Here is a 144,179-nt window from a genome sequence, read left to right as displayed (position 1 = left end):
AAGCAGAAGAGCGCTGGTACTAGGAACAATTGCAAGAAGGGGGCGGAAAACTGAAGTTGGCAACCAGCTCTGAAACGTTGGAGAGAATGGCGTGCAATCGTGTTACATAATTCAACGTCCACTGTGGAAAAACCACACGTGCACCTTCGCGCGTGCGAATCACAGAAAGTCTGCCTCTAGAGGCACAGCTGTGGTCATGCTTAACTTGCACACGCCCTCGCACCATTTCGCTTCTCCAGCGGATGGTGTTGAGAACTTATTGTATTCACGCTGACAACATTACTGTATTGATGTAACCCTTTCTTTGTCTTTTTAGTTTTATACAAGTTTACTGTTTCTTTTTTTTCTCACTTTATTGAATGTACCCACATCCCTTTGTAATGCCCTAGGGCGCTGAGGTTCAATAAATAAATAAACTTGTGGCTGGCGTAACCGCGAAACAATTGGCTTGATGTGTTTTTATTACAAATTCTGCGATATTTTCTCCTTGCAGCCTGCGGTTGTGGGAATTGAACCGCTCGTGATGTCTCTAATTTAGAGTTCGGGTTAAGTCTGATGGCGGTTGTGCAACATTCACGGACGCGCAAGAACATTTCACACTGTCCTGGTCATCAAAAAACACTGGCGTTCGTTTACTCTTCTCTCACGCTAGGAACATGACGTCGAGACTTCTGACCCTTTCGCGCAACGTGGCGTCAATGAATGGCGTCACTGGCGAAGTAATAGTGATGAGTTGTTCGGGTCCCGGAACAAGTTCCAGGTCGTGAAAAAAAAAAAATCATCGCCTCCTGTTGAGCATATACGCCACGTTTTCTTTCTCTCCGTTTATCGTTATTTTCCTCTCTAGAGTGTATTTCTCTCGGCAGTCGCACGCCCAAAAGCAAAAGGCTATGTGCAGACACAAAGATAACCGCAGGAGGTTGCAAGAGGAACTGTTGCGCCGATGTACGGACCTCAAAGAGCAAGTGACAATAATCCATAAATGAAGATAGAAGCGAAGTAAACGAGGGATATAGTGCAGGCATATCGAGAATGAAAGAAGAAAGAGAAAGCAAGAGTCTGTAGACGAAAGCTAAAGCTGCGGAGATTGGGCTCGCTTTAGAGAATTGCCAGAGGATCAAGCGTCAGAGGTGTCCTGGGTTCGTTCGCGAAAGGAAGAGCTGCTGACTTATCGCTTTTTCTCTATCCCGTTCTATTTTTTGTTTCATTGCAACGAACTGGTATTCTCAACCGCGGCAAATTGCGCAGATTAAAGTGCGAAAGGATGAAAATGGTACTTTGGCACGTCTTCCGCAAAACTATTATCTTGTCAATTTTTTTTTTAGGGTGCGGAAAAGTGACGATGAAATCTTGTAGGGCAACATTTAAGTGCAGGTGCCAATGCCAGCCCCCGCGGCCGCATTTCGGTGAGGTCATGGTGCGAAAACTCTCGTTTATTGAGATTTCGGTGTCCTTCACAGTTCATAAGTTGCTGTCACTCTCGTGGTCACTAGTGATGGCCAATTAATTTACTAAATGTAGGTTTATCATTATTTATTTATTTATTCTGCTGCTTACCCTGTAATTAGTATAGCTTAAAGTTAAACCTAGCTCTTTCCTGAACTAGCCTGAAGATTGCATTTTCCTCCGTCCTCTAAGGTCTCTCGTAGGCATCGATATTCTTCCTTCAGGAAGTAGAACGGTGGCGGGAGCCTTATCGCTGCTGCAAGTGCGATAGAATGCGTCCGTCGCTTTGATCTAAAAGACGATCATGAGCCTCTTGAGATAGACAGGCGCCGTTCAGGTGGTGAATGGCTGTTGCTTGGTGCCCTATATGTAGCACTGGATATAACATTTGCAGCATTTGGTCGCGCCTGGCATTAATTGAAACCGTCATAGTTTCGCATAATAACCACAAGGCGTTAATTATTGGTAACTTTAATATATCTGGAATTTCATAGACTGACAATACTGTCGTCCCGAATTGAATTTACGTTTATAAAAAATGTGACACCTTGGTTTCCTGCAGCAGCTAAACTTGCATCACATAGAAGTGCTGCGGCAACGTTTTAAATCTTTGTCTCGCGAATCTTCATACTGTTTCCCTCATGTGTGGCGACGTTCGTCTTGTCGCGCCGGACAAGTTCGACCTTTTTTTTAATGGTTTTCTCAGGTATGGCAGCACAGAAACGCGGCAGACATTCCGATGACAAAACGGAGCCGCGTAATATCGTATCTTTTCTTGGAAACTACGTACATAGCCTTATACCATTATCTTGAAAACACTGACTGGTCGTTCGTAGACGGGACCGCTGATGTTGGTGAACACGTTAATTTGCTTTCGAAGATCACCAAATTCGTATGCTCATTTGGATACTTAGCAAAAACTGTCAGAAAGTCAGTTTCCTCATCGGTTTTCTGAAGAACTAAAGATGCCTACAGGGATGAAGCAAGCATTGAGCGAGGACCTTTCACATGTATGAGTTATTCAATGAAAACTCAGATCAGTGGTCGGAAATTCTTAATTTCTGAAAATTATTATCCGACATTATTATTACTTTCCAATATGCTCCAGAGTGAGAAAAATGCACGCGCGCGTTCCATCGTTTATGACACACCTAGATAACTTGATTCAAGCCCTCTTCTGACACATACTTATAAAAATGTCTCCAGTGCATTTCCACGCGTAGTTTCATGTCTTGTTCTACTTCATGTCATTTCTTTAAATGTCATTAGAATGCCGTGGTTCTCATGCCATGGTCGTCATTACGGAGTCGTCAAACAATCGCAATTATGCATCCGCTGTCATACCGTGGTCATCGTGTCGTCCTGGTCATGCCATCGTCATCCCTCCAGTATTGCCATGCGGCTTTCATCACGCCTTCGTCACCACGAATTCGTTTTACCATCGTCATCACCTCGGTAACGTCATCCCCATTGTCGTCAGTACTACGCCTTCACGACAATGGGATTACGTAACTGAAGGAATTACGTCGACCCATCGATGTCATTCCTTCTTCGTTATTCCATCATAATTGGGCTGTCGTCATTCAATCTCGATTATCCCGCCGTTGCTGTGCCATCGTCATTATTGCGTCATCGTCAGACATTGCCTATCGTGCAAGCGTTGTCATACTGTCTTCGTAGTGCCTTCGTGGCTGTGCCGTCACTGTCGTTCCAACTTCGTCATCCGGTTATCTCATACCATCGACCTCACGCCATGGTCATTATCACTCGTCGTCAATACATTTTTCTCATATCGACATCGTCACGCTGTCATCTTTATACAGTCGTCATCATTTAGGAATCGTTATCTCATTGTCGCCATGCTGTCCTCGTCGTACGACCTTGGGGATTCCGCCGACGTCACTCCGTCTTCGCCGTTCCATCGTCGTCACCACTGAGTCGACGTTGCACAGTCGTCAAGCCATCAGGCTCATGGGCAACTTTGGCAAGCGAGTGCCATAGCAAAGTGGGAGAATACCGGAATATGTCGCGCACAGCCGGAATAACGGATGTCTCAGAATGACCACTGCATACGTTGAATAAACGTGACCACAGAAATACGGTGAGTCGCTACATTTCTCGAATGCTAATTGCATTACCATGGACAGTCATCGTGAGATGAGTTCTGCCGTAATTTTTTTGCGTTTCCTATTTTACAGTCCAGATGTGTCACTCTTGGACTTTTTATGTGGCATACGGCAAAAAATGAACATTGCTTTGGCGCGAAACAAGGTACAGATGAGATATTGGAGGTGATTTCGAAGTAGGTGTAAAAAAAATGCATTTACTCGTGTTACCAAGGCGTGGTAGAAACGGCAGGACGCGTGTATTTCACTTACTGGGGACCATGCATATAGAAAGGCATAAAAGGGCCAATGAGCAATTTTCAGAAATAAAGTTATGCGAGCATCGCTATGCTTTTATTGGATGACTCACGTATAAAGAAAGAAAGAGAACTGAAAACATCCAGTAAACATCGAATACTTTGCCTGTCACTGATTGCCCCATATGCGTGGAATTTTGTTTGCCGAATTTTTCTTTTACTACCTATGACCTGCGGCAAGTGTATGGAATAATAATAATAATACTGAAAAGACTGCAGCTCCATAAGTAACGAAGGTGCTGCTGCAGTTGTTCAGCTCAACCGAGGCTCTATGCTTGGAGATTTTATTGCCACCCACCCTGCCTCGGGCAGTCTGAAAACTTACTGCCCAAAGGTGTCAAGCCTGCCGCCGGGCAAAGCTCTCGAGTTCTCATCGAAGAGCTCCCTCTCTCCCTCTCTCTCACTTTCTCCGGGTTCTCTCTCTCTCTCTCTCTCTCTCTCCAGTCAACGAGCCCCTTCACGCGTGCTCGCAGTGTTCTTCCTTCTATTTCTTTCTAATCTGTACAAACATTTATATCTTTCTAATAGCACCGAGAGTGAACTGAACATTCGTTTGGTTGTATTTTTTTTCGCCTGTTTCTTTTTTATGTGTCTTTCTCTCCCGCGCGGTCACCATAGGAATTTGAAGCACGCTGTGAATCCAGATTGACTTTCAGCTTTGCTGCAGCTTGGCCCTCTCGCCGAATTGCGAGGAAGTTGATTCAGGATCGGTCAGCTTCTGCGGCTGGCCGTCGATCAATCTTGTTTCAGCAGGGCCTTCCTAGTTTTGAAAAATCCCTTTGAAGCTGCTATGCACAGCTCTGCTTCTTTCGCCCCGAGCATAGTTTCTTTAAACATCTTCCTGTCTAACCTTGCTCCTTCCCCGGTGCGGGGTAGCAAACTGGATATCTACCGGTTATCCTCCCTGTCTTTCGAATCTCTTGTGTCTCTCTCTCTCTCTCTCTTTCAGCTGCCCTGAACGAAGACTGAAGGAATGGCTGTCTGAAATACACCCGCCGCGGTGGCTCAGTGGATAGATATAGTTTTCGAACCTGCATTCAAACCCGCTGACATTGAGCACATCAGCGCAACGGCAAGTCATGGCGTACCACCGCGGGTGGCGATAGTCTTGTTCTGCTGAACACGACGTCGCTGGTCAGAGTCCTGGCGCGGTTCTCGACAGATAGCCCCACGTGATCAGTAGTGATGTGGAGCTTTCCCCTATGGAGCCTCTCAATATAGAATAGAGGGACACTAAAATTAGGGACGCTAGACACTACGAATCATTCACCAACCAGCCCGAGTCACGCTCATTATTTTGTCTACACAAGGTGCCTATGCTGGTACAGTGCCGCAACTGCCAGCATTCTCCAACGCATATGGGCATCGCACATGTGACCCGGTTCTTCTCGGTTAAATAGGCATGAAGAGTAGAAACTGCATGCATTATATCGGTAGTAAAACATCTCTGAACCGACGCCGTTTTCTCTATGCAGCTCAGCGCGCATATTCACAAAATGCTCTTGCGCATGCACTGTTCGTAAGAGCCCATACCAGCCAATCCTGGTGCTGGACATAACGATTAGCAAAGGTGATTGTCCAATGCCAAAGAGCACTCATGAACGAGAAGATTTGAAAATTCGACCCCTAATTCTTGGCTTCCGTAACCTCTTTACGTCATCTAAGCTGGTGTAATAAAAGTCACAGTTTCGCCGGAAAGGCGAAGCATCGATTACGATAGAAAATTAGTAGATAGCTATAAGAAGAACGTAGTTTATCGGCCGTATAACTTGAAAACATTCGCTTATGAGCTAAATTAACAAGCATGGTGTCACGGTCGCAAAAAGCAAGCATGAAAGCATCTCACACCATGACCGCGGAAACTCGCTGTAAGAACGCTAGAGTGAGGAAGCGCGGCAGCAGCAGCGACTGAATTGACCTTCGTGCTGCCTCACGCTTCAGCACGAACTAAGCGGTGAGGAAACCGCGCACACAGAGCTATCACCACTCGGCGCACTCTGTCCCCATCGCAGATCGCTTTCAAGGATTGGCTCGCGCGGCTGCGTGCGGCCGTGCCATACGCAACAGCTGCTGCAGTAAAAGCCCCTCTGCCCGCTTACGTCCCCTTGCACGAAAGAAGGCGGCGCGCTTCTTCCACGCATTCGTCCCTTGCGTACAAGATTGACCCATCACCCTCGGCTCACCTTCGCACGCTTTTATTCGCACATACAGCATACGGCGGACGCCGACGATGTTGTCGCATTTGAACTCTATACGGAGCATCACGGGGACAGCGACGGCGGCGGCAAAAATGCACCTGGAGTGTCCCTATAATTGCTATCGCAACAAAATCATTCTGCGCACACGTAAACTAGATTCAAATATAGAGCAAACGCATAAATCTAGAGGTATACCAAAATAAAAGCATCCAATATAATTTACAGTTAAAGCAGCGGCATGGGTAGTCCTGAAAAATGTGTCAAAAGCAGAAGGAACGATGAGCCTTAAAGAAGAAAGTCACAAGTAGCAAGACGCTTTCTCCACCGGCGAAGACCAACGAAAGGTGGGCATAAATGCTTGGGGCGAGGGGGGCGTGGCGGCATAGCGAAGTCTCAGCATAAATAGTACCATTTGTTTCCAAGCGCCGTCGGAATGACTGGTTCGCACGCGGCCAGTGCCTTTCCACACGTCTGCGCACTTCTATTGTGGCGTTTTCTTAGCGTATGTGGCGTTTTATAAGGCTCTTTCGACCTAGCACTCTGCTTGCTTCTTCGCATAGTCAGCAGATAGGGTCTCACCTCTTGGCACTTTCGCACTTGCGCTGCTCTTACACATCGCCGAGGCGCTATATTAGCGAGACCCGGGTACGACGTTGCCTTGTACAACTGAGAGCCTTTTCTCGCGTGAGTCGGGTTGGGAGCCGAGAATACACACCCAGCTCGGAGACACTGGTAGGTATTGTTTGCCTAATTTGAGGGTGGCTTTTTTCTTGTATCTTGTTTCTTGTTCTCATAAAAGTGCGCGATGAAATGTACTTCTGTGCAAGATTTCTTGCAAGCAGTCATTTTTATGTCAATTATGTTTCTTGTTTCTCCGCTCACTGAATCTCTCTAGACAACTAATACTTTCAGCACATGTCTATCAAACATGTGTGTGTGTGTTATCAAGAAGGTCCAAAACACTATGTTATTGCGGAAGCTATAATACTAGCAATACAACAGACTTTGCGGAACGGCCATCGTCTTGTACGTCCCGTTTATTAAGTAACTCATTATTGCTCCATGTAATGAAAGCCACAGCTGCATGGAAACAGCAGCTGTGCAGCACTCCTTGTGGGGTAGTTCTACTCCTGATAATAATGTTAAAAGCAGGCTGACATGCCTCGTAGATTGGTATTATTGTGCTCTTTCCTATTATATACTGAACCAAGTTTTCTACTAATGTCACCTTTTTTGGCGATCCATAAAATGCTACTCTAAATGAAGGGGCAAGCAAAGTGTTATAGTTTTCGTTACAGTTCCCACGTCGGTAAAGTGGTGTACGTTCACTCAGCTCATCTCGCGCTATGCACTGCGTTACAGCTGTTTATTGAAGTGACAACTAAAAGTGGTCACGAGAGGCACTACGCTTTCCAACATTTGGGTTTGTTATTGGCAAAAAAACAAAAAACAAAACAACGTGTAAAATCGCTTATCATAGGTAAAATAGCGATATTCGCTCAATTTAAACGAATGGTTTGTAACCCAAGGTTCGATATGTCTTTACTAAGGGAACTGCCAACGGCGCCTCACCAGAAACTATGGTGGGTGAGGTATAGCACTCTCCTTCTAGTCTTTTTCAGAGAGAGAGAGAGAGAGAGAGTTAGGGAAAGAGAGAAAAATTATGTATAGAAAGGCAGGTAAGTTAACCAGAGGTAGTTCCGGTTGGCTACCCTACAGGAGGGGAAGGAGCAGGAAGATAAAACGAGAAAGAGAGTGGAAGGGGCGCAAGAGGGGGAAAGAGAGACGTTTGTAACTAGGCGTTGTACTTACGAACTCCGACGCCTTCGTTATTGGAATGACCAACAGCCCCACCTGCGACACATGCAGCCGTAAAGAGACGCTCGCACACTATCTGTCTCGGCCCGTGCTATAGTGCCGAGAGACAAGTGATATGCAGAGTGCTGGACCCATTGGACAGTCGTCCACCCTCAGAACTAAAACCTTTAGGCCAGGTCTCCCAAAGAACATCCGCGCTGAAGGCCCTATTCGCGTTACTAAAATTCCTCTGGCCTACGGGCCTTCCCAATACACTTTAAGAACGCCGCCTCTCATCGCACTATAGTGTACGCGGTTTATTTGTAGCCTTTTTCACTTCTAACGAGGTTTGGCATGTGATGAAGAATATAACGCTTAGCCCTTGAGGTTCTTTTCGAAGTGCTTTAAGTGCTTGCGAGACTAAGACGCTAGGAACGCACAAACGCGCATGAGGCTCCCGGGCACGCTAATTTTGTAGGAAGCTCCGCTCTAACACCTTTCATAAATAGTAACTACTTGTGACTATGATAACAGCGACTGCCAGCACGGTGACTCCTTCACAATAATGCGGTAACGGCACCACGTTCAAAAGAAGCGAATAGGTCTCGGAGATAAGCGCGTTCACAGCCAGCACATATATTGCGGTTTCACAGAGTTTTATTTGGCATTAGAGGAGATTGCTGTCTTAGAATCCCGAGATCTCACTTGGAGTGAGCTTTTTCGAGCTCCTGGGCTCTAATTTGATCTTGGTCCTCGCTTATTATTGCCGTCCTGGGAGCCCTTAAGTCTGAAACATTGCGCTGAGCTTCTTAAGTGTGTATGCCGGCTGTATGTTTTTTTTTCTGCATTTAACGTTTGACGAAAGCAGGTTTCTTTTCGCGATGCCATGTGTAAACACGTGACTGGGGAGCCCATAGCGGTAGTGTTTACGACGTCTCTGTCCTCACTGCTGATATGATCTACAGTTCGTAAGCGAAGCCGCGCTGACGTTAGAAGGCGCCAAACAATCGGATTAGGCTTTTAAAATTTTCATAGTTGCCAGAAAAGAGCGTGGGGGTGAGAAGAGGAACTGGGGAGTAGGACGACGTGTAATTTACCTAACTTACCTAAAGTGACATGACATATGTACCATTAGTTACTTAAATCCGTACACATAAGGTAACGGCTTCAAAGATAGCCTCGCTGGGAATAAAGTATAAACTCCATGCAAGCGATCTTGCACGCGACAGCGATAAGCGACGCGATGGAGGTGGTTGTCGCGTTCGCTCGTCGCTTACAAGTCATACCCCATGCGAGCGATGACTTCGAGCGACGTCTCCCCAGTGTTTCCGGTATGAGGGCAGCAATATAGGCGCCGAAACTAGCGTGACGCGTGCCTTATTAACTTAAGTTGATGTGTTTTACTATAAAAAGCAGCATACAATATTTCTGAACGTCTTCCAGTAGGTTCTTATCCTTGCACGTGTAAAAATTAAATCGTTTGCTCGTTCCGTGCGACAATCGGAAGTACAAGACCGATCGATCTGTTCACGCGACGGCCCGATCCGTCGCTCGAAGCCGTCGCTCATCGCTGTCGCGCCCAAAATCGCGCTCATGGGGTTTAGCTTTAAAAGTCTGGCCTTAAATGTATATAGGAACTGAGATTGCAAAAAAATTTTGATAAATCATACGTGAAAGAAGGATTACCAGGTACGTATAAAGACAGATTGTTTGCAAAGAGTGCTGGTTGAAGGCCATACGTGCAGTAAAGGCACCGTGAAGACTTCCCACGCACGCTAAGGTTCTCTGCACTTAGGAGGCAGCATCATTTTCCTGTAATCTCAGCACTTTTTTCAGTCCTCTTCTTACTGCGATGGCAAGTACATAAACACTTCAGGCGAATTTCCGCCGTCGTCATCGGCGTCGCCGTGAGGTCGCGGTTATGCACGGTGTGCTGTAGGTGCGAGGGAAAGCATGCGATGGCGAGCCGAGCAAGATGGTGGCTTGGTGCTGCGGCGTCTTCTTAGGCACGCAAGGGAGGAAGGCTGGGAGGGCGTGCGCCGACATTTAATGCGCGCAAGAGGGGGAAGTTAGGATATACGCGCGCGCTATAGGAAGCGGTAGAGGGGACGGTTTGCGCACTTCTCCGCTTCTGCTCCAGCCACGCCTGCACATGGCGCGGCCGAGCCCGGCCGCGCGAGTCCTGTTATTGAGGAAATCGGTGGTAGATTCGAAGGATAGACGACCCCAAATATATCTAATGACTTCGTGTGCGCTGTACTTTCGCGTGCCTGGTTCGCGTTGAAGCGAGAGGCAGCACGAAGGGCAACTCTCTCGCTGCCGCAGCCGCTCTTCCTCACGCCAGTGTTTTGACAGCGAACGTCCGCGGCCGTCGAGCGAGATGTGTTAATGTTTGCCTATGCGAGTGTGACACCGTGCTTGTTGAGTTATTTAGTAAGCAATGTTTACAGCAGTTTACGCAGGTAACAAAACTACTAAACCTAATCGCAGCTTCGCCTTTCGGGCGACTTTTCCCTCCTCCTCCTGAGCCGGTTGGCAAACCGGACGTTCATCTGGTTAACGTCCCTGTCAATACCTTTATTGGCATAGCAGTTATATGGGCACTCCTGGCGAACTCTCGTAGCCTTTGTCGTCGTACCCGTCGCCATGACGCTACGTTTAAAGTCCAAGAACGATAACATCGCGGCCGCGCGCCGTGTGCTGTCGGTGCGACTGAAAGCGTGCAAGGGTTACCCGAGAAGTATGGTGGCTCGATCTCGCGTGTGCAAGGGCGGAAGGCGGGTCGGAAGCGTGCCGTCTTCCATCGCGCGCAAGGGTGCAGGGGTTGTTCTATACTCCGGTGGCGGCCGCATATGGCGCGGCCGCGCGGGCCCTATTTTGAAAGCTAGCTATCTGTGGTGGGTACAGGATATACGCTCCCAAGGGCTGATGGCTTCGTGTGAGTTGTGTTCTCGCGGCTTAGTTCGCGTTGAAGCAAGAGGAAGCACGAAGGGCGACTCGCTCGCTGCTGCTGCCGCCGCTCTTCCTCCCGCCAGCGTTTTGACACCAAGTGTCCGCGGCCAAGAAATATTCTTTTTTCTTCCCTCGCCTTCCGTACATTTATTGATATTTGTTGGATGTCTATATTTGTCGGTAAAATGCACATTGCTGAAATGGAACGGCAAATTTGCTTCCGGCCGTAAGGATGGCATGAAGCTACAAAACAAACAATGTACAGGCATGTCAGAATGACAGCTTCGCAGTTAAAAGATTGCTCACCGCTCGGGGATCGACTTGCAGGACACAAACCCTTACCGGGGCCGTCAATCTGCTATAACGTAAACATTGTGGTCGCCTGCAGGCAGTGGCTCAAGGACACTTGTGCGAGGGAATTCTGCCTTTGTCTTACCCCCGTATTCAGAAAAGCATCTTAATGAAGTCCGCGCTTGACTTGATTTAAATGACGCCTGATGTGAACGCGCCTAAGACGCTCATTGCGTTTCCTTTGGTGCGTTCACGACAGGCGTCATTTAAATCAAGTCAAGCATGGCCGACAAGTTAAGATGCATTTCTTAATACGGGGGGTTAGTGTTCAGTAGCAGAGTTTCGCGGCCATCGGTCCACCGTGGCCTTTAGAAAGGGGCGGAAGATTCACAAAGTCAAAAAAGTATCGACGACGTCTGAAGAAATAAGAGAACAGCTGGCTGGCTTGCTTTCTCTGACTTGCCCAGTTTGTAGTCCTTGCTTCCTCGTGCATGCAACCGGCTGCGAACGAATGAAATGTGCGTACGAAACGACGGGATAAGCTGAGAGAGAGAGAGAGAGAGAGAGAGAGAGAGAGAGAGAGACAGACAGACAGACAGACAGACAGACAGACAGACAGACAGACAGACAGACAGACAGACAGACAGACAGACAGACAGACAGACAGACACACAGACAGATAGATAGATAGATAGATAAATAGATAGATAGATAGATAGATAGATAGATAGATAGATAGATAGATAGATAGATAGATAGATAGATAGATAGATAGGTAGATAGGTAGATAGATAGATAGATAGATAGATAGATAGATAGATAGATAGATAGATAGATAGATAGATAGATAGATAGATAGATAGATAGATAGATAGATAGATAGATAGATAGATAGATAGATAGATAGATAGATAGATAGATAGATGCAAATGGAGAGGAAAGCAGGGAGGTCAACCAGAGTTAAAACCTCCGGTTTGCTACCCTGCACCAGGGGAAGGGAAAGGGGAAGTAAAGACGGAAAGAAGAGCGTGACAAAAATAAAAGCGTGAAAAAAATATGAACAGCGACGGAATGTGATTATTATAGTCTTTCTTGTAGGCCACGGTCACGTAAAAAGGTCAACAGAGCCTTGACCGACTTTCGCTGCGACAATAGTTCATGGCGGCATTCCAATGGGATAAGCTGACACGTTCATTCTGCTAGCTTTGAACGTACAGAGGCGCTGAGTGCTCGCGTCGACGTTTTAGCGCTGGGAGCGGCTTGGAACAAATCGTCGCGTGATAAGAGGGCCAAGCATGAATGGACCAGAAGAGATAGGGGCCTTATAATGGTACTTGTAGGTGCCTTCCAAGTTTATTCCCCTCAGTCTCTCTCTCTCCCTCTCTCTCTCTCTCTCATTTTCTGTCACAATATTTATGGTTAAAGAAACACGAGGTGACTGCAGAAACAATAGAAAGAACATGTCGGGTTACTCAAGTATTATCGCGCAAAAAAAAAAAAAACGGACGTAATGGATTACAAACCTGCCCGGAATGCTGCTCTCAACATGTCGGGCGTGCCGTTGATGTCACGTTCTTTTTGCACTCTTTCTTACTGACGTTTGAGAGAGAGAACGTTTTTAACGCTAAAGCGTTAAGGAGCCAGTGTCACAGAAAAGCCGGCGTCGGCGCGCCGCGACGGCTTCCGCGGCGTCGGACGTCGCCTCGGCAAAACGAAGTTCGAACCGAATTTCGAACCATGCGTATCCAACCACTTCTCTACCACCAAAGTGGCTCATACCTTGTCTTTGATTCTTTGCAAAGTTATTCCTCGGAATTTTTAGGACGGCAGCCCACGAACAAATGTAAAATGAAAAAAAAAAAGAACACCGACAGCGCATATCATTTATGTTAGCTCTTAGAGTGAAATATTAAAAGCGCGTAACAATAATAGGAGATCGACCCACGCAAGAGGCCACGTTTCTACCGGGAAGCTCGCCTTAGTGCATAGCGTTCGCAGCCAGCTTTTCCCGGTAAGCGTTTCTGTTACATAAGCTGCAGTTGCCGAGAAGCATAAAAAGCAGTAAGCGGCCTTTGAACGCTATCGCGTTCCACTCTTAAAGGCGAAGCTTAAGCGTCCTCTAAATTTTTTTGTTCGCTTTCGAATTTTTAAAAATTTCTAACTGTCCGTTCTTTTCTTTTTTCTCTTTTTCTTTTTTCTTTGTTTTCTTATAGACCGCTGCACAAGTACAAAAGCGTAACGGGTGGTACAACTATGAAGTCTACGAAATGGCTGGTCACCAAATTCGGGCTTTGAAACAAAACTGGAAAGAAAAAAAAAACCGCGGTGCATCTTGAGGCGGACATATAAACAAATTATACCTTCGGAAGGCTTTCCGTTTTTGTCAAAAATTCAGCGCCGTAAGGAACAAGGACACAAAGAGATGGGTACAACTCCTGAGCTCGCGCCTTATGCTCTCTCGTACGTCGTTGTCACTGACACCGACGTAAGCATCAATATGCATCGACAAATAAGAAAACAATATCGTGCGAACATGAATGCTCGACATGAACGCACTCGCTCAGCTCCCTAATTTCACTGGCGGTTGCTTCTGTCACAAGCAAATGGTGAATATAAAGGTGTGGTTTGGCTTATATATAATAACAAAATCATGCACATGTTCCCATTTAAAATTGCAGGACGCGCACTGTGCATGACGCATGCTTCGTGACCATGATATGCCGTCTAACATCTCATATGCTCAATTTACTGCTGACTTACAGTTCCGTTTCTGCCTGAGTGATGACTACATCATACATTACGCCCCAAAACAGCAGCAATTAGTTATTCGTAATTTCGGATGCTTGCGCTCGTCGTGCTTTGTCTTTGACATCGCGGTGCTTAGCGGCCATATTTAGTTTTCTCCAAGCCGCCAATTGTTCCTCATTTATTTTTATGTTTTTTTTGCACCTTGGTGCATAAAATATCTGGAGGCATATTTTTTGTAAGTTGATGTGATCACTGATTAAAAAGATGCTGTAGCATGTCTGTATAATGAAGCGCGCTTATAGGACCTCCAAAATTATTTTATACAGCTTGCTATGTTGTATTTGTCGCACACCGCACCACTCGCTCTAGAGCAGGCTAAGCACCCTCAGTAAAAGAAGGCTTTCAATCAATCAATCAATCAATCAATCAATCAATCAATCAATCAATCAATCAATCAATCAATTGCTACCAATGGCGGAATGTGACGTCAGTCTGAATACTGGAAGGTGGTCACTCCCCGTACTAACTATTCTATGGGTACACTATCGTATATTTTGCCTTCTTAATAATCTTAACTTCTTAATAATATGAATGAACGTGGAATTGATTTAGGTCGTACTACAGTTCGCGAACTGCACCACGTGATATGTTATGTCTTTGAACAATTGTAATATTGATTTCCTTGTAATGCATTAAATCGAATCAATTTTGCGTTTGTCTTTTGTTAGATTCCTGTATGTTTCATGTATGCTCCTGTACTGCCTTGTAGAGGGGACTGTGGGCTCTAGACAAGCTGTTCAGCAGCTTTTACCCACAGCCCCTCCTTCGTTTTGATGGAAATAAAGCTTATTACTATTATATTATTAACAAGGCGAAAGCCTTAAGTGGCTAGTTGCGCAATGTCCTTAAAAAAACATGGTGTCTAGTCGAGCGGCACAAAAAAAGAACCACGTGACTTTCTCCAAGCGAGGGGTGGCTGGAGAGGGGAACGATCGGCGCGTGCAGACAGAAGAAAACAGGTGTTGCGTCACTGACGTCACGTGGTGGCGGCGAATGTGGCGGCGGTTGTGGTGACGGTTGTGGTCATGGTTGTGGCGACAGTTGACTGCGAAGTGAGAGACGGCGAGATGGAACGCTCGCACGGGTCGTAGGGGATTGTGTGATAGGCCTCGGAAGTACGCTATATACAGCCGAGGACGCTCGCCAAGCGAGAAACGAGGTGCGACGTGCGAAGCGGCGGGATCAAGGCAGTAGACCACGAGAGCTGCTTTCCCCTACTGAGAGGATGCAACGTAATTGTGTTCGTCCTGTGTTACACATTTGTAACACTTACTGGCGACAAGCATGCTGTCTCTTGGTTGTGCATTAAGTGCTCGCATGTGTCGCTGAGGGGGCCGACCTAAGGCGCCACACGTGTACTTCACACTGCGGCAAGAAGTCTGACTCATCCGATCCCATAACTTAATGCCTTTGGCAAGTGTGCAGCAGGCTTTCGCCTTCCCATATTACAGGAGTGTAACAAGCTGGCGAACCTTTTTTTCCCGCAAAGAACAATATTTCAAAGGGTACCTAATGAAAGAAGTCGCTAATTTTCTTTACTGCGCTACAGCCTCATATAATATATGACTCCTGCCTATCTTATGTCATTTATGTTCACCGCATGTTTACCCGCCGCGGTGACTTAGTGGCTATGGCGTTGCGTTACGAAGCACGAGGTCGCGGCATCAAATCCCACCCACGGCGGCCGCATTTCGATGGGGGCGAAATGCACAACTACACGTCCGTGTCCCGAGCGTCGGGGGCACGTCAAAGATCCCCCTGGTGGCCAAAATTAATCCGTAGTCTACCACTACGGCATGCCTCATAATAACATCGTGGTTTTGGCGCGTAAAACCCCATAATTTAGTCCAATGCACGGCATGCTTCACTACAATGTCCCGAAAGTGACGCTAAGTTATGGTGCAGAACTTTCAGATGCAGTTATTGCCTTCTCAGGTTTTTTGGCTCGTTCACGGTTTCTTCTTCACTGCTGCTTTCACTTCGCCTCATTTATGTGCTATATGACTTCGACGATGCTGCTGGCTGTCGGTTCGGAAATGATCACCAGGTTGGCTTGTGGAGAGGAACAGATTGGCATGGAGAGGGGCTAGGTGGTACTGTGGCTGCTATACAGAGGACAGCGGAGGCGCCGCTGCACGCGTTCTTTGTAAAACAAGAAATCAGCCTTCGGTGACACCCAAGTTTCTTCGTTTTACAGAAGAAATTGTTCTAGTCGTACTCACTTTTGAGGCGTCCACAATAAATATGAAAGGTAGTACTTCGGTCGCAACATACAGAATAGTTTGTTATACAGGTTATTTCGTAAAAATTGGCGTTCGTTAGAGGCATACAACTGCATCAGCATTCGGCCCAAACGGCTTTGGCTGTGGTTGCAAATGTGGCTGTTGGTACGTAATAGTAAGCACTTTAGACGTAGTGCAGCCGAGACAGTATAAAAAATGCGGCACATTATCAATCAGTCAATAAGATAAGTTTTTATTGTTTTCATAGGTGTTACATAAGCGGTTGAATATACAGGAGGAGGCCCATAGCTCAAAGCTGCAAAGCCGCAAGGCGACCGCCTTTTTCTAGTACATGGAGAGAAGTGAGTCAAGCAGCAAAGATGCATATGACACACGGTTCAGTAAAACAACAACAACAAAAAAACGAAAATACGCTGGCGATGGTAGTAAACATGACAAGAAGCAATCAGTGTCACCGCGCGAGCGTTTTTCTTAACTATACCACAGAACAGAGAGAGCCTTAAATCATTAGAAAATCTTTTACCAGACGCTGTGGCTCCGAACTAGGCCATGTGTTTTCAATAGTTAATTCGTGTGTGTGTGTGAGAGAGAAATGAGGGAAGCCACATCGCAACGTCTACGCTTGCGTCACATGTAAGACCTTCTTCCCTGCCTCAGTGACACACTCCTAAGACCGTAGCTTTAGCGCGAAGCATGTGCGCTACTGCGTGTAGTACGCGCGCAACGTTTGCAGCAGACAGCCACGGCTGAGTGACCGCGGACCAAGGCTAGTTAATGAGAAACCACTGATTAGAGGAGCATAGACAGAGTAACGAAGTCGGTTGACCAACATCCTCTTTTCGTTGCAGCAGTCTTGTGTTGCCCCGTTGCCTGCGAACAATAGCTGATTTTTTCTAAACAGCCATAAGTGAGAGACAACAATATAAATTGCTGGAATATGACGAGAACCGAGTCACTGAAAGAGTGATGGCGCTGTTAGGAAAACTGCACAGTGGTGCTCGCTTGGTGTCGGCCCCGCCACAAGATAACTGAAGCCACAGGGCTTGTTACGCGCCAAGCCTTGTTCAGCGTAACATTTTTTTGTTTCTTCTGTCGCTTGAGAGTATCAAGCTGACAGCGTGCGGGGCAAGGAATATATATCTAGCAGAGATAAAAAAAACATATAAACGGGTCATAACACCGAAAATACGGCCGGCATACGGTCGGCTGGAAAGGGAGCCGCGGAGAAGCTGCTCACTTTCGAGACGGAAGTAATTTCGTCACAGCTGCGCAAGGAAGCCTAATTGACCCAGCAGGAACGTCTGAGTTACTTACCAGGAGCATCCGTGCACGGAAAGGCAATTAATTCACGCCGCTCCGGCTACAGTGGCCGGCACCACACAAATAAAAAACAACAGTAGTAATAAATAAGATTCCGGAGGAAGAAAGACATACAGAGAAGCGGGGAATACTCGCAGTTTCCTCACGGACGAAACAAAAATGATGCGATGCGCCACGGTGGTAATATCGTGCGCTAGTCCAACAGTCTAGCGTTCTTTCTTCTTTTCGTTTGTCAGTGCCTTAGCCTTGGGAGCATCAAAGTGTAAAAAAAAAAAGTGCAAGTATGTGAAGTGTGGGAAGCCCGTCACGTGCTAGAGGTAGAAAGGGGATGGAACAGCTTAGAAGAGCGTATATATGTATATATTGTGCAGCTGGTGGTGGTCTGCTCCGGACCACCGTAAGTTGCGCTTCGCTCCCCGAAGAGGCAGAACGTATCTCGAGTGTGCTCCTGAAAGACACCTTGCATTGTGGTGAACGCGGTTTAAATAAGTCACGAATCCTGGACTTCAGAGAGGTGTGACGTTCTACTGGCGCATTTCTCTCACATTTACCGCTAAATATCTGGTGAATTTTTCTTCAGTGGGGCATTGTATTTCTTCTGGAGTGCCACACGTAAGAAACATTTGACTTAGTGAACAAAAAGAAAATAATATTCATGAATAAAAGCGAGCTTTACGTATAGCCCGTTAAATGTTACTCAAATGTACGGTCAACGCTTACAGTCTACGACCAAGGGCAGAACGTTGCTCAGAAACGCAATAACGTGCGTTTAACTCTGAGCGCGCGCAACAAAGCGACGCGTTACCGAAGGTTCAGTTAGCGTCGATGACTCTACAAGTTCCATGTAAAAAATGCACTGCATGCCGCTGCAGTGGAGAGACTGACTTGGGAGACCTCGCAATGTAACAATAAGTAGAAGGCTATCGTGCCCCGTTAACTGATTGCCGCAGTCGCTGATTGTTCGTTTGATATATAGAGACAGTGTTGTCTTCATTGCAGTACGATAAAGCATTTCGCTCTCCCCACTTGAAGGACTTGGTTATGTAGTGGGCGGAGTAGGTTGCAATAAAACAATAGGAAAGAGGAGTGGGCCTATCTCCAGCTTTCTGCAAACATCAAAAATATTAGCATGATAATTTGTTTTATTGTTCAAACTACGAACTGCCATCCATAAGTTTGGCAGCCTTACAGCGACGCGTTTGTTTAAAGTTTCGTTTCCTTTTGTTTAGGGGAGGGGGGTATACTCAAAAACTCGTGAAAATAAAAAAAAAGACGAATTGCTTTCTCTCTCAATGCATGCATTTGAACATGAAAACGGATAGATATGGGTTCCCATTTGAATATTGTTCAGTTTTTCTAGACCTCAAGCACGCCGCTGTCAAACCTAATGGTCGTTCTTTTTTTTCCTTCTGCGTTTCTTTGCAAGCCTTCCTAAACACATGGCGTAGAAACGAGGTTTAAGTAACTATACGCCTAACTGGAGCGTGACGAATTGCAAAGCGAAAGTTGGTCAGTGGAACGTTTTTGTTTGCGAACGTTGTTTCGCATTCGTTTAACTTCAAAGACAGCGCAATACATTTTCCGCAGCAGAGAGTTCGCTCGTCGTGTCTATCTAAAGTGACAGTTGAAATGCAAAACACTGAGAGTACCTTAAATGAAGAAGAAAGGAAGAAAAGCAAGTTAAACGCAACTTCACTTTTTGTCAGGTCTAGTTTTAGCGAGGGATTGCTACGTACAAAAAAAAATTATGTTTGCTTGCTGCAAGGTCGTTAAGGTGATGACAGATAGCATGAACATCGACATACTCGACCGGACGATGAAACACTGATACCTCATTAACTTGCGGCGCGCTTGGCCCTATTTTGAGATCCGAATTCGCCAGCAGACCTATATGATATTATTCCCACCATTAAATTACTCGGTGTCGATTTGGTATGACATGTATAACTTGAGTGCGGTCTTACTAAATCCCCCTTCTGCTTCTCATTCTCGCCCCATACATAATGTGGCAGACACCACAAACACCGCAAATAATCTGTTCAACACATTGCATTGTTTTTTTTATGGCGCAACATTTAAACGAGAAAGTATAAGTTGTATTCTCCCTGAGGCTGTAGCGAATTGCCGAATCCTTACATCTCTGGGCGAGCAGGCTGACAGGTTATTTGCTGCAGGCTCTCCATGTGGCAGCTCCTCACAATTGCTTAAACATATGACAGCAAAGGTGCCAATACATTACAGACAGTACATGTGCACGCCACTGGCTTTGTGAATTAAGTTAGTTGTTGATTTATTGACGCAAGCTGTACCACTTATAGTGCTGCACTTAAAGTAAAGAAAAAAGTAAGAACACCAGGCCGAAATACACAATTATTCTACTCCGTTCTTGGGCCGAAGCTGCAACCGCGTTCCTGTGGTATTTTCCCTGTAACGTCACTTGACGTGAGCACGTCTATAATTGAAAGCCACACAGTGCCTGCATCGTAGTCCCGTGTAATCCTATAGCACTATATACGTAACGTGTTATTACGTACTGAAGCAAATATATCGTGGTGCGTATTTCTACCGCAATGGCAACGTGGTAACGACAACGTGACAGTCCCTTCAACAGTATGTGTTGTTATCTACGGCCAACCATATCTCTCTGGCACCACTGTATGTAGAAATGCAACGCTTCGCCCATAATCGGGGCGGATTTACCATTTGCCGGCGTTCGGTGTGCCCTGGTACGGAGGAATCGTATGCCCATTCTCCACACAAGCGACACTTTCACAGAAGCCGTCTCGGCGCTTTCTTTATGCGGCCGCGTCACAGCAAGCCACCAGTGTACGGTCAGTGCGGCGAAGTTTTATTGTCGCCGGCATTGAAAGTAAACTGACGTCGGCTTGTTAGGGGAGCATGTATTTCAAGTCAGCTTGTTTCCCTTTGCCATCTTGTAGCACCTTTGTTACTTGTGTGATTCGCTTTCTTTCTTTCTTTCTTTCTTTCTTTCTTTCTTTCTTTCTTTCTTTCTTTCTTTCTTTCTTTCTTTCTTTCTTTCTTTCTTTCTTTCTTTCTTTCTTTCTTCTTTCTTTCTTTCTTTCTTTCTTTTCTTCTTTCTTTCTTCCTTTCTTTCTTTCCTTCTTTCTTTCTTTCTTCCTTCCTTCTTTCCTTCCTTTCTTTCTCTCTTTTCTTCTTTCTTTCTTCCTTCCTTCCTTCCTTTCTTTCTTTTCTTTTTTCTTTCTTTCTTTCTTTCTTTTTCCTATCTTTCTTTTTTTGTTTCTTTCTTTCTCTTTCGACTTGGGCTTTGTCCTAAGCAGGTTTTTTGCGAGTTTTTGCAAAGGCTGCGCGAGAACACTCCGAACATTGCCGCTCGGAAACGCAATCGTTCACTCTTCATCCCTTCTTCTCTATTCCTCCTTCCCCCTTTCTCTCAGTTTTCTGTGGGTTCTGTCTCTGAGCTTATCCCTTGACGAGCCTAGGCATCCCCTGTTACCGCTGCTGCTACTACTTTCACCTTTCTCTCCCTCTCCCCCTTGTGCAGTGTGGTTGAGGTGTCCACCATTGAGAGACAGTTACTGCACTGCTCTTAGCCCCACCTTCACCCCCCAACCAAGAATCTCTCTCTCTCTCTCTCTTTCTCTGCTTTTGTTTCTTCGGTGTACTACATTTTTTGTTGCTGTTTTGCTGTGTACTTACACGATTTCAACATCTTTCACCTCCGCTTGCAGTTTCGCTTTGTCCACCTCATCCTTTCTAGGTCCTCTGTATCTTTGGATGCTTTGCCTTCTTTAACCGTAGTTTCTCACATGATATGCGTGTTTAAGAGGACGAATGTACAAGTGCTGGAACGCTAAGAAACTGTTCTAAGAAACATCGAAGAGCTGTTTGCGTCAAGAGCAGTATTGTTCCATTACTTTTTTATCTTTGAACGCGTCAGTCTTCTTTAGAACACGCAGTTTTTTACCTATGACAGATACATACATTTAACGTACTAACCGTACAACCGTCCATTTTATAATTCGAGATGCATTCAGTACGCCACAGACTCTGCACGCAACGTATACGTTCCCATGGAAGTACTGTCCGCACTCGGAGTTCGAGGCGGCGTGAGCTCTAAACTGACATTTGGAATTCGGCATTTATAAAAAAGATTTATTCACCTTACGTGATAAACCCTCGCCTCCGTACCAACTTGAGGCGGTGTCGTTGTCAGAACCTTCATCAAGATCTGATAATGTTGACAGCTGTAAGCCAACATAATTAAGAAAAAAAGCATGTTGTGTCTGTTTCAAGCTATGTTCCTGGTACGTCTCGTAGCAGCGGCGCAGAATGGGAATGCTGTAGTTCTTGTTAGCTGTGGCAACTAGCGGGCAAAGTAATTTTTACAGCCCGTTCTTGGGCCCTAATAAAATAGAGAAAACATACAAAAGCTGGTCTATCTACATAGGCTTTCTATCTTCGACCATTTTTACTGCATTAAAAGGGCGCAGTTAAGCAGCAATAAAAGAAATTTCAGTTAACGCAGTACCGGAACAAAGGACACGTCGACCGCAGCACTAGCGCTGGGGGCACTCTCTTGTAACATTTCCGTCAGTCACCGTGTTTCAAAACACGCTTCAGCGTTGCATGATCGTTCCCCGAAGAGAAAAAAAAATAATTCTGTTAACTTTACTAATCATTGCTGCTGATGCATTCGTACTCCTGGAGACGCTGCAGTTTTACGATATTGCGCGTGGTCCAGCCGATGTCTACGTCGCAAGATAGCGCCATCAATACAGCTGTGCACTTTTTGTCACCGGTATAACGCTACAACGTAAACCATAACTCATTTACGGACAGACCTACATCTCTCTGATAAATGCACCACCATCGCGCTGAACTAGATTTTCACAATAATACATATTCGTATCCGCAATCTCTTGAACACATCATCTGTTTCTCCATTCTTGCGCGAGATTGTTACGTATCACCTGCAAAAAAAAAAAAAAAAAACCGCGCTAGTGAGAGCACTCTTGCGTGTACTATTGTTGCACCAACACGGCACAAGACTACCGTTACGTGAGCACACGAAAGTTTATTACCAAGTCGTAAGTTCACTGAGACGGCAGTTCAGTCTTTCTCTTTCGCCCCATTCGCTAGCACTATAGAAAGCTTGATTCGGACATCGAATTGCAGTGGCGCCGAAATGTAGCCTGACCGACAGTAGTGACGGTGCCAAGAGAAGGGAAAGCTTTATATTTCCGGCATATTGAAGTGTTCCTGCCCGCCTTAGGCAATGTATAGCAATATCACGGAGACGCTGCAATGACGAAAATTGGAGAAAAATATTTACGTTCGTTTCAACATTTACTTCCGTCAAAGGACAATGAATCGCGTTTGATGTAATTGTTCTTTGCTTTATTTACTACCACACCAGAAAAAAAAAACATATCATCATTTGAAAGTCAGTTAAAAAAAAAATAGACGTATTTAACGCACACCCAGAGCATAACGCAGATGAGCGCGGCAGAGTTGACGTAAGAGAAATCGAATTGCTGGCACACCTGTGTTATCTCTGATGCCTTCTCGGTCTTTGTCTCGTTGTTTTACTTTGCTGCATTAATTGCGCCACGGAACGTCATGCAATGCGCTATGTTTAACTTGCACCTGACGAGAGTTACCACTCGTCAGACATTGGAACCAATGGCTTTCACGGCGCTGTCAGGCTCATGCAAAAAAAAAAAAAAAGGAGAGAGAGAAAAAAGAAAGAAACGGCGCAGTTTTCGCTTCGCCTTGGTACTCTGCTATGACCAAGAAACCCCAACGTATGGTCCAACATCAACTTTTGCTTTCAGCCGCTGGCAGTCACACTGCTCTCATTCGAAGTATGGCAGCTCTGGCTGGTTTCCGTCCATGCAATATTACAATCGATCGCTGCACGTCGAAAGTGAGATGGGAGATATACTCTTGGTCGAAATTGCCAGCCGGGAAGTGGGAAGTGAAGACTTCCGGAAAGCGTTGTGGGCTGCAAAAACCCCTGTCATTTTCAGCTTCTCTTTTTCAAATCTTCTTGTATTTTTTTTTTTCGTTTTCCAATTCAGAGCCCCACAAAAAAAAAAATAAAGAAGAAAAGTTTAAAAAGGCACGAGGGCAGTTGGATTCAGGCCTAAGAAACAGTTGTACCAAATAGAAACAAAAGCACTGAACAGGTAAGTACCGCGACACAAGTCAAAAGGTCATGCTTACGCAAGTGGTCGATAGATAGGGGAATACCACATTGAGTCCTAGAAACCTTGAAGCCGTGAAGGAGCAGACATTGAATCCTCGAGCAGCGAGCTTTCCTTCTCCACTGGTAGGTACAGAATGGAACCATCTTACAGGTGCCTCAATGGGACTGCCATATTGAGAACAGAACGCTCCTCTTTCGGGGTTTCTTTTTTGTTTTGCCTGGGAAATCTGGCCAACAATATAGCCTAGAGCTGAGCTCCCGTATGCGCCTATAAAACAAAAAGCCCTGGCCTCGAGGCTGCGCACTATCATTTTCTTTGACAAGATGGTTTAATGCAAATACACTAATGACTTTCTTGAATGCTTACAATCACAATTTCATTCTTTCCTTCCCTCCTCTCTCTCCCTGTGATCTTTGCTTTCCCCTTTCCCATTCCCCCGGTGTAGGGTAGCCAACCGGACGTTATTCTGGTTAACCTCCCTGCCTTCTTCTTTTCTCTTTCCTCCTCCTCCCCTACAATCATTCGCCTTACGGAGACAAATTAGCACAAAGGACGAAGCTTTTCGTTCGTAAATGTTATTTATTCTTGATCGTCCGCCTTCGCTAATACACTGTGCAACGTTGTGATTGGCTAGCACCAGCTTTTACAATTACGTAAGAACTTTTTTTTTGCGTATTCCGGCCTGGAACAATAAAAAAAAAAATAACGTGATCGGGTGTTTTGCCTTAGGCCCTGCTCTCTATCTATCGGCATTTTCATCGGCATTTATTCTTTATGTGTGTGTGAGACAGAGAGACAGAGAAAGAGAGAGAGCAAGGACAGGAAAGGCAGGGAGGTCAACCAGACGAGCATCCGGTTTGCTGTGAAACGAGTAAACAAGAAACGAGGTGGTGACCGCTCGCTAGAACGCACTCAGTGCGTGCCTCGTTGTCCCTTTCGAGCACCCGTGCTTTTTGCTGATTTCGCAAGCGCACCCAATTCTGAGCTTGTTTACTTCGGTTGTGCTAAATTTTGATGCGGCTCATAAGCTAGGTGGCACTCTTTTTCTTTCTCTTGATTCCTTTTTGCCACGTCCACCAAAGTTGATTCTAGTTTTACTGACGCATCAAAAAGAAAGCCCTCTCCCAGACAAACACTGACCTTTCAATTGTTTATTTTGTGCGCGCATCGTCGAATTTTCCTGTAAGAATGGAGTCTAAACAGTGAAAGACAAAAAAGAAAGAAAGGAACGGGAAGAAAAAAGCATTATTTTTGTACAGGGCACAACATCTCAGCCTCTCGAAACAATGGTTTTGCGACAAAAAAGAAAGAAAGGAACAAGAAGAATAAAGCATTATTCTTGTACAGGGCACAACATCTCAGCCTTTCGACAATATGGTTTTGCCATATCTTGCTCCAATTTTCTCCGCTTAGTTCGGCTCCATGTTTTGCCGAATTCTTTGCTCCCGGTCATTTAACTTAATTTCTCAACTCGAAGCTGTACCGATCTGTTTCGCTATCGCTCAAAAGGGTTGTGAACTCAGCGGAAAGGAAAAAAGAAAGTTGGTTTCTTTCCAGCCCCCTATTTCTGCGGGGCCTTTAGCGCACGCGTATCGATGGCCACACGAATCAGACGCGAAACAATGTATCTACGACATGACTCATTAACTTGCCTGTACACTTTCTGTAACAAGGAAAAAAATAAGGTTCAAACTTCAAACTACACGTTTCTTTTTTTCCCTTGAAGTACGGAGACTCTCGAGTCGAAAGGCTGAAATGCTGAAGCTGAACACAATATGATGAAACCGTTTTTGTCTGCCGCACCTGACACTTTCGTTTTTTTTTTTTTTAGTGTTGCGCAATTTGAGCTGCTAACTTTAGTATTCTTAATAAAATGCGCAAACGCTAGTGACGCAAAAGCCACCCGGCGAACTCTCCATATCAAGCAGTAAGATGATATTAATTGACAATTACCTTAAGCCAAAGTCAATCGAGAGTCCTACATATACCTGGCTATAGCCGGGTGGTTATCTTCACGCGAAGCTTTGTTCGCGAACCATCCCAGATATCATCACTCGCTGTTACACGACGAACTTATTTTCCCGCCTCCGTATGTATCGTCCCGACTGGATCATATTCATAAGGTCGGCATTCCATTATTCAGATCCAACGCCGTCCTGCAGTCATTTGTACCGAGCATTTCCAATAAGGGGAGTAGACTTCCTCTCTCGATGGTCACCATCGCAGACCACCAATTATTCAAGAACGTCATCGCTAACACTGTATAACTAGGAACCTTTTTCTCCATAATGTATAGCTAACGCTGTATAACTTGGAATCCTTTTCTTCATATTGTTCAACCTGTACTCACGAACACCATAGCTAACTTTGTATACCAATGTGAGATTTGTTATTTGTTTCTGCATATATATTGTTTTACTTTATTAACGGCACTTTGTTGAATTTACCCGTTTTCCTCGTAACCACTCCCCTCTATGATGCCGTAATGATCCTGCGGGTATAATAAATAAATAAATAAATAAATAAATAAATAAATAAATAAATAAATATTACTTTGCAGCTAAGGAGAAATTACTAGTGTCGATTGTCTTACGTATGTTCACTGTGACAGTAGTTGACGTTGCATAGTTCCGCTGCTTATACACCTTTCGATGTTAAGGATGAGATAAATTGAATTATATTTCTGGTTTCGATCAGCTGCATTCGTGTTAAAGCTTAAAGTGAGACCGCATCAAAAGTATTTGGGGATAAGAAAGCCGAAAGGTTCTCTTTTCTCCGTAAAGAAACAAACAATCTGCGCATTTTCCGATGCAAAATTCAAATGAAGCTTGTTACGAAAGGCCACCATTGCTCACATTTTTACGGCGCACAGTTTAGCAGTGAACTAACACACATGCTCACGTGCGAAGCAAAGTCGCTAGTTGGAGTTTTCATCTTTAAGTTTTCGCATACTTGCTAATCACTGCTTGCAAGCCATGTGGATTTAAATCGCAAGTTTGTCACACGTGCCTCTGGCGTGTAGATGCCTATCACTTGTTTCACGAAGTCGTACCTGCACACCGACATGCCACGCCGCATGTTCTCCCACTTCCAGCCGGAATGTCGTGGTATCCTACAGTTCGCGAGAATAATACAGTTGGTGCCAACCTAGGAACAAAAGACTATATACGTACGCTGTCCAATTCAAACGCAGTTTGCATAGATGAGCCAGCAAGTTTGGCTCGCTTATTTCCGTGGCATCAAACCGTTCCGCGCACTTCAAACGGCTTTTTTTTTTGTTTTTTGTTTTTGTTTTTCTCGTATACATGTGTCTCTGTCTTGTTTTAGTATGAAACGTGAACGTTTTAACAAAGTTTACAGGTTATCCTGATATCAGGGGTCAGCCAATATGATAGTTAGCTCAAAATAGCGTGCTTTCATTTTCTAACTAGCTCAGCATTAACGTTAAGCAGAGCAAAGTGGTGAAGCTCTAAGCGGACTCCATGTGGCTCGGCTGTCTTTCATAGGGGAAAGACAGGTACCCTGCGTTTCTGTTGGTGGCGCATGTACTGAATTCTTAGGTTGTCAACGTGCAAGAATGGTCGAACTGAGCAGCAGCTGATCACGTTTCGCAGACTCGCACCGTTTGGCGTTGCCGGAAGGTCATCCGCGAATCTTGTGATATCTCCAGTCGCGCCTGCGCTTGTAGCTATCAGTGTGCGCCTGTCTCCGTGCGCTCCAGTGTGTGGTGTTTGTTCTTTATCATCTCGCGAAAGGCGGGGTCCGGTCTGGATGAGGTCTGGATGCGGGATCCGGTCTGGAAGCGGAAGAAAAAAAAACACATTTTATTGATACATCATCTAAACTTGAGTGTATAGTTCTAACTTCAGTATCCGGCACGGTAACTGAAATAAGATATACGAATGTCTTCGAATAAGTTGGTCCGACCCAGTTCTCTCGCAAGCCGGTGCAAACGACATCTGTTTATTCCATCCATTCCGTCCATACTGCACGACCAGCATTGATTCTCAATGTTTCTCGCGAGTTGCCACACTTTTCGCAATGTTAGCGGCGTGCCGTTGCAAGCTTTCATGCGTGTCTTTCGCTTTCGTAGCATCATTTAAGGGAGCTCAGTAGCTCATGCGGCATTCACAAAATTCAATACTGATGTTAGGACTCAAATTTATTTTTCACGATGAAAGAACGTTTATGCTGCCTGTGAAAAGTTTAGGTACTGTATTCAGTCTATATCGTAAAGCAACACCAGCTGTAAACAGATACACACATTCATTACGCATGACAAAAGAGCCTACAGTAATCAATATCCCCTCTTTTCTTACGCCATTATTTGCTCATCCTGAGAATCCACGATGAATACTTCATAACTATTAAGACAGTTGCCATCAGCGAAAAGCGTGAATGTTGAATTTTGGAGTTTCTTTACCTCACTGTGTCTTAATTTTTTTCTCGTCTACCTGTTGCTACATCCAGCACACCATTCCACTGAGTAAGTCTCCCTAATGAATCTTTGCAGTCATTGTTCTTCTTTCAGTTTCGTTAAATGTCAAGTAAAGAACAATTTCGGGTGGGACCTTCTGGCTACCACTCCTATCTGTTGCTACACGATGAGGCACGTTGATGGAAGAAGATTATTGAAGTGGTGGTGCGTGGTGTTCCGAATTGTGGACCGAGTGATCGATGTTTAAAAGGAAAAACGAAGTGCGACTTTGAGAGAACGTAAAACATAACACTAGCTTTACAGCAGTTAATTTCTACAACCGTTCTATTCGACGAGAAATCTTGTTGCATACGTAGAGACACACTATATATTTGCATCGCGTCGTACGAAGCCGGAGATTCGCGCACAGGGTCAAAAGACGTTTCGTTGTTTAGTATGACAGCTTTTTTATGGCTTTTCTTTGCTTTGCATTCAGTTGAGACGGTCGAACTCTCTCTCTCTCTCTCTCTCTCTCTCTCTCTCTCTCTCTCTCTCTCTCTCTCTCTCTCTCTCTCTCTCTCTCTCTCTCTCTCTCTCTCTCTCTCTCGTTTTTGCCATGGCCTCAGCGGCAACGCAGCTTGCGGCGTCTCACGGAGTTACGATTCCACCGAATAATTCCTGCCGCTGGCCCTATAGTGGCTGCGCGAATCCTACTTCAGATCAGGGAAAGTTAAGCTCGAGATGAGGGGGGGGGGGGAAGACAAGGGGATAGGTGGCAATGTATATGTATATGTAGGGGTACCTAATTCAATCCGGCAGGCTCTTGGTGACTGTCTGTCGTCGCACGAGTCATTTCAAGAAGGATACAAAAAAAATCATCGTCATCAGGTCAAACGCGGCCGGCCGGCTTCTGAAGTGACGATACAGCAAGTATCGAACCCCGAGCTCGTAGCGCTCTTCTAAGAGAATTTTCGAGGCTTTTCGCGGTGTTACTTTCGACGAATGTTTAAAAGCAGGCAATTGCTCTAGCTGACCATCGCTCGTCTACAAGAAGCGGGCGTTGTACATTGTATTCTGCAGGAATGGTTGACTGTTACGTACCGTTATGTAAGTATGTGCATGTTAAAAACCTCAGAATAATGTTAAGTGTAGCCGATGTACAAGGCTGTGCTTGCAATACATTTACTCGTATGCCAAATGTGGCCAAGATGGCGACCAATCGGGAACACGTCGTCTTCCTCCGCTTCAGTGCAAACACACAGTGGCGGCTGTTCCGTGTCATCACCCCCTGCACAAGCGGATTCAGTCGTCAACATCGAGACTGCTATTCTGATGAAAACGCCAGGATGCCCAGGGAGGGACGTAGGGACGTAGGTTGTGGCTTCAGGCGTAGAGGCTCGCGTAAAGGAAGTGCCGCAAGCAAGCGCCGAAGCTGCAGTGTAGGCGTTCCGACCGCTGCGAGGATCCATTGCGGATACGGGGAACGTCCACCTCCGCCAATAATGTTACGTAAAGCCGATTCACAGCGCTATATTTGCAATGTCTTTACACGTAGATCAACGGTGGCGAAAATGGCGACTCCATAACACTCGAGAGCAAGTCGTCTTCCTCCTCTTAAGTGCAGCCGCACCGTGGCGGCTGTTCCGAATCAATATCATCTCACTGGTTTCTACGTGATTCCAAACGGCGCGTACCTACAAGAGTACCGAGGGGTCCAGGCTTTTCTGAGTGAGTGAGTAACAACCTTATTATTCGAAGGGCTGAGGGGTAAGAGAGGCTAAGGAACGTAGGCTGCCAGGCTGCGTTTCTCGATGACGTCTTCAGCTCGTGCCAGGACCCGTGTCTGGATGGGTCGGTCGGTGCTGGAGAGAACGGCCTCCCATTGTTCATATGGGCGGGGGGCGGGGCTGTTGAGACGAGGTGGGTGGGAGGGGGTTTTCGTAAATCCCAGTCATGTGAAGCCATAAAAAATTACCCTAAGGTAAGCATAGTGTGTAGTTTTTTTTTTTTATTTGAAATGTAAAAATGATGAATCCTCAAGAACGTGAACGAAAAAAAATCAGCCTCTGTTTTACCCTGTGACAGTGGATGTGCAGTGAAGTTGTTGCCGACGTTACACACTACCACAACAAGCGATGTACAGTCGATCGTAAAATATTGTGGACCGCGTGATCTGTGGAAAAGCTGCACATCTCCTGGGCCTCACAACGCAGCCTGGTATTCCCATCTCTATCATCTACAAGGATATTGAAACAACATTGTGATGTGCAGTTTTACTGGTTACTCTTGCAGGATGCTCGGAAGTTCGACGCTTTTGAGATTGCGTGGTCCGCGAACTTTTATGGTTGACTGCCCGCACCCACGTGCCCGGAAATGTAGCATGCATCCTCGTCGTTGTAGGCTCTTCGCCATGCATAGGTGCAATATTTAACTAAATGAATGTTTGAAAGTAAAATGCGTCAGAAACGTGCTAAAATACGACTTACACGCAAGCTGCAGACATGATAGCTACGGCGACCCCGTAACATTTCCATATAGCCAATGGGGCCGGTTTTCGCAGGCAACGCTAGCGGCACCTGGAATCTAATGGTAGCTGCACTGGTAACAGAAAAACGTTTGTTTACTAATACTCGATGATTTTTTCATTACTGTTCAGTTTAAATTTAAAAAATTAATAAGAAAGATGGGTTTTCCGTGCCAAAACCACTTCCTGATTATGAGGCACGCCGTCATGAGGAACTACAGAAATTTAGACCACCTGGATTTCTTCTACGTGCACCTAAATATAAGTACACGGGTGTTTTCGCATTTCGCCTTCATTGAAATGCGGAACCTCGTGCTTAGCAGCCCATCACCATAGCCACTAAGCAACCATGGCGTGTTAAATTAAAAAGAAAATGACAGGCGTAGTATGAATAATACATAGTTGCTTAGAAAGTTAAATGTATATCCAAAGTGCAATGACGCTTTCGAGGTGTTCCGCACAACAGACGATCGACTGCTCGTCTGATCGTCTGCTGTTATGTAACTCGTAGGTAGCTTGTGCATTCGCCTTTGAAGGTTGGCGATGGTGCATAGGTCGAGCAACATCACAACGCTGTAATCCCACAAACTTACTGCAAATAAATTGCTGTACTGTGAGAGCCATCGATGCTTACAAGAAATAAAAGACACGTGAAGGGCGTTCCAGGAGATACATCGGTGCATAACGTGCATAAGTGTTCATATGCAAAAAGATACCGCGTACACAGCCCCACCGCATATGTCCGCTGAAGACAAGCTGTCCGCCGCTGAGGGAAGAAACATATCAAACCACATGAAGCTGTCGCTGTTGCGATCAAGGTATGGCGCTGAAGTTCCTGCACAATTGCAGTTGAAGATGCCCCACCGCTTAGTTCTCAATATTCAGCAAAATGCAGCTCCCTTTGAGCATAACCATGTAACTTTCACAAGCGGGATTTCTGTCTCGGCAGTTCGTCTAACGGTCCACACTGCAAACTCTCTCTATTGCCGTTACCGATTTCAGAAGTGTGTTATGATATAAAGCTTTTCAGTGTTTAAACCGGCTTTAAATTAAAAAAGCTTTAAAATTAAAGGAGCAATGTTTTTATATGCTTATTTATTTGAATCATTACAAATAAACTCTACGGTATAAAGGCTTATGAAACGTTTCGATTACCGCTGCCGGCGGCGTGCCATAGCGAAATAAATTCAACTATGAGTGCACTGTCGTCGTTTCGACAGTGGCGACCGCCCAAGACTTGGATGTGAAACACGCCACCCTCACATAGTCTAGGTTTTATATTGTTATTCGCATAGGTTGCGGAGTCGCTAGCGCAGCAAACCTCCACATTCTCGCAGGCCCTCCGTCTACAGCAAGTGCGTTATTGAAATAACCGAATTTCTCGAAGTGATATGTATCATAAAATTCGTAAAGTACGATTTACGCAAAACCTGTAGACATGATAGCAGCGGACTGTAATTCGAATGTACCAAAAACATAATTCTGTTGCGCGGAAACTCAAATACGAGGGCTTTCAGCTGCTCTTTGTTATTTGTGAAAGCAAAACCGCGCCCACGAACACGAAAAATCCCGACCAACTATAACTCGATTCCATACATACCAGTCAACGCTGTGGAAGCTATGCAAGAAATTCGGTGAAGGAAAACTACCACTACGCGCGTTCCGTCAACGCTTCACTGGGCGCCAACAGCGTTCGCTCGCGTGAGCATGCATGTACGCCTCCTCGCGGCGGGTAGAAAAAAAAACGAGAAGAAACACAAAAATAAAAAAAAAATTAATAGAACAACGCATTAACAGCATTATACCACAGTGTGTTTGTTTTTTATGGTTAAAACTTGTTTCCTTCAATACTGAGCCCATATAAAAAAACAGTTGCGCACAGTTAATTGCCGTCAACATACATCGAACTACTACATCCATGTACGAATGAATCGACTTCAAAAAGTTTCTCTAGCCTACACAGTTTCGTTGGCTGTTATGTATGGAACGGAGTATAGAGGCTAACAGCTCCGCTGTAAAACGGTGCTGTGGTGGTTCAATTGGCAAGAATATCGCACGCGTAGTGCGGAAACGTGGGTTCGTATCCCACCTGCGGCGTTGTTTCTTTTTTTCGTACACTTTCATTTCTCCTTGTTCAAACAAAACAAGTAATTCCACATATGCTTTCTTTGGTGCCATTGTCTGTTGGGGGGCTTCACATGACAAGGTTCTACACCTAGCTGGTGTCATAGACCGTGATGTCTGTAGAAACTGCTCAAGTTGTTCTCCGGGACTAGCTGCGGAAGAAAACAGACACGCGTCCGCGTCCGAAAGCTACAGAAGCTTTCTTGGTCGCCTCAATTATGCCCTATTTTATCCAGCCTGACCGGCTGAAGAGTGGTTGAAGATTTGGACAGTCATAAAGCTGAAATGACAAGTCATATTTAGAATAAGTTCGTACGAGAATCGCTTGTAAACATCACAAAAGCACTTGCGGACCCGAATGATCGAAAAAATGCCTACAAATTTCAGTTTGATCAAAACAGCGTGACACTCTTGTGCTTAAGCATCTAAATTGGACCACTAATATTATGCTCTGTTTGTGGAAATATATGGCAGAATAAATATTATTTGACCTGTGTTTAGTCATCGATGTCCGAGTTTTCTGGTCTCCATGGTAAACGAACGCAACTGGTCAGATCTCAGGCAGCGATACGGCAACTAACGTGGACCCAGCTCGATGGAGTGACAATGTCATCATGTCTAACAAAAGTACCTCTCCTTTACTATTTGCACCTTTCCACGTTCCGCTTCATTTCCACGTTGACGCGTCATTTATTGGTTAGGTCATATCAGGTCAGCTAATATCATTTTTTAGTGGTCCCAGTCAAGAACTCGTAATCACGCTGCAGCCCTAAGTGAAGGCACACTGAAGGACTAGTTCTCGGGTAGGGTCACATCGCCACGGCACAGGATGCGGCGAAACAGAGGAAACGGGCCTGGTGGGCAAGCCGCATGCTGCATCTGTGCCCAACCTATAAAGCCGTGGCTCTGCTTGGTCTCCAGCGGTGTCTTCGCAATCTCTCGTTCAGCAAAACTAACTTAAAAAGAAATAATTTGATAACCATCCATTCTACCTATGGCTGCATTAGGTAAAAAGATGTAAGCTCTCATAAAAATAGTCGACGATTAATGTTAGCATTTCCAGAAAGTTCAAGTACTGCAAAAAATTGGCAAGAAAGACCGCGCTTACGATATGAGCAATTATGGTGGTTGTTTAAGACAGCAGGGAACTGATGCCGAGTTGATTCTTTCACGTCGTTCACAAACAATCACTTTTCGTATTAAGACTCACTCACATTATAGGCCAAGACGACACCGATTTCAGTCTGCCGACTGTCGGCGACAAAGTTTTTCATTCTTGTCGGCGCCTCTGTCACACTGTACCGACACCGGCAGTCTGCGCCGACATTCTGCCGGGCCCCGTGTCGGCGGAAAGGTCGCGTCGCGACAACGTCTGCGGTTTATCTTGTCACACGTGCCTGGCGTTCACCGATGCAGACTTCTGGCTACGTGCGGTGCCTTGTTCGTACCTTTAATTGAACCACTTCAAAAGAATTGTGGCGATGATACCGTTTACTAGATAGGCGCCGTCAAACTTGCGGTACAAAGGCACTGTCGTTCCAATTACTTTCTTAACAAAACGTCGTTTTATTTATTGAAGCACAAAAGTAACCAGAATGCCAACGCATTTCTCTGCGAATTTCGGAATTAATATCTGGAAACTGCAGTGTCAACTTGAGAATTCGTTCCATGTGGATCCGCCTTGCGAACTCGCCGGCTAGAATTTGTAAATTGCGATATGTGCCATCAAGCAATTAGTTAAAATGTTAAATAGAGCGTTTGTGTTTATTAGTCGATTACGCATATCAATTTTTTTGTGCATGTCCGCTTATTCAAGCAGCACCAGCTCATGGTCTAGAAGTGTGGTATCAGCCACAGGCAACTTTTATAAACTTTTGAAAGTGTTCGCTAAAACGCTCGGTAGAAGCGTATAGCTGTTTCGGCGATCGCGTTGTCGGTGCGATGTTTTCGCTCTGCGACCTATCTCAAGACGACTGGCCGCGGACGACGGTTGGCAGACTGGTTTTGTCGTGTTGGCCGACTGATCGGCGTCGGCGTTACGAAAGCCTGCCACATGCACTGTGACGACTTAGTGTCGTCCGTCGGTGTCGGTGGGGTTGCCGGCCTATAGTGCGACAGACTGATTCTCAGTGACACAGTTTGTCGACTAGTCGGCCAATGGTAGGTGTCGGTGTCGTGTTGGCTTAGTGTGAATGAGCCTTAATTTATTAGTAATGGCAGACTTAATTAAGTGCTGCGAAATACTCTGTAACAGTCCTACGCAACCTGCTGCAGATTTTTGACAAGTGCTCACGTACTACGCGAAACTTGTCTGCTGTAACCTGTCTTTACCTGCTTCGTTGTATCGGTGTTGCAAAGAAAATTCCTTATTCGTCCGTTTACAGAGCCGCGGGCTCTATTGAAGGCTTTTACGGTTTTCCAGCCTATTTCCACGACACCAGCTCTATTTCTCCCCTTGCGGATAGCAGACATTGAAAGCGCGACTTCTGCCGTAAGAAAGAAATGGAGGAGCGGTGACATTGTCTTTCAGTTCTGGATTTGGAGACAGTCTACGTTGACATCTAAGAAGACAGCCCTGAACCCAAGTAATGGAATACATCTGGCAGATGAATTTGCCATTTAAGCCTATCACGCGTCAACAAGAGGAAAAAAAGAAGTTAAGAAAAGCTGATCTTAAAAAGAAAAAAAATTGTCATCTCCACCCGAGTTTCCCGTGACCAGAACAAATCTTTCTTCAACTGCGAAGCTTTCCTTCCGAGAAACACCTATGGGTTTCCATTGTAGCTACGTGCCAAGGTCGGGCAGATGGCAATTATTTCCTTTCATGAACCTTCCTCCACCTTGAGCTATCCCGCAGTACCAATTTGCGAAAAGCACTGCATGTTATCTTTATATGTGCGAATGTATGAACATGACAAAGCCTACTTTAAGAGCACAAGAAAGCGTGACTACTTGTTCGAGTTTGCAAGCACTCTACTAGGTCGCCTTGTTTGGACATCAACGAAGCCTGCATCGTTTGTTGCTCTGATGCTGTCTTCATGAAACTGCCTTTTTAGCTGGCTTGGTCCTAACTAGAACGATTTGTTAGATGGCCGCTGTTACAGTGCTACTGCCCGCTTAATGTCCATTTAGCCACCTATACGGCGAGTAATGAAGCACATCCAATGTTTATCTGACAGAGGAACTAGAAGTATGGCTACTTTTCGATTTATTATTAACGGCAACGCGACAGGAAGACAAAGGACAAAGATGAAACGAACAGACGGAGTGCTTGTGTGCCCGGGGGAGGTATTCTGTAAGATTCCGCCTAGTGGACATGTCCATTTCGTCTGCTGCTGAGGTTCTAATTGGCTGCATTGGGCTGCTCTGGGCTGCGCATACGCTATAGTGAGGCGCCACAGCCAATCAGAACTTCCGCAGCAAACGGTATGGACATGTCCACTGGGCGGACTCTTACAGAATACCTCCCCAGGAAGGCCCATCGTCTTCCTGTCGCGTTGCACTCAAATATGAGTCTGTGTGTCTCTTCTAATTGAGAAGCTGGTGAGATGGATGCTACGCCCGCTTTCTCGCACTTAGTCAAGCGTTAGCAGTTTATACGGACGCTCGTGGCCATTCGCAGCGTCGGCGCCGCCGTTGCCGTGCTGTCCCACTTATGGCGCATACGCGACTCGCGCGCCGCCGATTACAGAGCCTCCAGAGACAAGGAGTGGTTTGGGTTCCAAAAAAAAAAAACAAACACAATCACGAGCGGAAGTGCACGCGCCCTCAGGGCTACGCTCAGTCACCTTACTCTGTTGGAATTAGCATTGCACGCACGCGTGCTGTAAGCAGCCTATAGTATTCCTGCTTGAGCTGGTGTGTGGTGCCATTGTCTCGGCAGAAAACGCCAAGCTGATTCACAGGAGGCGCTGACCGACCGCTTCCGACGGTTTTCCATCCTTCTCATCGCGTGCGCCATCGAGATGCGGCGCCTGCAACGCCACTGGCGACGTTCGCCGTGAGGACATTCGCCAGCGTTGCGAGTCGCCTGGTAGCTTCCCTGGCGCTGCTACGCGCAGCAGGAGTTGCCCTGTGTGCTGCGTCTTGCAACTACTCGTCGCACAAGCGTGTAGTTAGAGCGACGTCAAAGGAATTCGAGTGCAACGCTAGAACTTGCTTTCGCTGTCAATCGTTCGCCTTTCAGGCCAGACTGCCTAATTGTTTTTTTTTAGCGTGCGAGCGTTAAGAGCCCCGTGCCGCACAGAAGCCGGTGTCGGCGTAAGCGTCGACGCCGACGTCCGCGGCCGACAAAATTGTCGCGAACCATGCATGTTCTATATGGCACTAAAGTTGTTCTTCTATCACAAAGGTTAGTTCTTACGTTCTTTACAAAGTTATTCCTCGGAATTGTGAGAATAGCAATCCACAAACTAATGTCATCAAACAAAACACCGACAGCGCACGCTTTTTATGTTAAATTTTCTCAGACTGAAATATCAAAACTGCGAAACAATAACAGAAGGTCGGCCCATGCAATAGACCGCGTTTGTACCAGAAAGGTCGCCTTCCTGCACATATTTTGCCGTCAGTATTTCCCGGTAAGCATTACTGTTCCGTATAAGCTGCCGTTGCCCGAAAGCGTGAGAATCAGTAAGGGATGTTTTAATGCTATCACGTTCCACTCTCGAAGACGAGGCTGAAGAGCCATCCAAATTTGTTCTTGCTATGTATAGCTTAATAAATAATGCGACAATTTTATAAAAAACAATGGAAATGGTGCACTGATACGCTGAGCGTGTCACGCCAGCTATGATGGCGGTTTTGTAGTCAAAAATGAGTGAAGTATTTCCGTTCCTATGAAATTGAGAGAAACGCCTATATAGTATTATCAGTTATTATCTATTTTTTCGAATATATATATATATATATATATATACATACATATATATATATATATATATATTTGACAGGAAAGCGCGAGAGTAGGCAAATAACACAGAATTTCTGGTGGGCTAGCTACCCTAAAGCTACCGTCTTTCTCCTCCTCATCACTAGGTGTAGTATCAATCTGTCGTGGTTTAGCATAAGAGCGCTCAACAATAAGTACAGTGCGCGACACCCCTGTGTAGAGCGCGCCAACGGCAACCGCCGGGGCGCTCTGGAGCCAGCCAGCGACGTCTAACGGTACTTGTTGTGCCCAACATAAGATGCGTCTGTACACGTTTGGCAGCACATACAAGTCCCTGCCCGCGGTAGCGGTTACACGCAGCTCCTTCGTCTTGCCACTGCATGCTGCATGCTACCAAGACAGTTCCGCTTTCGCGCAGAGCAAACCAGCGCGAGCCGAGACCAGGGTTATATTTTCAGGAAAAGTGCCTTCTCATTCACGCTCAGCTAATCGTCCGCTTCTGCGGGCGGTCAAAGAATAAGGCTTGTGTGTAATATGGGGGGATAAGCGATTGCTTACATATTTTAATGCCTTCTTTGTTGCTATCTCCAATTAGTAGCTGGTAAAACGTGCGTATGAATGGAAGTAGTAACTATCGCTTGCAGTTGCAACATTAACGCCAGTGCAAGACTTAGCGTTTGTAATGTACGCTGTAAAGTGCGTATACAGAGATTGTTCACTCTTAGCGAAAGCACCTCGTTAATATCAAATTGCCAACAGCTGCTTATGTTCTAAAATAAGACCCAGCGGTTCACCTTTCAATGCCAAACATCCGCATCTTACTGCAAGCATCTCAAACAATGCAGGCGCAACATTCTCAACTCTTGTTTTTATATACAAAGTGTCGTTAACTGTATATTGCCACCTTGTATATAGTGGTGGTGACGAACAGAGTATGACAAAATTGCGAAGGACGAAACTGTTTATTGGGCAAACCTGTGCCCGCAAGAAAAACGTGGCACTTGTAGCGCAACGACACCGGCGCGCAGAGTCGGCGATCGTCGAAATTTGATCAGTGGGTCAAGCGCGTCGGCTTTTGCACACGACTCGTCGAAAGTTGCGGCGTAATCGTTGGCCCGCGTGCCTTCCGCCAAGTACCACGCAATTCGCGTAGTGCATTTGATAGATTCACACGTTTTGCCGAGATTGCTCTCTTTGAATAATTACGAGCATTTTCTTTGTGTTCTGTGCGTTGTTTTTTGGTTACCACTATCCTTTTTAGGGTGTCGCTGCATGCTGCCAGGCCTTCTACAGCGAAGCTTTCTTTGTCTATTGTCGTTGCATTTTTGCTATTTATCTTGTTTTCAACACAGGCTATGGTAGGAGCCATTGTAGTTCTTTAGCCTGTCGTTGAACAAGCGCTATTCACATGCCACTATCCATCTTCCTTTCGGTTTGTTTCTACTTTGCCGCAATAGCCTTCAATCTTCTGTCCATGTATCTGCTCGAGGCAGCCACCTTGGCGTTACGCCCATCTTGCGTTTGCTTTCTGAACTCTGGCTTCCCGAATCCCGTTCCTGCCGTCAAGCAAACCACGACTGCTCGGAGGGAGGCCTTCGGAATCCGCCAAGTTAGGAAATACACCGAGAGATTTAGTTGACGCAACGTTCAGGATAGCCTGATACATCTCCTCGTCTGGACCGTTGCATCATAGTAGGTATTGGTTTCCACTGCCGACCTATGCTAGCGGTCTACTTTTATTCTTCTTCAGTATCATGAAGGCTCAGTGGATTTCACTATCAGTAACACCGCTCTTCCTGCCGGCTACAATCAACCCCTTGGCTCGACTAGACTGACCGTCTTCTACATAACCCTTCTTCGATGCATCAAGCAATAAACTATCCTAACGTGGAAGGATTGATGTTGACGAAGGATATTTTTTTTCTCTCTCTTCATGTGACCTTGAGTAGGTTTCGTTCCCAGATTACGTCGCTTTTTTATGCCAGTGGGCCTTTTACGAGCGCGAAGGCTCAGGATTCAGGATGAGGGTGAATGCGCGATTCGATCACACTAAAAGCTTTCAGTGCTTCAGCCCGAGCTGACCGGGACGAATGAGTAGCCCTGCACGAAATAACGAAGCAGTAGCAGTCGTTGCTTGCTCGGTGACACAGCAAATGCATTGTTTCTAAAATAATACGCACGCAACTGATATATGTGAAAATGCTTGCTATTTTAACGGGAAATCTTGATTTAACTAGTGGGTTACGAAGCGGTGTGAATGAGATAGAATGACCCTGCGGAATAACAAAAGCAATTTATTTTAGGAGTTTGACAAAGCACTGCTATCGTTCAGGCTTACTTCCGCGCTTGATGCGAATATCCAGAAGTGCACATCGATTTTATTTTATATACTTGTGCCTACATTTCTTTTCTTTTTTGCCGAAGGAAGGCACTTTGGTTAGAAGCGTCTTTCTATGTTGTTAGTATGGCATTGGCTATACGTTAAAGAAGGAGAGGAATGGAAGCAGGCCAGGATGTTAAGAGGAAAATTTAACTCAGGCGCTCCTATCTAAATACATCGACAAGGGATATTCCCGTTTCTCGGCAACCACTGCACCGATTTTTATATTTGTTGCAGAAAAAGAGTTATGATATTATGGCTTCATGGAAGCATATATTTATTTAGGTCGTCAATGCTTTTACAAAGAATACAAAAAATTGCAAAATAAAAAAATAATAACTCAGCGATCAATTTTACTACTTCACAACTCAGCAATGCAAAACAATATCACTTTATCACTGTGTATTATTGGGTGCAAAATGCACCCAATAATGTACCCCAATCGGAGGAAATTTATATATATTATAAACCCCTATGAAGTATGCCACTTATTTGTGAGTAGGAATTTCGCAAACCATTTACAAACATTCTAAAAAGTTCACGTAAGCTGTAAACTCATGTAGGAAATTTGTCCGCTCGAGATTCTCTAAGAGATGCAGTTTGCAGAACGGCGGTATCTGTTTTTGATTCTGAGTTACGAATTACTAACATTAGGTTTCCTAATTTCTGATTCCAAATTCCAAATTTTTTAAGGTTATCGATTTCCGGCAAGTTGTAAAAATTCCAGGTTCCAAAGCAAAATGCTGATTAGTAAAATCACTAGCGCTTACCTTTTACCTCCGATGCAACAAATTTCATTCAGCTGTCTGCAGCGGTTCTGTTACACAATCATTTATGCGTTTTACGTGTATTTGGATAGGGGAAATCTGAGTGGGCCGTGAGCTATGGCTACCTCTTAACTATGTAGAACTTAACTATGTCTGGTAGGCAACTATACGCTAACGAATGATGATAAAGGGAGAGGAAGTAAAGACACAGTGAGTAAAGAAATTCGGTAGCCTCAAACAATGAACAGACTCCCCTGTATAGCCGTAAAGCAGTCATGGAGTGAATCAAACGACGCGTGTCCCTCTATAAGGAAAGATAAACAGCGACTTGGAAGTCGAGTTTACTCATTAAGCCGCGAAAGTTAATTATTCGTCAGGGGTGGCGGGAGGGCACGTAGCGGTTAGCGTCTAATTATTGGAAAGGAAAAGAAAAAAAAACGACTGGAGAGCGCCAGTCTGTCCCGATTTATTTTTCAGCGACTCTACCGCGAAACCAACGAGAACATGCATCATATGGCATCCCTCTTGTTCTTTTCTTTTTCTTGCTTGTTGCATCACGCTGTGTTCCTTTCTATTTCGTTTTTCTCGTGTTAAGCGACCACCGCGGCGGAGCCGAATTAAGGCGCAGAGCCCAATTAAGGCGCAGAATGACCGCGGTTAATTGTCCGTTACGAGACAAAAGCAAAGTGCACCCAAATAAACGGCCGTGGGCGCCACAGAACTCTTGAATCAAGACCAGGCGAAATTCCCATTCTATCTCTCAGGTCATTGGCGCACAGCTCGTATTGTACGACATGGATAGGTGCGTTGTCAGATAATACCGAGAAACATTCGTCATGAAAGCAAGAAACGCTCGTCATTTGCCAGGGGATAGAAAATGAGCAAAATGAAGAAAGGATGAAAAAAAAGACATTGAAAAAACATGATGAAAGAGATGATTTTAAGACCTACGTTGTTCGTAGTATAAGGCTTGTGAAGACCGTACACCGTAGGTCTTATAATGTGGCAGCGTGTTTCTTAAATATCTTTCTTAATACCTTGGCTAACGTTAGCTGGGTGGCAACAACGTATATTATGAGAGTACTAGAACACCGCACAACCGTAAGAAATATATCACACACCACACAACCGTAAGAAATATATCACACAGTATCACAAACAGAAAACAAATACCTAAAACAGAAGATATGGCATGTTACGTCGTGGTATCACTGTATAGTCGATTCGCCGCCAGGGGGCCGTGGAGTACTGACGTGCCTCACATGGGCTCCTGCGTCCTGCGCTCATCTCTACAGAAAGGCCACTCACCCCTTTCATTTTGCTGCACCGTTAGAATCGGCAAGATTCAAGGAACCGGCGGATACCACCTACATTACATGTGAGTGCGTTTTGGTCAAGATATCGAGCTTCATCTTCGCCGACCGCCCCGCGCCTTGCTACGCCTAACGCCCCTCGAGACCACGGCGGTCCGCCGGGGAGAACACCTGTCGCACGTGCAGCAGGCACACGGCGCGTGAAAGGAGTCCGACAGCGCTCGATGCCGCACGAGCAACAAGCGTCTCACGTGCACTGTGAACCGAAGCCGTCGCATCCAACGCCGGAGGGTCGTTTCGCGGAAGATATGATAGGCTGCGTGTCGCTCTGAAGTCTCGGGCCAAGATGGTTTTCGCTTCGCCCGGAGAGCGCCCACCACGCGTTCGCCACCTTCGCCATGGCAGTTTGAGCCTGGTGACACTCGGCCCTGCATCCCTCGACGAACTCCGGGCAAGGGAGGACCTGGAACTTCGTGCCACTCGCATGCTGGGCCAGTGGCTCAGTCAACGGGCCGCCACCCTCGATCTCCCTGTGGATCCCCCCCTGCCTACTACCGCTTCGAAGCCTCTCCAGGACGGCCACCCAGTACAAGAGCCCCATGCTTCGGTCCCGCTCCCCCCCTCCGACGACGAGGACATGGATATGTCCAGCTCCCGGAAACGCGCCCGCGAGACGGAGAGCGAGGACGAGGAGCCAACCGGGCGACGTAAGCAGCCGTCGAGCTCTCCCTCCAGCCCGGAGCAGCACACGGCAGCCAGCTGCCACGTGCAGCAACCGGACCACGGCAGCGCCATTTCCCCACACTCGGGCGAAACAGCCGCCACCTCCTCTCCGCCTGCCGCCCAAGACGGAGGCCCTCCAAGAAGGGCGAGCACCACCTCTCGACATCCCGCCGAGTCTACAGCAGCCGCCTCCGCGCCCCCTCAGAGCAAGGGCGCGCCCGGAACCATCCTCGACGCGCCGTCTGCTCCTGATGGCGGTGCGTCCCCTGCAGCGTCTGTTAGCGAACCATCTACAAACGAAAGCGCTGCCGACGAGATGGAGCTGACGGACGCAACACCCACTGTTTCGTCACATCAGGGCCCTGATCACCCCGCGGCGCGGTTCCTGAAGGACGCACCATGCCAGCCTGCTTCGCGGCCGAAGCCAAAGGGGCAGAAGAAGCAGAAGAAGAGGAAGGAGCCTGCCCATGTTTCCCGTTCGTCTCCCGGGGCAACGGACGACTCGCGGCGCCCGCCCGCTACCCTGGTCACCCCCAGTGTGCCTACAGCCGCAGTACAGAGAGTGACACCATCCGCCCGCGAGTCCACCACGTCCGACTTCACGCTGGTGCAGTCAAAGAGGGACCGGCGCCGTGCACGAGCCCTGGCGACTGCTGCACTTCCGGTTGACCCCGCGGTCGTCGGTACGGTGCTCTTCCGTCCCTCGGCGCCCGGCGGAACCTTCCGAGGAGCACCGCGCCTCTCTCTCGCTGCAACCCTCTCTTCGCGGCCCGGTGTTGCAGTGGTTCGCGTTAACCATAAGCGCAACATCGTGGCCGCCGATACTACCACCCGGGAATGCCTGGAGGAGCTGCTGGCAGTCACTGAGCTGCACGGAATTCCAGTGACTGCCCGACTGCCAGCCGAGCGCGGCAAGAGCACCGGCTTCCTGCACGGGGTGGTCGGGTTACCCGCGGACACAGACCTGCTGGGAGCCATCGAGTCGAGCGTTCCCGTGCTGTCGGCAACGAGGGAGGAGAGCACCATCACCGTCCGATTCGCGGGACCGGTCCCCCCTGAACACGTGCGCCTTTTCAAGCTCGGGTTCAGGGTGCGACCTGCCCGGCCCCGTCCAGTGCAATGTCGGCAGTGCGGCCGCTTCGGGCACGTGCTGGAGTCCTGCAGATGGCCGACCGACTGCATCTCCTGCGGCAAAAGCCACGCCGAGGGCGCCTCCTGCGAGAAAGTCCGCTGCAGGAACTGCGGGGGCCCCCATAGGGCCGACACTCCTGCCTGCCCCAAATGGCAGGAAGAACGGGAGGTGGCCACCATCATGGCTTCCTCCACCTCGGCATTGCCGAGGCGTGCTGTCAGGGCAGCAGTCCGGGAGGAGCAGCAGCCACAGCAGTCCTCATCTTCGGCGCGGTCCTATGCGAGCGTGCTGAAGGGCCCCAGTCCTGCACCCAGGCATCCGGTACCAGCCCCTCGTGCCTCTCAACGCCAGCAGACACAGGATACTGCTGCTCCACCCGCCCAAACTACTATGGATCAGTTGGTAGAAAACCTGCTGCTCACCATGCAAGGAGTCAGCACCTTGCTGCCAGCTGACCATCCGCTCCGGGCCATCTGCCTGCAGGCAGTGGCATGTCAACAGCAACACAATCACCATGGCTAGTCGCACAGCAAAACGTCGGCCGCGCATCCTGCAGTGGAACGTGCGCTCGCTGCGCCGACGACACGCCGAACTTTCCGAACACCTACTTCTGCACGAGTACGACGTGCTCGCGTTGCAAGAGACATACACGCGCGACGGGGAGTGCAACTTTCCGGGATTTGTGGGCTACCACAGTGCGACCACCTGCGAGTTACGGACTTGCGCCAACGTGCAGTGCTGTGATCCGCTCCATCAACCCGGTCGCTCCCGCGCGTCTATTTACGTCCGTGCGCGTCTTGCCCAAGCCGTCGTTCGTGTGGCCGACATTGTGCCCACCTCCGTAGAGTGTGTGGCTGTGACTGTACGCGTTGGGGGGGTCGACACTTGTGTCGCCAGCGTGTACGTGCAACCCGTACGACGGTGGGATACGACCTTCATCGAGAGCCTCACCGCGCGCATCGGTGGTGACTGTGTCGTGTGCGGTGATTTCAACTCCCACCACACGGCGTGGGGAAGCGCCCACAGTGAGCCGAACGGCAGGGACCTGCTGAGTTCCATCCATGCTTCGGGCCTGCTAATCATCAACACCGGAAGTCCCACATTTGTGCGTCGGAGGGTACACGGGAGTGCGATAGACTTGTCGCTCGCGAGTGAGCGATGCCACTACGAGTGGGTTCGCAGCCCTGACACGCAGGGGTCGGATCACTATCCGATCTCTCTCGACCCGCTCGGCCTGAACCGCACGAGGACATGTACGTACCGCGTCACGGACTGGTCCCATTTTCGGTCCCTCTGTGCAATATCCCCTCCGGCAAATACAAACTTTCTTACGCATCTTACGAGGTGTTTGGATGCCGCTACAAAATCGTGCGCGGTGCCTGCTGGAACGCCGGTCCCCGATATCAAGCTTCTCAATCTGCGCGCTGTCCGTCGTCGCGCCGAACGCCGTGCCATCAAGAGCGACAAGGTGGAGCTTTGGACTTTATACAACCGCCTGGACGCTGCGTGTCGCCGTCACGCCAGGCAGCGCCGCAATCAGAGCTGGCAAAGTCTCTGCGTGTCATTGGAGGACACTCGCGACAAGTCGCGCCCTTGGCGCATTCTCGCTTCCCTCCTCCGTCCCAAGATTCCTCGCCATCCTGCACTCTCCATCGCGGTGGCTACGGGCTTGAGCACAGAGCAACTGGCCGAACTCTTCGCCGATGCCTTCGCCCCACCGCCACCGTCTGTGCGCCCCGTCAGTGCATCCTGCGAACTACCGCCGCACAACAAGGCTGAACTCCTCGCTCCCCTGCGCTACTTTCCTACGAGGGCAATCTTGGAGCACGTTGAGGTGCTTTGCTCGGCCGAGTTTACCCTTAGTGAGTTGCGCATTGTTTTGAACACGCGTAAACGACGCTCAGCGCCTGGTGCCGACGGACTAACTCATCAGGTCCTCAGGAACGTCGACGCAGCGCAGCTCCCTTCCCTACTCGAGGCATTCAATGCCGTCTGGCGCAGTGGCATTATTCCTGCTGGCTGGAAAGAGGCGATCGTCGTCCCTATTCTCAAGCGCGGCAAAGCTGCCACGAGCGTCAGCTCCTATCGCCCAGTGTCGCTTACTTCGGTAGCCGGCAAAACTCTGGAGGCCATGGCTTTGCGCCGCCTTGAGTGGATTGCCTCCGCCCTCGACGCTTTCGCCCCTGAACAGAGTGGTTTCCGGCGACTGCGCTCAGCAGCTGACTCGCTCGCGGACGTCGTAGCTACGCTCGAGCACGCAGCAAGTCGCCAAGAAGCCGGATATCTCGTGCTGCTCGATGTGCAACGCGCATTTGATGGTCTCCCTCACACCACCATCATTCAAGCCCTCCGTGAGCTACGTGTCACCGGCCGCCTCTTTGACTACATCGCGGCCTTCCTCAGTGACCGCACGCTCAGAGTGCGAGTTGGTGACACGCTCAGTGCCCCTCGCAGCGTGACCTCCGGGGTTCCCCAGGGCAGCGTGATCAGCCCATTTCTTTTTAACTTGGCTCTGGCAAGACTACCTGACTACATCCCCAAGATGACAGCCCACGAAGTCCACGTGGCGATCTACGCCGATGACATTGCACTGTTCGCGTGCGGGCCCACGGCCCTCGGCTTCCAAGTGCGAGAATCCCTGCAGTCGGCGATCAATGCCGTCGATGAATATCTCGCCAGCATAGGGCTCCAGCTCTCGGCGTCAAAAACTGAGGCGTTGTTGGTACACCCCCGTGCTCGTGCGCGCTTCGAAATGCCTTGTCTCACGCTGCGCGGAAGCCCCCTCCCGTGGCAGAGAAAAGTGCGATATCTCGGACTTGACATCGACTGCCGGGTCAACTTTAACGCCGCCGTCTCCCAGCTCTGCAAGAATTCTAAGAAGGTGGCTGGCGCCGCACGCTCCCTGCTCGCCCGTGGTCGTGGCTGTACACCGCAACTTGCGCTTCGAGTTTACAACTCTGTCGCAACAACGCGAGCACTCTATGCGCTTCCCCTCACGAACGCCAGAGCCACCAACTGGAACGCCATCGACATGGAGCACCGCACCGTAATTCGCCAACTTTACGGGCTTCCTCGCAACTCGCAAGTAGGAGCAACTCTCGCCGAAGCGGGAGACTGGCCGCCCTCACTTCGCGCACGGAAGCAAGCGATGAACCACATCGAGCGCCTTCAACGTTCGCCACAGGGACAACGCCTCGTTTGTCGCCTCCACACCCTCGAGGGCTCGGGCATGGGCCAGCGTGCCACCGAGTTCAGCGCACTCGTCGCGTCGACGCCGCAACTCCTACCTCTGCCGGTATCGCCGAACGCCTCCGCGCTACTCGATGTAAACACCACGGTGCCAGGCGTCAAGTCCAAGCGTCAAACAGCTGTTTGTGCTATGCAGCAGGAAACGGCCGCACTGCTACACGAGCGCCTAGGGGGCCGGCTGCTCGTTTACACCGACGGCTCCGTGGCGAGTGATGGTTCTGGTGCTGCAGCGTGCACGGCGCCGGATATTTGCGCTACACGGCAGTGCCGCCTTCGTGCTGTGTGGTCGTCGACGGTGGCCGAGCTTGCTGCGATCGACCTAGCAGCTGATCTCCTGCTTCAACAGCGCAGTGTTGTTTCTGCCGCGATCCTTTCGGACTCGCGAGCGGCACTGTGTATGCTGGCGAAGGATTACCTTGGACCTCCATTGGTGCAGCGCGTCGGCTCAAAGCTCCGCCATCTCGTCAGCCAGGGCTGCGATTTGGCGTTGCAATGGGTTCCAGCGCACATCGGCCTGCAAGGGAACGAAGCCGCGGACGCTCTCGCAAAGCAGGCTCACTCCCTGCGCTTCCCCCTCGCTACCTCAGTCAGCGGCTTCGACGTGGCCAAAGCAACCATTCTGCGAACGCTCCGTGCGCAGCACCCGGACCAGCGCGTCGCCGCGGGTGCGTCACTTCGGCTCCTCCCCCGCGTGGGCTTCTCCCGGGCGGACCGCTCTTTCCTGCTTCGCCTGCGCGTCGGCTGCTACAGGACGGCTGCTAGAACGCACAGGTTGCAGGGAATTGGCGACCCCGCGTGCAGCAACTGCGCCGATACGGAGACGCTCGACCACTTGCTACTTCGCTGCCCTGCCTTCGATGTGGAGCGCACGGACTTGTGTACAGTCTATCGGCGACTGGGACTGACTTACGATACGGCGACCGCGCTGCTATTCCCTGCAGCCCACTCGTCCATCGTGAAGCATGCTCTCTCGGCACTGCTAGACTACTGCAATGCGACGCACTTGAGAGCGCGGCTGTGAGCCCCGCACTCACATTCTTTTTTTCCCCCTTCCCACGTTCGTCCAGTCTTTCTCTCCTTCATCCTTTTCTTCCCATTCCCCCTTCCCCGTGCAGTGCTGTTGAGGTGTCCTCCTGTGAGAGACAGTTACGGCGCTGCACTCATCTCTTCCGTTTCCTTTCCAAAAATCACTTCACACACACACACATCACTGTATAGTCGAGAAAGAGAGAGGGGGAGCGGGAAAACGTGCAAATAACAAAGCGGGAAGGCTAACCAAAAATGTGCTCGACTGTCTACTTTACACTGGAAGAAGAGGAAAGGAGAGCAAATGATTGTTATTATTAACGCTTGTTTTGAAAACACATATACACTTGAGAAAAAAGAGCATGCCAGTAAGAAAATGGGAAAGTAAGAAATGAGAGAAGGCTGGATATATATATATATATATAATAGAGAGAGAGAGAGAGAGAGAGAGAGACGAGCACAAGCAAACCGCGTACATAGTCATCATTCCGGGGATCTCGAAATTCATATTGGTGGCATATTTGTGCGTGAAAGTCCATATTAAGCTCCAACGCGTTCGTTTTTCAAGCAAAGCTTTCTTTGCCCCTTCCCCAAGCTTTTCGGGTGCGGGCTGCTCTCTTGCACTGTTGGCCGGTATCGGACATTTGGGAAACAAACAGCCGATATAATGCGAATCGAGGCGGCCAGGGCCACTCACGATTTTTGTGGTCGAAAGAAAAAGAAAGTACTTTCTTTCACTTTTGCCTTTCCTTCTTTTTGATGTGGTCAATGAAAACATTGGTGAATAAAAGGGCCATCGCGTCCAAAATCTTAGTCATAAAAGCCAACAGTAGGAGGAACACAAAGTCCCAAAATAACAATGCGCTGCTAAAAAAAAAAGGAAGAGGGCAATTAACGAAAAGAAAAAAAAAACAGTACAAGAGCACAAGATTAACACGAGCCCCAAGAATTCATGGGAATATGAACGAAAAAACCTGACTTTACTCTGACCAAACAATTGATCCGAATCAGTGTTCCGGACCATCCGGTAATAAACATTGGCGTGCTAGAGTAAAAATAACTAAAGAAATGTTTCTCGCATGGCAAAGGATTTAAAATAATTTTTTTTTGCTCACCGCCCCAGTTACAAAATAGCAGCGACCAAGCAAAACGACCACTGCAGTCGCATCGCAACTTCAGTAGTGTGTTTCTATTTTTACATCGTCGCTGCTTTTTTTTTTTTCAGAAAGGAAACGTAGCAAAATAGGCTGGCCCCCGCATTGTATGGATATTGCAACGGACAGCGTGAAATAGGAAATGGCGTGCTGTATTTCTTTCCGCTCCACGCCCGAGCTGAGTGCTTGCTTAACAAAAAATGTCAGTGGCGCACGTATGTACTTGTGCACGGACACACACACTTCCACTCCCCTGAGTAAACAAACGGAGCGCAAAGGAGGAAAGTGACATTGAGCGTCGCCCCAGCGTGACAGCTTTTTTTATTACTGATTTTGTATGCGGAGCGCAAGATATCCCAGCATGTCCCTACTCTTTCCATTTGGCATCCCGAGAAAGTAACTTGCAATATCTTTTTAAAAAATAAAATGATTCCACTTACCATGTACGATTCTGCAATCCCTAATTACGTTTGGAATTTGTATGGTTTTGTAATTTCTATGTTGTCTTTCAGGAAGCGGATTTTATCTTCTTTAGTTCATGTTTCAATATCACTCAAAAATGCTGAAGCTGAGTATATTTCAGTGCCAAAGCTTGTCAACATAAGACGTAAATCTCACCTAAGAGGAAGTGAATCCAAAGTTGTTGTTTTTTTAACTGCGCGCTTTCAAAGTTTCGGCAACATGCAAGTTTGTGATGCTTTAAGTAGACTTTTCCAGTTTGCGTCAGCTAAGGCTTGTTTCTTTGTGGCGGAAACATGTGCAAAGACAAGCGAGAAATGTATATATATAAGCAGAGAGGTTAACCAGATGTACAGTGCTGATTGCATAGGCTGCACAGAGTGAGCAGTCAAAGGATTATAAAGAATAAAAAAAGAGGAAAGATTATGAAATAAACAAACCGCGTACACAACCTTGGTGCATAGCAACGGTAGCACGCGACGTTATCAAAGTCTGTCATGTCGGCCTGTGTACGTCAGGAACTACATGGATGCAGATACTACTTTTTTACGGACTATATTTGGAAGTAATGACCCACTACTTTTTGTTCCGATAATGGACCAGTTGTCCAGTCTATCAATGGCTGTCATTCAAGCTTCCAACAAGGTGAACTGTTACGGCAATCCACTTCTCCGTGTATTGGCGTGACAAACTGATTTCTGTGCCTTCTTCATTGAAATGGCTGACAGCCCTACATGCAACACATGCAGTTGTGGCGCGACATTCGCACAACTATTTTGTGTCAACCAGCGTGGGGAAAACTTGAGCGCACTTTATAAGTGTGGACAGAAATGTCCCTATTGTATGAGAAAAATTTGTCGAAAGCATAAATATAGCCGGGGCACATCGATGAATATCTTGAATGCCAATGCGCCTATCTGGAGAGGGAATCGCGGCCGTAAGTGGACCACTTATTGCCCGCAGGTACGAGCTCGCAGGTGCCCGTAGGGTGGGAAACTACATTCACAATCTTTTTTCGATAAAGGTTCCATTAAGTAAGTGGAACATATCTGCAAAAAGGTTTCACTTCCTAAGTAGAACCTATGTGAAACGAGATTGAAAGTATGTCGTTGCCAGGGAGACAGCGGTTTATCTGACGAATTAACCACCACCCGATTGAGATTTCTGGCTTTGTATTTGATAACGAAAATGTCACCGTCGTTTATACGAAAGTATGCTCTTCAAGCCCTATGGCCACAATTATACAGTAGTGAACGTTAATAATGCCGTCACGTGAGCGTGTTGAGATTCACGAACCGAAAGATATAACCGCATGTAGTACGTCACCGTTAAAAAATAACGCTGGTTCAACTTCACGCTGAAACATCCCCAAGGCGTATTTGACGACTCATGTGATGATTTGGGATGGTGTGATATTTCGGGATGTCTGTGGCGCCTTGTGACGTCCGCGATGCTTCGGGACGTTAAGCAACATAATCAATCATCTCACAAAACATTTTGACCTATACCGTTCATTCTTTTTTCACGACAATATGTTCAACAACCAAAGCGTAGTCGTACATTTGGGCAGAATGGCTGCGGTGATAGTGTGTCGAATTTCTGAGGCCAGTTGTTCGTTGGATCTGTGGCGCATTGGGTTGTGTTTGCACTGAAGGGCTGTCTTGGGATGACAAAAAAACGGTCCAGCAGCCATGATAAGGGACATGAAATAATCTTTCAGTGGCTTCCAGAACACTGAAAAATCAGCAGGAATGACCACGCCGATGAAGCCACCCGACCTGCACATACATAAGTAAGCGGTCAGTGTGTTTCAGGAACGGGTGCCGCGACTGGGCTGAGATTGATGTCCCGTGAACGTACGTTGCCCCTGTGGGGCTCGAAGGTTTTCACCAAGTGCTCTTTACGTTCATTTTTTTTTTCGGATAGGCAGATACGTCTACCGCCTGGGTTTCCACGCGGTGAACAAATACCATGCTGTACCGTTTGCGGCTAGGAGTCGCATTTGCAAACTGTAATTCCTTCCTTATTGTAATCGCCAAGAGCCCCGCGTGCAACACATTAAACTGTGATGAGACACTCGGCCGACATTAAATGTGCCTTTCCGCGCTATAGTGCCGCGACACAGGTGATGTGAGGATTGCGGGACCGATTGGATAATTGTCTGCTATCATAACGAAAAGTTCTAGGCCAGTTCTCCCAAATGAACTCCGCGCAGAAGGCTTGATACACGCTACGAAGATCCCTGCACTCTACGGGCCTCCACGATAGACATTAGGAAAGCCGCCCGCTACAGTTATATCGTATATACCACTTGTTTGTGTTCGTATTCTTTCTATCCCCGTCCCCCATGCACCATCTTTCTTTTTTTTTATCCCGCTGCCTTTTCCGCCCGTGCTGAGTATAGTCAACCGAAACTACCTCTGGTTAACCTCCCTGTCTTTCTATGCATGCTTTCATTCTCTCTATCTCTTGGGCAGAATGATTCCTGTGGTGGCGCGAAAATTAGAACGCGACAAGAACGTTCGTCGTTACATGAAGTATCTCCGCAAACAGTGCAGATAATGCGCTTGCCATGAAAAAGTGAATGGCCGCAAATCTCCCAGCCGACATTTATAAAGCACATTTGGAAACATGGAGATGTCGTCGAAGCTCTCCAGCGTATGAATTATCATCATCAGCAGCCTATTTTTATATCCACTGAAAAATGAAGACACCTCCCTATAATCTCCGATCACCCCTCTCTTGCGCTAGCTGATTACAACTTTCGCCTACGAATTTCTTAATTTCGTGAGCCCCCCCCCCCCCTTCATTCTGCCGTCCTTGATTCCGCTTCCTTTACCTTGGCATCCGTTCTGTAACTCCAATGGTCCACCGGTTAGCTGCCCTACACTTTTCATGGCCAGCCCAGTTCCATTTTTTTCTCCATGTCAAATGGAAGATTGGCTATATTCTCGTCTACTATCTGATCGGCACCGCTTTCGTCCTGTCTCGTAACGTTACGCTCAACATTTTTCGTTGTACCGCTCTTTGAGAAGTCATTAACTTGTTCTCTAGCTTCTTCGTAAACCTCCAAGTTTCGGCCCGATATGTTAGCACCGATAGAATGTAATAACTGCGCACTTTTCTTTTCAATGACAGTGGTAAGCTCCCATCCAAGATATGGTAATTCCGGCAATATACACTTCAACCCACTTTTATTCTTCTGTAAGTTTTCTTCCAATGATCAGAATCCTATGTGAGCAATTGACCAGGATAAACGTACTCCCGTACAGACCCCGGAGGCTTACTGGAGAACCTGAATTCTTGTTTCCTTGCCAGTCTATTGAACATTATCATTGTATTATGCGTATTAATCCTCAGTCCCACTTTTACACTTTCCTAATTAACGGCCTCAATCATTTGCCGTAATTCGTTTCCAGTGTTGCTGAGCAGAACAATGTCATCTGCAAGCCGAAGGTTGCTGAGATATTCGCCGTTGATCCTCACTCCTTAGCCTTTCCAGCCTGAATGCTTCTTCTAAGCATGCAGTGATTAGCATTGGAAAGATTGTGTCAGTTTTCCTGACCTTTTTCTTTGTAAGTAACTTCCTACGCTCTTTGTGGAGAAACAAGGTAGCCTTGGAAGCTTTGTAGATATTTCCCAAGATTTTCACGTATCCCTCCTGCCTGCTCGGTTACGCAATGCCTCTACGTCTACTGGCATCTCAACTAAACCAAATGCCTTTTCGTAATCTATGAAAACCATATAGAGAGGTTGATTGCGCTCCGCAGTTACCTTGACTACCTGATTGATGGCATGGATGTGATTAATTGTAGAATATCCCCTCCTGAAGCCAGTTTGTCTTCTCGGTTGATTGAAGTCGAGTGTTGCTCTGATTTTATTGGAAATCATTTTGTTGAATACTTTATTGTAGAGTGCTGAAAACAAGCTCGTGAGACTATAATTCCTTAGTTCTTTAACATGTCCCTTCTTACGGATTAATACACTGTTGGCATTCTTCCAGCTCTCTGGTACACTTCAAGTCGTGAGGCATTGCGTATAATGGGCCGACCTCTTTTCAAGCATGATATCTCCTCCATCTTTGATTAAATCGACTGTTATTCCATTGTCTCCTGCCGCTTTTCCCTGAAACGAACAGAATTCATATTTGATCAAAAAGTGCAAAGAATAATATCTAGGAAACGTAATCACTGTGTTAGTCGTACGGCTTTCTTGGTTATCTGTCGATTTCTCGTCGCCCGCGAAGGCAACCCAAGGCGACTTGGGGATCCACGCTAATTTTCAACTTTTTGGGTCTTCGGTCAACGTATGAGCCCAAGACTGGCTTGGTTTCTGCGTATGCGCACTTACGGCGCGCAGATTTTTTTTTTTTTGGGGGGGGAGGGTTTGGGGGGGCGGTACCGTGGTTTTCATTATGAACGAGCAAACAAACATAATTCCACGTAACGTAAACCTACAAAGGAGGTCACATTTATGCCCAATAATGTAGAGCCCTTAGTGTCATGCATACATATGTGACAATACTAACTATAGGTAACTGCGGTTGTACCAGAACGATGAGAAAGTGCGTCGTTGTTTGGAACGCATCCTGCTTATCGTGTTAATTGGCGCAGCTCTTTTATAGAGAGTCCGCCATGTTTCTGAAAACAAGAGGGTGGACGAAACCATGCACTATTTGAATAAATGATTCAAGATTATGAACTTCAGTTCCTTTGTACCTTATCGCAAATAATGCGCTCTGTGCCGTTTCTTTCCTGCGTATATTTTATTGTTACGGTTATCCTTGTACTCCCTTCAGCAAAAATATATGGCCCATGCAGGCACTTCGCGATAAAGCCAAAATTCTTCTCCGTCGAATACTCTAACTTCAATTCAAGGACTGCAGTGAAATCTTGACATGGCATACTTTCCAGCACACTCGTCAATTTCAATTTGAGCGTCTTACTTATAAATTGAGCTTTTATATTCGGCGAGGCTGTGGTCCGGATATGCTTTTGGTCACGGGTGTACGCTTGCGAAAAACTGCCGTTTTTTACTAATGGAGTCACATAACCGCTTCTAGTCGTTCTTTAATAATTTGACAAGTTACAGATTGTGGAGGGGTGGGCGGATAAAATAGCCGCAAAAGTTTCTAACTGAAATCAAACGAACCATGCAACAATGACAGCTTTCACATCGTTAATTTTATTGGTAGGTCTTGGTATTTTTAAAGCTTGTATTTTACTGTGAACGTAAAAAGGGGAACTTTAATAATGACATATATCCTGGACTCCATTGTCACGAAGTGCTACGTGCTCATGTCTCAAATTAAGCAAGCTTGATGCGTTTAGTGACGGATAAAATGCACCCGGTTACATGATTTTGCAGAGAGAGAATCCTGCGACAGTAATGCAGCTTAAACGTAGAAGCGTATGGCAAGTTGAAATACACTACCTGGAAAACAGGAAAGATTCACTATTTCATTGGGAGACATCACTGCATCTGTATATTTATCTCGCGTAGAGGCACCGCCTGTATAGAGTTGGCAGCCGAGGCCATTTATAATGCTTTCTCACACGCGCAGCTGTCAGAGCTTTACTTTTACGCGAGGCTGCTTCGAACACGGTAGAGCCGCAGGCTACAGTTCTAAAAGACAAAGAAACAGGTAGACGTTTAGGGATTAGAAAATAAAATTGTCCCGTGTTCCGGAACAGACGTAGGAATAATACGCGTCCCACGCCCAAGACAGCAACGAGATAAGTATAGATAAGAATAAATGAGCGTGCGAGTGACCGGGAAACATTTTCCGTGCGGGATTTTTTTTTTTACTGTGCATCTTTCTACCGATACGACCATACGAGATGCATTTGTATCCATCGAGGGCCATTTGTCTGCGTCTCACGAAGAACACTACGCGGATGAACTCGGAACGCTGTTGCGATAAAAGACCTGCCCCTAAAGGTCCTCATGTGTACGTGGTGTTGGCCTTATTGTGACCCGAGACTTTTGCTCATACTTCCACCGCAGGCTGCCAGGTCAGACGGCCAATGCATGGTTGAGCACGGTCGCAGAGCAATTCGCTCTTCAATGTCAATGTGGCAAATCTTTATTTTTTTAATGTATCAGTCTGTTTGGAGTTCGAGACTATAATAGCTACCGACTGCTACTATTTTCATAGAATGAATATACAACGGTGAAAGAAAAAGATTTAAGTGTATGATAGCACTAATAAAAGGTGCAACTGAACGCAATAGAGGCCGTAAATGTGCCCATGTTTCTTGCAACACAGTTAAAAAAGAAAGAAACAATGTTCCGGGACATTTGTAATAGCATATACCTTGCTGTTTCTCACGTTTGTTGCGTCGGGTAATAGAAAATGAAGGAAAAAGGCTTTATTAAGCTTAGTTACACGGCTCCAGTTACGGAAGCCCACTTCATGCAGGAGCAAGTCGAAAAGGCTCTGCTTTTAACATCGCGTTGTCCCTAGGCCAGTCGACTAGGGAATCTGAATACTGTCCAGCAGCAAATCACACTGCTAGACTTCGTGACGATGCCACACCAATGCTCGCAATAACCCGCCGTAACTCCGCCTCCGAAGAAATCGGTTTGGAATCTGTGGCAATAAGGCAACCTGCGGCACACAGTTCATCGTCGTTGTCCCCCTCCTTTTCATCGTTTGCTCAGGCATCCAACCGCCGTGGTTGCTCAGTGGCTATGGTGTTGGGCTGCTGAGCATGAGGTCGCGGGATCGAATCCCGGCCACGGCGGCCGCATTTCGAAGGGGGCGAAATGCGAAAATGTCCGTGTACTTAGATTTAGGTGCACGTTAAAGAACCGCCGGTGGTAGAAATTTCCGGAGTCCTCCACTACGGCGTGCCTCATAATCAGAAAGTGGTTTTATCACGTTAAATCCCATAATTTTTTTTCTTTTTTGCTCAGGCTTCCAGGTAATGGTGGGGTGAACGTCTTTCGCAGGATCCTTCTACAATTGGTGTCTGCGCTGTTTTGACGTCTGGATAGGAGGGATGGCGGTTTGACACGTGGCAAACGTCCAGTTAATGCCTTTGTGGTGTTGAGACGTAACACGTTCCTATTAGTTTACTTTTCAGAGATTCAGGGGCTCATATTCACAAATCTTTTCTCTCCCTGTCTTTTTCTCTCTCCCTTCATTTGTTAGTGCTGTTTGCCATCGGCTGTGTGGCTGCGTGAATAGTATGTCCGACATTGTGATTCACTGGCAGCTTCTCTTACTAAAAGTTCTCGCGTAAAAACTTTTAATGAATACGGGCTCAGATCTTCACCCGAGCCTGAAATGTTTGTGGTATGGTCCTGGCGCTCGTTAGGAACCCGTGTTTGTTTCGACGAGGGATGTGAATGCACCGTGGGAAAAGCGCTGACAGGAATTAATTAACTCCCGCGATCCTGTCGAAAGAACCGCACTTAAGCACAAGCCTGCCGATATTTCAACACAGGCCGAGAAAGAGCATGCGTGCAGTTTCGTGTCAGATTAATGTGCGCCAACGCCAAGCCGCAGGCGAGTAACTTGAAAACAAAACGTTCTCGCTCTTTCTCTCTCTTAATTTATATAAGCCCAAGGCTTTTCTCGACGCCTTTTATTCAGAGCTATCATATATAACTATTTTTCTTTCCGTTTCGGTGCCGTACTGCGGTCTTGCAATGTGTAGCATTCGCGCCGAATTTCACCAGCAAGAACTTGTTGCGAAATCTTTTTGTACTATATCGAAACGACGAAAAAGAAATGTAAGAGAAACCATTGTTCTTAGGTGTGAAGAAAGGCGTTTCTGTAATTCCTGAATATTATGCTATACAGCGGACGACATACGAACGACCAAACATACATATTGCGAGCGATACCGTTGTCGCCCTCTCTTTTTCTTTTTTGACTATATGTGGACGGCACTGCAGAACATAAGCATGAAAAATAAGTAAAAGAACGCAGGGTTGGGCTGTGCGGGTATAATCTTCCATTAAGTATGTCGCAGTTCCGCCCGAAAGGCGAAGCATTCGTTGCGATAGCAAATTAGTAGGCAGAGAGAGAGAGAGAGAGAGAGAGAGAGAGAGAGAGAGAGAGAGAGAAAATAATTCAGAGAAAGGCAGGGAGGTTAACCAGAGGTAGTTCCGGTTGGCTACCCTGCGCAGGGGGAAGGGTTAAGAGGGATAAAAAGAGAAATAGAGTGGAAGGGGGAGATAGAAAGGCAGCTATACTAAGTAAGGATAGCAGGTTAATCGGCCACTTATATTTGGAAAGATTTGTTTACTAACACAATTAACAAGCATGGTGGCAAGCACACACAAGCAAACATGAACTCATTTCCCTAGGTGACTGTGTGGAGCGAGGAAGCGCGGCAACAGCAGCAAACGAATTGACCTTCGTGCTGCCTCTCGCTTCGACGCCAACTGAGCGGCGACAAGACGGTGTCACGAAGCTATGAGCCCCCGTCGCACCTAGACTCTGTCCCTACCGCAGATCGCTGCTAAAGATAAGCACATAAGCACTGGCAACGCGCAGACATTTGTTTCCTCTGTTATGGTTATGTAACATCTATGTGAGTATACGACAACTGTTTCGAAGTGAAGCACAGAGAGTTATACATAGGGACGAGAGCAGAAACAAGACATAGGTAATAATTTCTGCGGACGAACTGCGTCTTTTAATCCTGTGATATTTCCCCTATGTAATACTATGTGGTTCACCAGTCTTATAAGGGCATTAGCCCAAATTACCGTTCAAGGAAGTGTTTCGGCTATCACAAGCCTTTTTCATTCTTTCTTGTGCTTTGTCATCGGCTTTGCTGTATTTAGTTTCCAGACCAATCAGCCAGAATTGCCCCCTACCAGCCGATGTATATATTTATCTGCTGAAGACTTCTATAACGGCGAGTGCCTGCTTCTATAACGCAGCCGAGCCTATCCAATACAACTCGGACCTTTCTTGTTACGCTTGTACCTCGAGCCAGCGGATCATACAATGAACGGAACGATGCCTTGGATCGCTTAGGACCCAACGAAGCAGAAGCGTGTTTCCTGGAGCGCCTCTGAGGCATTGCTGCGAGAAGACGGGAAGTACGCTTGTTTTTTTCCCCTTCTTTCTCTCGCTTTGCTTTGAGTTATAGTTCCGTACTCATTTTCTGGCGTCTCCTTTCCTGTTCCGCTTACAGTGGAAGTAGCCATTATCACTGGACTTGTCTTTTCACTTCATTTCCTATCCGTACGTGCCTTGTTCCTGAAATGAGCCTGCCGTAATAGTGGTGGTGTCTACAGTAGAACAATTTGTGCCACCGTTTTCCTTGTTTCCCCAATTAGGCCTTCTAAGCGTATACCCTTCGATTACCTCAATTGTTGCTTTCCTTTCAACATTGTAGCGCAGTCGTTATTTTCTCTTTACTTATCATGTATGCGTGGTTTACTTTCGCGCTCTACATCGCCATACCCATTAACATTTGCACTATTTGACTAACTACCGAATGCAAGTTCCCAACGGCATTGTATTTACTCATTGAGGTGATGCGTATAATGTTCTTTTTTTTACCGTTTAAATAGATTGATTGAATCGTTAAGAGTTCCGAATTTTTAATTCTCTTAGCTATACGCCCGACTTGCTGGTAGTCTTTTCTTGTGGTGGCGAATATACCGCGGCGAATATTCGGATTTGTGATCGTGCGTAATACCGTGTGCGGAGAACTTTTTGCAACGACTATTGAAACCGCACCACCGTTTTCAAATCTATCACTGCAGCGCTGAGTGTCGTGCAGCAGGCATATATATATTTCCCGGAATACGGCACCGTTTCGGAAATTTCGTACTTGTTCTATTTCAGCAGTAGATGTAGCTTTTACAAAAAAAGAATACAACGCTCGAGGCCACCGAGTTAAGCATCGGGAAATTAAGCATTCTGTCAAATACTTTTTTTTTCTGGCTTTAGTAACAAATTTTGAGCCCTTCCACACTGTGAAGGTGGATGACCATGCGGAGCTGTATATATGGTGATAAATATGGTGATAATAAATATGTTGATTGAAAATAAAAGACACATACCCCAATCAATTTCGTTCGTTCACGATTTTTTGTTGTTTTATTAAATTGCATATACTCAATGGAATGCAGTTCTTTGCAGTGAAAATGCGTACAAATGCAAGCAATGGTCTGTGCTCTGTTAGGTGTATCCTACCAATCGCTAGCTGTACAAGGTCACCAGCTCTGTGTGTCGATTCCGACAGTCATAGCACGTACTCAGGCCTACCGCCTATGCTAACCTCTCCAGATATCATAAAAATTTAGCGCCCTTCCTCATCCACAGCTCTCGCAGAGGATCGTGTATTATTTCTTTAACAATTTAATGAGAGGAAATTAATTTAACTTCAGGTGTGGTAGCGATTCATGCGCAACGGCGCCATGAGAAAGCTGAATATTAAGGTTATAAGAATCTAAAATTGCTCTACGACTAAGGTGTCTTCTGACTGTTTTCCACGGAGGATTTTCTAAGCAGTCCCCAGTTCTGAGTCTGTTCAATGGGGCATCGCAGCAAAATTAAACTCTGCGCTTGTATCACGCTAATCGTGAAAGACTCACATTGGCGGAGACAGTGAACACTACGCAGTTATACATGTATATCGCGTTACGCAACTATGTACAACGCTATTGATTCACTGATATGCGAACCAAACCAATTTGTGATGCGACGTGTTGAAGTGGATGAAGTGAGCGCGTTGTTGTTTCTTTTGTCTCTCTTCCACTGCCTATTGACACTTTTCATAAAGCAGTTTGCTCTGGAGAAACGAGATGGCGCTTTCGGCGGCGCGCCGCGCGTTGCCTCAGCGAAAGCGCACTAATACGAAACCATTACCTCTTCTGCCCTGCTTCAGTGCGATCAGCTGCCGGAAATGAATCTGGCTTTTCGCTAACGCACTGTACTCCATTCATACTGCAAAATATGGAGCGGTGGAGGGAAGAGGTGTGCAGTATGGTTCGCTTCAAAAGTTGTGACTGGCATATTAAGGAATGCAATTAATATGTGTGTCCAAGTTCACTGACCGCTGCTGCGTAAGGACCGCCCGTGTTTCCGGCTCTTCGTGATGCATGGCTTCCCTCGAGGATAAAGAGAAAATCACTGTTCCGCCCGGATTGTAGCGCTAACCTCCAAAGCAAGGACCTTAACCCCGGAGCGTCCGCACGAGCAAGTACCGCTCGTTATACGTTGATAAAGGGAGTAGCGCCGCTTCTTAGCATATCGTAAGCTTCTCGCACGTTATATATACACACCCACCCCAACTCACTCGCAAACTTACGCCCAATCTATCGCCAACGTACCGAGAATAAGTGAACGGGCGCATACTTGAATCAATGCGCCGAAGAATGGGTGACAGCGACTACACCAACACCAGACTAATGTTCGAAGATGAGCGTTTCGTAACGGTACACACAGTAAGTGACTGACTAGAGATAATACGTATTTGCCACAAGCTATTACAATGTACAGAACATCTACGTTACAAACATTGTGCCTAGCAAGAACAAATATATTGCAACTGAGCACACCTGCAAGCCATCAGGTAGAAAATAAACAGTCATATTGTCCCCGCCCTGGGAACCTCACTGAATGAGAAGTGGTACAAGCCGCTGCATGAAAGTATTTGCTAAATAGAGAACGAAGAGCTAAACACACTGATATTGATTCAATTCATAAGCATAAAGTTAGGATAGCTTGTAATAGATTTTGAACCCCGCTTTTATTACAAGCACAGTATACGCTGCTCGCGCCATTTCGACAAAGTGTAATGAGCTCCAAAGCGCTTACATATCCTTTGAAGCTCTAGTCAAAACTTTGCGTGTCGTACACCTAGTCACCGTATACGATATCCGCCGAAACAGAGGTTTGTAGAGACGCACCGGCGGCACACATCTCTTGTAGACAAAGAGGCAGCTGAGGTAAGCAATTAACACGTCACCACGTGATCAAACATGGCAGCGCCCACGGTATAGCCGTGAAAAGGGTCAATATTGCGCTGTATACACGCTCGAAATAAGAGCGCAGCGCATACACTTAACGCCCCCCTGAAAGCAGCAAGGTGAAATCGCTACTAGCAACTGTCAAGGACATCCCTCCAAGATGCACAGATCAACCTCGCTATCAGCACATAGGTCGACCGGCGACGATTTTTGTTGCTTCAACACGGCACCTGTATTATGGTGCTGGTAATGCGCATAACCATATTTTATGTTTCCTTAAAATGCTCTTTGATTTTTTTTATTGCGGCTTGTTCTGAAACAGCCTCTCCTTTTGCACGTCGTTTTGTTTGTGTTAAGTACAGAATCGTACCACTATGGCACCCAGGAGTGTCGCGTATATTGACTCCTCTAATAGAGTATTCAGAGCGTCTACCTGAACAAACCCGTATAACAATCGCGATGGCTGGAATAGACATGGAGCCACGTATTCTTTGCCCGGTTCCATATTGCACAGATTACCGGCTTTTGTGTCTAGTTCACAGATCGTTGCGCTCACTTAGTCAAGCACCAGGCAAGGACGGAACAGCGGAAGACCCTTTATTTTCTTCTTCTTTGTGACGTCCGTTTCTTCCGAGCCACCTGCACGTGACTTGATATGTTTGCATGCTGGAGGGCTCTCAAACCGGCTGGCACTTCCCCCTCCCTCCCCCTCCCCCCCTTGAGAGGTGTCACCGCATCCTGCCGTCTTGACGGGCTAGAAATGTGGCGCTTTCTTCATGTTGTCTTTGCTTACGTGCAGTTGTTCTTTGGGCTCTCTTTTCGTCTTTTTTTTTTTTGTTTTTACCCCTTTTCACGGTGATACTACCCTTCCCAGAACACCTTAGGGAGGCGTTCTCAAGGCTCAGCGTGGGGATGGTTATGGCTGCGTCTTCCGAGGCGTTTCACGCCGTCAGCCGCAATTTGGAAGCGACTTGGAAGCGAGCTATTGAGACCGACCTTAGTGCTTATAAAAAAAATATATGACACTGAAAGAAACGAAAGAACGAAAAAAAGGCGTGTTGAGTTCGTACGCCAAGTGTGAGGCTGTTGATGTTTCGTACACGCTGATACGGAAAAATAAATTGTTTTGAAAGGGAAGATATTGCTACGAAAAAAAAAAAAAAGCTCTCATGGTCCTCTGGCAGTGCTACAATAAGTTGAGAATTCCCGAGACGGAGTAGAGCACGGGATGTCTCAATGATGAGTTAATTTTTGTACTATCGTTGTTACTGCTTGCACGTTCTTCGCGGAAAAGAGATATGTGCTTCTGTTTAAAGCAACTTAGAAGCTATAATAATACTTGAAGAGGGTATGATTAAAAAGAAAAAGGCGGAAGAGGCACACAAGCGCCGTCAGCTTGCTCTTCAGTGCGTAAATCCGTGGCTGTGCACCTGTTTTTTGAGGATAGTATTTTTACGGCAAAATTGCAAGTTTGTGACCTTGTGACATAGTTATCTTTGCCGCTCAAAGGGAAGGATAAATTTCAAAGCTAAGCCTACCGCATATGTATCTGGCTGTTTGCCCCACCGCTTTCCCTCAACAAAAAGAAAGCGTAAACAGAACGTACTTCCTTGATAGTTCATCAATAGAGCATTAATGCTCAAGCAAGGATACCGGCCATGAATGAACCCCACTCGGCGATTGAAATATGCCGAGAAAACAAAAACGGAGTGTATACACCACTCTGAGGTTCGGTTTCTCTCGCGACACTGCTCACGCGAAATCATCGTTAAGTGTTTATTCACGCAGGCAAACGCAGTTTCTTCATTTTCCATTTTACTACACCGCTAGACAAAATAATCGCGGTCCCGATAAAGTCACGCGAACCAGCGAAGACGCCGACACGTATATGTGAATAAAAAATGAAGCCAATCAAAGGAAACACAGATCAACGTACAGGGAATAATTGCAGCTGCAGGGAGCATCGCGGTTATCGTGAGCTGCTAAAAAAAAAAAAACTGCACGCGCCATAAAAACAAGCCAGGCGACTCAAGCCAAAATTCGTATCTATTTCGCATGGTGCGTTTGTTTACTGCTCCTTTCTGCGTGTGATGCATTAGCTTTGTGCTTTTTCCTGATGTTCCACCACAGCTCAAAAAGAAAACAAACAAGAGAGACAGAGCGGAAGAAGACGGTGGAAAGATAGGAGTAGCGTAAGGTTTAAGCGCGTTATCTTTAGTTCCCCACAGAAGATTCGAAATGCGTTCCATAGCTGTTTATTAGTTATCGACTCCACCACGTTGCTGGGACGAAGACACGAAAACGAAGCAAATGCGGTCACTGGAGTAATAACTTCACGATGGGATGTTATTATTATTGCCTTGAGCTGAACATGTGGCAGGTACGCGCGTTTCAGCAAGGTCAACAGATCTGTGCTGTGGTTTCAGCGGCACTGATGCATGTAAACAAACTCGTATCTTTACTTTTGTTACAGAAACCGCAGAAACCGCAGAAACCGCAGAGAAAATAGCTATTGCGCTAGCCATAGCAAAAACACCAGCGGGCGTAATCATCAGTGATTCCCAGACGGTCATACGAAACTTTGCCAACGGTCGAATCTTCCCAGAGGCACTACGACTCCTAAAATTAGCTAATAACCGCGACAAAAGTGTCGATCTTTTCTGGACATCAGCTCACACACTGCCTGATGGTAGGTAGCAATGAGGTAGCGCACCACATGGCTCAATAACTTACGGACCGAGCCTTGGTTAGCCCCGCGTCACCGACTACCGATGAGTGGGAGTGGGAAGATCGAATGACCAGATTTCACGAAATTACACAGCACCATAGATTGCAGAGGCGTACATTCCCGCCGCCGCACCCAAAATTAAGCAAAAATCAGTCTGTAGAATGGCGGCAGTTATAGAGAAGATCCTATTCGAGTCCAGTTATTATGCACCTAATACACCCAGATTTATACCCAACGGACAAGTGCAGACATTGCAACTGGAGCATATCCAGGAGCATATCCTATGGAGCATATCCTATGGGAACCTGGAGCATATCCTATGGGAACGTACGGTTGTAATACAGGGTAATGGTGATGCAGCCTCAAACAGCGACAGCCTCCGCGTGCGCTGGGAGTCTGCGTTGCTCAGTTCGGACCTTCAGCAGCAACTCTGGGCCGTCCAGTGAGCCGAGGAAGCTGCCAAGGGCCAACAACCCTTAGCTGAAACCTAGGCGGGGTCCAGGCCCACCCCACCAAATCGGAGGGCACTGAATAAAATTATTTGATTGAATGAATGAATCTATCAAGAGGAAATTGAAGAACTGTATACGTACACTCTCGTTCGTTGCCACTCGGCGACGTGTGTTCGCAACCACATGACTGGCTATACGCAAAGCGTTGCCATGGAGACGTGGCACCACCTGACTTCGCAGGGGTACATAGACAAGAAAAAAAAAGGAAAAGCAATGAGGTATAATGTGAATGTTTATATGCATATTACCGCAAGCGTATAGTTAAAATAATAATAAAGCGGTTCTGCTTGGAGTATAAACGTGTGGCTATCAAATTTTCCTTTTGCGAAATTCCATCCACCTTGTTCCTTTCCTCCGACCTCTTTCGATTGGACATACTCATTGCACTTTGATATTCCAATTAGACAAACTCTGGTAAACATGCCCCCATTTGAACAACAACTGCCAAAAAAAATTTGAAGGCGTACCGTTACACAAACACTGATAGATGATAAAACATTTATTCAAAGAAAATTTTATTTATTGATATCCCTCCCTCTGTTTATCGGTAGCCTTATATATTCAAACGAGATAGTCGGCATTCTTAGTGATTCTGAACGCCGGTACAAGCTATGACAACCTAGAGCTTTGTCAAAAAAAGTTGACCAAAGATGTCGCAAGGGAAAAAAAAGGTAGCACGCACTGCCCTGTCCACTCTATCAACATCAGCTAACGGTGGCGCCCCAATATCATGGATCAAATGACCGCGAACAAATGAGCTGGGCTATTTCACAGGTACGAATACTCGTGCCTTTAGAAAAAGAGTACCAAACCGGCCATGATACCAAAGACAGCTCGCACTAATATCTAAGTGTGAGAAAATTGTCGCCTTTACATAAAAATAAAGTGCGCTATATAGATAGTGGCAAGGCGGTGGAAGCGGTGACGCACGACAAACCGTTGTAAATGCCGCGGTTCATAGCGGCGGGATACCCTGCGCCGTTATTTCGTAACGGAAGGTACCTTCAAACGAAACAGTAACTGACTAACAATGTCAAACGTATTTAACTTGCCTCGATGAGGTTTTCAATTTCTCTTAGCAGCTGCAGGAGCGGACCCGCATGGGGTAATTATTACCGCGCAGTTGTATATGGCTAGGACATTTCCGCCGTTCGTAGTTTGCGAACAACTCGCGAACTAGCTCGATGGCGCCCTTCGGTGCAACCGCACGAACGCGCTCGTACCAGTGCTCACGCGTTCGTCGTCGTTGTCTCCCGCAGCTGGGTCTGCTGCCGCTCATTGCTTGAGGGGTCATGAGCCATTCATTGCCAAGAGGGAACTATCGTCGTCGTCGTCGTCGTCGTCGTCATCGTCATCATCATCATCATCATCATCATCATCATCATCATCATCATCATCATCATCATCATCATCATCATCATGATCATCATCATCATCATCATCATCAACAACAACAACAACAACTATCATAATCAGGAATGCCTCGAGCATCTTCGTCGTCTTCCACAGCTGGCTTTGTTGCCGCTCATCATTCCAACGTATAATTTCATTTCTCTTCTGCCATCGCAAACGGGAAGGCCGCGTTAATTTTTTTTAATTTACGGTGGTATGAACCATTGCTTATAGGGGGTATGAGCTATCTATTGTTTTACGTGACGCACACATCTAATAACAGAAGTGATACAAGAATGTGTGTGCATATCTACCGTCACGATGACCACCGATCAGGACGGTAAATATGTTCGTACCTTTGTTCAAAATTCTGTCGACTCTGTGTCGTGTGGTAAACAGCTTCGCTGGTCATTCGCCTTCGCGGAGTGGAATGGCTCACGACTTTTCTTAAGCATAACTGAGGGACATCCACATTCGCTTAAGAAAGCTCAGCGACAAAACTACAAACTGATTAAGAGAGTAAATGACAGCATAAATCGCTGCATAAAGATATCCCCATCTGAGCCACCGATACCTCTCGCGCATTGCACGAATGAATTTCCCAAACAAATAACAAAACAGGCGAAACCAGAAGGACGTTCGCGAAACAAAAAAAGGAAGCAAAGTAATCTATTACATAATCGAATGAAAGCAATTCAGTGAACAGGTCAGCATGTGCGTAGTAGATTTCTATGCGTGCAGCGTGAGATTTGGAGAAGCCCCATGTTTATTTTCTTGAAGAGGTGAGTGGTATCGATTTCTTGTCGCGCACGTGGCAACCCAATCAGCCAGAGCATATCCCACGAACTAAGCCAGACGCTGCAGCACCCTTCTTGCGTGACAACTGCGTCGGGTCGAACGTTCATATCGTTGCATAATGCGCACCGAGGGCTACTAATAACGCCGCTACACGTGTCGAGCGGTTCGAAGGATGCGCGGTGGTTCCTGACAGTGCGATCAGCACGCTACCGAAAACACAACCTTGTGAGAAACGCATTTCATTGTGAGGCGAAAAACTTCGCTAGCTCATACTTTTCACTCAGTGCCGATAAGGGCATACAGTGGATGTGCCATAGAACGATTTGTCTACCAGAATTCAGCAGGCAAACACTAATGACCCTGTTTTCGGGCTGCGATGCTTTTCCCCCTTTTTCGCTGTCTCTTTACCATGATCACTCACTCACTCACTCACTCACTCACTCACTCACTCACTCACTCACTCACTCACTCACTCACTCACTCACTCACTCACTCACTCACTCACTCACTCACTCACTCACTCACTCACTCACTCACTCACTCACTCACTCACTCACTCACTCACTCACTCACTCACTCACTCACTCACTCACTCACTCACTCACTCACTCACTCACTCACTCACTCACTCACTCACTGCACAGCGAAACTCACGCAGAAAAAAGAAAATCAGCGGACATAAAGAGGTTGTTCGGGCACTGAGCTCAATTAATGCCACAACAGCACGACTTCAAAGCGTACACCGGCATCTTGCCCTTCGCTTATTTTTTTTTTTTCTACTGAACGCAATTTTTTTTTAAGAACAACTTCTTCGTGATGCACACAACGTTGTGTTCGTGCGGCGTCGCATCGAATGCTGTGGCCACCGAAACAAAAGCACAGAGCTGACCATTCTGACTGCACGTAGTGAATAAAACGCCGCACGATTTACAAGCACCTGTGCGAATGCGCAGTGGCTGGCATGCCCGGCTCCTGGCTGTGCACTGTTTGTTGCACGATGGTGGTCGGTAGGCAAAGTATTGTTTCTCGTCGCCATGTGGCGAAGGTGACGGATAAGCATGCGCAGGTGGCCTGACGTCAACGATGGCGTAACTGAAAGGACGAAAGGACAAAAGGACGAGTGGACACAGTAAGAGCGTTCACGAACTATTACCATGCTGTCGTAATAAAATTATGCCGGCAGAAGCTTATGCATGTTTAGTCGCATGACGGCGCTAGAAGGAATCAAAATTAGCGTTGTCTCCACTTGTGCGATACCGTGAGCGACAAGAAGACGCCCACTCAACTCTTTCTCTCTCTCTTTTCTTTATGAGTATGAAAGAAGGAGGTACTAGCCTCTCGTCTTTTGTAGTTTTGCACGCTTTTGTAAGTCGGTCTGCAGAAGAGAGAGCAGCAAAACAGTTAAAGCTCACAAAACTACATTATCACATACCGATAAAGAATGGCAACAATAAAGCAATTATTGTACACCGTGACAGTACGAGTAAAACAACACTGTCATAAATAAAACGTTTCTTTCTTTCTTAGCTTTTTTCTCACATGCGTTAATAAGATCGAACAATGACGATGTTTTCGAAAAAGTTTGTTAATGCTGTCGAAGCACAGTTTTGCGTGGCTCCTTTCGACCACGGGCCCAATATTGTTTTTAAACTAGGCGGTCTGCGTTCTAATATATCAGATATTTTATTCTTTAATTCGGCGTTTTGGTACTCCACGGTTCGGGCATTCCAGAAGAAGGCGATAGAAGAATACCTTTTTAGTATTGTTACAACTGTAGCTATCTCACGTATAGTCAAAGTAAAGTGTTAAAACGGTGAAAGCGAAGCTGTTGCAGAGTTACGCATCGTCAGTACAAGGGCTTATCAGCCTCGCTCGTTTCTCAACAGTTCTATCCAAAATTTTTCCCCAGTTTTCGCGTTCCCTAGCAACTGCGAGCCGGTGGTGAGAGTCGCCGCTGGTCCCACGTCTTCAGCTCCGAAATAATGCAAGTTTAATTAGAAACGTGGTGTGACACAAAGCACAGCTTTTTCCTGGGCAGGACTTAATGTGATGCGTAATTAGACAGCCAGTTTATATGAGTTCACCGAGTCCATGTGCGAAAACGTAATTACGCATGCTTCCACGTGCTTCGTCAAGCAAGCGCGTTCTTTGTTTAGCAAAAGCTGCTTACAAAAGAGCATCTGTGATAGAGACTGTATTTACTAACTAAAGCGACTTGGTTCCACAGCCTCAGAGAAAACTTTTGCAGAGCTAATCTTTAACGTTCCAGGTGTAGCATAGATAGCGGGATTCATTTCGTATTTTATTTATTTATTTATTTATTTCGTTTTGTTTGCTTTAAATTGGTTGATTTTAGTTGCATCCAAGTGTTGGAATTAGATTTTCAAATAGGACACCATTAGTGCAGTCACTGACAAAAGCAGACAAATTAAGAGATGAGGAGTAGCCGGCGCCTTAAACTGTGCGCCATCTCCTTATATCATACCAATAAAAAAAAAGATTTTAAACATATCTTGCAGAGTGAAAACTGCGCTTTGAGTTATCAATGTTGATCAAACTGCGTGCCAAATGAAAGAGACTAACATGTAGTCACTGCATTGCATATTTTCCAGTTCAGGGAAGACACACGCTCAAGGCATAGCAATATTAAAACACGAACTAGTTGAGCAGTGTTTCCGTCCGAGAAAGGCCTCTCGTAATGCTTCCCGGAATTTTGCACGATTTCATTATGTACATGCTTTGAAACAATGTAGTGCCATTACATGAAACTTTACGGAAAGTTATACATATCAGATCAAACTATTCTCTAATGGATACAAGATAAAAAGAGAGAAGGTTTTGTTATATATATATATATAACATATATATATATATATATATATTGCCACATCCTATATGGTCACTGCGGGTATGTGCCAGGCGATGAGAACGACGGTGAAGTAGAGCGCGAGTGGAAAAAACAGAAACGACAACGACGTCGCGTTGACTGCTCTGATAAAGTGCTTCCATACGTCCTCTACGCCGGCTTTCCCGTCTTCTACTAGGCTGCGACACTGGTGGAGGTGCGGGGTAGGATTGCCTCATGCTTGGCACCCCTTCGCGGAGCCATACCTCGAAAACGGAATCACCTTCGTTCGTCGAAACTCCTGTTCACCGGTACAGTCGCCGCCTGCTACGCCTGACGCCCGAGTTCAACCCTTTGCAGGACCCCGCTGGAACGCGTCTACCTACTTCCGCCATGGCTACTGCAACTCCGTCGCAGGTGACGCTGAAGAATCTTAAGATACCAGACAGCTTCCATGGCGACGCTTTTGAAGATGTCCAAGATTGGCTTGACCAATTTGAGCGTGTCGCCAGTTATAATGACTGGGGCTCCCAGCAAAAGCTGTCTAATGTCTACTTCGCGCTTCAAGACAGCGCGCGGACGTGGTTTGTGAACCGGGAGCGAAGTTTGACCACATGGGATGCCTTCCGCACCCAGCTGCTAGACACGTTCACTAGTACCGACAGAAGAGACACTGCGCAGCGCCTACTCGAATCCCGTTTTCAAAAACCAAACGAGAGCGTAGCCATGTATGCAGAAGATATGACCCGCCTTTTCCGCAGAGCAGACCCTGAGATGGCCGAAGAAAAGAAGTTACGCTATCTCTTGCGCGGAGTGAAGGAGGAACTGTTTGCCGGACTCGTAAGGAATCCACCGACGACAGTGGTCGAATTCACCAAGGAGGCTACCGCTATAGAACGGGCACTAAAGCAACGGTACCGCCAATATGATCGCGCGAACTCACCGGTGAATGCTTCAGTTCTACCTGAGAGCTACGGCACGTCTCTGCGTGAAGTCATCCGGGAGATTGTGCGAGAGGAGATTCGGCAGCTCGGGATTTCTCCTATGGCACCAGCGGTGGCTTCTGTCGCTGATATCGTTCGGGAGGAAGTTCGACAGGCCTTTTCGTCCTCCGACCGGCAGGCGGTGCCGCGACGGCTCACCTACGCGGAAGCTGTCTGTCGTCCACCTCCCGTGACTTCGATGCTGCTGACACCGTCGACCACTACGACGCAGCCAGCACCGCCACCTCCGACGCCATATTTTCGCCAGTCACAGTCGCCGCCAGCTATGCCGTATCGCCGCCAGCCGATCGCTGCGCCTCGGTCTTACGGCGAATCCCCTGTGGGCTACCCGCTTCGAAAGACCGATTTGTGGCGCACCGCTGACCGCCGGCCGCTGTGCTTTCATTGCGGCGAAGCTGGACATGTTTATCGCGCGTGCCACTACCGCGCAGCCGGGTATCCAAGGTTTCCCAACTGCAATTACCCTGCGTTTGAGGCTGCACGTACCTGCGACGACAATTCTACAAACTTTCGGCCAGAAGGTTCAGCGACGCCTCGATCACGTTCCCCTTCTCCGGCTCGTTATACCCCACCGACCCGTCGCGATTTTTCTGACGCCTCTAGGGGCAGGTCCCCTAGCCCACGCCGGGGAAACTAGAAGCAGCGACCTCCGGGGGTGAGGTTGCAAACCGTCTAGCTTTCCAAGAGCCCCCATCACCGACGACCGACGACTCTAAAACTCCGACGTCTCCAACCGCACCCCCTGTAACCGATGCCGTCAGCGCCGATCTTGTCGTTTTCATTGACGGCCACCAAGTGGCCGCTCTCGTCGATACTGGTTCGCATTTTTCGATAATAAGTCAAAAGCTGGCCGACAGGTTGAGAAAAGTGAAGACGCCGTGGACCGGGCCCAACATCAGAACTGCCGGCGGCCAGTTGATGACGCCGATCGGAAAATGCACAGCCAGGATAGTAATCGCCGGTGAAACCTTCGTCGCCACCCTCGTCATTCTCTTTGAGTGCTGCAAGGAACTTATATTGGGCATGGATTTCTTGAGAGAGTACGGTGCAGTGATTAATGTCCGTGACGTCGTCACATTTTCTACGAGCTCAGACGACGTCGCCTCCGCGGAGCACCAGCGACCCCGCTTACGTATCGCCGACGACGACGTCACGCTTCCGCCGCGAAGCTGTGCCCTCGTGCCTGTAATCTGCGACAACTTCAACACTGGCACTGGCGTCGCTGAACACATTGACGCACTGGTACTGAGTCAAGGCGTTTCCATCGCCAGGGCCGTAATTAACGTACACGACGGACGTGCTGAACTCCTGCTGACGAATTTTACCAGGGAACGTCGACACATAGAGGCACGGCTGTTGCGTACTTCGACGCATTTACCTCAATACAAGACTGCCTCTCAGTGGAGCACGTGAAGGCCACCGTGGCCATGCCTGCCCCTGTGGTTGATATCAGTCCCACCTTGTCACCCGTCGAACGTAACAGCCTTCTTGAGCTCATCGATGAGTTTAAGAAATGCTTTTCATCTACGTCACGAGTCAGCCAGACGCCGCTCACTAAGCACCGTATTGTCACCGAAGCCGACGCCAGACCAATTCGGCGGAATCCTTATCGTGTGGCACCGAAAGAGCGCGAGGCGATCCAAACGCAAGTGAAGACGATGCTTGAGGACGGGGTTATTCGGCCATCTAAGAGTCCTTGGGCATCGCCTGTCGTGTTGGTGAAAAAGAAGGACGGTAGCCTGCGCTTCTGCGTTGACTACCGAAAACTCAATCAGATCACAAAGAAAGACGTTTATCCGCTGCCGCGTATCGACGATTCACTGGACAGGCTACGAAACGCACGTTACTTTTCGTCGATGGACTTGAAAAGCGGCTACTGGCAAATAGAAGTTGATGAGAGAGACCGTGAGAAGACCGCATTTGTGACGCCCGACGGACTTTATGAATTTCAGGTGCTCCCCTTCGGTTTGTGTTCTGCGCCAGCAACGTTTCAGCGACTAATGGACACGGTACTCTCAGGCCTCAAATGGCAAACCTGTTTGGTGTACCTCGACGACGTGATTGTTTTCTCCGCCACGTTCGAGGAACACTTACGGAGACTAAAGACAGTCTTTGAAGCAATACGCTCAGCTGGTCTAACTTTGAAACCTGAAAAGTGCCATTTTGGCTTTGAAGAACTTCAATTTCTCGGTCACGTTGTCAGTCGTGAAGGTGTCCGACCTGACCCTGATAAAACCTCTGCCGTTGCTAATTTCCCAACGCCATCAGATAAAAAAGCCGTGCGACGTTTTCTGGGCCTTTGCGCCTACTACCGACGCTTTATTGCGGACTTTTCGCGCATCGCATGGCCATTAACGCATCTAACCAGAGAAGATGTCCCCTTCGTATGGGGTGAAGACCAGCAACGGGCATTTCACGACCTACGGCAACGCCTGCAGACGCCTCCCGTGCTCGCACACTTTGATGACGACGCTCCTACGATTCTTCATACCGACGCTAGTAATGTCGGCCTCGGCGTAGTGCTTGTACAGCGGCAGGACGGCGCCGAAAGAGTGATTGCTTACGCCAGCAGGACGCTATCAAGAACGGAGGCAAACTACTCCACGACAGAAAAAGAATGTCTCGCACTGGTGTGTGCCGTCCTGAAATTTCGGCCATATTTGTATGGTCGGTGTTTCACCGTTGTCGGTGATCATCATGCACTTTGCTGGCTGACTAATTTAAAAGATCCAGCTGGTCGGCTAGCGCGCTGGAGTCTTCGTCTCCAAGAGTTCGACTTCACGGTTGTCTACAAATCAGGGAAACGACACACCGATGCCGACTGCCTTTCTCGGTCTCCTGTTCTGACTGCAGTGCACGACGATGATGACACGGCTGTTCTAGGCGTGCTAGATACTGTCGCCGTTTCACGCCACCAACGCGAGGACGCAGAACTGGTTCCTCTTTTTGATTACTTAGAGGGAAGAACAGGCAGCGTGCCGAGGTTATTCGCCAGAGGGCTGCCTTCATTCTGCTTGCGCAACGACGTTCTGTATAAAAAGAACTTTTCACCTAGTGGCAGCAGCTACCTACTCGTCATTCCCGCATCTCTTCGCGACGAAGTCCTACACGCCTGTCACAACGAGCCGACCGCTGGTCACTTGGGCTACACTCGGACATTAGCAAGAATTAGGCTCAAGTACTATTGGCCGAGACTTGCGTCGATCGTGAAACGTTACACGCAGACATGCCTGGATTGCCAGCGCCGCAAAGCCCTACCCGGCAAGCCAGCTGGACTGCTGCATCCTGTTCAGATACCGCAAGCGCCGTTCGAACAAATTGGCATGGACCTTTTAGGTTCGTTTCCACTGTCTATTGCCGGCAATAGATGGATAATCGTCGTCACGGATTATCTTACGCGATACGCCGAAACAGGTGCTATCCAACGTGGAACAGCAGCCGAAGCAGCGCGATTTTTTGTCGAAGCCGTCGTCCTAAGGCATGGCGCTCCCGCAGTGGTCATAACAGACAGAGGATCTGCGTTCACGGCTGCGCTTCTGGATACCGTGTTGCGACTAGGTGGTACCACTCACCGAACGACCACGGCTTACCATCCCCAAACCAATGGGCTGACAGAACGTCTGAATAAGACTCTGGCAGACATGATGAGTATGTACATCGACGTCGACCACAAGAACTGGGACGAGATTTTACCATATGTTACATTTGCATATAACACGGCTCGCCAAGAGACAACACGCGTGACGCCTTTCAAACTCGTTTACGGACGCGAAGTGACAACCATGTTGGACGCAATGCTGCCGCACGAGTGCGGTGACGACGAGACTGGTGCCGAGGAGTTTACGCAACGCGCAGAGGAAGCCAGGCAGCTTGCGCGTTTGCGAATCAAAGCACAACAGGACTACGATGCCCGGCACTACAATCTTCGACACAGACCCGTCACGTACAACGTCGGTGACCAGGTGTGGGTCTGGACTCCGATTCGTCGGCGGGGGCTGTCTGAAAAGCTCCTGCGAAGATACTTCGGCCCGTACACAGTTCTGCGCCGCATCAGCGATGTTAATTATGAAGTTGTCCCCGACAGCCATAACTGCTCCAAACGCCGGCGGCATCTGCCCGAGGTTGTGCATGTGCTTCGTATGAAGCCATACATTTCCTCATGACCTCAACTTTGCACCGTCTGTGCACAGCATCGGACGTTGGTGCATCGGGACGATGCCCTTTTTTTTCAAAGGGGGGGCAAATGCCACATCCTATATGGTCACTGCGGGTATGTGCCAGGCGATGAGAACGACGGTGAAGTAGAGCGCGAGTGGAAAAAACAGAAACGACAACGACGTCGCGTTGACTGCTCTGATAAAGTGCTTCCATACGTCCTCTACGCCGGCTTTCCCGTCTTCTACTAGGCTGCGACAATATAATATATATATATATATATATATATATATATATATATATATATATATATATATATATATATATATATATATATATATGTACCACAAGCTCGATTCCTACTGCTCCTACCTGCCAGTGCTATGCTATGAAGAGGCAGAAATGCAATGCATATACTGGGTGTTTTAATTAGCGATGAAATCTTTTTTACATTTTATGCGTCTTGCATATCACATCTACGTCAGAAGTACCACAATGCTTATATCATCAAAATTATCAAATATATTTTTTGTTGTGAGGCGAGTCCTTTCTGAAGTCTTGCGTATCTGATGTACCGCCACTACACCAGAATTATTGCAGTGGTAATATTGTCGAATTTACCAAATATATCTTTTATGCCAAGCATATTCTGTCCAAAAACATTTCTCCTCTTCTGTTCGGGGCGTCGGCTTGGTAGTACGTTTATTTCCCCCTGCAATAATAAAATTAACGAAATGTCTGTGTGGCAATGTTGAGAAGATCGAAAGTTTTACTTCCTTGCTTTTGTACGCACGAAACGAAGTCGAGGTTCGGTAAACGATCCTCGCACTTTCACTTAGAGAGTTCCTGGGGCGCAAACACAAAGACTTTACCTGCCAATGTCTGGCTGTTTACATTAGCAAACAAATGAACAACTCCATTTGCAGAAACAGAGGAGGCTAAGGGAAACAACGCGAGGAAGCAACACGGACGAAAAGACAAGTACGTTTCGGAAATTCAATCGGATATGAAAGCAGTCAGAAGGGGAACAGCACTATAGCGTAGACAAGGAGGACTTGAGCGACACGGTTCAGGATTGCGAAAAACACACCGCTCCATCACCAAAAGAAAGAAAGAAAGAAAGAAAGAAAGAAAGAAAGAAAGAAAGAAGGAAAGGAAGAAACGAAGCGGTCCCTTTAATGCGTGTGGACCTGGAGTCACGGATTTAGAGCTTAAATGGCGCCACCTGTTTCCTAGTGCCCCTGAAACGACTGCTTCACGAACATGCGTCGCGCTGCAGCACATCTCCACGCTTCTTCCTCAGCCTCCTCTTCAAGTTTCTCTCGTTCTTAAAGGCTGTCCTTATTTCTTTTTTTTCCCTTTGTTTTTAACCAGAGCACGTAGCGCTTGCCTCTTTATCTGTTATATGGGTCGGCTCTCTTGGTTTTACCCAGTTCTATATCGTTCCTTCTACCTTCCCATTTTCCATCTGGTGTACCTCGGACATACCATGTTGCGGAATAAAAATGACAAAATGTGACGTGCTTCGTGCGATTCTCGTAAAAAAAATATTTTTAAAAAGCGCAGTCTCCAGTATACGATGGCAGCTGTGATTGCGCTCGTTCTCGCACTTCTTGTTGCGGTGTCTTACGCCGGTACAAAAAAGAACAAAATGTGCTTCTCAGCGCAAAACCCTCTCGAACCATTATTTTTCGTCACCCGTTTCTTGGTTTCTTTCTCTTGTTATTTCATTTCTACATCGCTACCTATGTCTTTTTTCGTATTGCCACTTGCCCAAGTGTTTCACAACAGCCATTTTGAGCCGTGTAAAAGGGGCATCAGCCCTGGAAGACGGTTTTTTTTTTTTGACAGCTTTATACGTGCGCGCGTCGTTTCTTGTTACACGTCGCCTTGTAATTGTTTGGAGTTTTTACGTTTATTGCAAAATTTTTAACACTACCGCACTTAAGAAGCACAGTGTCTTCTCAGTCGGAGTACAGAGTAAGAGGTGCACGCTAGAGTCTGCAGCTGCGTACGGACGAGGATTCCGGTTAATTTAGCACAACGCAATTTTGTAGATGATAATGTAGCCTCTTGGGACACACGACGTATCCAATGACAATTTCTTTCATGTGAGCGTACTACTACAATTAGCATTAAACACATGCTTTGCGCTTAGTGGATTGTACTTTGAAAAGTTTCATTGAGTATTCGGGAATGGCTTTAGTGTTTATGTGCGCCTGCTTATGCGTATGTTTGCCATCTGTCCATGGGTTATGATTACGTATTTCATATTACTCGCCCATTTCTGGTGCAGCCTGCCATGCCTTCAGCCAGGCAGGTAACTCCAGGTTATCATAAAATCAGCATCTCTCTCCTTGAGGGACGCTGAGTATGGCCTACATGAGCGGCGCGTTAGCGATCTCGCGAGTTGCAATGACAAAAAGATGGAGTTTTACGTGCCAAAACCACTTTTTGATTATGAGGCACGCCGTAGTGGAGAACTCCGGAAATTTCTACCACCTGGGGTTCTTTAATGTGCATCTATGTACACATCTATGTACACATCTATGTACACATCTATGTACACATCTATGTACACATCTATGTACACATCTATGTACACATCTATGTACACATCTATGTACACGGGTGTGTTCGCCCCCATCGAAATGCAGCCGCCGTGGCCAGGATTCGATCCCGCGACCTCGTGCTCAGCAGGCCAACGCCATAGCCACTGAGCAAACACGGCGGGTACGCGAGTTGCAGTGAATCTGTCCCCAGCATTCTTTCGTTCCTGTTCAATAGTTTGTCTTCTGTGCCGGGTACGCTTCACTATGTCGATGATTCTCGGCCGCCTCACTGACATGTGGGCTCTGATTGCCTCGTTGCAACAGGCAATACGGCACGTCCGTCTAAGTATCGCATCACACTGTCGGAGATATTGGTTGTGGCTCTGCAAAAGGAAAAAAAAAACGGAATGTCTGGCCCTATATGGTTCCTGAATAATCTACTACACCGATCCAAACATCTGGATGTTTTGGATTTCCGAATGCAAGTCGTCACGGAGTGCAATTTCAGCGCTCCCTACTATCGGCGTGGTCTTTTTTTTTTCTGCGTGGTTATTTTTTTCGTTACCAGCGGCGCTGGTGCAAGAAGTGCAAATAATATTGGGTTGAATTTTTTTTTGCCAACTCTTATTATCCTATTCGTTCACACAGCCTGCGATTCCAGATACGCGGAGAGCACGCCTAAATGAAAAAGTAAATTATCCCATCAGTGCTGAACTGAAATTTCACCGAAATGGGTAGCCCTCTCCCTGTATTGCTTTTCAGGGTGCGATTTACGGATCTAGTGAAAACATATGCGCGGAAGGCACTAATATTAGTATTACCTATAAAAAAGAAATGACGCTGAAACTAGAAGCGCGGAGAAATTTCAGGTCGAAAGGCGAAGGGAAATTATGGCAGTTAGTGTTTTTTTAACTATTTATTTTAATACTATTATGAAAGTGCTACTTGAAGCCGATACCCACGACAATTCATTTTAAATTAAGTTAATATACACCGTTTGGGCATACGAGGTAAGCAGACTTCGTAAGACTTCGCATACGAGGTAAGCAGGCCGCTTTCGTTCCTGTGTGGCTAATGAAATCTATGTATTACGCATTGTTTTAGTCCAAAATATATGTTATGGAAATTTAGTATGGGGAACAATAACACGTGGTAATTACGATAAATTACTGTTATCACAAAAAAGTGCACTACGCTTCTACGAACGTTGTAAAGGGAACCCAGGGGATCCTAGAACACCACCTTCATTTTTAAAACATGATATCATAAGAGCTGACCAAATATTTTATTACAAGCTACTACAATTTGTGCATCATGAAAAATTATACATAAAAAGCAACATTAACAAATCATCTTACTACTTTAGAGAACAAAAGCGACGCATGCCAATAACACGGACTAACTATGGAAAACAATCTATGATATATATCAAATAACATCACCTCTTAATAAACTGGAAAGAGATTTGGACTTCGAAGTTAGTCGAAACCTCTTTAAGAAACAGCTAAAGAAAGCTGAAGAAAGCTAAAGAATGCACCCACTTTTACTTTATCCAATTAAACAAAACATTTCCCTGTACTTTAGGTATATTTCTTTATATTGTCTGCAACACATATTGTTAAGTTGATTATAACACTGTACATACGGAGCTCTCGTAGTTATATTGTTAGATAGCGTACACATTTTCAAGAGGGGAACATAAAATTTTTTGTTGTCGTTGTGTAAATGAAAACTGACACATGCTGCGAACTTTCTTTTACTATGTATGTATTATGTTTACGTGTAACCGGTACAGAGGCCTCTGTCAGGTATTTCCATACCTTTAGCATCTGTACCTTTCTTAAAGAAACAAATTCATGAAAAATAAGGAATCTGAATCTGAATGAGACTCGTAAATGCCCTCTCTGGGAAATTTAAACCCCCCCCCCCCACACACACACACGAACACACACACACACTCACTCACTCTCGTAGCTGCCATACATATACAAGGGGGAGTGGATATGGAAAAGGTGACGTAAGAAGGCATGGAAACGCTGGATAAACTTAAGTTCATGGTACGATACGGTGCGTTTTTGCTATTTCTGAAAAATAAAACAATGCAAATATTTCTAGCGGACAAGTTACGCGGGGCGTTCGGAAGCAGAGCAGCATTTTTTAAAGCGCACCGTGGGGTCTATGCGACACAACGGAAGCGGTCGCACATCAAATCAACACTTCTCTGCCCGCCGCGATAACTTTGTGGCTATGGAATTGCTCGAGGTCGCGGATTTGACAGAGGCAGCAGCATTTCGACGGGGGCCAAATAAAAAAGCGTTCACACATTTTGATTTAGGGACGCGTTAAAAAACAGCACTGTGTCCAAATTAATCCGGAGTGCGCGACTACGGCCTGCCTCGTAATCCGATTGAGGTTTGGAACATTGAAGCAATTGAACATTCGTCGTGAACATCGCCACTAATTATCATCAATCAAAGCAAACAGCACAGAAAGCTTCGCCTACATCGATTCCCCCAGTGCCTGGGATCTGCATAATTTTTTTCCTCTTTTTTTTCTTAGTTAAGCATATATAAACTCTGCCATGCCTCTTATTTTTTTCAAGAGTTGTGACTTGTTTTTCTATTTCTCGTATCTGTTCAGTAGTATTGCTCCAGTCGCTTTATTTCTTTGAAGTCCCGCTATCTTGCTTTCTATACTTGCCTTCCTATTTTTATGGTTTTTTCTTATAGTAACTGTGCGAAAGATCTGCGACATTTCTCTTACTAAATAATCTAATCAGTTATTGCCTCCATGGAGGTTCGCCAACTCATAAGCGCACCGAAAGGGAACAGTATTGGATTCGCAATTCAGCGGGAACAGAAAGGATACCGCGCCGTGCAGATATATAAAAAAAACTTCGCTGGCCTGACTTTCATCCACGGAGCCTTAATGGTTCCTGACTCCGCACCTACTGTATCTCTATTGAAATTGACCCAATATGTTCCTTGCAATATAGTGTGGCCAAACTCAGTCACTTCCTTCTGAAAGCACGCGAACGACGGACAAATGAAACCTGGCGGGTCAGAATGGTGGAAAGGTATTTGGGAGGAGGAGCCACCGATGTCATGTGAATGATGACGTATTATACACGCAATGTCATGCCACGTCACATCAGTGGTTGCGTGCTTGGGATTTGCGCAGCTCCGGATAACGGCTCGTAACGGTTAGAAGCCTGATATAGAGAGTGAAAGAGGAATGAAAGAAGAGGAAGGGGAGAGATAAACGACGTTACACTTGATCTGCTGTCCCACAATTAACCAGATCTTTCCGTAGTATACGTAGCAGTTAAATAAATAGGCCAATAAACCAAAACAAAAAATGCAACCTGTAAGCAGGCGCTGTGAACCCGCCTGGCACAGTTTTCCCAGATTCACCTTACTAAATCGGTCGCTGTTTTAGTTCGCGGACGACGATGACGTGGTTCTGTCCCACTGAACGGAGCAGTTCACAAGCACTGCTCAGAGTAGCTATGATTGGTGCGATTCGTTGCATCTCGGCCATATCCCGCTGGTCCACCGACTGGTTGAGTGAGTGAATAAACTTTATTGTAGGTCCGGCGAGGACGCGAACTCGTCGCGCACCCGGCGAGTCCCACGTCGGGACCGGCAGGTCTAGCCCACCGGCCCGGTCGCGGGCAGGCTGGACGGCCAGGATTTGCTTTTCTAGAGCGGGGCTACTCAAAAGCGAGTCCCACTCCTCCTTGATGAACTTGGGGTATGTCGACCCACACTCCCATAGCATGTGCGCTAGAGTGGAGGTCTGGCCGCAGGAGGGGCAGGCGTCGTCGCGATACACGTCCGGGTAAGCCTCGTGGAGAACGGACAGACACGGATACGTACTGGTCTGCAGAAGCCTAAGCGAAACGGCTTGCGCCCTATTCAACTTGGGGTGAGGGGGTGGAAAGACCCTTCTAGACATGTAGAAGAATTTAATAAGCTCGTTGTGAGTAGCGGGAGCGTCCCTGTGGCCGTAGGGAGGAGGGGAGTCGGTGCTCCTTGTTGGTCCTCTGGAACGGCCATCCACAATCTGATGCTTTATTAGGCGCATTGCATCCTGCGTCGAGAGTCCGGAGCGGAAGCCGACCATGTTGTACGTGTAAACCTCGTTGTCTTCGAGGTACCCGTTGACCCTGTTGAGGACGACGCGCTCCATGACCTTGCCGACGCAGGAGGTTAGAGAAATCGGCCTGAGGTTCTCGATGTTCGGGGCCTTGCCGGGCTTGGGAATGAGCACCGTGCAGGCCATCTTCCATCCTGCAGGAACAACGCCGCTATTCCAGGACTCGTTGATTTTGTCGATCAGGAAGACGATCGACGTGTCCTCGAGGTTTCTCAACATTCTGTTGGTGACTCCGTCTGGACCCGGCGCAGACTTGCGGTTGAGCGCGAAGATGGCCTGTCTAACCTCGGCAATGGAGAAGTCTTCGTCGAGCTCGGGGCGTGGAGGGCCTCGGTAGTCTTGGAGTTGGGTCACTGGATCTTCGTCGCGACGGACGGGCAAGTACTTCTGTACCAGTTTTGCGACGAGCTCATCGACCGTGTGAGACCTGGTGGCCTCGTGAAGGGCCCTGGCCAACGTATGCCTCTGATTTGACTTTGAGCCGCTTTCGTCGAGAAGGCGAAATGCCATTTCGTTAACTAGCCTCTTGATCATGCTCTTGAGGTCGTCGTTTACTTTTCGTAAGCGAATGACTTCCGCGTCCCTAGCTCGCTCTGGGTGTGGGTCATTACGAGTCGCCTGAGCAGCTTCTATATTGGCACCGGGCTTGGGACGTGCCAGATCGGCCCAAAGGAGGGTCGGCTGCTTCCCCAAACGTGTGGAGGCCGGCTGAGGTCCAGATGCTGGCTGGGTTCTGCAACCTGGGCGGCCCCTAGAGCCGGATCTGGATCTTGATCGGACTCGGGATCTTGACATCGACCTGGCCCTGGAGACGCACCGACTGGTTAAGCGACACATCCCATTGTAGAGTGTGAATCCACGTAGGCAGAGATAACGTTAGCGTAGTTGAAAGTTGTGTTTCTCAAACAAGTTTTTTAGTGGTTTCAATAGTGCCCAGTTGAGAGAATATACAGTTTTCAGAAGTTGATAGCACAAGAATATTTTTGGGAACTGCCTTTGGGTGCATGAAAGGAACTTTTTTCTCCCTTACGCAAGCCTGTGAAGTCAGTGGCCTCTGTATGTGAAAAGAAGATCACCTCGTGTTTCGTCCGAGTGTGGCACGAGGTAGAACATTGTGCATCATAACAAGTAACGAAAGAATCTTCTTTTTTCATGAAAGTGCGAATTCTCTCACGCATTTACCTATTTTGACCAAGAACACAAACAAGGCGCAAATTAGTGTGGTACACGAAAGAAAGAAGGGCGGGAACACCGTTCGTTTCTTTCCTAATTATTTCATTTTTATGCGCTCTTCAGTTACACTACGGCTGTGGCTATGCGCTCCTTCGTTTTTGTAAGCTGAATGTGCATATAGCGTCTCTGTGCGTTCTTGTCGTGCTTCCTGTTAGTCTCTCACATAGTCAACCGTGCTCGCCCCAACTGAGTTGATCTAATATTCGTCCTCAACGTATGAGCATGCCACGCAAAAGGCCATTTCTGAGGTGTTTGTTTGAGATAAGGTGCAAGGCGCTAACGTTAGCAATTTCATCAACTACGATCCAGCCAGAAACGCATTATTCGTACTTTTTCAGCCAATAACAACAAATGAAAAACCTCGACCTCCCTAATTAAGCGTGCATTTTTTAAACGACGTTAGTTCGGGCCTCATAACAACGTCCGGTGTGTGCGACACCTTATCTGTATACGTGCTAAGGTTAGAAAAATATGACAATTGCTTATAGTCGCCGGTGTACCAGAAGTACGTTTTTAGTTAGAATGCCACGTCATCGCTGCCCTTTTTCCAAAGACATCGCTGTTTTCACAATATACTGGATGCGGAGGCTGAAAATCGGGCCTTTACCTAAAAAGCGATGAAGGAAACGGCCATTGCTAGGATTCGCATGCAGCAACTACTTCATATAACATTGCAGTGTTCGCAGCTCCCCTTCCTAAACGCGGAAACATTAGAAGCGGGACGTAGCTCGACCTTTTGTGTGGAACTCCCATTCGGCAGCAGTTATGCGCAGAATGTTAGATGAAATGTGAGAAGTTGGGACGTTAGTGGGCTATGTAGGTCGGCGTCGTTACCCTACGACTTTTGTTGGCGAAGTTTGCCCACAATACAGGCCAAGGGATGCACAGCGTTGTTTAGGTCTCGCGCGATTTCTTGTGAAAAATGGTTGCAGGAAATAGCACAAGAACGTTCTCTTGAGATAGAAAGGTTACGGTTTCCTTGCCGAACTCTTTATTCACCTTAAAAAGAGAAGCTTAAGTAAACTAGCACAAACAAATAGCGAGTGTCGAAGCAATATATGTGATGTACATATATCGCTTCTTTTAAAACGACTTCACAGTCGTAACTGGAAAAGCTTATGAGCGGGAAACCTATGCAGAAACAAAACTTCCTGAACCGACATTCCTGTAGCCTTATCTGTCGCTCTAGAAAAAGCGATGGGGCTACAATAATGGTAATCATCAGAACGAAAAAGAAACTGAAGGAGGGAGCACTGTAATGTGCACACCCGCCGTGGTTGCTCAGTGGCTATGGTGTTGGGCGGCAGAGCACGAGGTCGCGGGATCGAATCCCGGCCACGGCGGCCGCATTTCGATGGGGGCGAAATGCGAAAACACCCGTGTGCTTAGATTTAGGTGCACGTTAAAGAACCCCAGGTGGTCAAAATTTCCGGAGTCCTCCACTACGGCGTGCCTCATAATCAGAAAGTGGTTTTGGCACGTAAAACCCCAAATATTATATTATTAATGTGCACAGTACTAGAATGCAGCAGTGTTATATCTGAAATCTGGTGACAGGTCGAAGATGTCTTTGTTGCCGGTTTAAAACGCTCATCGTCTGTCCAAATTTTGATATTATTATCTTTAACCTACTGCACTTTCATAGAGCAAAGTTAGCCTACTTCAAAACAGGCGTCTAAACGCGATAATCGAGCTAGAGGAGGAAAAACACTTGTGGCTGCCGTTCACAGCAGAACAACAGGGCAACACTCTGTCGGACCTGAACACAAGCTGGTGTCCGGTCTCCTATCTTTAACGAGAAAACAAGGTACCGTCTTTGTATTGAGTCTATACTGTGCCTTGCCAACGTTTCGATCTCCTTTGATCTTCGATCGCGAGGCGGTGTTTCCGGCCTGACGCGCTCTTCTAAACGCCAGACGCGTCCGTAAAGCCTGTGAAGACGTCTCCACTATCATTACAGCCGAAGCTTTTCCTGCAGGAGAGGGTAAAAGCACGCGGATCCACAATTCGACGCTGTTCTTTGTTTACGACTGCTTTTTTTTTTTCAAGAGCCTCTATACAAGCCGGCAGCTTGTAGATCCTTCATGCGATGGACCCTCCCTGAGTACTGGACCTGCTCCTGTATATTGAATTTTACAATAACCTTATATATAGCAGTAAAACTTGATTCTGATTCTGATGAGAGCCTTATACATTGCATTGCTAAGCAGTGCATTTTACTATAGCACAGGCAGCTATACCATACACAGCGGAAGGTATACGTATTGTCAAAGCATAAGTGCCCACGCATCAGCAAAGAGTATCTGGGCTTATTGCCATATATAATACTATAGACTACACAGAGCCGCTGGGCGATCTGTGAATTATAGGCACAACAATAGTGATTTATTGAACCGATTATAGCCGTTTTAAATAAATTTCTTCAGGGTTTCTGAAGCCAGGCACGATTAAATTTTGCAAGGAAACGTGTTGTCATTATCACTATGTTTGGCAAGTACTATCAATATAAACTGAGGAAAAAAGTAATCCCAGCTACGTAAACATCTGATGCCATGTATATTTAGTCGCTTCAGATACTGACTCTGCGGATACAAAAAACGTGGTACCTGGAGTTGTCTAACGTTTGCCTAAATTTAACTGCCCCAGCGCGTGTGACTAAGTCGCGAAAATATGGGTTCTTCAGCAGCGCCTGCAGCAACATCATCATTCCCACCATAGTATATCTGCGCATAAAAACGAAATGTCTGCGCTGAATGACGCTTACATGTTTCGCTCCATCACAATAGCAGCAGTGGGCACATGAGCAGCCCTGCACAAGTGAAGCCTAGCAAAGGCGAAGCTCACAGCGTGCCTGTGTTGACATCGTACGCGAAACATGAATCACGCGGACAAAAAGAAAAAGGGGGGGGGGGGGCGGGCACTGGGCAGCCCGCCCCAGGTGAAGCATAAGGTGCGATATTTCCGCGGCTGCCCCCGACAGGTGCTTATTTGCATGCGCAAGTATCGCGCCGCCCACGCAGTTCTCTGACGCGTAAGCCGGCGTGCGCTTTTAACGATCAATATCCGGGGGAAACACGGTTTGCGTCAGCCACCCCTTCCCCTCCTATCGGCTGACACTACTTGCCCCTCTTTCATTTTGCGTCGTTTATTTAATTCTCGCGATGCTTTGCCACGCGACACTCGTTAGGTATTCAAGGACACGCGATGTGGGCGAAGTGCGCGTTTGTCGGCGGCCTTGACGTCAAATGTTTGCACAGCTAAGGGCTACGAAAGAGTACCGTATCCTTCGATGATTGATGGGTTGCGTATAGCCCAGGGCATGTCCTGCCTGCAACATGAATAAATGTGCTCGCGTTTCCGTCTTCTGTGTTGTGTTCACGCGGTGGCCAGTGCAAACAGCAACTCGAACCTGCGATGGCTGCCAATACGACGCCTACTTGCGCGTATCGATCCTGCGATAAAGCGTAAATACAGATAGCGGGCGCAGCACGGCATCACCAGAGTTTGCGCAGCCGAATGGTGACGCTTAGGGCATCTGTAATGAAATAATTAGTGCTGTTTCGAAGCTATGCCGGCATAAGCGAGGGCATAAAATCGCTTACGGAAGGTATCATTATTGTTGTTATTATTATTATTATTATTATTATTATTATTATTATTATTATTATTATTATTATTATTATTATTATTATTATTATTATTATTATTATTATTATTATTATAGAGGACAGGGAGGCACCCACTGGAACTATTGTATCCGTAAGAATACGAGCATTGCACCCCGTTTGCTTGTTCCTGCTCTCGGCCCACTGCCACCATCATCACCACAGCCACGTGCCCCAGATAGGTTCATGCGCGTCTCGTATTCAGATCTGGACGCGTGTCTCCGCACATACGGCTACTTTAACGTGTCGCGCGTCATGTAGAGCTTGGATTTAAGAAAAAAGAAGAAAAAAAGAAACAAACGTTTCAAACGTTAAAGATCGTTTCTCCAGTGCCAACTTACTGATAGAAGCACGGTTGCTCGACGACGTGTTACGGCGTCGAGCAGGTGGTGAATACGATGCTGAATTGCGTGAAAGCAAAGCGTGTAGTAGGTACAAGAAAGCTAGGTCATTGTCTGTGAGGTGAAGCCCTCGAAGTACGCCATTCTTTAATGCATGTGACCGTACAAAGTTGTCGCGCAAAGAAGCGCGTATCTTTAACTCCCCCATCCTCCCACACCCCCATTGTTTGTTACGCTGTCTGTCGCGTGGTTTTTTGATGCATTACGGGCTGAAGAACACGCATATATTGATGGTGACGCTGTTTGAGGGCTTCTGGGAGGAACTTGAACGTTGTAATACGTATGCGTGTTTCGTTTGTGTCGGCACAACTAATTATGCAGCGATTCATATTGAGTGATGGTGACACCGATCTATGCCAACCATTCCGCAACGACACTTGCTCTGTCTTTGTTTTTATAGCTATTATTAATATGGACTTAACCAGGGGTGGATTTACAGCTTGATCTGAAAGAAAGGATGGGAGGAGGGGAGCTTTTGTTTGCTGTTGTTTATTTCACTGCATTAGTTACATGACTACTGGTTTCCAAGTGCATTAGGCACTCACGTCTGCACAACCACACACACACACACACACACACACACACACACACACAGATATATATATATATATATATATATATGTATGTGTGTGTTTGTGTGTGTGTGTGTGTGTGTGTGTGTGTGTGTGTGTGTGTGTGTGTGTGTGTGAAAAAGCTTCTGGATGCTTCTAAATAATGAATATGTTCTTGCGTACAGGCGCCCAAATCTTTAACTGGCGCGCGCGAGCGGCGACTTTTCCGTGCGTCAGCGCCGTATGACGGGGCGCGGCTGCAAAGAGTCTGAGGCTAAGTGCATACGGACAAAGCGCGCTGAGCTGGGCCCATCGTCTGCTAAGCTGTTTCCAGCCTCGCCCCGTCATACGGCGCTGACGCACGGAAAAGTCGCCGCTCGCGCACGCCAGTTAAAGATTTGGGCGCCTGTACATTGGGGACCTACGTTTCAAGCGATATAAGTAATATATGAATATCAATCTTATATCAATACAAATAATTGATAGAAGAATACAGTGCATGCTTATAAATGCCTCCTCAAATGGAAAAAAGAAGATACTGCTATAACAATATGAAATCCTCCCATTCTATTGCATAAGGCGAACTACGCCGGTTTAAGCCCGTTTGTTCGTCGTTTGTTCAGTCGCTGTGGTGCGCGGAGAATGGAATTCGTCTGCCACATGTGAATGACTCGGTCATTCTTATTTCTTTCCCGCTCCATCGCCATTCGGCTGCCACAAAAGGGAGTCGAACCCGCGACCTCGTGCTGAGCATGATGAAGTCATGCGCATTCCGCTAGTAGGGGTGGATTATTTCAGTAACCGGGGCCATATAGCGCTGAATCGACCCGGACAAGAAAGAAGACAGGACTAGCGGCACGGGTCTCTCTTGTCCTTGTCAGTTCATCGCTATGGCCTCAATTACTGCGACTAACCAACTATCCGAAAATCTGTGCTCCTGGATTATTCCAGCCTATTCTGGCCGCAAAAGAAAGCAATCCGGCAGAAGCCGTCCTGTGACGACTGTCGACGGTATGATGCATCAGCTGTCAAGCAGTGTAGCCACACACCGTGTTGCTGAGCGGACGTTTCTTTTTAATCTTAAGTGGTCATTGGTGAGACTTCAGTTTGATTTGGCTGTATGCGCATAGGGCCAGTAGGCGCACTTCTGTCTTCAATTGGCTACTCTATGCTCTTTCTCACAGGGAAGCTGTTAAGCGGACTTCCACAACCGTTTTCATTTTTTACGCGTACGCCGGGGTGCTTGGTATCGAATGTCAATCAAAAAGTAGCCAACCACGCAACCTTCGTCGGAGTCCCAGAATTTTTTTTTACTTTGGAACGTAAATAATAAGTACCAATTATGCATGATTATAAAGTGAAAGTTAGTTCCACTATAGTGCACTCGAAAAAGCAACAAACTTTAAGCATGGCTTGTTTTTCTTGTTGTTGCGTGTTTGTTTGGCCATTAATCCGTGATTTTAGTTTCCCACGTCACGTTGTACCGCCTCTACGTTGGAGGTCAGCTAGAAGCTTGTACGGCTGGCATGCGATAGGGAAAGTTGACGGGTTAGTCCAGCAACACGGACTGCGTAGGAGGTCCTGAAGCGGCTCTATGAAAAGAGCTTCGGTGACCACCCATGAGTAAGTACAGCCAGAAGACAAATCCCTAGAGCTTCCGGCGAAGGGCATCAAAACTTCGTTATGGAGCTTTGCCGTCTTTGATGTATCAGTTGCTCAGATTGGCATACATCTGCAAACGCTTCCTTTCTTTCTTTCTTTCTTTCTTTCTTTCTTTCTTTCTTTCTTTCTTTCTTTCTTTCTTTCCTTCTTTCTTTCTTTTCTTCTTTCTTTCTTTCTTTCTTTCTTTCTTTCTTTCTTTCGTTATAATTACCAGGATATTTTCAGTCGTAAATAACTTTTGGAGATCAGCTAGTAAGCTTTCTGACCAGTCAACACATTGCCAAAGCAAACGAAACACCGAGATTAAATCACTGCCACGCGTTTCGGAATTTTATTGAACACAAAAAAAGGGAACAAAAAAACATCCCGTCGATGAGAGCACGCCCATTATAGTCAGCAAAAACCGAAACAGCACAAAGCAGGAAAGACGAAGGCATGAGTACATCGGCGACAACTTCCAACGAACTTTCGTTTCACAAAATATACCGGTGGGATTACGAAATCTTTGCGGCGTTGAGCACTGGAAGGCAATCAGTGCCGGTTGCCGAAACCCTGGCCCGGCCGATGGCTCTGCAGCAATCTGATTTATTTCGTTAGCCTTGGCTTTGAGGGCAGACCACCAGCTTTTATGTTACACTTTATTTTTCACTCCGCTTCTCCCACTTTAATGACAACAGAGTCTGGACGGATTCACAGAAGTACAAGGAAGCACCAATCAAATCAGAAAGACATTTCTCGCCTTCCTCCCACCCCACCCCCAAGTTGTGCCTTACCCATATTTCCTGTATTCTCGTTATAGTCGGACGTAAAGGGTTGGGGCGAAAACAAGGTTAAGAGATATATGTTCACTTCTCCGTAAGCCTATCTTATCCTATCTTTTTGTCTTTTAATCGGCATTTTCAATGCAATCTTCTGCCCGCCAGTGAACCCTACTCTTGTTTTGCACGTGTACATGTGGTAGAGTGGGTGTGCGTTACAATGACACCGCAAATGGGACAGCGATAGAGATAACAGAGACACACAGGACAAGCGATCATCTTACAATTTAAAGTTTATTCCAAATTGAGATGAATGAATACAATGAAGTCCGCCTGTGCGCGAACCGTCCAACCACATCTCACTGACCACATCTTTCAAGAAGGCCGATTTCGCAATCAAACAAGCTGATAGAATGAACAGAAATGCCAGATTCGTGGTTCTTCTTTACGTCGAGTGTGTATTGTGCTCAAATTTGTGCGTTTGTGTGTGGCTGTGTCTGTGTGTGCAGGAGAGGGTTGTGAGTGTACGTGTGTGTGTGTGTGTGTGTGTGGTGTGCGTTTAGGGGCAGCAGCGTGCATGAGTGTCTATGCGCGTTTCAGTACTGCCTTGGACGTGGCGTCAACGCGGAAAAGCACATATGCGCCGGCACGGAAGAGCTCCGCTGTCCGCTCGTGCGCATATGTTCGTTTAACAAGCATTACTTACACCACAGCCACTGCCGCACATCGGCAGATCGCTGCGTAATAAAGGAACGTTCAGTATGTTTGCAGCAAAGTGACCCCTAAACTTCAAGGATTCGCATAAGGTTCGCCGCTTGCATGATTTACGGACAACCATGTACGTTTCGGTTTGGTCTGCTTCACAGAGGAGCTTATTTCGTGATGATACGGTACGGTGGGACCGGGATCAAGGAAAGCGTAAATCGACTAGTTGGGACTACGACGTTTATATGCCGTTAATGTGAAAAAAGAAAGAAAGACGGTGGGCGCTTTCCGGCCACTGTTGCTTACCCGCCTCTATTCGCAAAAGCTAAGATTAAGCTGGAATGTCAGAACGAGCCTCTCGGGAGAGCAACAGTGCACAACAGCCGAGTTCAGAAGAGAGATTTGGCCCACCAGAAGGGAGCATTTTTTTTACAGGGAGCCCATATGTCAGGAAGCCAGTGAACCTGATTGTTTTCGTGGAAGAAAAAAAAAAGGCACACAAAACAACAAAGCAGCGTACTTTTGTAAAATGCTCAACGCTACGGCCTCCTCTATCTGGTCTTCGATTATTTCTAGAATAAGCCGATGGAGAAGAAGCGAGCGATCGTTGCATTATGCATTTAAATCAATTCTAAGAAATGCAGTGCTTTCTTTTTCTTCTTCTCATACGGGCCTGGAAAGATATGTGATTCTCGAGCAGTTTCATTTTCTCTGTCCGCCTCCCAATGCGGCGCAAATCAATAACAGCAGACACAACGGAATACGCATCAGATGTAATAGGTTAAAAGAAGTTGTGTGAATCTATAGAAAGAAAAATGGTGAAGTTAGCATCCTTTTTTTCGTCATTGATTCAGGCAAGCTGAAAGCAATTTACCGCAGAAACCAGGATGGCATCTCCGAATAGTATGGCTTCCTTTGCTGTTAGTCACTTGCACGATGCCCAATCGTTCTTTAGTTTTCCTGGAGCCAATCTATTATTAACATGCCATCAAGGAAAGCTACTTCGCGTGCCTTAAATCCGCATAGAAGATGACATCGGGTCAAAAATATCGAACAGAAATTCTAGGATGATTTGGTTGGTTGATTTTTTGATTGGGTGATTTTTTTATTGGTTGAGATGTTGCATGGCCGGTTCAGTGATTGCGGTATTGATTTTATTCACTTATTCATTTATTCAGCTGGGCTTAAGTACGTTGATAACTGCTACTGCGCCAGTAGTTTTCAACAATATTGAATTGTTAGATGACGAAACATTCATGACAAGGGATTCGACTCAGATATCGCTTGTCCGTATAACGCAAGGATTCCATTCTAATTCGTTTCCTTTTGCTCTCCGTCAGGAGTCCAAGCGGCGCTTCATTTACAATATCACAGGGTGCGGTCAGTCGCGTGCTGTTAATTATATATATAAAGAAACGACGTGAATTTTCGCACAATACCGGCCATGCTTTGAACAAAAATGCTCACTGAACACCATCCGTATCGGTGTGAAAAAATTTTGATGCTTGCAATCAAGTAATTACGGGTAAGGAGAGACAGTCAACTTAAATTAGCACCTAAATTTCTAATAAATACTTTTTTACACATTGAACTACGTCGCTCTAGCACGCCAGAGAGAGAGAGATAAAAGGAAGACAGGGATATTAACCAGTCAAAAATCCGCTTGGCTACCCTCCGCTGCGGGAAGAAAGAAGGGTAACAGAAAGACGAGAGAGAGAGAGAGAGAGAGAGAGAGAGAGAGAGAGAGAGAGAGAGAGAGAGAGATTATTCTGCAGCTTAGTTTCGCGAGGGGCTGACATCTCAGTGACCACACTAAACTTCCAGTCAGTGAGACACAGCAAACGAATTATAAGACGGCGTGAAGGTAGGCAGAGCTTACATAACAAGGACGCGAATGCAACGTCTCTTGATAAGACGCACCTGACGAGAACAAAAGTTCACTACAAAAAGAAAATTATGTGGTTTTACATGCCAAAACTATAATCGGATAATGTGGCACGCTATAGTCAGGGACTCCGGAATAACTTGGACCTCTTGAGATTCTTTAACGTTCCCCTAAATCTAAGTACATGGGTGTGTTTTTGCATTTTATCCCCATCGAAAACAAAAGCTCACTGAATAGTGCTTCGACTGCGGTAAGAAATAGCGGAAACAGAATTCAAGCTAAAATATCGCTGCGCCTCAGTGCGTTCTAAGTGGGGTTCTTTGGTAAGACGTAACTTTCGAAATTCGTCACGAGCTTTTACTCGAAACAAAGGGGGATTGCGTGGAATACATAATTAAGGATGCAACAATGAGAGACTACACCTCTTGATTCGCAGTTTCGAAATAGCTGAGCATCACAAAGCGCTTTCCGCTCTCTGTACTTTATTTTTTTTTTTGTCACGATTAGTGGGTACGAAAACAAACGTGATCACAGAAAAAAACGAAAAGAAAATCCTAAATGCCGTATTTTTCTGTCGCTTTACGCATGCGTGGCGCAACGCACATAACATGTATATGGCCTGCGCATTGTTAGGTACCTTCGCGTATGTGCTACGCCTGTCCAGAGGCCGCCAACAGGCGAGTGTATCCAGTAGGCGCTTCTGACAGACAGCCCGCAATTAACGGGCTGGAAGGCTATGGAAGTGAGCTCGGCGCTTGGCGCTTCGCAGACGCAGGACAGCTAAGCGTTTAGCAATCCGGTACGCCGACGCTCCTGTATCTATGCGGGTATGCGCGAGTTTGTGTGCCACAGAGAACCTTGGTTTTTTGTGTAGAGCAAAGCAAGGAGTTGAGCATTAGCGTCGTATTCTACTCATGGCACCTGCTGAGTAATGCTGCGTGTGGAAAACATTATGTTGCAGAAGATTAAGTAGCGTGTCAGGGATCTCTATGTTAGGCACACGACTTTCCTGGGAGATGCATCTGCTGTTCACTGTTTTTCCACGATAATCAAGTGTTCGAAAAATAATAATGTTATTCGCACGTATATAGCCCTCGTACAACAGTGGTATGCATCAACACATGTACAATGACGGCAATATAATGTATCGCGCATGCATTATGTCACACTTGATATAAGCAAAAGAAAAAGAACAAACGGAACAGTAAACGGTATTTGGTGAACGAAATGGCGCAGTGGGGCATGGTTAGGTAAGGCAGGGCTAGGTATCACGTCGACCAGCGGCAAGGAAACTCGGCTTCATCCGTTTTATACAACTGTTCTTCTTGATGACCCCATACTATCATAACCTTAAAATAAAATTTAATTACCGTAGCCGCTCGTACAAAATTGGCATGAATACAGCGAACAAAACGTGGCAAGTTCATCGAGGGCCGGTGATCCTTAGTGCACGGATTCCACACAGCCACATTTCGTGTGCGATTTTCGCCCGCAGCATAGCTAGCGCCGTCTATACGTATGTAATTTTGAGCGCCTAAGTATCCAACGCGCAGCAAACGTACGGCTTCCAAGCCTGTAATTCCGTTACTGGAACGAACATTTCTGTGTCCTCTTTTTCGAGGGTTTGGCGCTGCTGCTTGATCAGCTTTTTGCCGAGCGGACTGGGCCGGTCCTAGAGAAAGCGCGATTAGTAAACTGAACTGAACCCGGAAACGGCGTGATAACAATTAGGCCTATCGTAATCCACAGTCCCGTGTAGATCGCGTAGGACGCGTGGCTGGAAGCTGGTTTGTTCGCGCGTCTTGCTGTTTGGCCGGACAGGCATGAAATGGCTGCGCTGGTAAAATCCAGTCAAAAAGACAAACGGTTTGATAGGGCTTTGTAACCCGCTTCCCGAAAGCTTCGATTAACGGAGATTCCAGCATGTGTGCTAGATTAGCGTGATTTTTGTCATCTTGTTTCTACGCCTTATCTCGGACAGACGTATCCTAACCCCGGTATACTATTTTTGATGCCTCGTCTATATGGCGGGCGCCAGACACGGGCCCTGTGTGTCACAATTGTACCGCTATAGTATTGAACATCCCAGCTTTACGCGACTTGTGACAGCACCCATGGGTGCTGCGGCTGGAACCATGTGGTTCCCGATCACTTGATCTTTGGTGCCAGTGGCGACTGGGAGTACAGCCGCTATGTCACGTTAGTCCTAAAGCGGACTTGGTTAAAAATGTAAATTATGGGGTTTTACGTGCCAAAACCACTTTCTGATTATGAGGCACGCCGTAGTGGGGGACTCTGGAAATTTGGACCACCTGGGGTTCTTTAACGCGCACCTAAATCCAAGTAAATGGGTGTTTTCGCATTTCGCCCCCATAGAAATGTGGCCGCCGTGGCCGGGATTCGATCCCGCGGCCTCGTGCTTAATAGCGCGGGGACTTAGTTGCTGTAAAGGCATAATGACCGCCAGGAGCTGTCACTATGGAGTCTAAGAGTCGGTCGGGAAATACTGGAGGCTGGGACTTTGCGGGGATGATGACGCACCGTTAGACAACAGTGTAGCGCACACAAAAAAAGTTTCTCTATCAAGCACATATCGCTTTCCCCTTTAGGATATACAGTTTTCTTTTTTAAACTGTCTCAGTAGATAATATAATTCTAGTTCTTGAGCTGGATTACACGAAGAAGCAGACATTACTTGCCCAAGAAACTGAAATTCGCACTCGACTAAGTAAAAAAAAATTACTAATTAACTTTTCTCTTAATAACCTTACGGCGCGTATTGCAGTTTTTTACGAATTGTAGCCGATGAGTTCGCTAGGCGCATTCACTTGGAACGTATTCTCAGGATGACGCCCGTTTTGAGCTATTCATTTCCGAAACGTGTGAGGAAATACATTGGTGTTCTAGTTATTTGTGTGCTTCAGCGCATAAGACAGCGTATTCTTTTTTTTAAGAAGTAAATGGGACAGCACATCATATTTATCGCAAGTTTGACTTCGCATATCAGGCAACCAGTGCCATCCTCAATACTCGTACCAAAATCCATGTGCCTTGCAAACTCACTGACTGCGGCTCGTAAACTGCAATATGCGCCGTCAAGTAGTGAACGGAGAAAGCGACTTAGTCGAATTTTAATAATTCGTTGATTAGGCATTCCAATTCATTGCAAAATTAATGTCCACCTCTTCGAGTATAACACAGTACAAGGAGTAGAATTGTGCTATTTGCCACGAGCAATTAAAAAGAAAATTGTATAGGTTAATAAGATGCCTTGCTAGTATATCTTTAACACACATTTCGTTGTGCGCTGTCTGCCCGCAGACTCCTTTAGTGCACCATCGTCCGGGTGAAAAGCAAATCAGTATTTTGTTTCTTTCAATGGCACTGACAGAATGTGAGCAGCGACTTAACTGTCAGACCTTGGATAAACGACAGCCAGATACTAAATTAAGGCGGCCAACGACAGCCTTCAAGAAGCAGGCGCGTCGAAACAATCGAGAAAAAAAAAATGTTTTGCCCTGTAAGACCTCCGCGCTAGCCTCTCCCTCACCGTCTATATCCCCGCTTTCCTTACCCATCCTCAGGGCTTCTAATGAAGCCTGCAAAGTTTTAAGGACAGCTGCTTAAGCTGTGACCAGATAAATCACGATAGCAACCAACCATGATGTGTTCTTTATACGCTGAAGCAGCTTTTCTTCCGCCTATTTGGACAGGCCGCTGCTGACGCTCGTAGTGGCTGCGTCTTTCAAGGGAAAAAGCGTTGAAGGCGACGAGGCAAAAGCTGTTGAGTGTCTGGCTTAAATGTTCCTTTTTGCTTCCCACTCCAAGGCTGTCCGCTCTATTTATTTTTATTGGAAATTATTAGGCAATAGATTTTTTTTAAAAGCAGAAAAAGGAAGGAAGGAAAATAAGTTCTGCGGAAACCTGCAAAGTGGAGGAATGGTTCCTGGAAGTGAAGACGGTCATCAAAGAGGGAAATCCAGTATGGGTTTCTGAGAAACAAAGGCGCACGGAACAACAACAAAAAAATCTTCCTGGCCCGGGGATTGAATCCGGAACCAATACCTTTGCGCGGCGGCCGCTTTACCATCTGAGCTAATCAGGAGACTAGCCGATTGCAGAGCGAGGCTTAATTTATCAGACAACTCGAAAGATTGGGCCGCAGGGTATGGTAAATAAGTTCTGCAAAAAATCGCAAAGTGCAGAGAGGTTCATGAATGGGAAAATTGTCATCCACCCGACTGTAGCAAGACGTTACAAACCCAATAGGGGATTCTCCGAATGAAAGTGCTTGGCAGTTGCAGACTAGACAGACAGACGGAGGGACGGATGGACACAGACAGACATACAGAAGGATATATATATATATATATATATATATATATATATATATATATATATATATATATATATATATATATATACGACTGATATTCAGGGCAAGTAATATAAAACTGTAGCATGCTACAGACAGATGTAGAGAGGAAATCTTTGGGACTAAAACACCAATAAGAACTGTGTTGTAGATGCTGGGAACTGGGAATGAACATACGAGAGGTAAGGCGTCTTCTTTAAACTGAATGTGTTTTGTTTGTTTCTTACTTTTTTCTCGCGTATCTATGCGACGCGCATTTGTATCCATCGAGGGTCATTTGTCAGTGTCCCAGTAGGACAATGCTACAAAGAGGGACACGGAACACCGGCGCGACGCGGGGCAAGATTTAGACCCTCATTGCATTGGTGTCGTATTTTTCATGCACGGACGTACTTCCTTGCTCATTTGGTTCTTTCTACACCCTCAGACCATTCCTTTCCTCTCTTATATTTCTCTCTCTCAGACCATTCGGTTTGCGTTCAGACAGACTACAATTCAGAATCATTGCATAGTAATTCGAGCTCAAATTCTTCTGGGTCAACCGTTCACCGATTGGCTAAATGCAAGCTTTTGGGGTAAAACTTTAGTACATAGATGGGGGTGGTGATGGGGTGCTTGATGGCCACTCGTATTGAACTGGAATGCGGCGTAGTTCCGTGCAGTGGACTGATACAAGAAGGAACGATAGACACCGAGAGTTACAGCCTAGATCTCGTTTTCATGTTTCACATTTAGGCGATAACTAAGGATAATCCAATGAGAATCCAAATGCCGCAACATCTGAATTAACGCCAGTAAAATACACCGGAAATTAAAAAGAAATAATTAAAAAAACCAGTGCCAGCCTACGGCGAAGAAAAATGCAAGCGCTCATGCAACAGTACTGAGGTTGGCATAACCTGTGGCCTATACGTGCATGTGTGTCGGCGTTTGTGCGCGTTTAAGCGTATTTAGGGAGCAGTGAAGGTAACAGTTGTCACGTGTATTCAGTGACTTTTTTTTTCAGGTGATGGGAGTGCAGTTACTCTCCATAGCTTAGTCAATTTATATGGCGTCCTCGTCTCTGTAAACTTTGTCTTTGTTACTTTTGTTTTTTCGGGGGAAAGTTGGGCGTGAAGAATAAATTATTCACGAGAGCTCTCCAGAGGAGTTTCCGCCTTCTTCATGTAGGGCGATCCTTTGAAGACATGTACTCCAGCGAGGCTAGAGGCCGCGATGGGGCTTTAAAGCCTAAATCTTGTATTCAGGCTGACGAGCTAATAGTCTGGAGTAGCTTCAGCTCCCAAGACGCCTATACTCGGTAAATTAATAGAAGCCCAAGTCAAGTACATAAATTGTTATGTCCTGTAAAAAAAAGTTATAAAGCAGACGTGGTCGGGGATTAGATGGACTTACGTGGCAAGAGGGTTTTCAGGCACAATGTTCCTCCCATGTATAGTGCCAGAAGGTTCTTTGTGCGAGGGTTAATTCTGCGCGTATATAGCTTTCACTCTTATTTTTCACCTTTTAGCGTCATTTAGAGTGCAGTTGTGACAATTAGTTTAGCGACGAGAGCCACCGACGCGATTTTAGGTATTGACCCATGTACCTTTGATGTCGGAAGTGGCATTATCGTTCATACTTAGCTTTCTTTCTTCAACACATGGGTTCTGCAAGCTACGGCGTGTTTAGCACAATTCGTGCCGTGTTTACGCATGTAGAATAAAGTTTGTATCCCAGTCCATTTACTCTCAAGTAGGTCCGTTGTGCCGTTGTGCATCAAGACCGCTTTGAAGAATACCTTGTGGTTTGAAAATCAGTCTATTTCTTTCTTGATCTGTTTTTCTTGAGCCCAACACCATAAACACTGGACAACCACGGCGGGAGGCCGCTTTTCGAGGGGGGATAGATGCGAAAACGCCCGTGCACCGTGCATTGGGTGCACGGTAAAAGACCCCAGGTGGGTAACCATTAATCCGGAGTCCCTCACTATACGGCATGCTTCGTAATCATATCGTGGTTGCGGCACGTAAAACCCCAGATTTTATTTTATTTTTTAATTTTCTATTATTGGCAGGCACCTCACCGCGGTGAGCCGTGGACAGTTCCTTCTTTACCTTAATTCTCTGGTCCTTCATAATTTTTTTTTTGCTCTTCTCCTTTGATTTATTTTCACATTTACACTTCTACAATTTAGTTACATTTATTGCGGTTATTCTCTGTCTTTTATACTTTGTTTCAATCTCTCCCTTTTTCTCTCCAGTTCTGTTTCGCGCAGCGTCTTCTCGCATTGTTTACATCGTAGGACTCTTTGTCTTCATTCCTGTGGGAATACTAACCGTGACGGCGACTTCTGCATGAAGGTTATGTGCAGTTTTCACGTGCAATTCTAAACGATTTCTTATTGGAGATGTGAACTGCGGCCACTTCTTGCGCCATCATTGAGCGTTCTGGAAGTTGAGTTGTGCTGGGCTTATTTGAATCGGGAATGAATGAACAGCAGACGCGACATCGAGACACCACAAAAAGAAGTCACGCGTTTCTCGCTTTTGTTCTTGTTCACTGTAGGAACTTCTTTACTGCCCGCATGTGCGTGACCGACACTCTAGCGGCTCCATATCAATAATAAACAAAGCATTATTCGGGGATCACGTTGCCTTTCTTTTACGCTAGTGCTGTTAGTTTCCGCTGTAAAAGCACGACTGCGCACGAAGTGTTTACTGACGAAGGTCGTTGACCGTGAAAAATACGGAGGCAATAATTATCACAACAAAAATATGGCGGGCTGTGTCTAGCTTCATTTCACGTGTATGAGCCTGTATTTACAATGCATAATTTAGCTTCATTAGCATGGTATCGCTTAAGCTTGCGAACAATTATAGTGAGGGAAATATTTCTATAAACATTACTATTACTAGCATAACATTTTTCATATGGGACGCTCCTTGAAGCGGTCTAGCCTCTTTGCAAAGACTTAGCCCCAAGCTGCGTTGAAAAAAAAAAAAAAAAGTGGTGCGTCTTGAAATTCCACTTATAAAATTTGAACTCGTTTGCTGCAGTTGAATCGCTTTCTCTATAAATTAAAACGCGTATATATGCAAGCGATGCATTTCTCAAAGCATATATGCTGTGAGATTGCATACATCTTAAATCAAGACTCGAACAAATTCTAATCGTAAACACCGCGTCCGCCATATGTCACGAAAATCAAAGCCCTCTACAAAAATATACGCCCGTGGAAATTTCGTGATGAACCCTTACTTTATAGTGTTACCATAACTTAAACGGAGTTTCGAATGAGACCTCAAAAATAGTGGTAGACGGTATCACTGTAGAGACGTAAAAAAAAAAAAAAAGAAAAAGCAGCTGAGACCAACCTTTCCTCTGCAAGCTTTCGCTACAAGGAGCAGTATTGTCAGACCATGTCTCCTCCAGTGTTACAACAGGAATAACGAGTTGTTGAGAAGGACATAAAGTTCCTCTACTATACCAAAATGCTCCCCAGTTGATTTCTGCAAACAGCTTGCACCATTATTTGTCCTAATGACGCGGTAACACGGCCGCCGTATTACAAAGCATGCATACCTGATTTCACTGCGATATTCATTTTGACATAAGCGAGGCCAGAATATTAACGCAGTATGGTAAGTCGTGCCTACAGACCTGTTAGCCTTGTGCCAACCCTCGCACCCATGGTCTGTTGTGCAGCGTGTTTTCCTTTCTTTCTATTTTTCGAGGAACGACATTACGACGCCGACGCCGTTCACGCTTCATGCTGTTTCTATATTTATTTTAAACCAAAAAATTGCGTAGCAATGTCGACTGTGAGGCTTGACAAACTGGCGCAATAGGCGCGTCGAAATGAAACCCTCGGGACCACGCAGAGGCCGCAGTTTCGCATTGAAGGCGGGATCCTTCGTCGTGTGGCAACGCGGTGGTCAGTACAGAACGGCAACCCTGCCAGTAGCTGAAAGGCAAGAAGGAAGACGTTATAGCACCAGGTGGAGAAAGAGCGGAGGCTTTATGAAGTGGCGGCAGACTAACCAAACGAAAGCAAGCCGGTACAAATAATGGTCTTAGCGTACTTTACTGCTTCATAATCACCATCGTTAGCCTATTTTATGTCCACTGCAGCACGAAGACCTCTCCCTGCGATCTCCAATTACCCCGTTCCTGCGCCAACCGATTCCGACTCGCACCTGCAAATTTGCCAACTTCATCACCCCACCTAGTTTTCTGCCGTCCTCGACTGCGCTTCCCTTCTCTTGCCACCCGTTATGTAACCCGAATGGTCCAACGGTTATCTAATCTGCGAATTACATGACCTGCCCAGCTCCATTCTTTTCTCTTAGTGTTAATTAGAATATCCGCTGTCCCCGTTTGGTCTCTGATCCACACCGCTCTCTTCCTGTCATTTAGCGTTGCGCCTAATATTTTTTGTTCCATCGCTATTTGCGCAGCCCTTCACTTATTCTCGAGCTTTTTTGTCAACCTCCAAGTTTCTGGCCAATATGTTAGGACCGGTACGATACATTGTACACCTTTCTTTTCAGGGATAGTGGTAAGCTTCCAGCCAGAATTAGTAGTTTACTGCGCTCACTCCTAATTGCTTCTTTATCATCTCTTGACGTAAACACCGTTCGTGCCACAAGAAAGGTCACAAATGAAGACTGACTCCACTTATGTGCTTTTATTTGTGAGGGGGGGGGGGGGGAGGTTGCTTGAAACGTTAGGTACTAGGGAAATCTTGAATCCTTTGCTGAAATATCAGATAGATTTGTTACTGCGCCAAAAATGCCATGTTTCTTTTTCTAGTGACCATCACAGCGCAAATTGTTAGTAGGAACTAGTACTGCAGCACAGATGTTTAATCGTTGAATAAATACGCCCTACACGTATGCACAGCACTTCTGTTTGTTTATTTACAACACGGGCTTGGCACATGCACGTAAACTACATAAATAAAAAGACATTATCAAAATATTGTTAGCGACATTTCGCGATGCACAACATGAAAACCGACAGAACAAAGCTGTCATCGAACGTGCCGAAAATGGCTGTTGAAAAGGCGCCCACATATACTTCGAGAAGGGTGCCTGACACAACATGGCGCCTGAAAGCAAAACCTTACTGATTCTGCGAAGAGAACAGCGGACGGAGGTCTAAGCCACCTCGAATATATGAATTTTTTAGCAGGCAGCCCTGTTATTTCCAACGTCAAGAGAAGATACGCGTTGTCTTTAAAAAGAAAGGCTTCATACTTTCCATGGGCGTATCTTTCTACTATTATTATTCCCTACTGCGCGTTTCCTTTCAAGATATTCGAGTGGGTCTGCTGCATTGGATATGGTGGTGCTACTTACTTCGTTCTGCACCCAGAAATAGGTCACGGGAGCTTGCGCTGTCGCAGTATCTAGGAGGCTTGAGGCAATGCGAGTAACGTTGAAGCGAAATGTCAATCCTGGAGCCTGCGCTGTCAGTGCAGATTATTCCCGAGGCACAAGGGGAAAAAAGTGAGTCGAAAGTTTAAACAGAACTGCTGCCGCATGGAAAAGGTGGTCAATGCTGACATTCCGCTTTGACGATACAGGAGAAAATTCGAAAAATCGGCGCTAATATTTAGTCTATTTACCGTCATCAAAGGAGGCCTACCTAGCCTATATACTGTCTATGAATTCGTGACTGCAGAGCTAAACAAATAATAATCTGCGCGAAGCCCCTCGTAATGACGGTAGTTAACGAAAGCTTCTTTAGTTGTTTGGACTCCCCTCGTCCCCAACTTCTTGCAGGATTGCCATTTAGCGCCAGTCAGAACCACTCGACATCGCGGTCTCTAAGAAAATAAGGAAACAACCACACGGTGACATCGTTGGTGTTGTAATGTAACATATATGATACAGGAAGCATCACATCAATTAGGCTAACATTTACAATACCCGAGTGAGATGAATTGCACTGTGAGCGGATTTCAGCTGTCACTGACCTCTTTTAGGGTCAAAGTACCGGCAAAGTCTGGCTTCACCTGTGTTAGTAAGAAACTGCGGTTGCTGCCCCTCCAGCAATTATATTTTAAACCTCCTTGGCCGTGACACGCGCCTCCCAACGCTGGCAGCTTGGTTGTGCATGAGCTGCGACCACCGTGGATGAGACCGACGGAGAACAGTAGGCGTTTTTTTATGAGCGGGAACGTCCGAATGTGCTCATAACAATCATGCACAATGCTCATCCCAGCAGAGGAAAGCAGCATGCTGCCCTGTCTCCCATGCAGGGTTGGTTGAGCGTAGCGTGAGGATGCGTCCAATCCGTCTCGTCTAAAGTCTGTGCCAACCCGAGAATTCAGTAGAAGCTCCACCTGGAAAAACGCAGCGCACTTGCCCTACACTTCAGAAAAGGAGTCCGGAGTCCGCCCGCAGCTTAATGAATTTCACTGGTAATGTTAGGCTAGTTGGAATAACGCCTGCAAATTTGCTGGTGTTATTGTGATTTCAGGTTGAAGTTAATTCGAGTAAGAGTGCTGACAACGCTTCATAAACAAGAACGAGGCGGCACCACGGCTTCCACTGGCGAGCCTAGTGGTCCCGACAAGAAAAGTAAGTCGTCATTTTCATTACCAGACACTCCTTATTTCTCGATGCTAAACCTCTCATACTTTCTTCTCTCTCTTATCTAATTGTTGCTTTCTTTGAGAAGGAGGCATTCATCGATCCCTATGGTTGTTGAAGGACGCTTCAGACACTCAGTCAGTTGATACGAGTGGCGTTTCGAAGCCAGCATCTGAATGAGACGTCCTTTTCTGAATGCACTTCCAAGAAGACATGCTCGAACAATGCGCGCTCAAGGTGCATTGCCGGGAAACTAAGTGACAACTGTCTGGGCCACTGCAGAGCTCTGCAGCCGATAGTCAAGAATTTAGTAAACACAATTCGATCCCTCCTTCTACACGTCGCTATATCTCAATGCAGGAGTTTCTTGCGGCAATCGAGACACGGTGGGACCTATACATAGAGTCTGAGTTTAGTTTTGATAAGGTTAACGCTGGTTGGTATCGCAACCATAAATCAGAGATTGGTCGAAGTCAGTGTTCCTTGTTGAATTATCTCGTTTACAGAGAAAAGAATGACGGTAGAGAAGTGCAGTTTTATGGCTCATGGCGTTGCCGTGACCAGCAACGGTGTTCTAAGAGTTCAACAACAGTAAAGGGAATTTTGAAGACCATGAAGCCGAAGGGAATTCGGCAGCTTCAACACCTGCTTAGGGTATGCCCAGAGACGTTTACATGAGACAAGATTCTCACTGCTTCTGTGTTACTGTACCGTTAAAATGAAATACGCTGGCATATGGACGATATAAAATATTTTACTAAGCCAGTGATACGCTGCAACCAAACAACACACATGTTCACAGGGATATAGAGGATTGAAGTGATCAACAGTGGTTGAACAAGAAATGTCGCTGGAAACAGCATTCCGACAAAAAATATTTCCGTTCTACAGGACTCTTGACACCCTAACACTTTTCGCTTTGTCGAAACGGACATGCCTTGTTTGATTACTGTTTGTTGCTACAATATGTTCATTATAGGAGGGTCCACAGCCTTTCATATAGTACTATTGTATGCCGTACAGGAAATTCATCGAAATTTTTAAACAATATCTTATTTGAACTAATGTCCAGGTCTTAAAAAGCTGAATCTGAACATAAGATAGTGCAAATTAATTTAAGAAATTGTATGTCCGACCCCACTCGAGAGGAACCGACATTGGTACTTGATTGCGTGCGGGTGTTTCTGCTGTAAGTAACACACAACCAGAGGATCCAACTCACCATCCTCGTTACTTAAGTGTACACGTTGTAGGGTCCTTCATTCAGTTCGGGGTCCAGGAGCGGCAATTTGCCAACCGTAAGCATCAGTAACAAATGCCTTGCAATATTAGAACAATATTTAATAAGTAAACTTCAAAATAACAGACACCCGACAAATCATTGAAAGCACTCGTTCCAGCACATAAGTAGCTATCCTACACCTCACGCGGCACACGCGTTTACTGCGCTGGCACGCCACATGTCTCCCCTCGTGGTGCTGCCGCCGCTTCGATATAAGTACTCTAGTGCGCATGCGTGATAGCACGTCATCATTTGAAAAAGGGATCAGCCAAACTCCTTGCTGTATCACAGCCACACGGTAGAAACTGTTGGCAAGTGAGGGTGACACGGCATGACATAGGGAGGTGACATCACCAATCTCAACAAAGTGTACATCCGGCATGAACGCGGTGTGTTCAAATTCACCGCAATGTACTGCGTGATCAGAAAAAAAAAAACTGAGAGACCACCGCAGTGTTTTTTTTTCTCTTGGGTATTTTTGAAATGCTTAGAGAGGTCAGCGACTGGCCACCTAACGACAATTCATATTCACATGCGTCATGGAGGTGGAAGAGAAAGAAGTGCCGACGGCTCACCGGTGCAAAACTTTCATCTATTTATTCAGCCGTGATCATAGCCGACTTCTTATTCGTTTCTTCTGCTCTAACAGTGCCAAATTCATCTACCATTCTGCGAGAATTTTATTAATCAATACCCCAACATTTATGCCTCATCCGTTTGATATGGATACCAGGACAAATGGGACTCGCTTTAGATGCGTCTGCAGACACACTAGGGGGGGAATCTCTTAGAGGCCCGCTACTGAGAACCCTAAAACCTACGGCATACATCACGGCTGAAAGATTTAGAAAATTTTCTGATCAAGAAGATCATGATAAATCATCTATATTATATAACGCCGATTTTCAGCACCTTAGATTCCCTTGGCACAGCAGGTGGTCTTCAAGAAAAAAATTTGAAGTTTCATCCACGAGAATGCGTTGCCAAATACCAATGCCTAATCTTCATTTCCACAGGTCTATAGTTTGGGATTTTCCCCTCAATGTTTCTCTTTTGCATGCGCATATGCTACGGTGTTGCATAAGCTGAAACACCGAGTCATTTTCCCAAAGATTCCGAAGCAGATGTCAGGAGACACACAAATACTGGCGAAAAGGCTGGTCACAGCCACGACACCACGCAAACGATTGTGGAAGACAGCGGTAAATGCGCAAGCTCACCATGGTCAGAATATCACGAGAAATCCCATCACTCCGCGTGGATTATTGAGTCAGACTTCGCAACAGCAAGCAGGAAGACATTTCTCTTCGGTGAGCTAAGATTGCGGAGGTAATCTGCCATGGCGTGAAGTGTCACGGCGGATGAAGTGTATGTGGCACGTGTCAAAAGCCAGACAGAAGCACGCTTCGCGACGCAGGAGAAAGACACCGATACTGCACCCTTCAAGGAGAAACGATTGGCAAACACAGTCACTAATAATCGCAACATATCGTAATACAATAGTTCCCAAGTAAGACATAGTAAAGTTCTCTTTCTCTCGCTTTTTTGAATACATAACGTGATCGTGAGCGTTGATAAACAAGTCACTCGAACTTGGGCAGCTCTCTGACAGAAGTTGTTTCTACCGGTTGGACAGACAGGTTTCTAAAACGCAACAGGGCTAGTCCTCCAGAAGATAAAAAAAAAACTCGAGTATGCGGTAAGTTTGCAAATATAAAATAAAATGTACGCGTAGAAGAACAGCTTCTGATTTGCATTGCTTTCCTTTGCTCGGGGCTTTTCGTTGCCACAAGCATGCCATTTTTTAAGCAGCAATTGTAGTTAGTTCCATTTCCCTCGCTTTGTACATAAAGTTCTGCAAGCCAGAAAAATGACGAGCAGCTTTTTTTTACAAAAGGTAGCATGCTACATCCCGTATCATGCGAATTTCCCAAAGATCAAAGGGCAGGGACGAAATAAGCGCGCACGGATATTATCTTCGTTTATTTCGTTTTACGAGTTGTCATATGTGCTTCTAAACCTGATGGCCGTTTATTGAGACAAATATTATAGCGGTGGTGGGGCAGGCCAATTTCTGATGATACCTGCAAGGCTAGGTCCACCTGTAGCCGACATCATCATCTGCTATCTCCTTCCATCTCTTGTCTATTTTAACATTCTAGCCACTACATTTTCTTCTCCCATTTCTTAACTTTTTCACGGAGAAAATTTTATCTTGCACCTAAAACTGAATGTTATTCATGAAATGGTAAACATCTGGAAAGGAAATGCTATTCGCACAATGAATATTTATTTGACTTTTCAGTCGCACTAAGTGAGCCGGACACCTGGAATGACCACCGTGCACTAAGAATATTTAGCAGTCATTTTTGGTGGAGGCCAGCAAAATAGGTGTTGTTTTCTAGCAGGCACCAGGGGACATTGCATGTTGCGCACATCCATATCGCCCTCGATGGTTGGGATTTCCTACTGCAGACAGCACAGATCCTTAGAAAGTGCCTTTGTGGGTGGTTCTTGCAGTGACGTATATGTTTTTGGTGCCTGCATATGGCTGCAACTTTATCATCGAGGACACCTCGGCGATGGAGCCCCAGAAAAGAGCGCATTCCACTAACGTAGCTGCCCTGTGCTATTTGCACCATTGCTGTGCTTAGGCATTTGTCTGGACGACTAACATCAGTCTCACAGACAGCTTCGATGAAAGGTTGAAAATGTCGGTTATACTTATTTATTTGTTCGGATTGGTCAATGACACTCCGCTATATAATAAATGGTTCAGCGGCGGTGAGCTTTGTGAGACGGATTCTATTCAGGCACCTTCGCACTCATTAGAGGAACATAATCTTCATCAACCCCTTTATCAGGAGGCTAACACACATTATGAAGGAGCTTTGTCGCGCCGACTCTTTCTTTGGGCGTTTTAGTAGACTCCATCATTATTTTAAAAGTTAAAACTCGCTATCAAACCGCGGGGTGTGATTTGTCACACGCTGCGAAACTATCAGCGTGCGATTGTATTGCCACAAACTCGGAAGAATAAATACCAAATTATAAAAACTAGCACTCTACACCGTTCAAACATAGTGCTAACTCCATGTGACCACCGCCTTTATTAACGTGGCAAACTGTAATAGTAAAGTCTAGCACTTCGTTTCTTGCCCCACATGAACTTTTTATACATGAAATACGTTATCTGATCTTTGTAACCTACTAAGGACAGAACTTAAGAGGAAGCTTTAGGTTAGGACCAACTCTGATGCCGCCTATTCAAATACATGTAAAACGCAGAAACGTTTTTCTGAGATAACCTCTTAACCGATTCTTATTAATCTTGACGGATTTGAGAGACAAAGTTAAATTATAGCGACTGTAGGAAGCTAAATATTGGTTCCAGGCATGAATATTTTAAAAAGAATTTTGAAAAATTTGTAGGTTTGAAGAAAATAGAAGCACACAGTTTACAGATTTGTAGCTCTCCACTAACTAGAGTTATCACAGTGCTCTTAACTGGATCCAATAGAACAACCAAAGCGGGCTAATTATTTTTTATATCAATTTAGCTGATACGTGACTACCTTACATTGTTTACACATGTTTTTGAAAAGTCGTACTCACACATTAATGGTATATTTTAGAGCCATGTGGAACACAGCATTTTTGTTCGCTTTAGGTATACTGTCAAATGCAATTGACAGAACTGCGATTATTTTTCAATTCCGAGTTGCAGAGTTGCAAGCTTGATAGTTTTCTTTTCTGATTATTTGCAATTTTGATTAACGCAGTGACGACCTGAATCTAAAGTTCGCTCCGAATATTCACTAGAGTTCAACGTTTTGACTGAAACAACACTCGTCAATTTTCATGCAGTGGCTGCCGATAGAAACGATTTATCATTTCCCATGTGTTTAGATTAGAGCCCCGTAGCTGAAGCTTCCTCTTAACTTCATTTCCATAGAATACTTTTGGGTCCAGCGTGCAACACGTCATGGAGGGCTTCGCGGTCCAGAAAGAAAAAAAAAAGAATGTTGCCACACTTGACAACGCAGCCTCAGGACAGTGTGCTACCGCTTTTGAAGTAGCGGACGCTTGACTGAGCGCGACACCTGAAAGTCTAGACGCGAGACTCGCACACTTCAAGGCGAAAAAAAAAAAAGATTCTAGGGAAGCGAAGCCCGCTAAATATCGAATTGACCTCCCTACAATTTATATTGCTTTTCGACCTCTCTGTCACTTCCTCTCAACCTTGTTTCAACACAGTCTTTCCGTGACAAAGCTTATGCCACATAAGTGAGAATTTCAGTTATTCTGTCAACGCTAACTTCATTCTTCAGGTACCTCTCTTTGCACACGATACAATTTTGCACCAATTAAGAGCAACGTAAAAACGCTGTCAGAAACAACAACAACAAAAACAAAAACAACGACGACGACGACGACGATGACGAAGACGACGATGATGATGCTGCTGCTGCTGCTGATGATGATGAAGACAACGGCATCAATAAACTATCCTAAATCTTAAATGCTCTATGAATCTCAAGGCCTTCCTGCTAAGACAGTCTAGTCTGCTTTCCGAGAATTTGTCTCTACCCTTATTTCTGTCTCACCGATCAAACGATACGGTAAAATAAAATAAAATTATTATAGTGCGAAAAAAGAAAAACGGTCATGGACAAGCCTGAGCACCACACGCGCTCACTAGAGATTTCGTTTTTCCGCTCTTTTACTTTAAACCACGAACCAACTAACCCAGAAAGAACGAGTACTCTTAACCTACCTTTCTCCTTGTTTTAAGGAACCAACTGGATTTTCACGCCTTCAGTGCAACACAAAGTAAAAGCGGACTTCAAACGTCTTAGTCGCAAATTTACTGGCGCGGAAGTTAGTGTAGCGCAGCCAGAGAGGGATTAGGGCGGAGTTCTTAGGAACACGGCCATCCCGCGCAGCCTAATCCGGCCGAATTTATGGGCGGACATTAACTAAGGCCCTTCCCAGGTTCCGTGTCTCTCTAAGAAAGGGATGTATGCGAAAGTGCCGGGGAGAAATGAAATAGGGTCACAACATTCACGGTGTGCCGATTCGAGAGTTTGCTGCGTTGTTCTCCATCCATTTGAATAAGATATCCCACCGACAAAAGAAGGAACGGAAGAAGAGCCCAAGCACACCCGGAACGTTTGTAAGGGGCACGTGTTTCGGCAGCGACAATGTCAGTCTTCTCTGAATATCTTTATGCATTTCAAAAGCGACAAACAGTACGTAAACGCACAGCTGCATGCTTTCGCACTGTGTTCGCGTGCGTGATAGGTGATGGTCAAATGTAGAACTATACCGCAAAACCATCTTGTCCCTGTAGCGAATTTTAGTCGTAGACTATCAACTAACTGATGGCCGAAAAACAAAACAATCATACGTGCTGATAGTTGCCTTTACGTTTTCCCAGAGGTTCAGTCGCTCCGGCTCGAAACACGGGCGACGCGTAGAGAACCTTGAAGGACAAATGCAAGCAACTACGCAGCTCAACTTTCTTTTCTGTGCTCTTGGACAAGATGGAGCGCCGGCTTCTTCTTTGTTTATTTTTAAACATTGTCGAACGCTATCAGACCCCACGTGACCCTCTTACTGCCAGTGGAGACTACAGGGAAGCACACGCACGCACGCACACAAGAACTGTTTTATTTTATTTTCAACATCTTTTCTTCCTGCTTTTGTTGTAAAAGTACAGAGGATCGCTGAACTGCACTCTAGGCCGAGCAAAGCACCATCAAAAGGCTGCAGAGAAATGGGAAAGAAACCTAGAAGAAATGGTTCGCAAGACGTGGGTAATGTATGGAAGACCCATGTGCATCTTCCATTCAAAAGAAATCGCGATATCCCTCGCACATAGCCGGTGCTAATGTTCCCTTCCATCATCGCTCAAAGCAAAATCTGGTCAGAAGGTGGGCGGCACGGAATATGCAGGGGCTATTCTCGCACGCAAAGCAGCGCCCTGGAGGCCGTATATTGTAGCTCAGCTACACCACTCCTTGGTCTCTCTCTCTCTCTCTCCTTCCCTCCCTCCCTCCCTTCCTCCCTCTCTCTCTCCCCCACTATCTCTCTCTACAATTCTCATCATTTGCCCGTTATTCGTGCAAAGCTCAGCGCATTCGTGGTCTGCCATGCTCCGTTTATTTTTGTGACGCTCCGTTCGCAGCCAACCTGCTCATTCGGGCCCGCATTTCACCGCCCGCACCAGAAGTCTGTGCTATAGCACACGAGAAACTCATATCCATGAACTCCAGTGGTACACGCTGCCGCTAGAGCCGGTAGGAGTTGCATACCTGCTAGCCTCAGCTCAGCCTGTACCAACAGGACAACAAAGTGCGCGTATGTTGTCTACGTTAGTTGCGTTGGACGGTTTACGAAATAATTTCAACCACCCTGGGGGGAGGGGGGGGGGAATTATTATGAAATGTATTTAAGGAGAGGTTGGTGCCTATTTGTGGCGCCGGCTACTCCTCTTCTTTTACGATATAGTTATCATCGGAAAGTTGTCAACAATCACTAAACTGGACAAATAAACACATAAACGAACATTCACGTACTATGTTTCAATAGTGCGATATAAATAAATGTTCTTTAACATGCACCTCAATGTAAGTGCAGTGCCGTGTACGTATTCTGCCCCCATCGAAATGCTGCCACCGCGAGCGGGACTCCAACCCATGACATATAGCTCCGCAACGTAACTTCACAATCACTAAGTCGCTGTGGCAGGTATGAACCGCGTCATGGCAGATGATGGTGTATGTGGATGTAGGTTCGGGCTTGGAAAGAAAATGCCTCGGGGTATGCTGTCCTGAACGATAGAAAAATTAGAACTGAAGTGATGAAAATATATTAATCATGAAATACTCGATCGCCCTTTCATGCATGGTTTCAGAGAGAGAAATCTGAAATCCAGGGAAGAACATGGTGAGTAATAATAGCTTAAAATAATGCCAATAAAAATCTAACTCAAGTGATTCACTCATGAACTGGCCAAGGATGCTACCGCGTTGGAGTGTGAACCCCATGCGCGGTCAGGATCCGAGCGCAGTCGACGCAAATCCTTAGTTGTTTCGTTCTGCGGGCAGTGGGGCCTTCGTAGAAAGTGCGCTGTAGACTCAACCTCGTGGAGTGTGCCCCGTGCGCATGTATTTCAGAAGCAACGGCAAGCAGTACAACTGTGCAGACATAGCCAGTACCGCAGAAAACTTGTAAAATCTATCTATCTATCTATCTATCTATCTATCTATCTATCTATCTCTATCTATCTATCTATCTATCTATCTATCTATCTATCTATCTATCTATCTATCTATCTATCTATCTATCTATCTATCTATCTATCTGTCTGTCTGTCTGTCTGTCTGTCTGTCTGTCTGTCTGTCTGTCTGTCTGTCTGTCTGTCTGTCTGTCTGTCTGTCTGTCTTGTCTGTCTTGTCTGTCTTGTCTGTCTTGTCTGTCTTGTCTGTCTGTCTGTCTGTCTGTCTGTCTGTCTGTCTTGTCTTGTCTTGTCTTGTCTTGTCTTGTCTTGTCTTGTCTTGTCTTGTCTTGTCTTTAATGGGTGTAATTTGTGCGAGAGAGAGCGAGAGAGTATAAAGAAAGGAAAACGACAGCACTGTTGTTTAAATGACGAAACCGAGAGAAAATAGGCTACCGAAGAGCTATCCCAAAAACCTAAAATTAGCTTCAGTCACGTAAAAAAATTGTAACAAAAGAAAAAAGAAAGGGGAAAAGAAATTGAAAAGAAAGATGCAGCACAAAAATAAAATATGCGGAATATTTAATTCAGTATGCAATATGCGTTGTCACAGCGCGCCGTAACGTTCGACATGCGAACGTCCGGCAAAGCGCGAGTGAACTATTTCCTGACTGTCTAGTTGTACGTATACTAAAAAATAGTTTTCTCTATGTTAATTAACACGCGCCATTTCTTTTTCCGTTACAATGTTTAGGCAACTGTCACGCCTCAATTCTTCTGAACAAAGAAACAAGGTCGCAATAATCAAGAGCACATGTGTGAGGTCGGCCCAACGAAAACCGCAAGCGAATGCAGCAGCTATGACCACATATCTAAGCGAGTTGGAAAAAAAAATTGCGTGATGGAACCGCAACCAACCGCTGATGACACAGCAGGAAGAGGATGGTACAGAGCAGAGCTTCGGCTGAAATACTGTATGAGCATCGAGTGCGCGTACAGAGAGGAGCTTCTTTTTTATCTGCTAAAATTAAGCAGACGGTGATAGGATTCCCTTCTCCACCAGAGGATACAGTAGACTGACTCCAGCCCTTGCAACACCTCGAGAAGTAGAGGAATCAAGCAAGAAAACTAACGACAGAAACACCAAGTCAATATCTGCACCGCAGGAAGGGTATCATTTGCTGCAGGTCACGTCTCGAATGAACACGGTAACAGGTGGCGTCTCTTAGAGGAGGAAACAGGTTGCGCGCTAAGAACTGCTAGCGTGTCGTATACAACTGAGATCTGTTCTCAGCGAATCTCTCTTTATATAACAGTGGGCCTGGCGTCAATGGCTCGCACCGGTCAGGCCTTTTATGTGATTTTCCGTTAGTGTTATTGCCAAAATAATGGTTTATATGCCAGTGCTTCGATAAAGTTTTGATCATCAGACTTTTGTGGTAATTTGTAAAGGAAACCCAAACGCGTTTCAAAGACAGAAAAGGCTCGCTTATAGCTAGGGGACCGCAGAATACATGTGAATGAACTCCGTGCCAGCTAACAGAGAGAGAGAGAGAGAGAGAGAGAGAGAGAGAGAGAGAGAGAGAGAGAGAGAGAGCGATAGATAGATAATAATAATAATAATATTTGGGGTTTTACGTGCCAAAACCACTTTCTGATTATGAGGCACGCCGTAGTGGAGGACTCCGGAAATTTTGACCACCTGGGGTTCTTTAACGTGCACCTAAATCTAAGCACACGGGTGTTTTCGCATTTCGCCCCCATCGAAATGCGGCCGCCGTGGCCGGGATTCGATCCCGCGACCTCGTGCTCAGCAGCCCAACACCATAGCCACTGAGGATAGATAGATAGATAGATAGATAGATAGATAGATAGATAGATAGATAGATAGATAGATAGATAGATAGATAGATAGATAGATAGATAGATAGATAGATAGATAGATAGATAGATAGATAGATAGATAGATAGATAGATAGATAGATAGATAGATAGATAGATAGATAGATAGATAGATAGATAGATAGATAGATAGATAGATAGATAGATAGATAGATAGATAGATAGATAGATAGATAGATAGATAGATAGATAGATAGATAGATAGATAGATAGATAGATAGATAGATAGATAGATAGATAGATAGATAGATAGATAGATAGATAGATAGATAGATAGATAGATAGATAGATAGATAGATAGATAGATAGATAGATAGAACAACCTTATTTTTTGTACAGGTGGCAAAGCACTTAAAGCCCTCAGTACTTGGTCTCGCCGATGGCGTACTCTAATGCAGCTTTGTCAGAACGGGCTAGATACCATAGGTCGCGGAAACCGGCTGCTATATATAGAGTGGGCTACAGGGTGGTCTGGTTCGGGCTGTGTTCCGGGGTGAATGAGAGGGTGGTTGATGCTGGATAACGGTAGCAGAGGAAGAATGTTGCTAGCTACATACGGACCTATAGCCATTGCAAATGCTGCCGGCAGTTGCTCTAGTTTGCATCTCAGTTGATAAGAGGCACTCCCACTTACGGGAAGGAAGTCCACTTCAAAGGCCCTAGCATCGTTTCCTCTGTCGAATAAAAGTCTACAACCGTCTTCATCTATTTCTAAATAATTTTCGAACAGAAAGTGATTCTTATTGTGCCCGTATTCAGAAAATTTATCCCTGTAAGTGCTCCTCACGAGTGGACGCGGCCGCTTCTGTCACGCCGACCGCGGTCATGAGCGGCGGACGACCGGCGGTCGGACAATCAAGACGCGTTCCTGCGTAAAAAATATAGTAATAAAGAAAAAGAAAAAAGAAAACCGCTTTGCGAGCACGAACCCGGGTGCCAAAACTTACTATGGATTGCTTTCGATTCAATTGATTTCACTCAAAACCGATTCGGCGGTTTTGAGAACCGTAGGAAGGCAAGAGCCAGAGCTTTACATGCTAAGTACGGGAAGTACAACGGGGCAGTCTACGTAGATGTCGCCGAGTATAAGAACAAGGACGCATTTGCAGTTGCGGTGGTGGACGGGCGGGGACGCTTAGTCACCTCTGGATCAGTCAAAACCCGCTCCTCAGAAACTGCAGAGGAGGCGGCGATAGCGCTAGCTATAGGTAATACTGAAGCTGACCTGATTTTCAGCGACTCTAAAACAGCCATCCGAAATTTGGCGAGGGGCAGAATCTCTGTCACAGCGGCAGGATTACTAGATCGGGCCACGGGGCGAGGGACTACGGAGGTGGAAATTGTCTGGGTACCGGCCCACTCTGGGAACCCTGGGAACGAGGCGGCTCACATGAATGCTCGAGGTTTCGTCAGCCGAGCAGGTGAGCCGGACGTTCCAGGGAGGTCCACGAGAGATGGGCTGGTGTCCTTTCACGACATTACTAACCATTACAAACTTGAGCGGAGAATTTACCCTCCACCGGACAAGCAATTGGTGAAGGCGCAGGAAAGCGTCTGGCGAAGATTGCAGACGAGATCTTTCTATAGCCCATACGTGTTAAACAAAATCTACCCGGACGTTCAGCCGGAATGCAAATGGTGCCAGGAACTGGCCACCTATGACCACATATTATGGAGCTGTAGCATAGCGCCGCCACCGGCGGATATTATGCGTGATCCTTCTCTCGAGCAGTGGGAGGCCGTGTTGGCCAGCTCAGACCCGGTCGTCCAGACCAGGGCCGTGGAGTGGGCCACCCAGGTCGCCGTCAGCCATGAGCTGATGGCCATCTAGCACGGAATCGTCCGCACATGCGTTCTGACGAAAATAAAGTTTTTCCATCCATCCATTCCTAAGAGGTGATTGCTGCGCTTCACTTGTAATATAAGCGGGAGGGTCGCAGCCAAAGCTTTTTTTACAAGCGTGCCCCTGGCTTTTTAAGTACGAGCGCAGTGTTCCACATCGCTGTCTGAGCCTGCGTCGCATGAGGGCCACTGTCCGAGAACCTCTCTCTTTCGAGCAGGATCTTGAACGGGGCTCTATTGTTTAACGCAGACCAAAGAAGGCTGCGCTCGAACTCCCGACAAAGGTGAAAAACATAATAAGCGCTGAAGTGCCTCCTTAACGAGCACGAGTGACACGTAGGCGTGTCTAACAAGTCCAACCAATCCAATGAGTAAAGCTTCGTCAAAGCAATCCTTAGCCAGGCACGTTGCAGTATAGTGTTGCATAGTAGCGCGAAAGAAGCGGGGGCAGTTTTTCCGATTACAATGTAAAGGAAAAGCTACAGTTATACAGAGCCAGAAGATATCATTTCTGCTTTTACAGGTCCCAACCCTGCGAGGAACAACGAAGGAACTGAATCTGTTGGTTAGTCGAAGTAATAACTATTACTATTCTTCCTCCTGGACGACTGGCCCGTTCAAACGTCTTTTGAATTTGGGGAGCTCTCCACGGCACGTTCATGCATCCATCGCGTCCTTGCCTTGCCCTCACTCCCGTTCATCTTTCTATTCCTCTGTTCACATCCCTTAATGTGCAGTGGACAGACGCTTTCATGAGTAACATACTTGCCTTCACTCTTTCTATGTCATTACTATTTATTGATCTGTTTTTACAGACAAGAGGCAAAGCAAAAACAGCAGACGCCCCATCGAAACGTCGAAGCAATTATAGATAGGCGACGGCGTATCGTACTTTGTAAAGATTTTCTGGTTGTACCCAAGTACGATTATTTTGGCTTTTCAGGCATACTAGCTATTCAAAGCACCTGTAATCGCTATATGGTTCTCGTTGGGCTAACAAACAGGAGGCTATCCTAATGTAGACTCGGTAAACAAAAGGCCACGAACCTACTCAACAACTACCCCGTGTTTATGCTTTCTGACCAAAGAAAAGTTATAGAAGGTCTCGCCTTTATTTTCCGCCTGTATCATAATTTTTTTATATTTCTTGTGTTTGTTTTGTGACGGCGTATAGACAGCGAGCAGCGATAAGCATATGCCACATCGAACGGTCCGCCACTTGCGCGAGAGGGCTGATAACGGGCCAGCCGAAGGAACAAGGAGTCCGTTGTTCACCTTCGCTTTATCCATTCTTTTCTCGTTTGGTTTTGGGCGGCTAGGGCTATAGCTACGAATCCCGAGCCACAAAAGTAGTGGCGACTCCTCCATCAACGTCCGACGATTACCACGTTTTAGTATTTTTGTTCTTGCGCCAGCCGCCAAATTCCCGACGACAGGTTTCACATCGATCCTGTCTCGAACGCTGCGTCAAGGAGAGGCGACGTCGATTCTTGTGACCACTCCCCGCGCCTGCTGCCTTTCATTCCCAACACACGTAGCCTTCGCTCAAATTATTCGACACGAACGTTGCCCGCCACTTCTGCTTTGACGTTAAACCAGTAGAAAAGGCAAATCAGCCGTGTTCTCATTGCGCCTAAATGGTTCTAAGAGCGGCGTGCTGCGTTCAGCCCACTCAGCAGCACAATCATCCACCCGTACGAAGTTACAGGAAATGTCGCTTTAAAGCGTTCAGTAATCGGCTAGATTTTTGTTAAGCGTCGCAGATCTGAAATTACAGCTTCCGTTATTCGCGAAAGGCGCTTCGACGGGACGATTTTTCCATGGCCGGGACAATTACGCGCGTAAGGCTTTAAATGCTTCAATCCTGCTTAAGGCTTTGATATATCTATGATGCTTATGTGCGAATTTGTTTCATATTGTTCTTAGATGAGTAAAGGCGAACATTCTGCTGTAGCAGTCAGTCAGGCCAATTTATTTCTTCATATGTTATCGATAGCGGCTGTTCGAGAAGGCAGAAAACATTGCAGGAAGGTTGTCTAGCAACAGTGCGCGACACTAAATCTTGGCGTCGTTTGGGGGACGCGTTCTGACGGCGTTTCTGGTTCACAAGCGTAGAGGCTTGGACATTTTGGTTGTTCATGGAAAAACAGGTACACCGCCAAAAACGGGGACACAGATTTAAATACACATACGGCGCTGTGTGTGTTTTCGATGTATTACGTCCCCATCTTGAGCGCTGTGCTCGTTTTGCCATATTTAGCTCCCTGGTGCCCACTGCAGCGATCCTCGAAGGGCGAACGGTTTGACGTCTGAGCAGTTGAATGAACAAATCTACCTTAACGTGACATTTATCTTCATCGCCACTGTAGTCGCACGTTAGACAGCCAAGGACTCTGTTTCGCCATGGTAATAAATAGAAGGATAAATACTACTTTACCCGTCAATAAGTATTTCGCATCCGAAATCACTAGAATTGCTCATGAATTTTACGGGATATAAGCTCGGTTAAAAGATTGCCATCAATAGAGAGCTCATGAAACTTCAGCTGAAGTAATACGTATTAAGGCATTGTTGCAGGATTCTTTCACCATACAATTGTAGCGTTGTAGTTTTTTTTTTTATTGTCTCCTTTATTACGCGTAATTTTTTTCCATTTATTTGTTTTTGTCACACATTTATTCGAAGAAAGAAAGAGACTGAGAAAGCTCCACAATAACGAAACATAGACATGCGCCTCCAATTTCGAACGCCGTGCGGGCAGGAACCTGAGCGAAAATGCTCCCGAGACGCCTATGAAGAGATTCCGCGCCGCGAAAATTAGAGTGCAGCAAGAAGCAGCAGCGAAAACAGGCTTCGAGGGTACGGCAATCTGACCTAGCTCCATATGGCTGCGCGATAGGCGACAGCTGATGGGAAGCCGTGATTTCGCCGTTTTTTGGAGTGAAAATACGCTCCTAAAGCTGGCCACTCTGTATCGTTGCGCGCACTGCCGCTACATCTCGTGTTCTGTAAGCGAAGAAACGTTCCGTAAGGTGAAACTTGCGGGCCGGTTTGAAACTGGAGTCCCTAAAGCGAAGAGCGCGAGCGGATCGCTAAGCAACGCTGCTCTCGGAAGATGCGGCCGTGTACCGTACGCTTCGGGAGAAATGCAAACGGTTGTGATGTCAGCTCGTTTTGTGCGCATTCTTTTCTTTGAAGAAGGTTAGGCTCCGTTTGTTCTATTCTTCTTTCTTTTTTCACGAATGCTGGACTCCAGACAACGGTAAAGCACTTTAGCATAAGCAAGAAAATCGACCGCATTTAAGTTACCTCATCACGTTAGAATGGCGTAATGCAAATATATATAAAAGATTTGATTTTTTTTTTCTGATCGTTTAGTCATCTTTCCTCCTTCGCCCAGTGCAGGGTAACCTGCCGGGCTGAGCCTGGTTCACCTCCCTGTCTTTCCCTTTTGACCTCTCTCTATCTGGATCTTTGGAGCGCTTAAATAATGAAAATAAAATGAATCTTGGTTGATTTTGTATAGCTACTGCTAAATGCCTAAAAACCGCTTCTTACGCGTCATTTTCGCCAATTTTCATCCCAGAACCACCGAACAAAACGCGCGCTCCGATCTTGTCTTTCTTTATTTCCTATTGTTTCTTTCGTTTGTTTTATTTAAATATTTTTAAACCTGTGCATATTATTCACTACTTAGGGCAGCCGGCTCTTTTGTAGCTTATTTACTGGGGATTTATGTCACCTGTTAAACAACAACGACCTCAAACTCCGGGTGTGTCGCTTAATCGGTGGTCTATTAGCGCCCACCTGTCCAACTCCCGTCCCTCCTAATCTCGACTTGTACATCATCTACCCGCACTGGCTATCTAGTTGTCTTTCTATTCGCTAACGTAATGCCGGTCGTGTCTAGTTCCATCCGCTAAAACAGACGGAAAGAAAGGTTGCTGGCGGCATTGGGTTGCCACAGAACATACGCGGCTGTCGTAGCGTGCCAAATTATTTGGCACACATTAGGGCATCGATGGCCGGTCTCTGCGGTCACGTGTGTACCCCTGGGAGGACGCGTAATCGCGTTCGCTGATGACGGTGTCGCAGCGTGGCGGGCCCATTATTTACGACCGGAGCAGTGACAGGACTTCATTTGTATCGCGTTGACGGTCAACCTGCGCTGCTGGCAAACAATTGAGCAGAAAACGTGTGGGGTGGGCCACGGGGTGCTGTTGCATCCCTATTGACAGAACGTACACATTAATTCGAGTGAAGTACTAACATGGTCCATCCACGAAATATTGAAAAATGGACGATAAAATGAAAGATTGTTGCTCTTTTGATTGTGTGCGCAACTGAAATGATTGCAAATGGTTTCTCACACTTTCGCCTATGGACGCGCACACGCACAGAAAAGCCAGTAAACATGCGAATATAATCGAAACTTTGATTTGTTTATTTCGGGAGAGCGTGAATTGTGAAGGGGGCAGGGAGTGGAAGTCGGGAGATGGCGGTGATTACAAATATTCACGAGACTCGAGTAGCACGCACATCTAAACTCATTCGTAGTACTTCCGCTGGCAAGATGGCCCTCTTCGAAGGGGAATTAATTCGTGACTCCATTTTCGATTAAAAAAAAAACTTGTTTGTGGATGAAACGTTCAAAATAATACAGTCATGTCCAGTACTCGTTATCATAACATCCAGTTAGAGATGAGCAAATGCAGTTATTACATACCAACGAAGGTACGCTCCAAATGCACGGAACCGTATGGCAAAAGCAAGAACCAACTAACATGGAAGAAAATGGAAGAAATGGAATGCAAATGTGAAAGCTACAGGACGCGGGTGTAGCTATACGTATACGTGTGCAGGGTACACGTATTCTTGGATGATCCCTTATGGCGGTACTATGTAGTTCGCGTGACAGAGTGCCAAACCAGCCAATGAGCTCATTGGGTTTTCCTCAGCCAGCCAATAAGCGTGCACTGAAAGGGATATCGCCGAAAGCGGTCGTACGAGAATAGGTACCACGTTATCACCAACTGCGATATTTTTCTCTTTAGCATTAACGGAATGCCCGTCCTAAAAAAAAAAAAATTACCTCTTTTTTTTTTTTCACCCCCTACCGGACTTCAATGATCTCGTTATGTTTTACTGGCAGCACCTTCGCCGCGTCTTTCTTGCGATTAGATTTTCCCGCAACGCGCAGGAAGTACGCGACAAGTTTAGGCACTGCGACATCAATGTGGCTGTAATATTTTATAGCGATCCGAATGACTCACCGAATCTCTGAAGCGGTGTACCCCCCACCATCGTGGGTGTCTTTTCTTCTCTCTTTGCCCTATCGCATAAAAAATGTGCGCATTCTATACAGACAGCGGGTATTTCTTGGGCGCTGTCTTCCGCCGCCTGTATAATGCAGTAAGGTTCGCCCGTCTACTTGTGTCTTTGATCTGTCGTTACGAATTTGTGGTGGCTACCTCTTCGCTCATCAAACATTCATGGAAGCTTCCTTATTGTGGCCAGCGTGGAAATACGTACAAACCGACGCAGAAAATGACAAGGTGCAAGGAGGATTTAAAGAAATGTCTCACATTTTGTTAGATTTTTGTTTTCTGAGTCCACTGTTGTGAAGAAGAAAGACGGTCCGACAAACCGAAGCTTTCCTTTTCTTTCTCTGCGAAATAACTTTTTCATACATATGTAAACTTGCGTTAACTATTGACAGTGTCCTCAAATACAGCAATTTTTCAAATTATTATTGTTGACATAACTCTGGCAATATTTATATGCTTAGCAACTATACTTTCGTTGGGCTATAATCACTATGCGCATAGGTTCCGGTAAGTAAGTGGAACACATTTGCAAAAATATTCCTCTTACTGAACAAAATTTGTGTGCAACAAAATTAGCAATGTGTATGCGCTGAGTGACGTAGTACTAACAGTGGCGTCCCACTCGTGAAAGAGAGAAGGCTAATTGGGCCCTGTGTTGTACGCGAAGTCACGATGTTTTCCCGTTGATAACACGCGGTTACGTGAACGCATACCTGCGGTCAGGACGTGTTATGACCGTTTAATTAGGTGCGCACAAAATCCTTGATGTGCTTTATAAATCATGTTTGACAGCAAGAAAACTCCGCGTGTGTGTGTGTGTGTGTGTGTGTGTGTGTGTGTGTGTGTGTGTGTGTGTGTGTGTGTGTGTGTGTGTGTGTGTGTGTGTGTGTGTGTGTGTGTGTGTGTGTGTGTGTGTGTGTGTGTGTGTGTGTGTGTGTGTGTGTGTGTGTGTGTGTGTGTGTGTGTGTGTGTGTGTGTGTGTGTGTGTGTGTGTGTGTGTGTGTGTGTGTGTGTGTGTGTGTGTGTACCACACACACACATACCACGAACACATTCGTAACACCATACACAAGTAAGATAATAATGCTAGTCTGGTTTATATGTAGATTTTTATTTCGGAGCTTGGAGCTGTATGACGGGGTTAGTTTATTAGTCATAAAATACTATAGCTTCCGGAGAGCACTGACACAGAGAAAACATTTTTTTTCTTTCACACCCACTTTATACCCCATGTGAGGCGTAAAGCAATAGAATCCTTTTGATGTCAGTTGCACATCGTCTGAACAGAACAGATAACATACGAATTGATTATCGAGCAGCACATTGAAAGACGTCGATCGACACCCATTTCACAAGCTCTGCTGCATTATTCCAGCTTTTCTTTGTGTTTTTTTTACGACTTATCGCATCACAATCCAGTGGTGACTCATAACTCGCTTGGGATATATAGGCAAGTTAGTCTGAACTGATGTCGCTGTTCTATCACACGTTAATAAAAACCCATCATTACACGAAAATGTTCAAAAGTAAGGCGCTGGGCAACAACGCATCTTGGTTGGGGAAACATGGATCCAGCACTGGATTATATGCGAGAAAGAGCACTTCTAACGCTACCGAAGCTCTTGTTTCATTCCCTCTCAGCTTATCCTTTATTTATTCTTTGATTTTTCTAACGACTATTTTTGTGAGGCACACTGCCTGTCTGAACAAATCTAGACCTTCTTGAGCTGCGCTCAAAAGTTTTTGGCAGTTTGCCAGCTTCAGCTTCCGCTTGGAATTAGGTGTACTTCGAACCGTCATTGCAGTATTTCTTCACAATTTGCAAAATCGTGCATGAGCCTAGTGGCATAGTCCTCTTTATTTCGTGTTAGTTTGAGCTGCCCTGTCTTGCGAGATGCAAGAAATACTGCAGCGGCCCGCGAAGCAGATCTCGACATCCACTATGCAGTAACGGGCGTTACCGCGCCATGCTGGAACTCGTGGGTGCGAGTCACTCGTGTTCACGAAATTTTATCATCCAACTTCGCAAAGCGAGTACGAATATGTTAAAACCCGGCGAAATAGGACGGGAAAGCGTGAGCATTAAGTAGACGTCCCCACCAACGTAGCATAGCTTTTGTATGACCACGGAAGCTCTTGGCGTCCCACGATACGGGAGCGCTTCTTCTAGATGTAACTGAATTTGCACATGCCAAGCGATTGGTCTGCACATCGCGTTGTGATCACTTGTAGCATTGAAGGCGAGGACTGGTCCCCAGCATGTCCCCAGACAAGAACTTTATTAGAGTGTGCTGAGGAACTCGACTGGGGAGAACCGAAGGCTCCCCGATCAAGTTGGTGGCTCCGCCCACGACGGGACAGGCAGGTGGTGACTCTCCGCGACGTCGCGGGCCCTCTGGACGGCCTGTAGTTGGTTTGTGAAATCCGAGCTCTTCAGCAAGGCGTCCCACTTGGACTTGTTATGAAAGTCGAAGCCCGCATTGTACGGGTACAGCCAGAGCATGTGGTCGAAGGAGCAGCACCCGTGACCGCATTTGGAGCTTGATTGCGGGAAGTTCGGCTCTATCCCACTAAGCGCTCTCGGGGTGAGGTAGGATCTCGTCTGTAAAAGCCTGAAAGTATAACAGCCTGAGCCCTGTTCAGTTTCGGGCTGGGGGAGGGAATTTCCTTCTACTGTGTGTGTAATGTGACGTAATTTCGTGAAAGGTCGTAAGATTATCTTTGAAGGGGGCAATCCTGCGGGAGAGCCGGACCGTTAGCTCGGGCGCGGTTCGTCAATTCACGCGCCAGGCAGTTGGTCCGCTCGTTAGGGTTGCAACCCGCTTGGTTAGTTACATCGTTCACGTGAGCCGGGACCCACGCTATGGTATGACCTCGAGTGTCTTCTCGGGTAGTATGAAAGGATCTGTTAACGATGTCGGCTGCGTGTTTACAGACTAGAGCGGACGAGAAAGCCCTAACCATCGTGCGCGAGTCGGAGAAAATGGTCGCCGGGCCTTTTGTGGCTTGAAGAGCCAAGGCTGTCGCGGTTTCCTCCGCCTCGTTCCTGTGTTTAGCGTAGATTGATTCGGCGCTGATAAGTGTTCCGCGCGCGTCAACGACCGTGATTGCATACCTGTCTTCGCAGCCATATTTGGCGGCGTCGACGAAGAATGCATCTGCCCCGTAAGGATCGATTCGTCGAAGGATGGTTCTAGCCCGCGCTCTCCTGCGACCTTCGTTATATATTGGGTGGATGTTCCTCGGTACGGGCTCAACCTTTATACTTTCATGGGCTAATTTAGACAGGGGGAGTCTGTCGAGGGGTGCCTGTATAGGGGGTTGACCAGCTTCATTAAGAATTTTGATTCCCGACTTAGTTCACGAAAGCCTGGAGATCTGTGCAATAAACTGCGCTTCAATTAATTTGTCTGTAGTATTGTGAATTCCGAGTTCAAGTAGTTTTACGGTGCTAGCAGATTGTGGAATACCGAGTATTTTTTTGACGCCGGACCTGATGAGCGTGTCGAGTTTGTCCTTTTCAATTTTGCTCCATTTGAGGTACGGTGCCGTGTAAGTAATGTGACTGATGAAGAAAGCTTGGAAGACCCTGAGTAGGTTGTCCTCCTAGAGTCCCCCCCCCCTTTTGCTTGCGATTCTAGTTATGAGTCTTAGTATATTTTTCGCTTGCGCACCCAACTTGTTTAGAGCTTCTGCATTACAGCCTTTGGCGTTGATTAAAAGTCCTAAAATTTTGATGGAGTTCACCCTCGGAATGGGGAGCCCTTCTCGTGTTGTAATTTCGACTGGCAGCGTTTCCAGAGGCTCGAGGTTCCTAACGCCGTGCCTCGACTGTCTGTAGAGGAGGAGTTCGGATTTGGTCGGTGACAGCTTGGGACCCGTGCATGTAATAAACTCTTCCGTTACATCTATGGCCGCCTGGAGAGATTGCTCTATAGATCGGCCCGAGATCCCCCCGGGGACTGGATTGTGATATCGTCTGCATAGATTGCGTGGCCTATTTTTGGGAGTGCGGCCAGCCTTTCGGAGAGTTTATGCATGGCCATATTAAATAGTAGCGGGGATAGGACCGAGCCCTGAGGGGTTCCACAGTTGCCCAGTTCGTAAAGACCGCCCGAGATCATGCCCAGTCGAAGGAACGCTTTCCTTTCCGATAGGAACGAGAGATTGAAATAAAGAATTTCCGCCCTAGGTTGAGATGGGAAATTTCGTTCAAGATGTGTTCGTGAGCCACTTTATCAAAGACCTTAGCGAGGTCGAGTGCAATGATACCTCGTACATCCCGCGTCTCGTTATCGAATATAGATCTTTTCAGGAGGAGCATTGCGTCCTGTGTGGAAAGTCTCTTTCCAAAACCTATTAGATTATGCCTAAATAGTTCGTGGTTTTCTACGTGTTCGACGATTCGAATGTGTACTGCACGTTCTGCCACTTTCCAAATGCGCGATGTTAGAGAGATGGGACGCAGGTTATTTATGTGCGGAGGTTTACCCGGTTTGGGGATGAGCACCACCTTGGCGGTGCGCCACTCCTACGGGACCTGCCCCGAGCTCCACACCTCGTTTATCTCTACCGTTAGAATTTCGATGGCCTTGTCGTCCAGGTTCCGGAGGAGCTTGTTGGTGACCCCGTCTGGCCCCGGGGCCGATCTTCCATTTAGGTTGAAGAGTACTTCTCTGATTTCTAAAATCGTAAAAGGTTCATCTAATTCTGGCCTGTTTAGCCCCGTGTAAACCGCTCTCGCGGTTATGCCTTGCGAATCTCCTTCCTTGACGGGTAGGTAAGTTCGCGCCAGGTAGTTGACAATTACATCGTTTGTGAGGCCTGAAGTGACCTGCTTATGCATGAGCCTATCGACGGCGAGATTTAGCGCATTCCAGGACTGTTTGTCGTTTAAGGGGCTTTTAAGCAGATTTCACTTACTACCTCTTCTCATGCGACCGTCCGTTTCGTTACACGTTTCGTCCCACTGTTGCAGGGCCAGTTACTTGGAATAGCACTCTATTTTATTGTTTAATGACGTTAGTTTTGCTCGTAGTCGGCGATTTAATTTCTGTATTTTTCACCTCTCTCTAAGAGCGTGTTTAGCCTCCAGGAGATGCGCTAACCGCGAGTCCATTTTGGGGACCTCAAGTTCTGTGCTAATTTCTTTGGTCGCGTTTTTGACGGCCTGTTTAAGATTGGTAATTAGTTTTTTGAAGGATTCGCTTGAGGGGGCCGTTTCGGCTCGAATTTTCCGGAAAATATCCCAATCAACGCATTCGTATTTGACCGGAGGTTTGGGTTTGACCTGCACCACGATATCGAGAGCGTAGTGGTCACTACCGAAGTCCTCCTGGAGATTATCCCACCTGACCTCGATATTTGGAAGAATGTGAGGTCTGGCGTTGTGTCTCGACTTACCGAATTACCCCTTCTAGTGGGAAACCTAGGTTCCGTAACAAGCGTGAGGTTAAAATCGGCTGCACATCCGGCTAAGTTTGTGCCCTTCTTGCTGTTAAAGCCGTATCCCCATTCCGTGTTCGGAGCGTTGAAGTCCCCCGCAATTAAGAGGGGCGCGTCTCTGGCTGCCCTGATTGCGGAATGGAATAGTGCATTAAAGCCTCTGTTCTTATCTGCAGGCGAACTGTAGACGTTAAGAATAAAGATATTCGCGTTGCTCGACCTACTGGGCACGAGCTCGATCAGTTGTGCTTCTAGTCCGCTACGATATTTTGGAATGGTGTGCTCCACAAAGGGGATGCTCTTTCTAACTAAGGCGGAGATGCCTCTCCCCGTTTCGCCTTTGTACGCTACTGCGCGATGCCCCGACAGAGTAATCTCCTTCTCCGCGAGCGTCTCCTGCAGTAAAATGGCTTGTGGCTAGTCTGTCACCAATCTGACGAGCTGACCCAACGGAGCATTGCGCCTCTGGAAGCTATAGCGCAGTTCCACTGCCAAATTTTAACGGTATTGTTATTTGTGACAGCCATCTTGTTTACTGTGAAATTTTAGAAACCTTTGGCGCCCCCGTCGGGATTTGATCCGGTCGGGAGCGGTTCAGTATGTGTTGTTTGTCTACTTTTGGGCTGAGCCCTAGGTCTTTCTAATAGCGTTACTCTCGACTCTATGGCGGAGAGCATTTCCATAATCCTACTCAGGGTCTTTTCCAGTTTACCCTCGTTTTTGACGGGGGAATCCGAGGCGGCGGACGGGGTCTCGTTGACCTCGGTTATGTCGCCCTCTTTTTCCTCCTCTGTGTCGCTAAAAGGTTCCGGGTTGGGCGCCTTGCGTTTCGACTGCCCGGCTAACGGGCCTGGGTTACTATTGCTAACCTCATGCCGGTTTATAACTTTTCTTTTCATGCTGTGAAAGAATTCCTTAAGCTCTGCGAGCTCTAGTCTAAGTTCCCTATTTCCCGCTTCGAGCGCTTGGATACGGGGATCGATCCTATGCTCTGGCTGTGCCTAACCTGTCGTTTCTTTGCTTGATGCGTTCTTCTTCCCAGACGGCTGCGTCGCTCCCTTGACCTTGTCGGCCCACGTGGCCCGCTTGACGGACTGGGAGCGAGACCGGGATCTCGATCTGGATGAGCGTTCTCTTTGCCTCGGTTTGGATCCTCTCCTTCTCGAGCGTGAGCGCCCTCCGGGTAGAGATCGGGTACCTAGGATGGAACCACTCCGCGCAGCTGGTGCAGCCAACGAGATGTCGCCGATTGCGTCGATGACGTCAGATTCTTCGTCCAGTTGTGCGTTCCTTGCTCTTTGTCGGCGTCTTCGGCGTCGGCCTCGTGCGATGTATGGGATTTGATAGCGCTTTTTGCAGGTTCGGTCCCCGGTGACGTGGGGCCCGCCGCAAGCCTCGCATTTGGGGGTGCATTGATGTTTTTCTTCGTCGTCCGCTTTTGCTTTTCCGCAACCGCGACATTTACTTTTCTCTTCCTCGCTGCTGATGCAAACGTCGGCACGGTGGCCTACGTGGCCGCAAGCATGGCAAACGTCGACTTGGCGTCGGTATAAAGAACATGGCAACAAGGCCGTGCCGCAGACCACGTGGTTGGGCACACGCATGCCTCTGAATAAGATCACGACTACATGCGAGTTCTTGATTCGTCTGACTTCTAGTGCCGTGGGATTTCTTTCGTTCACAGTCATGTTTCTAAGCGTGCCTTCATCGTGACAGGTATCGATGTGCCTTATTACGCCTTTGCACGTATCTTCGGGGGTGGCGACATACGCCGAGACTTCGTAGGCGCCGTACTTAGTATGGATTTTATTTAGTCTCGCATAGGCCCTCGCATTAGAGGCGTGCGGGGTGGCGATGATTAAAATATTCTGTACTTTGTTTGGGCACACGGTGTCTTCCTTCGTTTGATGCTCAGGAAGGGCCGCCGCCATGGCCAGGGCTTGAGCGAGCAGTACTACGTCGGCTTTTGATACGTCGAGGACTCCCTCGGGGCGCACGATAACCTTGATCTGTTCCTTCGGAAGCTTCGGAAGTCGCGAAGCTGCCGTTACCTGCGACAACAGACTTTTGGCCGGTCCCTTGGCAGTGCGGTAGCCAGCCGGCTTGTTCACGGTACCACGTTGGCCATCTCGTAATGGGGCCTCTTCGTCTCCTGCTTTTTACGGTTGCTGAAGGCTGTGATCCACCCCGCACCGTTGTGAGATCTTCCTGGGTTACGTCCATACCTTCCACAGTTACGACTTCGGGCACGGCGTCGCTTTCGACGAACGCACGTGTCGTTGCTTCAGTCGAGCACAGAGACGGGAAAACGGAAGCGCGGGGCTGCCTCTACAGGCAGGCCTGCCTGCACCGCCGCGCCGAGAGCAGGCTATCTCCGTTAGGGCTAGCTCCCTCGTCGGCGTGATCGTAGAGCAAATGCCTCAGAATATTAAGAAAAGTCCACCCACCGATAAAATTCTGGCATCGGCGGATTCCTTGAAACTTGGCGGTTCCAATGAGGTATATATATCCAGGGTTCCTTCTTGGAAAGACGCCCAAAAATATTTAAGAACGCGGGAGCCGACGTGGATACGTCTGCACTGCTCGGCACCTCTTCTTCTTCCCCTACATGGGCGCGAGTTTCGATTTTATTCACAGTAACGAGCACTGTCAGATCGAAATTTCTTGCCTTAGCCGCCGTGGTTGCTTAGTGGCTTTGGTGTTGCACTGCTAAGCACGAGGTCGCGGGATCAAATCCCGACCGTGACGGCCGCATTTCTATGCGGGTGAAATGTGAAAACACTTGTGTATTTAGATTGAGGTGCACGTTGAAGAACCCCAGGGGGCCAAAATTAATTCCGAGACCTCCACAATGTCGTGTCTCAAAATGAGATTGTGATTTTGGCACGTAAAAGCGCAAAATTAAACTTTTTCTTGCTTATTTTGAACAAGTTATGGCCGGAATTTTACTCTGTCTTCTTTTTATCGCGCCATCATTTTTGGAACGTTTTTGCCTGATATGCGAGTCAAGAATTGCAAGTTTCTTTTTCCGAAATATTGTAGAAGTCAACTTATCGTAAACTTTCAGGCAGGTAACCATATTAATCTTGGGATGGTATTATAGAAAACAAAGGCTACGTGTTTCTTTTTGTTTGTTTGTTTGTTTGGGCGTCGAAATCGCTTCTAAAGCTGCCTTTACCACGTTGCTTCTAAAATAATATGATGCCCTTGATCATCTTGATGTGACTCTTGCTTGCGCCAGCTATGGCTCGAACTGAATGGAATAACTACTAAATTTTACCGGAACTATCATTCTAGGTCACGCTTTAGGTTCTTTCTTTTTTTAAGATCTTGTTGCGACCATAAGGAACACGTTATCGGCGCTCCCAGCAGGCGCTTTTGTGTTGTGCAAGGGTCACCAATGTCGCATAACGCCAGCACACGAACAATAAATACAAATATTCGCTCACGTGAAGCAACTAAAAAAATTCTTGCAATGCAGCCTCACTCGACGGCGTTGCCAGTTGCTCCATTATCGCTTGCCCCGAGGTTTCCAAACATTTTTTTTATTTTTTTTTCAATCTGTGGGTTTTATTCGCCCGCGAATAGCTCCTCCTTCTCACCTTCCCCCAACGCTGCTTCACGTTCTTGCGCACTTAAAAAAAAAAAGAAAAGGAAAAGAAGGAGTACAACGTATTCGTTCTACGCCACTTGTGCAAGTTTCGCTTTGGCCTTATCAGTGTGTTCAAGCAACATGCAGCTTCAGCGGAAGGCTATAATAGAAAAAAACAATGACGACAACAACAGCAGCAACAACTACAACAAAGGAAGCAGACCGGTGGGCTAGTTGGTACTGCATAACTTGAGGCAAAGTGCTGGATAGAACGTGGGGCAACAGAAGGGAACGAAGACACAGGGTTGTCTTCGTTCCCTTCTGTTGTGCCGCGTGCTATTTTGCGCTTTGACACAAGTTAAACAACGAAAAAGAAACGAGGGCCACCAAGATTGTAAACCAAATAATAAAAGTTTGAACGGATTCTTTTCCTCTTTCCTTCGTTCCTTCCTTAGTTCTTTTTCCATTTTTTTTCTCACTCTCTCTTCTGCTCATTGCCTCTGTGTTTAAACACATGGACATTTAAAACATACAGTCAAGAAACTACATAAATTGGGCATATTTTGGAGCTGTGCACAGTTATCAATGCCTCACTTTGTTCGCGTGAATACCGTTGACAACAATAACAAAAAAATGAATGACGCTTGGCGACGTCTACTTCAAGTTACTGAATCAGCTCGTCATGACGTCTCGTGTTACTTCTGACAAGCCGTGCATGGACAATGCAGAACGCGACGGCCAAGACCGTGCGAACCGTTTCTGCATGGTGCCATATCTCTGAAGCCACAATGTGGAAATAAAAGCGATTGGTTGACCGTGTTGGCTTCCCGTACTAATTTTGTTTCTATGATTCTTTTTTTATTTCCTTCTGAAATTGCTACCAGTTATTGCCCCAACAGACGCACGGCATTTCCTTCTGTTTTAAAAAAAATATGGGGTTTTACTTGCCAAAACTAGTCCTTCTGCTTTACAGAAGTCCGAAATGAACACCAAGGAAGCAAAAGTTGCAGGATGAAGAAAGCCTCCTTCGTACCTACGAATAAATAAATCACGCTACAGTGACAGCGCTGTCGCGAAGGTCGCTTGCGTCAATTTCTAACTTTTCAAGCAACAATGAAGGAACGGCGCATGATCTCTTTCCCAGTCACGTTGCGAAAAGAAAAAAAAAGCGATATTATAGCGATGAGAAACGGGTTTTCCATGGCCATCCTCCCGAGCAAAAGAAGCGTTACCCTCTTCCAGATTGCTAGCTGCTTCAAGTTTCACGCGCAAGAGCACCGACATTTATTCTCACTTAGAGCACATTTATTGGTTCGCTGATAAGGTCGAAGAAAGTTACCCGGACAATAGGCGAGCTCAGTTAAAATAAGTCTTCGTGGATGCGATTTCAATGTGCTTTTGTACTTCCAGTAATTTCCATAACAAAGGAAACTGCCCGTTTCGCCGTCGCAGCATTTTGGAGACAAAGAAGGAAGATATAAGAGCCCATTGTTCCGTTAGATGTGCAAATTAGCCTGACGGCTATGTTGCATCAGAGTTTCAAGAAGTAGAACCCTACACTTGAATATAGTACAGAAATGTTTTGCGCTGGGTTAGGCACATGATAAACTTGATTACTGCTCGTTCGCCGCTTTTACTTGGGAGCTCGCAGTTGAAGCGAGCTTGCAGAAACGAAATCAGTCAGTGTTCTGTTTTTAACAATAACTCCTAAATTCTTCAACACTCTGTGTATAGTTCCCACACCACATCGGCGCTGCCGCCCACAAGCTTATCTATATATTTTTTTTATTTACTTGAAAAGTTCTCAAGTCCCGGATGCATTACAGAGTGAAGTGATTAAGTGAAATACAACATATGCTGAAAAAGGTAACGAAAAGCATAACACATGGCACTCTTGAAGTTGTTGGAATCTTGGATGTGAACGATGGATGCAGGAAGATGGTTCTAATCAACGTATGTCTGAAGAATAGAACTCATAAGAGTGGGACAGATACAAGATTTGAACAGGTTCCTGGAACAGATTGTCACTTCTTCTTTGAAACTGTCGTTTGACCTGGGTGAAATACATACGTCGGGTGAGAGAACTTTCCCGTGAAGTCGATGAATGAGAACGTCTTCTTGGGCGAGTTGGTGTTGAGAATGGCACCGGTGTGTGAACCGTATAATTTGCGGTGGCAGCCGCGCTGGAGCGGCAACATTTGTTCAAACTCAACTACAGGTTAAATCGCCTTTCAATTTTTTTTCGAGTGCATGCATAGAGACGTCTGGCATCCTCTCCACTTGACGTCTGCGGAGGCGAGCAGCGAGAGAGCGAGTGCACTTATGTTTCCATAAATGCCGCTCCACCGACGTACTGAAGCTTTCCCCGGGCAATCCCTCTGTCTGTTTCCCTTCTCTTTCTTCCCCTTCTCCCTTCTCCAAGCGATGGGTATCCAACCAGACTCTTGACTGGTTAATATCCCGGCCTTCCTTCTATCCTCTCTCTCTCTCTCTTTCTCCGGGCAAGCACAATGTAGCTCTGCCCCACGTGCTGAAAGCAGAGTCAGCGCGCACGGCACAGTATCGCGTCACCCCTCGAACGAAGGCAGTAGGAGGAGCGTCGGACTTGAGGCTGCACTACCTTCGGGATCAGCCCACATATTTAGACCACACGTACCTCCGGAATAGGTCCATTAGGTATGTTATATGTTAGAAACACACATTGACCATACGCAAAAATGGCGATGACTCGCCAAGACAATTGTCTTCAACGAAAATCTCTACACTCGCGTACACCGAACATTGAAGACAATCAGCGAGTAGAGGGTGGCAGCGCTACGGCGGCATGATTTCGAAATTATGAGACGGTGAGTGACGGTCAATAACGCGTGAGCGGGAGGCGAAGCCACAAACCCCGTAACTTAACTGCGCATGCGCAGTTGTTTACCGTGGGTGCGGTTAGAAGGTACTGCGTGTATACTCAAAGCCACGCGCTTCGCTTTTCTCATTTCATTCCGTCTTGATACGATCAATAATTCGGCGGCAGAGCGGATTCGGCGGCGAATTTAGTGGATTCGTCGACAGTTCGTCTCTATATCGAGAGACAGAAAAGCAGCCACAGCTGGTAAAGTAGTAGCCCAGCGGCATCACCGGGGCGGCAGGGCTATACGACTGATCTCGCAAGTCAAGCCAAAGGCGTCGTAAAGGTTTTTTTACGACTTTCGTTCGGCAAGACGAAACAGGGAACCGGTGTCGCGGTTGGAGTGAGTACGCAAGACAGCACTCCTTTCACGTTGAATTCGGCGAAGCGAAAGCCCATGCGCTTGTCCTATTCAGCTGGATTCGCTTAAAAAACAAGGCCTCAAAGGAGCTAGTAAAGAGAGACTTTCGGAGAAAACTGAAGTGGCTGTAGCGACCGATACTAGCTAAAGCAATATAGCTTCGAGGAAGCCCTGCAGGCGTGAAAATGGTGGGTTATTTCGATTGCTTTTTCTAAGCGGCGCCAACTGACGTCACAATATGGATATTCAGCTTGAACCAGCTCTCGTGCTCCGAAACACGGGTTATTTCTGATATTGGCAACAGGACACAATTTAACGAGGAGATGGCGGAATACACGGTCGGCATTGGAATATACCATTGTTCAAAACACTATTGGAAGAGGGTCGCGGATTGACACATACAGAAAAGAAAAAAAGTACTACAAACAAATAGTTGATAGTAACACTCTTTCTTGTGTTGTCTCGTGTATGTGTACCGATTTGCGCCCCCCGTCTAATAATGTTTCACCAAATAGACCAACAAGAAATGTCCCTAATGTTCCAAAACCGCAAGATTGTTGAAGGTAAAGGAATATATATATTGGGGTGATTTAGCGACCGTGAAGGAGCAAACAGTCCCAAATGTAGAAAAGCAAAGTCTAGTTTCGGTTTTACGGAACAGTGTCCTCCTGGTTGATGCCGGGGTCATTAATGAGCGTTCGAATGATATTAAAATATCCTACGCGGGACTGATTAATTTTTGATATTTAGAAGTTACTAAAAGAAAACTGAATTCGTACCGAAACAAAAGCGACAATCACGTTCATTTTCCCGCACTTTTCTCGCTTTCTTTTTTTTCTGTTTTCGTGTTTTAACTCATGGCGCGAAACGCCGCGGGTACGGTTTTCGCGGCGCTTATCGCTTATCTTCGCTCGTCGCCTGGCCGCACTCGATTGCCAGTTTCGTGGTACGTCGGCAGCGTCGGCAGCGGCGTGAGCCTAGCCACTGGAAAGCATGCAGGTGCGTAAACGCGAAGCTGAGGAGGCCTATGGGGCGTCCAAGAACGGAAGGCGCTGGAAACGACCCACCAGACGAGAAGCCGAAGTAGGGCCATCGCGTTCTCTCGGAGCAGACCTGCGGGCAAAACCAGTACCGCCAGGTTCTCGCTGTTCCCTAAAGACGACAGGTAAGCCCATGGTGCTCATTGGCAAAATCACGTAACGATTGACCCTGCCTTGCAAGTGCAAGACGTCTGGAATTTCATATGTTCTAAAAAAAAAATATTGTTTTTCACTTCCCGATTCCTGGAGCTGCCCTTACTGCTATCCGTACATGGATGTTCGGGACTTAAGTTGTACAAAAAATGGGGGTTGATTGCCTTGCTGACCGGCTGATAGTGTCAGACGTCGCAAAAAAAAATAAAAGAAAATGTATGCGTATGAGAGGCGCCGCAGTAGAACGCCCTGTATTGTGGTCTTTTACCTTGGATTATTTAACGTGCGCTTAGGCATCCTGCACAAGCACTTTTGCTTGAGTGGTTTCTCTGGCTTATAAACATTTATGTAGTTTATCTAAGCACCCTGAAACATTTTATCGGCAAGAACGAAATGTAGTTGAACATTGAAAGAGTAAACACAGTGTTTAGGAAGGGCCAAAGAAATGCCAAGTTGTCGCTCCACTTCCATATTTTTGTATCATCATTAATTACCTTTTATTCGCGATTGGTTCCTTTCCAAACGCTCTTTAGTCGGCGCAATTCCTTTTGCTGACTTGCTTTTCATCTGGTTGGCGTATGTCCAGACAAAAGCTAAATAGTTCGCACATGAGGGAAATTACAAAGTTCTTGCCGCGTGCATCTGTGTGTCTGGACATGCAATTCCCAATGCTTTCCCTTTTTTTCGGTTACTGAGAGGTTCGCGTGCTACAGTTGACATATTTTGTGTTTCATACTGAACCCGAAGTAATAGCACACTGTTTTTCGTGGCAGGAGGATTTCTGCGTTCCCATTAAATTTGTATGCAGTAATTATGTGTTGTGATAGAACAATGATTAGTTATTTCTCTGGTGATGTTAATTATTACCCTGTGTAACTTCCGCTATAAAAAGCAGAACGATCAAAGACGACGCGTACCTATATACATATATATATATTTTTGACTGATTCGATGATCACTCATTCTTCGTTTTCGCACTATTAACGCGTTGCAGTTCACTGCCTTGCACGCCTCCGGTTACGTTATTTACTATCTGTTATCGTATGGGAAAAGGTAGGACGGCAACCAAAAATTTATGTAAGCAGTAAAGCACGACAAAGCGACAACGATTGTAGAATATCGAGGTACATGGTCTCGGAACGACAACGTCCTTTACGTTATTTTGGTATGTCACTTCACGTAATCTCTTTTAAATATCCGATTGTTAAGTGATAACGTGAACTCAATGCATCGCTGTGCTGCCCAGAAATTGTGAACGCGCTCAGAAGTACGTCAAGAATAAACACCGTGAAAGACACCGGATAGTCTGAACCGGAACGTATGGCCGCTTGGTGGGGGAGTCAGCCGCATTCCCAATGTTTGGATCCCACCGATGGCATCGGTTGTTGGGAACTCGGCGCTGACGCCCGTGGTTGTACCTGGGTCGCAAGCCCCAAGGGTAGCGTTGGCCTGGCGGCCTGGGGTACAACTGGAAGCATCCGAAGGTCCCGGCAAAGCATGAGTCGACTGGTAACAACAAAACAACTTGTTTATTTTAACATCGCAAAGAGTTGGCGGTCAGGTTGACCGAAGTAGAGAGACGGGAGAGCACTTTACTCAACAGAAGAAATCGGAGCCCTCCTTTTTGCGTCCAGGGGCAGCTGTTTTTATACTCTCGCAGTTGAGGGCAAGAAGGAACCCCTCAATAGACGAGCACGTGAATGTACAATGGGCTAATGGTGACGCACACTGTCGTAGCGCTGCCGGTCGGGCACAATGACTGGAATGAGGGGGTGATCCCTGCTGTCGCATCGCCTGGTTCGGGCACAATGACTGGAATGAGAGGGTGATCCCTGCTTTCGCATCGCCCGGTTTGGGCACAATGGCACATACACTCACACACGCACATGAAGACACGTGGCATCGGAACATGCCTGGAAACGCCTGGAAACACCTGGCGGGGAGCGTTGCGGCGACGACGAACGGGCCAAAATGTCTGCCGCCCCGCCGCAGTCGCGCCGGCAAAACCGCGTGTCGCAGGCGAAACGCAACAGACCGCCCCGCCGGGGGAAGGAGATCCCGATGGACAGGGGACTGCATCCGCTGTCCGGAGGGATGTCGCTCGATGATGCTCATAACCGAAGTCGGGCGTCCCTCGACGTTTCTTGAGCGCAGCGCACAGAGAAGGCCTTGTTCTCTCGTTCAGGTTCGCACGGGACACTGCAAAGTGACTTCGGGAGAGTTCACATTTTTGTTCTCGTTCCCGGCAAGCGTTAGAACTACGCTGAAACTCAACCGCTCAGTCAGCAAGCACGGCACAACCCTCACTAAGCCCTGCCAGGCTCTTTCCCCTTTTTATACCACTGCCTAGTTCCTTACAGTAGTCTAGCATCACTCAGAACGCGTCCACAAATTGGAAAATTGCACTAGAAAGCATATCATCACTTTGAAACACTAAACAAAAGCAATATGTTAAAAAAAAATCCTGCCTCAGGAAGAAAAACATCAGTAACCAACAATTTTGAGGCTGATTCCTACGTTAGGGGCTTCGACTTAAGCCATCGGCGTTACCGTTGAGACTCCCCTTTTTGTAACGCACCTCAAAGGAATATTGTTGTAAAGCGAGGCTCCAGCGCAGGAGGCGGCCATTTTTGGGAGAGATGGTCTGCAGCCATTGGAGAGGGCAGTGATCCGTCTCAATGATAAACCTCGAGCCGGCTAGATAGCATGACAATTTCTGAACGGCCCACACGAGACACGCACACTCTTTCTCGGTGGCGCTATACGCCTGCTCACGACTGGTCAGCTTACGACTAGCATACAGGACGGGGTGTTCTACTTCTCCATTTTCCCGTTGGCACAGTACAACGCCCATGCCTCGCTCACTAGCATCGCACTGAACAATGAACCCTTTTGTATAGTCTGGCGATCGTAGCACAGGCTGGTTTGTTAGGGCACTCTTTAGGGCGCTAAAAGCTCTTTCCTTTGTCTCGTCCCAGACGACTGTTTGAGGCTCTGTCTTTCTTAGAGCATCCGTCAGGGGAGCCGCGATATCAGAGTACCTAGGGATGTACCTCTGATAGTAGCCGGCGACACCCAAGAACGACCGAATATCGGTCTTGGTGCGCGGTTGCGGAAAGTCTCGCACAGCGGCCACTTTTATTTCAGAGGGGCGGCGACGACCCTGACCAATCACGTGACCGAGGTAGACAACCTCGGCCTGTGCTAACTGGCACTTAGGAGCCTTTACTGTCAAGCCCGCTTCGCGCAGGCGGGTTAGCACTGCCCGCAAGTGTGCCATATGCTCAGACCAGGATGCGGAGAATATCGCTACGTCGTCTAGATACGGTAAAGCGAATTCTTGCTGTCCCCGCAACACTTTATCCCTGAGGCTTGAAAAACAGTATGGCGCGTTCTTCAAACCAAAACTCAACACTTTAGGACGGAATGTTCCCATTGGTGAAATGAACGCCGCATACCTACTAGCCTCTTCTGTAAGTGGAACCTGCCAATAACCCCTGACAAGATCTAGGGTGGAAATAAACTGAGCGCTACTAACTTTCTCAAGGCGCTCCTCGATGTTAGGGATCGGATAAATTTGATCCTTAGTGATGGAATTAAGCCTGCGGTAGTCGACGCAAGGACGAGGTTCCTTGCCCGGTACCTCAACTAAAATCAAAGGGGAGGTATAATCACTCTCACCTGCCTCAATAACACCGAGCTGTAGCATTTTCTTTACCTCAGCCTCCATAATATCGCTCTGGCGGGGTGACACCCGGTACGCCTTGGATCGTACTGGCTCTGGGGAGGTAAGTTCTATGTCATGAGTAAGGACAGAAGTCCTACCAGGCCTCTCAGAGAACAGACCTTGAAACTCTTGTAAAAGCTGGTGTAGTTCGGTTTTCTGCTCGGGCGACAGCGGTGCTTTACTGATAAGGTCACTAATGACTTGACCGGTGTCTTCCCTGTTCGTCACTGAGCCTAGTCCCGGAAGCTCGACCGGAAGCTCTTCAGGAACGTTTACCATCATGCACACCACTGCTTCCCTTTGTCTATAAGGTTTGAGCAGATTACAGTGGTAAACTTGCTGTGCTTTCCGCTTTCCTGGCAGACTTACCACGTAGTTAACGTCCGACAGTTTCTGAACAATTCGTGCTGGGCCCTCCCACTGCACGTCTAGTTTGTTGTTTAGCGATGTGCGCAATATCATGACCTCATCGCCCACCTCAAAACGACGGGCCCTGGCTGTCCGATCATAATAAACCTTGGCCCTCTGCTGGGCCTTTGTCATTGCTTCACCTGACAACTCCTGTGCCCTTCTTAAGCGTTCGAGGAGCTTAAGTACGTACTCCACCACGACTGGGTCGTCGCCCCTGCCTTCCCATGATTCTCGAAGCATGCGAAGCGGAGACCGAAGCGAGCGACCGTACACCAGTTCAGCTGGCGAAAACCCCGTAGCCGCATACGGCGCGGTCCTTAAAGCAAACATCACCCCAGGCAGACACAGCTCCCAGTCAGTTCGATGTTCAAAACACAACGCTCTCAACACGCGCTTCATGACGGAGTGGAGCTTCTCAACGGAATTCGACTGTGGGTGGTACACTGAGCTGTGTAGCAGCTTTACCCCACACCTTTCGAGAAAAGTGGTCGTCAAAGCGCTAGTAAACACTGTGCCCTGATCTGATTGGATTTCCGCAGGAAAACCAACTCGCGCAAATATGGACAGTAGTGCATTGACTATCTCAACTGAGCTGAGTTCTTTAAGCGGCACTGCTTCAGGGAACTTTGTCGCTGGGCAGGCCACAGTCAAAATGTGTCTGTACCCCGTGGCTGTTACCGGCAGAGGACCCACTGTATCAATAACGAGCCGTCTAAAAGGCTCCGTAATGATAGGTACCAATTTCAACGGCGCCCTCGATTTGTCCCCTGGTTTGCCCACCCGCTGACAGGTGTCACATGACCTTACGAAATGGTCTGCGTCCCGAAAACACCCTGGCCAATAGTACTCTTGCAAGAGACGGTCCTTAGTTTTCTTAACTCCAAGGTGTCCGGACCACGAACCCCCGTGTGACAAGCGCAACAGATCCTGACGATAGCATTGAGGCACGATCAGCTGATCGAACTCCACTCCTCGGCGGTCTAGATACTTCCGGTACAGGACTCCACCTCTTTCCACAAAACGCGCAGTTTTCCTGGCGATACCTTCTTTGACATTGCAGCGCACGTTTTCCAGGCTGCCATCCTTTTTTTGCTCGGCTATCAAAGCCGACCGGCTGACTTTTAGCAACCTATTAAGTCCGTCTGACGTAGGCGCGATGAGCAAATCAGTAGATAGCTCTTCTAACTTTCCCGCATCGGGATTTTCCTCTCCGGTATCTGGTGCCTTTAACGTTACAGACTCAAGTTTATTCAGTTCGGGCGTGCTCTGAATATCAGCTTGCTGCGCCTCTGACCCTTTTTCGTTGTTTGATAACGTCGGCCCCGCAACTACCGCCTTTGCAGCGAGCTCCCGAACCTTCGATCTGGTTAAGGCCTGAACACTAGCTTCACCAAACAAAAGCCCCTTCTCGCGCAGGAGGTGATCGGACCTGTTTGAAAATAGGTACGGGTACTGGGGTGGCAGCATAGATGACACTGCCGCCTCCGTCTCAAGCGCTCCGAAAGGTCCTTCAATAAGCACCTTTGCTACTGGCAGACACACGCTATGAGCTTCCACGGCTTGCTTGATCCATGCGCACTCGCCCGTGAACATATGGGGTTCTACGTAAGACGGGTGAACTACATCCATCGTAGCTGCGGAATCGCGAAGCACTCGGCACTCTTTCCCGTTCACGAGGAGGTCTCGCATGTAAGGCTCGAGAAGCTTCATGTTCTCGTCAGTGCTGCCTATTGAAAAAAACACAACTTCTGGTGTTGTTTCCGGACACTGCGCCGAAAAGTGACCCGGCTTCTGGCACGTATAACAAACGCGCGCTTGCCTCATCTCGAACCGCTTTCTGCGTTCGGCTTCGGCTGCCGCCGTCTCCTTAGGTTCGGTCGCACTGCTTCCACTCGCATCCGCACTACGCGTGTTCCCCTTTGCTCTCATGGGTGTGAACTTCGGCCTCTCAAACTTCGAGCCAAATTCACCCTTTTGACCGTCCTTAGCTCCGCGAGCCCGACGCGTCACAAACTCCTCGGCTAGCTCAGCGGCTTTAGCCACCGTACAAACGTCTGGCCTATCCAAGACCCAGTATCGCACGTTCTCCGGTAACCGACTATAAAACTGTTCTAGCCCGAAGCACTGCAGAACTTTATCGTGGTCACCAAACGCTTTCTCTTCTTTGAGCCACTCCTGCATGTTTGACATAAGCCTATACGCAAACTCTGTATATGACTCACTTCTGCCTTTCTCATTTTCCCGAAACTTCCGACGGAACGCCTCCGCAGACAGCCGGTACTTTTTTAGCAGACTCGATTTTACTTTGTCGAAATCCTCTGCCTCCTCTCTATCCAAGCGAGCGACTACGTCGGCCGCCTCGCCGGGTAACAAAGTGAGCAAGCGCTGTGGCCACGTTTCCCGAGAGAACCCCTGCTTCTCGCACGTTCGCTCAAAGTTAACCAGGAACAAACCAATGTCCTCTCCAAGCTTAAACGGCCGCATCAGGTCAGTCATTTTGAACAATACGCGTTCTCCTGCACCGTGTGCCTGACTTCCATTACGAGCGCGTTCCATCTCTACCTCAAGACGCTTCATTTCCAAAGCGTGTTGACGGTCACGCTCTTGTTGCTCTCGCTCTTTCTGTTCTTTACGTTCACGCTCTTCTTTTTCTTTCTGTTCTTTACGTTCACGCTCTTCTTTTTCTTTCTGTTCTTTACGTTCACGCTCTTCTTTTTCTTTTTGCTCTTTAAGTTCGCGCTCCTGTCTTTTTGCAGTCTCCCTCTCCTCAATGGTCTCAAGGCATTCCGACAGCTCGTCATCCTCAGCCTCTAACTCAAGAATAGCCTTTAGCAGTTCAGGTTTTCTTAGTTTGTCTGAGACATCCAGACCCAACTCTCTTGCAAGCTCCAACAATTTCGGTTTGCGCAACGACTTCAAATCCATGGCTGCTCTGAATGCTGCTTTCTCTACTGCTTACTATTGTCTTGCCGCAAACTAACCCGGCAGCAATGACAACCACAATTACCAGCTCTGTTTCTGACACTAACAAAAGCCTGGCAAAGCTCAGAAGAAGAAAGTCCCGCACTCACCAAACCTCGCAGCCAAGAGTCCAGCGCAGTCGTTCCGCTGCAGGCAACCAGTCATCACACAGGGCTCGTTGCACTGCTCCCGGATCGTCGATGAGCTGCTCAGCATACAGTCAACTGCATCTCTTCGCTGCTGGCCTCCGTTGTCGCGATCTCACCGCTGGCAGACAGTTGTTTGAAGTCGGAGGCGATCTCACCGCTGCCAACCAGATGTTTGGATCCCACCGATGGCATCGGTTGTTGGGAACTCGGCGCTGACGCCCGTGGTTGTACCTGGGTCGCAAGCCCCAAGGGTAGCGTTGGCCTGGCGGCCTGGGGTACAACTGGAAGCATCCGAAGGTCCCGGCAAAGCATGAGTCGACTGGTAACAACAAAACAACTTGTTTATTTTAACATCGCAAAGAGTTGGCGGTCAGGTTGACCGAAGTAGAGAGACGGGAGAGCACTTTACTCAACAGAAGAAATCGGAGCCCTCCTTTTTGCGTCCGGGGGCAGCTGTTTTTATACTCTCGCAGTTGAGGGCAAGAAGGAACCCCTCAATAGACGAGCACGTGAATGTACAATGGGCTAATGGTGACGCACACTGTCGTAGCGCTGCCGGTCGGGCACAATGACTGGAATGAGGGGGTGATCCCTGCTGTCGCATCGCCTGGTTCGGGCACAATGACTGGAATGAGAGGGTGATCCCTGCTTTCGCATCGCCCGGTTTGGGCACAATGGCACATACACTCACACACGCACATGAAGACACGTGGCATCGGAACATGCCTGGAAACGCCTGGAAACACCTGGCGGGGAGCGTTGCGGCGACGACGAACGGGCCAAAATGTCTGCCGCCCCGCCGCAGTCGCGCCGGCAAAACCGCGTGTCGCAGGCGAAACGCAACACCAACAAGTGGTGCTGCAGCGGGGCAGCCGGCACGAGCAAAGTGCGGCGCTACTGCACCGCACATCGTTTTAAGCGAATTGAAACGGTGTGAGACAGGCCAAATGATAAACTGCTTTGTCTAAGTCAAGACGGCGAATTCGTAGGCTGCGTAAGGCGACACATGCTTATTTAACGACTGGAAATTATTGTCAACACGCAACCATCCTCCATGCGTCAACTCGCGAACTAGTGCGTCTTCCCAAGAGTCGTGGTTCTCCTGTGGTAGACTGATTCGCAAGAGTCTCTCTCTCCTCTTGCATCAGTATTTCTCCCTGTACAGTGCGAAGAATGTTTCCATTCTCCTAAGGTGTTCGAACTAAAGGAAATGTTCGACCATTTACAATGGTGAATTCTCGCGCCGAATCTAACTATTCGATTCGTATTTAAAGGGCCGCATATTCGCACACCTCTTGTCAATTGTTGCAATATAGACATCCACCTGTTGCTGTTGTTAACTGTGACCGTATGGGAAGTTTGACTATACCGCCGGTGGTTGAAACAGGATGAACGGTTCGCAAGGCAAGACATGATATCCTCGACAAAGTCCAGCGGTACGCATTGACTGCCACCCCTACTCGCCTACGCCATGACCAGTAAAGTTTTTGGTGGAGAACGAAACCTGCGTAGGCGGCGCACGCTTTCAGAAGCAACCGTACGCCAACGTCGCTTCGGGCTGCTTGGGCTCGCTCCTCAACTCTTCAGCGATGATCGATCATTATGCCTTCCCATTGGCTGAGAGGTACGTTGTGCACAATTGCTAGTCATCGTAGCTCACGAGGGGATTTCTGTTCTGTTGGACGACACGAAGAAACGCTCGCGCCGCAACGAAGCTTCCGATTCGAACAACACCCCCTGCGTCGATGGCATCACCCACCACGGTAAACTTGGATACTATTTTTGTCGCGCGCATGGTCGTTCTGGATAGGGTGACCTAGGCATCAAGCGAAGCGCCTGGCGCGGCTAAGAAAGCTTGTAGCTTTTAAAACGAGATCTTTTTTAGCGTATACTTGCCCTGAGATCTTTTTTAGCGTATACTTGCCCTTACGTTTTTGAGTCTGGCTGAGTTTCCTGCCTCTATGCTATGATAGGGCCCCATTGATGGCGCTACAATGCTTCTAATACTAGGGAGTCTACATGCAAGACAGAGCTCGAATCGTAGCCTCCCATATGATACAAAACACTTTCTGCCGCTGAAGCACATAGTGGCTATGGCGTCTCTGGCCTAGTCTGATGCATCTGAAAAGAAAA

This window comes from Dermacentor variabilis, chromosome 6 (assembly GCF_050947875.1).
Source record: "Dermacentor variabilis isolate Ectoservices chromosome 6, ASM5094787v1, whole genome shotgun sequence".
In the NCBI taxonomy this organism is placed as follows: Eukaryota; Metazoa; Arthropoda; class Arachnida; order Ixodida; family Ixodidae; genus Dermacentor; species Dermacentor variabilis.
The sequence above is the reverse complement of the archived record's forward strand: the minus strand, read 5'-3'. Positions refer to the sequence as shown.